The 144179-nt window shown below is 46.7% G+C and overlaps 1 protein-coding gene across 2 annotated transcripts; it reads right to left on the bottom strand.

The window, feature by feature from the left end:
* Nucleotides 1-44843: 44843 nt before the first annotated feature.
* CTDNEP1 (CTD nuclear envelope phosphatase 1) lies at nt 44844-123106 on the bottom strand. Of its 2 annotated transcripts, none has more exons than XM_085637439.1 (8): nt 122394-123106; nt 78646-78712; nt 64876-64994; nt 57799-57870; nt 56419-56535; nt 54340-54451; nt 53549-53633; nt 44844-45714 (listed from the first exon to the last, which is right to left on the bottom strand). In XM_085637439.1, the coding sequence occupies exons 1-8, from the start codon at nt 122493-122495 to the stop codon at nt 45654-45656; spliced, it is 735 nt and encodes a 244-aa protein (XP_085493565.1). In that variant the 5' UTR covers nt 122496-123106; the 3' UTR covers nt 44844-45653. The 2 variants fall into 2 exon arrangements, with proteins under 2 accessions (XP_085493565.1, XP_085493566.1); XM_085637440.1 differs by having other exon boundaries at nt 122403-123051.
* Between the last annotated feature and the right edge of the window lie 21073 nt (nt 123107-144179).

Genomic DNA, 144179 nt, shown 5'->3' with positions numbered 1-144179 from the left:
TGTGTGCCGCAAGGTAGGCTGAGTAATAGTCTGGCAGTGCTGTGTCGGATAGTTTGCCTCTTGTGTAGCAGGTGTACAGAGATGCTGTAGTAGAGGGCATTGGTGTACTACAATCTACATGTGATGAGAGCCTGGGTGATGGTCTTACAGGTGTCAGGAGGGAGCCCTATGAACGAATTTCTGACCATGCAAATTATGTGAAAGTAGGTGGAGGAGAGGGCGGGATTATGTAGTCTCACGGTGAGGTAGGTGCCCAGGATGATGGACAGGTTTCTGGGATGGTTGCAGGGTGAGTGGGATGCATAGCTGTCAAGGACTCAGATTGCTATGTGTGACATTTTCATAATTCAGTGTAATTAGAAGTGACATTTCAACGACTATCAGTGACACTTTCTTGCGAGCAAAATCAATCCATGAAGAGGCGGGAAACATAAATATCAGAAATTACACCTATTTGAGCCACGAAAAACTAAGATCTTAAAACTGCTGCAAAGCACCAGAAATGGAAGGGCACTCACCGGAGACAGACTGCGTGACTGCAGTTCTCAGTAACAGACGGCCGGCAGACACTGTAGCTGCTCAGAAGATGATCTCAGTGATTGGATCATTCATGACAGCGCGCTAGCCTAAAAAGCACAATTTATAGCATATCAAGTGCAACTAGGAGATCATACCGTCACTCAGTCTCAGGCACTTACTCATAAGCTGCTAAGTTTTCAGACTTATTATGTGCGACATTTTCATGATTTCAGTGTATTTATGAGTGACATTCAATTGCATAATGTGACAACATGAGTAAACTCAGAGTGACACTTTTCGCAAGTGAAACCAAGCAATGGAGTGCATTGAGAGAAATAAATATCAGAAACTACACACTTTTGGTGTCAAATGGAGCCAGGCAGTCTGTAGAGATCTCCAGCTTGGAGATGTCATGGGACTGTTACCTAGTTACTCGTAGAATGACATGGGGAAGATTCTATGTGGGGACAGTTGAAGAGAGCCATTGGATGTAAGGGAAGTTGCTCTCTGCTGGGATGCTGTTCTATTAATAAATCTACAAGAAAACTTTAGGATTAGCGGAGTACTGCTCGAAGTATGTAAATAGCTTTACCGAGATTGTTGAACCGTTAAGAGAAATTATGAAGAATGTAATTTTTGAATGGTCAAAAGGTTGTAAAGAAAGTTTCGATCTTGTAAAAAAAAATATATCTGAAGCACCTACATTAGGACGTTTTGATGTGAGTGCTAAAACCTTCTTAACTACGGATGCTAGTGGGGTTGGTGTTGGAGCAGTGTTATCGCAGGTTATTAGTGGGGAGGAGCGGATTATTGGTTTTGCTTCAAGAAGGTTACAAGGTGCTGAAAGATCTTATTCAGTAATTGAAAGGGAAGCCTTGGCGTGTTGTTGGGCAATGTCTCTCTTTAAATTTTACCTATGGGGTCTCCCCTTCAAAATACGAACTGATCATAAGCCACTGTTGTACATCTTTAAAGGTGGGAGAGGATTAGAAGGGAGTATAACCACGAGAATTTCCAGATGGCTATTGTCTGTCATGGAATTTAATTAAGAGATCGAATATGTTAAAGGAGAAAAGAATGTAGTTGCTGATTACTTATCAAGAATGCCTCTTGATGTAAAGTGCGACGAGATCTGTGTGAACACGAATACTGATTTTATTAGCAAAATTGATGTTGTTGCTTTATCGCCTGAAGAATGGAGCAAGGCCATGGATAATGATCCTGTATTAAAGAGGGTAGAAGGTAAAATTATTGGTGGCTGGAATTTTGAATATAGCAAAGATTTGGAACTTATGGAATTTTTCAAGATTAGAGAAGAACTAAGCCTAAGCAATGGGAATGTTTTGAGAAGGTGGCAAGTTGTACCCCCTAAAGATGTGAGGAAGCATATTCTTGATATAATTCATGAAGGCCATCCTGGGCAAGGAATGTCAAAACGAAGGGTGAGAGAATCTTTTGGGTGGCCTGGAGTAGATTCAGAAGTTGAAGCTTTGGTAAAGAATTGTCAATGTTGTTTAAACAGTGATAAATCTAAAGTGGTCCGTCAACCCCCATTGGAGTGTTCAAAATTTCCATCAAGACCATGGGAGAAGCTAGCCATGGACTTTATTGGACCGGTGAATAGGTTGGGGTGGAGAGATAGATTAATTCTAGTTTTAGTAGATTACTATTCTAAATGGTTCACAATAGGGACAATGGATGAAATCAATACTAGCAACGTAATAAAATTCCTTGAAAGGATCTTTCTTGAGGAAGGTATTCCAGGTAGTATACTAACCGATAATGGTGTACAATTTGTTTCGAGGGAGATGCAAGAGTATCTTGAAAGAATGAGTATTGTTCATGAAAAGGTAGCTCTCTTTAGACCTCAGGCTAATGGTTTGGTGGAAAGGGTTAATCATATAATAATGGAGAATATTCAGTTATCCCTTGCGAACGGGTTGTCCTGGAGGGAGGAGTTGCAGAAACTGATGTGGGTGCACAGGATTACTCCTCATTCTAGCACTGGGATAGCTCCTTTTGTCTCTCTTAAAGGGAGAGAACCAGGTAAAAAAGAATGTCCTGTTTGGTTATGTAAGAAGGATAAGATATGGGTTGATCGTGAGGAAATGTTGGGAAAAGTTGAAGCGGTTCAAGAGAAGATGAAAGATGCATACAATTCTAGAAAAGGTGTTAAACAGATAACATTGCATGTTGGTGATTGGGTTGTGGTGCGGAAGAATGAATGGGTCCGTAAAGGTGAAAGTAAATATATGGGACCTTTACAAGTCAAAAATGTGAAATCAAATATTGTGATATTGGAAGATAATACGATGTGGAGTCTAGGAAATGTGTGGAAAGTTCCAAAGCCATAAAATGTCTTCTGGAAACATAAATTAGGAAATTAGAATATTTATTTCTCAATGTGTATTTATTTAATGTATTATTAGATAAACAAAATGTTTATTTTGTTAATATGTTTGGGTTCTCATGCATTATTATAAAACAAAAAATGTTAAAAGTTATTGTTTTTTAAATTCTCACGATAGTGTTTTACATGTGTTTGTATAAAAGGGAGATATGTAGAGATCTCCAGCTTGGAGATGTCATGGGACTGTTGCCTAGTTACTTGTAGAATGACATGGGGAAGATTCTATGTGGAGACAGTTGAAGAGAGCCATTGGATGTAAGGGAAGTTGCTCTCTGCTGGGATGCTGTTCTATTAATAAATCTACAAGAAAACTTCAAGGAAACCTGTGAATGCTCTTCTTTTCACAGTCTCTTCCTAAAACACTGCCATTTTAAATTGAATAAAAAATCAAATGAAATAAATGTATTGCAGGTATGTATTTAGGACCCGTGCTTTCAGCATGTGACAGCGTGTCACCCTTCTTTGGAATAAGGAGTACACTGAGTAGAGTCTCTGACTCTGATGATGTAGTGGGACTTCTTTTGCTCTCTTTTTGAGTCTTGCCTTGGCCACTGCATGTGCTTTAGATTACAAGACATTTTGTGTACTCACAAAGGGCTTAAAGCCCACCCATTGCTTACCATTGGTTGGCTTCATTGTCACCCAGTCAGTCAGAATATCTTTATTCGACTCAATTAAAGTCATACAAAGAGATTAAAAACATTTCATACAAAAAGTTAGGAGCATTTCATGCGTGTTAAAATATGACAGTAAAATAATTTACATTAAAACAAATCTAGGCATACAAAAGTTAAAAAGGAATAACAATGGATCTAATGGGTATGTTTTTTCATCCTAACTGCAGCTACCAAGAAATTGGCTATACAAAAGGTGATATGTATGTTAGGCAATGATTGCAAGAAGAGCAGAGCCGGTCTCACTTGTGTGAAGCCCGCCTCCTTCAAAGCTGATACCAGATATTTTTTCCTTGGCTCTAAATAAAACCCACAAAACATAACAAAATGCATGGTGTCTTGTGGTGAGAAATGATCGCAACTGCAGGGTGAGGCTATTTCTGGTTTTTCCCATGTTTTAAAAGTGCCTAAATAAAAATGTAACAAATTAAACCTGAACTTGGTTAAAAGAAACCTATGGAATGGAATTGTAACGAAACCAAGATACGGTGCTAAAGAAAATGAATTAACAAGTAAGTAATGACCCCTTACTGATGGTTTCACTAATTCCCTTTCTTCACGAAGTGCTCTTGCCCTCCCCATAAAATGCTTTTTAACAAGATCGATGTCTTGGACCTTGATATCTTGGGGGGAAGTAAAGAGCTCTGGTCGTCCCAAATCTGAGAATTCCTTCAACAGATAGGCCAGCCAGGGGATCTTTTTACAATGGTCTAGGGACAAGACGTCGGACATGATCTTATGGTTCAGTGGGAGGTCTTTATTAAGCCACGTCTTTAACCAAAAGATCAGGGGGGCCATATTCAACCCATCAGTAAGGAAATCTAGGCCCACCTCCAAGTGTATTGAGTAAGTCGGTGTTGACTGCGGCACAGAGAGGAGTGTCCGTATGAATCTGTTCTCCGCTCTCTGGATTGGTTCCACGTTTACATAGCCCCATATTGGTGAACCATATAACGCAATGGCGACAGGTTTACTCTTGTAAATTTTTAACAACGCTTCCATGGGCCTGGCACCTAACCTGCCCGCAACGCCCATCAGGGCAGACGATGATCTAATAACCGCCACCCTCTTCGCCCTCACTTGAGGACCCCAAGTTCCTCTCTGGTCAAAAAGTACCCCCAAGTAGGGAAAAGTGTAAACTCTGGTAACCATATCCCCTCTACATGTAAAGGTTATTGTTCTCCTCTTGCTACTTTCTCGGCCCACCACCATGGTATGTGATTTACTAGCATTTATCTTTAAATCAAGCTGTTCCATGAGGTCTAATTTCAGTGAGAACGAGAACCAAATCCCACGCAGTTAGGAGATGTTCATTCTTAAGGCACCTATCTGTCACCCCAAAATTATTATTATAAAGAGGGATGCCATTTGGCAAACCATAGTGGACAAGATTAACAGCGCAGCCCAATCAACAAGCATTGGCATAGCCAATAGGTCTCGCCTTTGGGACCTTATAAGTGTTTAGCCATGCAACAGTTGCATAACTAAATACTTATAAGGTCCCAAAAGCAAGACCTATTGGCTATTCCAAGCGGCCGTGGGGCCGCGAAAGTGAAAGTGATCGCGATCAAACATCAAAGCGGCCGCGAAAGTGAAAGTAATCGCGGTAAAGCATGGCGTGCGCGCCCGAGCACATGCACTGTAGCTCTAGGCTGGCCTGGTAGCCCTAGAGCTTTTTGGAGCCCTCTCAATAAGTCTCGCCAGACCAGCGCATGCGCTGGGTCAGGCGAGACCTAAAAAGGACAGTACTGGAGTGCAAGAAGAAGTTGCAAACGCAGGACCAAAGACTAACTGGCCAGGAACCTTAAGGCAGCCATGAGAACTGGAGGAGGACCTGATGTCCAGGAGGAGTTGGACCCATTGGAGGAGAAGGTGGCATCACTCATCCCAACAGAGTTGGTAGCAGGAGTGGAAGGACAGGACAGTGCTGCGGTCGTGGAGCAGCAAGAACTACAGGGTAAGTGAAAACAAGGAACCATATGGTTTTTTTTTTTTTTTTTGAAAAAACCTTTATTGAGCATAAGAAAATAGTACACAGCTGTACGCCTACAACCTGAATAATCAGGCCGGCAGCAACCACATGCGGTGAGGCATCAATGAACATAGTTTGAAAAGCAATCACTAGGTTACACAGCATGTCGCCTACAACCCAAACGGGCCGGCCGCGAAGCATAGGAACTAGTACTGTGTAGGCATGTAGTAGGGAATAATCAGAGCTGCATGAGGTGATCCAGCATGAGGAACCTGAGGTTTCATTCAACTTCAATAACGGAACCAAAACAAGTGCTACATAAACAGCGCCCTTCCAGCGAGGATCCAGCGCACCTAGCATGAGGTAGCCGTGGCAATGTGGTGCCTGGTTGTGTGGGTCTCGTATCACTCTGTGGCATGTGGGACCCACCCAAGGTGCCGACGTCACGTGCCACAAGGCACCGTCAAATGATCTGGGCGGGCATAGCAAGGTCATAGTAGAGAACACGACATGACGCTGCCTCCGGCAGTGTCGCGCATGTCATGTCGTAGTGGGGGGGAGGGAGGGGGGGGGAGGAGGGGGAGACAATCAGCTCGCGGCGCCCACCACCCGTATATCCCGTGGTTGTTAGGTGATTCCTCGGGACGTGTGTAGCCCAGCCGAGGACAGCGGGAGCGCTGGCGTCGCATGTATGGAGAACTAAGGGGGCGCGGGAGAGGGGGCCAAAGCGGTGTCAGCTGGCAGTGAGTTGGGCGCTGGAGCCGGCGAGGTGACCCGGCCTTCCACTGTAACAGCCCCACTCGCACCTGCAGTGGACTCGTCTGGGAGCTGCATTTTCAGGAGATACGCAGTGAGGGGACCCCACAGGTCCTTGGGTCGCGATTTGTGAGGCAGAAGGTCCGAATAGTTGTGCAGTTGTTCCTGCCAAGTTGTCATAGTATCTAGCCAAGTCTTGAATTTAGGCGCTCGCCCTCGCCCCCACCTGCATGCGACATGGCGTTTTGCCAACAGTAGGCCTATCGCGAAGAATGTCCGGTGCGCCTTAATATCAGGGTTGGATTGGCCCAGCAGGGCAATCTTAGGACAAGGGGTAATGCTTACCCCAATCATTTCTGTAAGAGCTGCAAACACTTCCTCCCAATAGGCGGCAACGGCCCGACAGGACCACGCCAAGTGCATGAAGTCCGCGCCTGGCCTCTTGCAGCGGAGGCAGCAATCGTTGTCCCGGAGGCCGAAGCGGTGTAGTTTAGCGGGTGTAAAGTAAAGGCGATGCAGGAATTTAAAATGAACCAGGCGAAGGCGGGCATTTCCCGTCACCGCGCTGGTATGTGAGCAGCTCTCCTCCCACTGAGCATCCGACAGTGGTTCCCCCAGGTCGCAATCCCAGTCACTACGCGCTCGGAGAGGGGGGGGGGGAGGGGGCGGCCTGTGCGTGAGCATATAACATAGAGACCACATGTGTCGGTGTTCCCTTCTGCAGCAGTGCATGGAGGGGCGCCATGGTGTCAGGCTCGCTCGGAAAATCGGGGGTAATCGCCTTGATATTTTGCCGGAGCCGAATGTAGAGAAAGGTATCCATGACGGAAGGAGTGGCATCCTTGAAGAAATGTGTAGCTGTGCGGAAACTCCCCTGGTGGTACAGATCCCCCCAGGTGTGAACCGCAAGCCTTGCAAGCAGTCTACGGCCAATTTCCTCTCGTGCCACACTCACCCTTGGATCGTGGGCTAAGGCCATACGAGGGGAGTATAGGAATTGTACTTCCATGCGGTCCGCCAGGCGTTTCCAGGCACTGACAGTGCAGTCGACCGTGGTGGGGTCTCTATGGTCCACGCAGGCTGGTGTGTATAAATATCCGGAAGGTTGTTCCGGCCTCATATACCCATCTTCGACTGCCAAGTGCGCCATAAAGGGGGGGGGGTGCAGCCAATAAGCAGCGAAGTGACCTTGTGCGCAATCATAGTATCGTTGAAAATTGGGGACGTCAAACCCCCCTTGGTGATAGGGTAGCATAAGGGTTCGCAGCCCGAGTCGGGCTTGCTTGCCTCCCCAGATAAGACGAGAGATCTGGGAATTGAGGGCGCGGAAGAAATATGCGCCAGGACTATATGGAATGTTCGTAAAGAGATACAGCAGCTTGGGGAGGACCACCATTTTAATCAGTGAGATCCGACCCGCCATTGACAATGGGAGGCGGATCCACTGGGTAATTTTGTCTGTGAGTTGATCCACAACCGTCCCGTAGTTGGCTCTAATCAGGGCCTCCCGATTTCTTGTCACCTGGATGCCCAGGTATTTGATCTCCTCTTGCTCCCAAACCAGGGGATAATCCAGGGGGAACTGTGTAGTGCTGTCAGTCAAGGGGAACAAGGCAGATTTTGTCCAATTTATCTGAATCCCCGAGAGGGCGCCGAATTTAGTGACCTCCCGCAGCAAAGGGTTCAAGTTTTCGCGCGGCTTATGCACATACAGAGTCATGTCATCCGCATATAGTGCAATGAGCAGTTGGCGCTCAGGGTATATGAGAGATCGGTGATTATGATGCTGCCGAAGCTTGGCCGCAAGGGGCTCTATAGCCAGTGCGAACAGCACCGGGGAGAGGGGACATCCTTGTCGGGTCCCCCTGTGGATCTCGAAGGGGGGGGAGCGGGCACCATTAAGCAGCACCATTGCTCTCGGCCGGCAGTATAACAGTCGGATCCAGTCCAAGAAATTGAAGGGCATGCCCATCCGTTCCAGCAAGGCCAGTAGATAATCCCACTCGAGGGAATCGAACGCCTTAGTGGCGTCGAGAAAGACCGCGGCCGCCTCGCTCTTCGGGTCAATATCTTGAATCACCGCCTGGAGAGTGCGCAAGTTATGAGAAGTTGCCCGGTTGGGGACAAACCCGGCCTGGTCCGGGAGCACAAGGCGCTCCATCAGGAGATTAAGGCGCGTAGCCAGGACCTTCGCCAATATTTTAACGTCTGTATTTAACAGCGATAGGGGCCTGTAGGAATCACAATATTCCGGCGCCTTTCCGGGTTTTAACAAAGACGTTATAAGGGCCTCTCGCATCGTGGCCGGTAGGGATCCCTCCTCTAAGGAAGAGTAGTACACCTGCTGCAGAATGGGGGCCAACACATGCTTGAAGGCTTTATAGAAGTCGATCGGCAGCCCGTCCGACCCTGGCGCCTTCCCCGACTTCATGGACATAATGGCGTCCGTAATCTCATCTAGTTCTAGTGGATGGTGGAGGAACTTCTGCTGTGTGGGGCCCAGCCATGCTAGCGCGGTGTCATCAAGGTATTCATGTAACGCAATCGGTGCAGTCCGTTGGGTGGTGTATAGCCTAGTGTAGTGTTCCGTGAGGACCCTGAGTTGGTCCGAAAGCTCCCGCTGCGGGGTGCCATGTTCGTCCATCAGGGTAGCAACGTAGTTACTGTACCTAGGGGAGCGAGTCGCGGTGGCTAACGCCCTGCCAGGTCTGTCGCCCTCACCATACACTCGGGAGACAAAGGGTCTCCCCAGAAACTTACTCTCCGCGGCAGCAGCCTCCGAGTATTCATTTAGTTTCTCCCGCAGCCGCGCCGCTGTGCTAGGTTCTCGCCCAGTACGCTCCATGTCGCTCTCCAGCTTACGGAGTTCAGCCTCGAGCCTGCGTAAATCTCCGCGTAGAAACTTAAGGACCCCCCCTCCCTTAGCTATGCACCATCCCCTCACGGTAACTTTGAACGCCTCCCAGACTGTAGTAAGGCTGGAAACGGAATCTATGTTACGTTCAAAAAAATCCTTTATGTCTTGCTCAAGTTCCGCATGAAACACCGGGTCTGTGAGGTGTGCAGGATTCAGTCGCCAGCTCAGATAAGGGGAGATCGCGAGGGGAATACGCAGGGACAGAAGGACCGGAGAGTGGTCAGAGAAGGTGCGAGCCAGATGAAGCGCCCCACCCAGCCAAGGGGAGAGGCCAGATGAGAGGAACACGTAGTCAATACGCGCCCAGGTGGAATGTACCGCGGAATGGTGTGTGCCCTGTCGAAGCGTGGGGTGAAAGTGCCTCCATGCATCAATTAAGCGATGGTCTTCCACTATATTCAACAACGCACGCTGTGTGTGCGTGTAGTGTGATGCCTGCGGGTGTGACCTGTCCATCCCAGGCCGAAGTGCAGTGTTGAAATCACCCCCCAGTATAATGTGGGAAATACCTAGAGATTGGATCTTACCCCACATCGAGAGGAGGGCAGAAGGGTCATCCGTGTTGGGGCCATAGTAACAAGCAAACAAAATTGTAAGTGAGTGCAGTGTCCCCCAAGCCATGCAGTACCGCCCCCCCGAATCTACCTCAGTGCCCGCCAGAGTAAACCCCATCCCCCGTCTCACTAGAATGGTCACTCCCCTTGCGTAACTTGAGTATGACGAGAACACCCTGTTCGTAGCCCATCGCGACGCAAACGGGGGGGTCATCCCAGGCTGCAGGTGCGTTTCCTGGAGCATGGCGACTGACACCCCTTGCCGAGTCAGGTAGCCGAGGATTTGTCTCTTCTTCCTCGGGTCGTTTAGCCCGCGCACATTCCATGATAGTAACTGAAAGTTCTGCGCAGGGCGCTTATCAGTTAAGTCCCCCATTCCCACGTGTAAAGGCATAAGTGGCATGGCGTCGCAGCTGGCAATTGCGCGTAGCACTCAGTAACAAACTCCAGAACAAACCCCCATTGAACTCCCACCCCCTCCCACCCCCCCGCATCTTGTGCTGAGAAAACAGCGAGCCCAGATGCAGAGCGGAACATTCGACCACCCACTCCGGCTACCCCAACTGGCCGGGTACACATCACCCACCCGTCCCCCCCCCTCCCTATCCAACCCAACCCATCAAACAGAAAAAATACAGTAACTACCCCTGCCTGGATGAGGAAAGGGGTACTTTGGGGTGCGCCCATTGGGGGGTCGTACTCTAGGGGCGCCAGACCTGCCAACCACCTCCCTACTTGCACCCACGGGGACCCAGAGTCACACTAGGCCCTCAAAGTGGGACGGAGGTGGGCGACCGGGCACCAAATGTGACAGCGACCCATCCAAGTGATGGAGGCATAAAACAAAGAGAGGTACCTCACCAGGATGATGATCCGTTCGGGCAGGTGTTGTCCCAACAGCAGAGTGAGTCCAAGGAGGGGAAGCAGCCCCCCCGATATGTTCAGTCCTGTTGTTCCATCGGAGAGGGCGACCTGGAGGGCCGCGGCCCGGCAGCCCCCCCAGCCGAGTCCCCGCGCTGCCGCTTGAGGAAGTCTTCCACCTGCTGCGGTTGCTGAAAAAACAATTGTTTGCCCTGATGTGAGACCTTAAGTTTAGCAGGGTACAGCATCGCATATGGAATCTCCCGGGCCTGTAGTTTCTTTTTCACCACAGCAAATTTCCGACGGGCCTCCTGCACCGATGCAGTGAAATCGGGGAAGAAGGACAGCGTAGTGTTGCAGTAGGGCACTGTTCCCATCTCCCGTGCACGCCTGAGCACCACATCCCGGTCTCGATAGTTAAGGAAGCGTGCAATTATGGGCCGAGGCTGGCCGCCAGGGGGGGGGCGGGCAGCAAGGGACCTGTGTGCCCTCTCCACAATGAAGTGTGGAGAGAAGGAGTCCCGCCCGAACAGTTCGGCCAACAGATTCTCGATGAAGACCTCCATTTTCCCGGTGTTGGTGGTCTCCGCAAGGCCCAGGATGCGGACGTTGTTGCGACGGGACCTCGATTCTAGGTCCTCGTTCTTGTCCGCTATTATTTTAAGGAGGCGATCCATTTGGGTAACATGTCGGTCTGTAGAGGTGGCACCGTCTTCCAGCGCGGAGATCCTATCCTCAGTCTCTGTGATGCGGGTGTCGTGCCGCTCCAGTCTGGCCACTACACCGTCCAACCTGGTAGTGATGTTGTCAATTTTAGAGTCTATGGTAGTTAAGCTTTGTTTTAATCCCAGCAGGAGAGACTTCCAGTCTTCATCAGGAGGGACGGCAGCGGATGGGCCAGGCTCGGACGCCGGTGCGGGGGCCTTCTTAGCGTCAAACGACAGCTTGGACTGTCGCGCGTCGTTGCGCCCCATGACGCCCCGTCACCGAACCTGCACAGGCCGTCCCACCAGCAGTCCAGGCGAGGCAGGGGACCCGTCCAGCCCAGGCCGCGGCCCCGCGAGTAGAGAGAGGCGGCGCGGAGTCCCAAACCTGCCGCTAGGATCGTTGAAGCGAGGGAGGCGGCCAATTCAGGCGATCTAGTGCGCAGGGAGCGCGGGCCACCAGCCGGCAAGCACAGGGGGGGGGGGGCCTCAGTAGCCTCCGGCCCCCATCAGTCGCGACCCGCACCCGCAGGACAGCAGAGGGTGAGTCCCAATCCGCCCGGTTCCGGCCCAGGCAGCAAGCGAGGATTGGGCAGTAGACTGTCAGGTTAGGACGAGGCCAGGATAGAGCAGGCAAGGGACTCCAGGCAGCACCCGTCCACGGAGCCGCAACCTCCCCGCACAAGCAGCCACAGACGCCAAGGCGGGGGCAGCAGCCGTCGCGGCCCCCCAGGCCGCCCCGCCGGTTCCCGTGGGTCAGAGCCCGCCAATGAGGTCACGCTCCGAAGTCGGCGCGGTCCGGCAGCCAGGCCCCAGACGGATGGCACCCCAATCGTAGATGCGTGAGGGGGGGGGGGGGGGGGGAAAGGAACAGGATAGCCCCCAAGGCTGCGCCCGGAGATCTCCAGCGGGGTCAGCGGCAGTCACGGGCCCAGGCCGCAGCTAGCGGGGGGTGTGCGAGCAACGAGCTCCCCGGCTCCGCCAAGCCTCGAAGATGTCGCAGAGCCCGCGTCTCAGCACCCGTCTCTGGTTGGGATGGCCACCGGTCTTCCGGACTTCCAGCGTCGATCGCGGCGTCACCAGGCAGCGACGTCCCGCGGCGCGAAGGCCTCGGAGCCCCGGGCTCTCGCAGACCGCGTCCCCCGCAGCGCGCCGGCCGCAGACAAGCCCTCTCTCCCGGCCGGGGGGAACTCCAGCGTGTAACTCCGCACTTCGGCGGGCTCTAGGGTCGTGTCGGGTATCGGGGTGCAGCGCAGGTTCCTGCCTATGCAGCCGTGGAGGTGAGGCCGAGGATAGCCTGGTCAGGATGGCAGGAAGGATCTTGGAAGCGCCCGGTCTGGCGAGAGCCTCACTCGTGTGCGGCCATCTTGGTTCGGCGCCCTCTAGCGCCCCCCAAGGAACCATATGGTTCAAACTGTCATGCAGCGCAGTGCAGCAAAACGTAGTGCTGTGTTCCAAGGAGGAGGGCAGGAATGTCTCACACGTTAACTCATCCATCACATTACTGTAATTTAATTGGGCAGTCACAATTTGAGTCCAGTCCTGCCCTACCAAGTTTCTCAGGTCCATATTTGATGTGCTGCCCCAGTCCTGGTTGTCCTTTTGAATCCTAGGACTTTCAGTGTAATGCCCAACATTATTGACAGGACTACCTGGTCCTGGTCAATAATATTGGACATTACACTACAAGTCCCACAATACAAAGGAACAAAAACCTGGACTAGAACAGCACATCATGCATGGACCTTGGAAAAGTGGCACATATGCCAGTGCCAATGCAGGCCCCCTTATACAATGATGCAAGTGTGCTTGTCGTGGGGCTAGGCAGCCAAAAGTGGAATGTAATGTGGCTTGAGTCAACTTCTCACCCCGGGAGGGTATCCAGGTGAAGAGTATGTACATGCTCTCCAAGTAGGATTACTTGAAAAGTGAAGTGTACAGTTACTAGCACATATCTATATTGCACGCAGCTGTCCTGATGTGCTGGGTGAGGTTTTTACAGGTGTTGTCTGTCATGTGGATATTGGGGTGGGAGGGATTGCCAGTGATGTAGAGCGTTGGCCCGTGATTGTTTGGTGGAAGCATAGTGTGTGAGATGGGTGGGCCCATGGTAGTGTAGTGCCTTATAGGTGTGGCCGAGGCTCTTGAACAGGCAATGTGTCTGGATGGGGAGGCATGGTATTTTGTTGAAGTGAGGTGTGATGTGATGTGTGTGCCGCAAGGCAGGCTGAGTAATAGTCTGGCAGGGGTGTGTTGGATAGTTTGCCTCTTGTGTAGCAGATGTACAGAGATGCTGTAGTAGAGGGTATTGGTGTACTACAATCTACATGTGATGAGAGCCTGGGTGATGGTCTTACAGGTGTCAGGAGGGAGCCCTATGAACGAATTTCTGACCATGCAAATTATGTGAAAGTAGGTGGAGAAGAGGGCGGGATTATGTAGTCTCACGGTGAGGTAGGTGCCCAGGATGATGGACAGGTTTCTGGGATTGTTGCAGGGTGAGTGGGATGCATAGCTGTCAAGGATTGCTATGTGTGACATTTTCATAATTCAGTGTAATTAGAAGTGACATTTCAACGACTATCAGTGACACTTTCTTGCGAGCAAAATCAATCCATGAAGAGGCGGGAAACATAGATATCAGAAATTACACCCATTTGAGCCACGAAAAACTAAGATCTTAAAACTGCTGCAAAGCACCAGAAATGGAAGGGCACTCACCGGAGACAGACTGCGTGACTGCAGTTCTCAGTAACAGACGGCCGGCAGACACTGTAGCTGCTCAGAAGATGATCTCAGTGATTGGATCATTCATGACAGCGCGCTAGCCTAAAAAGCACAATTTATAGCATATCAAGTGCAACTAGGAGATCATACCGTCACTCAGTCTCAGGCACTTACTCATAAGCTGCTAAGTTTTCAGACTTATTATGTGCGACATTTTCATGATTTCAGTGTATTTATGAGTGACATTCAATTGCATAATGTGACAACATGAGTAAACTCAGAGTGACACTTTTCGCAAGTGAAACCAAGCAATGGAGTGCATTGAGAGAAATAAATATCAGAAACTACACACTTTTGGTGTCAAATGGAGCCAGGCAGTCTGTAGAGATCTCCAGCTTGGAGATGTCATGGGACTGTTACCTAGTTACTCGTAGAATGACATGGGGAAGATTCTATGTGGGGACAGTTGAAGAGAGCCATTGGATGTAAGGGAAGTTGCTCTCTGCTGGGATGCTGTTCTATTAATAAATCTACAAGAAAACTTTGGGATTAGCGGAGTACTGCTCGAAGTATGTAAATAGCTTTACCGAGATTGTTGAACCGTTAAGAGAAATTATGAAGAATGTAATTTTTGAATGGTCAAAAGGTTGTAAAGAAAGTTTCGATCTTGTAAAAAAAAATATATCTGAAGCACCTACATTAGGACGTTTTGATGTGAGTGCTAAAACCTTAACTACGGATGCTAGTGGGGTTGGTGTTGGAGCAGTGTTATCGCAGGTTATTAGTGGGGAGGAGCGGATCATTGGTTTTGCTTCAAGAAGGTTACAAGGTGCTGAAAGATCGTATTCCGTAATTGAAAGGGAAGCCTTGGCGTGTTGTTGGGCAATGTCTCTCTTTAAATTTTACCTATGGGGTCTCCCCTTCAAAATACGAACTGATCATAAGCCACTGTTGTACATCTTTAAAGGTGGGAGAGGATTAGAAGGGAGTATAACCACGAGAATTTCCAGATGGCTATTGTCTGTCATGGAATTTAATTACGAGATCGAATATGTTAAAAGGGAAAAGAATGTAGTTGCTGATTACTTATCAAGAATGCCTCTTGATGTAAAGTGCGACGAGATCTGTGTGAACACGAATACTGATTTTATTAGCAAAATTGATGTTGTTGCTTTATCGCCTGAAGAATGGAGCAAGGCCATGGATAATGATTCTGTATTAAAGAGGGTAGAAGGTAAAATTATTGGTGGCTGGAATTTTGAATATAGCAAAGATTTGGAACTTATGGAATTTTTCAAGATTAGAGAAGAACTAAGCCTAAGCAATGGGAATGTTTTGAGAAGGTGGCAAGTTGTACCCCCTAAAGATGTGAGGAAGCATATTCTTGATATAATTCATGAAGGCCATCCTGGGCAAGGAATGTCAAAACGAAGGGTGAGAGAATCTTTTGGGTGGCCTGGAGTAGATTCAGAAGTTGAAGCTTTGGTAAAGAATTGTCAATGTTGTTTAAACAGTGATAAATCTAAAGTGGTCCGTCAACCCCCATTGGAGTGTTCAAAATTTCCATCAAGACCATGGGAGAAGCTAGTCATGGACTTTATTGGACCGGTGAATAGGTTGGGGTGGAGAGAAGATAGATTCAATCTAGTTTTAGTAGATTACTATTCTAAATGGTTCACAATAGGGACAATGGGTGAGATCAATACTAGCAACGTAATAAAATTCCTTGAAAGGATCTTTCTTGAGGAAGGTATTCCAGGTAGTATAGTAACCGATAATGGTGTACAATTTGTTTCGAGGGAGATGCAAGAGTATCTTGAAAGAATGAGTATTGTTCATGAAAAGGTAGCTCCCTTTAGACCTCAGGCTAATGGTTTGGTGGAAAGGGTTAATCGTATAATAATGGAGAATATTCAGTTATCCCTTGCAAACGGGTTGTCCTGGAGGGAGGAGTTGCAGAAAATGATGTGGGTGCATAGGATTACTCCTCATTCTAGCACTGGGATAGCTCCTTTTGTCTCTCTTAAAGGGAGAGAACCAGGTGAAAAAGAATGTCCTGTTTGGTTATGTAAGAAGGATAAGATATGGGTTGATCGTGAGGAAATGTTGAGAAAAGTTGAAGCGGGTCAAGAGAAGATGAAAGATGCATACAATTCTAGAAAAGGGGTTAAAACAGACAACGTTGCATGTTGGTGATTGGGTTGTGGTGCGGAAGAATGAACGGGTCCGTAAAGGTGAAAGTAAATATATGGGACCTTTACAAGTCAAAAATGTGAAATCAAATATTGTGATATTGGAAGATGATACGATGTGGAGTCTAGGAAATGTGTGTAAAGTGCCAAAGCCATAAGATGTCTTCTGGAAACATAAATTAGGAAATTAGAATATTTATTTCTCAATGTGTATTTATTTAATGTATTATTAGATAAACAAAATGTTTATTTTGTTAATATGTTTGGGTTCTCATGCATTATTATAAAACAAAAAATGTTAAAAGTTATTGTTTTTTAAATTCTCACGATAGTGTTTTACATGTGTTTGTCGTTTGTATAAAAGGGAGATATGTAGAGATCTCCAGCTTGGAGATGTCATGGGACTGTTACCTAGTTACTTGTAGAATCACATGGGGAAGATTCTATGTGGGGACAGTTGAAGAGAGCCAGTGGATGTAAGGGAAGTTGCTCTCTGCTGGGATGCTTCTATTAATAAATCTACAAGAATACTTCAAGGAAACCTGTGAATGCTCTTCTTTTCACAGTCTCTTCCTAAAACACTGCCATTTTAAATTGAATAAAAAAAATCAAATGAAATAAATGTATTGCAGGTATGTATTTAGGACCCGTGCTTTCAGCATGCGACAGCGTGTCACCCTTCTTTGGAATAAGGAGTACACTGAGTAGAGTCTCTGACTCCGATGATGTAGTGGGACTTCTTTTGCTCTCTTTTTGAGTCTTGCCTTGGCCACTGCATGTGCTTTAGATTACAAAACATTTTGTGTACTCACAAAGGGCTTAAAGCCCACCCATTGCTTACCATTGGTTGGCTTCATTGTCACTCATTTCCTTGCTTGTCTTTGTTCAGCACATGCCAGCTTCACTTCCTTTTCATGTGGTTGTTCCTCCCTTAGAGCATGGCCTGATTATGGATTCCTTGTAGCACTCAGTGTCCTTTCACTGTTCGCATGCTTTCCAAGGGATTTCTATTTTTTTTTGTTCTAGCACTGCATAAGAGTGCATGTGTTTGCAGGCTGTCTCCTCCACCCCTTAACCCACCCCACATTGTTGGTTGCTCCCCTCGGTTCCTCTTCATATTGTACAAAAATGGGTGTGGGGGGGAAGTCACCTAGTTGACCTTACCAAGGCTAATCCTCTTTTACATTAAACAAGCGCATCATGTGAGGTGTGTGGCATCCAAGCTTGCACATAATGTAAGTTTGCCATTGTTAGTCAGATAAATGAGGAATATTTAGGATGACTGTGTGCCCCGAGGCACCAATGACAGCCCTAAAGCAGCCCACTGGCAAATCCCCTTCTAACGCATAGGTGCCATTTCACAACCCCCAAGACATTCACGTACCATGCCCGTAGCTGCTAAGTTGACGACAAAGTCTGGATACAGAACTGCCTTTTTAATAAGCAGCAGTTTGTCTCTGCAAATGTGGAGTTGATCATTGAAAAGGTACACACTAGACCACAAGTCCCACGATGCAACGTGCTGCTGATACACGTTACAAGCAGGCTAATGCATGCTGGTGGTTGGGCTGGCGAAGCAAATGTGGTGTGGTATAAACACTCCCTGGCGTCACAAGTTAATTCAGAGCAGGACATGCAAGACAGACAGACAGACAGGCAGACACACACACACCCAAAATACAACCAGCTTGCCAAGACCCTACGCTTCCCACCACCAATCTCCCCTAACTGCCTCAAACCTACCCGCCACCCTACCTGCGCCACCCTGCAACCACCACCCTACTCACCACTACCAACCTAAAAATCACTACTCGACTCCACCCTAATCATCACCTCTCTACCACCACCCTACCATAACCATCCTATTCACCACTACCACACTAACAACCAGCATCCTCTCCTACTACCACTACTCTACTACTATAACCTCCACCAAACCACCAACTTAACTCTATCCACTACCACCAATACTCTACTCTACCCTACCCTAACTCTCTCCACCAACTTACCCTATCACACCCCCAACTTACCCTATCACACCACCACCTTACCCCCAAACCACCACCACCCTAAACACCACATCCCTACCCCTACAACACCATAACCACCATCACCACCCTAATCTAGAAAGGCCAAGTCATAAGAATAGTATATGATCACTCCTACAGCAAGGTCATGCTTCACTGTTAACAATACCCATTTGCCTGATCTTACCGTCCTCCATTCCAGAAGGTAATCCCAGAACATTTCTCACAGGTAAGGAATAGGCAGAGTCAATGGGCTACCGCAGAAGTTCCCTGTAAATTGGAGCTTATGCAGTACCACATATTGCGCCCTGGAAACCTATTTCTGAAAGGACTCGTTTTGCACGGTTTGCTGCTGGTACCCCTGTTGGGATGACTGCATATCTTGCTAAGCCTGTCTATTGGCAGGAACTGCACAAAGTTTGTGGATGGCCTTGGAATAAATATGGTTGCTGAAATGTGCCCACAAGCATGGAGGTACTGATGTTCTTTTTAATCTTCATAAGAGCCTAATCACTATGTGGGCTAAAGAAATGGCAAACATGGAATGGTAAATCCAGCAGCCCTTGCTGTTCTTCAGGGCAGAACTCCAAAGTATATAGGCAAGTGTGGTGAATAAAAAGGGCGCTGGTGTTAATCAGGGGGAATGCTGTATCGGTCTAAGCTAGAAAGCAATATATGCAACGTTTTAAATAATTTTCCCTGCAGGGAAAATTTCTTTTTATCTCTACTGATTTCAGGTATATGTTGAATTTTCCATTTCTTTCCTCTAGATGTCCTATCAGCTGAGGAGTGCCTGGGAGTTTGCATCGAGCCACAAGGCTGTAGCACCAACTGCCACCTTCTTCCCCTTTGCATCATATGCCTCCCATCTAATCTACCATCTCCAAGCACACCCTCCTTTACGCCCACTGATAACCTATGTTCTCCAAACTCTGCTGATGTCCACTTACCAGCTCCTGTACAAATCCACATCTAAGTCCACTAACTCTGCTCTATGCCAGAATATTGACAACATAAATACGGTTTGAAAATATCACTAAATATTGCTTACAAAACCACCACCACCCCATTTGGTCTAGATTTGCTAACTCCAAGGGGGTGATATTTTTGTAAACAATATTTATGGCACAGGAGTTTGTCAGATGATATTCAGGGCACAATATTCTGCTACAATAGCGCTGGTGCTCAACGCAGCGCCCACTAACCATCCCGGTCAGGTCAACCTGTAGCGTACTCAGCTGATGGTTCTACCCACTCCCATAACATTCATGAACTATTTTCAAATAACACACTTTCAATAAAAACATCGACAACCCTGTACGCGGTGAAAGTGGCGTCACGAATGTCACACAATGCAGAGTATGTGAGCAAACAGACATCAAATGTAAAAAAGTTGGATTCTTAGAGTACCATGTTCATGGACATTATGTGACTATTCCATTTCAAATGTACACAGGCATGTGACCGAGACACCTCAGAAGTAGAAACAGTGTCTGAAAGCAGGCATAAGCAGCGTCACAAGAGTTAAAAGCTGAACCAAGACCTGTTTAACCTGTAAGCATGTTTGTAGCATGTAGTCCTGTAGGTTCACATGCTCCGCATATCCCTGCCATCTAATGTTGGCCTCAGACATTACATTATTTTTCTTCAAAAACATTTCATGTTACAGGATGTGCTGCAACTCCTCCCTTAACCCACAATGCACATGGGCTCCAACTCCACCCCAGATTTTTTTTTTTCTCTATTGGAAGGTGATAGTGGAGTGTAGAGTAAAGTGGTAGAAAAGTAACACATGAGGGAAAAGTAAACGTGCAATCATTGCCAGCTTCCAGGGAGGACAGATACATTTTCATCTACAGCACTACACGCTAAGAAAACACAGGAAGATGATGCAGATGTTCAGAACCGTTTGGTGAGCTATATCCTGTTAATGGGCTAGATTGTACAGGCAGTAGTGCTTTGTAAAGGTGTGTTGTGTTGACCAGTTAGGTACTTTGCAAATGTCTGCTAATGGGATGTTAACTAGAAAAGCCAAGGTATCTCCTTTTTGCATGCGGGATGCGCCCTGGGAGGTACATTGAGAACACTTTTGACTTTGGCATAGCAAGTTTGGATACAGTTAGACTTGGCATCTTTTGGCGTGTTTCCCCTGAGTTTTTGCTCTCTGACCGCCCGGTTTTTTCTGGCTCAGTGTCTCTGCGCACTTTTCTCACTGCTCATCAGTGGTAAAGTGCAAGTGCTCCTGTGGTAAAATGTGTTATGGATTGGTGTTTCCATGATTGCCCTATTTGATTTATGTGTCAGTCTCTAGTAAAGTGCAGTGAGTGTGCCAGGGCCTGTAAATCAAATGCTGTTAGTGGGCTGCAGCACCTGGATTGTGCCACCAACACAAACAGCCCGTACCCCTGCGGGCAGGGTGCAGTGTAGGTGAAAGGTAGGACATGCGCTGGTGTCTGTGTCATGGCCTGATAGTGAACTACTGCCAATTTCGTTTTTCACTATTTCAAAGCTACCTGTTCCCATAGGACAGAATGAGGAGTTTGTTTATAACATCTTATAAACATAAATGGCCGTGGGAACTAGGTAGAGAAATAAAGTTTAGTATGCCTGAACTGAGAATCTAAAGATGGATCTTTTAGTGAAGATGATTTTTACATTCTGGGTTTGAAAATACAATTTTTAGAAAATAGGTATTTTCTTGCTCAGCCATCCAATAGGCCTCTGCTGGGTTTGTGGATTGACTGGGTCTTGGATGACAGGGGCTAGGGATGAGCCGTGGCTCCAGATAGTCTAGGTTTGTCAGGAAAGGGCAGAATAGACCTCAGCTGCATTTAGAGGGAAGGGGATTTCCTTTCACCTGAATGGGCCTGGTCTGCCTCTGACAATGCAGTCTCCACCTCCTGCCAGCTACACCAGAGAGGGCAGATCGGGTTCTGGCTGGGCACAGACACCCTCTGCCCGAGAGGACAAAGGATTTTGGGCTATAAAAAGTGGAGCCCAAACCCCTGAACTTTACAACTCTTTTGGACCAAGAAGACTGCCAAGAAGAAGAGCCGGAGAAGCTGTGAGGAAGAACTACCACTTTGCTGTGTGCTTTGCTATGTTGGCTGGCAGTGGCTGCTTCTGTCTTGGGCAGTGAAAGGACTGGACTTAACTTCCTGCAATCTATTTTTGTGACTTTCTCCAAGGGTTTGAGGTAGAGCTTGCCCCCTGTTCAAGAAGTCTTGGGAACAGCAAAGACTTCAAGTTCTTCTGCCATAAGCATTGGGTGCTGTGTTTTCTGTGCTGCAACAGAAGAAAAAGCAACCCAACGCAGTCTACATCACCGCAGCCGACTCCGTGTCCTGAAGCCACCGCAGAGGGCACCGCCACAAAGCGACCTTGGTCTCACCAACGACGCCTGCCGACGCTGCCACTTCTTGCACCGCAACCTGTGGACAACGCCTCGCTTCAGGGCACTCCCTTGGTATCCCCAACGCCGCCGCTGCTTGCACTGTGGTTCGAGGGCACCGCCCATAAAGTTACATGACACACTGCCCTCATCCCGCACCGCAGTTTTGGCCTGCCGGTGCCATCGACTCCAGTTAGTCAGCCAACAACAGCACTTCAGCAACGACAACGACGCTGCTTGCACAGTGACCCGCCAGCACTGCATCACTTCGCACCACGACCCTGGTCCCACCAACGCCGCCATCTCACACTGCCACCGAGCCGCTGCTCACACCACAACCGGAGGGCACCGCACGCGGCACCTGACGCAAGTGCTCCGGACTTCAACCGCGAGGAGTTCGATCTGCAACGCGTGTGACTTCAAGGGTCCGATGACTCCAGCACCAACCTCCGGAACAGACGCCTGCGGACACCATGCTTTCAGAAGCCCAACGAGAGGTTGACGTCCTGCATTTCTAAAGGTACTGTTTTGAGGGTCTTCCCGACACCGTAGCTGGCCTGCGACTGCGCGGTCACCCAGAACTGTTTGGATATGTTTGTTCTCTACACCGTTATAGTCCCAGAGGGAGCTATTGACTTCAAGGAACCAATTTTGAAGGTTATTTTGATAACTGAAGATTTCGAAGTACTGTATTGTGGATTTTTATCGTTTTTGGCCTTGTCTTAAGTACATAAAAAATATTGGAAATTTTTCTAAACTGGTGTGGTGTCCTTTTGCAGTGCTTACACTCTATTACGGTTGGTTAAGTGCAAATGCTTTACACACTGCCTCTAAGATAAGCCTGCCTGCTCGTGCCAAGTTACCAAGGGGGTGAGCAGGGGTTATTTTAGGAGTGTAACTCCCTTATCCTGACTAGGAAGAAGGGTCCCCATTTGGACAAAGGTACCTACCTCTGCCAACTAGAGACCCCCATTTCTAACACTGGTTGTCAGCGGTGAGGATAGGACTTGTTTTTGCACTTGACTTGCAGTGATTGGTGTGCACTACTACCATATCGCAGACCATTACGTGCCACATACTGGTTCTTTTGCTTCTTGATCTTGCGAGTTTGAACTTGCTACTTCATCATGCCTGAATCAAGAGCATCATTTGTTGCATCCCTGGAAGTTGCCTTTGAGGAGGATAGGTTGGAAACCTACAATGTGAAAGAATTGAAAACTATTTGCAAAAACCTAAAAATCCAAGTCTGATGCCTCACCAGGAAGCAGGAGCTACAAAAGGTACTGAGGGCCTGGGTTGCAGCCAGACATGCCAGTGGGAAATCTGGAGATCTCAGTGGAGAGGCAGAGGAGCCTACTCCTAGGGTGGATGTGCTTTTGGGAAGGGGTAACCCTCTAGGCCAGGCAGCAGTGGCCTGTCCCCAGACGAGATGGAGGACAGGCGGGAAGCAAGGAAGTTCAAATTGGAGAAACTCAGGATAGAGAATGAGAAGGAAGAGAAAAGAATAGCCATGTAAGAAAGGAAGATGATCATAGATCATGAGAGAAGTCTTAAGGGGCTGGAACTAAGGAGTAGGCCCAGCTCAGATGGTAGCAGCAATTCTTCAGTGCAGGCAGACAGAATTGTGCACAGCCCCAAGAATGTAAGCAAGGAATTCAAGAAGGGAGATGCCATACAGAGATGGTTTCAAGGGTACGAGTCGTCCATTCACATGAATGGGGTGCCTGAAAGGAATTGGGGGGCAGGGTTATGGCCTCTCTTTCCAGAAGAAGCAAAGTATACCTTGATAGCTTTGGGTAAGAGACAGAACCTCACCTATGCTGACATGAAGGACACTTTCCTCACTAGGTATGGACTCACTCCTGAAAAGTACAGGGATCAGTTTAGGTCCAGTAAAAAGTCTGATGCCAACACTTGATTGGAATGTGTAGATTCATTCTGCAGGTCACTGGATGGCTGGGTGAAGGGCAGTAATGTGACAGATTATCAGGGGCTCTATGATTTGATTGCATGGGAGCACTTGTCTAGGCTATGTTTCGCAGATCTACGCCAGCACTTGGTTGATAGTAAGCTAACTGACCCCAGCAAGGTTGGTATGCTATGGAGACAGACCGCTGGGTGAGTACCCGGGTCCACAAGAAAGCGTTTGGGGGAGACTCAGCCAAAGGTGTGCAGGGTCCCCAGCAGAAAAGCATGGGGGGGGGCGACAAGGGTAAAGCACAGGAGTTCTCTAAAGGGCCCCAAACTAACACCCAGGGTAAAGGTTTCCATCCCCAGGAGAATAGATGCACAGACACTCTCTACCTGAGAGGACAACGGATTTGGGGCTATAAAAAGTGGAGCCCCAGCCCCTGAACTTTAGAACTATTTTGGACCAAGAAGACTGCCAAGAAGAAGAGCTGGAGAAGCTGTGAGTAGAAACTACCAGTTTGCTGAGTGCTTTCCTGTGTTGGCCGGCAGTGGCTGCGTCTGTCTTGGGCAGTCAAAGGACTGGACTGAACTTTCTGCAATCTATTTTTGTGACTTTCTCCAAGGGCGTGAGGTAGAGCTTGCCCCCTGTTCAAGAAGTCTCAGGAACAGCAAATACTTCAAGTTCTTCTGCCCTCAGCACTGGGGGCTGTGTTTTCTGTGCTGCAACAGACGAAAAAGCAACCCAACGCAGTCTACAACGCCGCTGCTGACTCAGTGTCTTGAAGCCACCGCAGAGGGCACCGCCACAACGCGACCTTGGTCTCACCAACAACACCTGCTGTCGCTGCCACTGCTCGCACCGCAACCTGTGGGCAACACCTTGCTTCAGGACACCCCCTTGGTATCCCAGACGACTCCGCCGCCGCCGCTGCTGCTTGCACCATGGTTCGAGGGCACCACCCATAAAGTTACATGACACACAGCACCTCATCCAGCACCGCAGTTTTGGCCTGCCCATGCCATCGACTCCAGTTAGTCAGCCAAAAACAGCACTTCAGCAACGACGACGACGCTGCTTGCACAGTGACCCGCCAGCACTGCATCCATTCGCGACCCTTGTCCCACCAACGCCGCCACCGAGCCACTACTCACACCACAACCGGAGGGCACCACACGCCGCACCACAGCACCTGACGCCAGTGCTCCTGACTTCAACCGCGAGGACTTCGATCTGCAACACGTGTGACTTCAAGGGTTCGACGACGAGATGGAGGACAGGCGGGAAGCAAGGAAGTTCAAATTGGAGAGACTCAGGATGGAGAATGAGAAGGAAGAGAAAAGAATAGCCATGTAAGAAAGGAAGATGATCATAGATCATGAGAGAAGTCTTAAGGAGCTGGAACTAAGGAGTAGGCCTAGCTCAGATGGTAGCAGCAATTCATCAGTGCAGGCAGACAGAATTGTGCACAGCCCCAAGAATGTAAGCAAGGAATTCAAGAAGGGAGATGACGTACAGAGATGGTTTCAAGGGTACGAGTCGTCCATTCACATGAATGGGGTGCCTGAAAGGAATTGGGGGGAAGGGTTATGGCCTCTCTTTCCAGAAGAAGCAAAGTATACCCTGATAGCTTTGGGTAAGAGGCAGAACCTCACCTATACTGACATGAAGGACGCTTTCCTCACTAGGTATGGACTCACTCCTGAAAAGTACAGGGATCAGTTTAGGTCCAGTAAAAAGTCTGATGCCAACACTTGATTGGAATGTGTAGATTCCTTCTGCAGGTCACTGGATGGCTGGGTGAAGGGCAGTAATGTGACAGATTATCAGGGGCTCTATGATTTGATTGCATGGGAGCACTTGTCTAGGCTATGTCTTGCAGATCTACGCCAGCATTTGGTTGATAGTAAGCTAACTGACCCCAGGAAGGTTGCTATGCTATGGAGACAGACCGCTGGGTAAGTACCCGGGTCCACAAGAAAGCGTTTGGGGGAGACTCAGCCAAAGATGTGCAGGGTCCCCAGCAGAAAAGCAGGGGGGGGGGGGACACACAAAGGTAAAGCACAGGAGTTCTCTAAAGGGCCCCAAACTAACACCCAGGGTAAAGGTTCCCATCCCCAGGAGATAAGAAGCAAGGGGTCTCTTAAGGAAAGCCTGCTAAGACCGGTGGGCACTCCAAGGTGCTGGCTAGTGTAGCGCTTGGGGAGGAGGGGTGCCCAAGGAGGGTGGGGATCCCACAGAAATTACCCTCGTCTCACTAGGGGACAGTGAGATGGTCCCATGAAACCAGGTGCCCCCTAACACAAAGAAATACAGCACCTGGGTGACCATAAATGGAAAAGGGTAGAGTCTCTCAGAGATACTGGAGCCAGTGTGACCTCAGTCCAGTGTCACCTGGTCTCTGAAGAGCAGGTAGTCACAGGGGGATTCCGCTAAGTAGTTGCTGTGGACAACTCAGATCACCATTGTATGGTGGCGCAGGTTCCCTCTGAGAGGGGGGGGGGGGTCTCAGGTCCCTTGAGGGTGGTTGTGAGCCCTACCATGCCTGTAGATTGTCTGCTAGGTAACAACCTGGAGCAGTCCTTATGGAAGGATGTTGCGCTCAGGTCTCACTTGGAGATGCTTTGTTTGCCAGAGTGGGCATGCATGTCCATTTGGTCAATGGCAGCCAGAAAGGGTGATAAGAAGGACCTGCAGCATGAAACAATGGCCCAGGTCCCTGCCAAGAGAAAGGGCAGGGGGCACGGGAAACCGGCCCTGAAGTTCCAACGGACCGGGAGGAGGCGGACCTTGAGGGGGACGCCCAGGTGCCTACAGGGGAGCAGGAAGCTGAACTGGGGGACAATTCTGAGCTGACCCATTGGCAGCAAGAAGGGTGTCCCACCAGGGAAGAATTCTGCAGAGAGCAGAAAGAGTGCCCTTCTCTGGAGTGTCTGCAGCTGCAGGCTGCAGACCAGGCAGCTGGTGATCAGTCCAGATCACATTGGATCTACTAAGAGAATGGTCTCCTGTATAGTGAGCCTAAGGTTGCTGAGCCTGGGCCAGCCTGTGTGCTGGTGGTACCCCAGCGCTTCAGGACCTTTCTACTGGGTCTGGCACATGACGTGCCTTTGGCAGGGCATTTGGGGCGGGACAAGACCTTTGACAGGCTTGTCACCCACTTCTTCTGGCCTCAAATGCGAAGGCAGTCAGATGGACTTTGTAGGTCTTGCCAAACTTGCCAGGCAAGTGGTAAGAGTGGGAGGAAGGTCAAAGCTCCTCTCCAACCTTTTCCAGTTGTTGGAACACCCTTTCAAAGGGAAGGGATGGACATTGTGGGGCCAAGGCAGCCATGGGCAACAGGTACATCCTGATCTTGGTGGACCATGCCACCTGGTACCCGGAGGCAATCCCTCTCACGACGACGGTGCCAGAGGTGGGCCAGGTGCTAATGGGGATTCTTTTCCCGCGTGGGGTTCCCCAGAGAGGTGGATTCAGACAGGGGGCCCAATTTTATATCCAAGTATATGACATCCCTGTGGAAGGAGTGTGGTGTAACCTACAAGCTCACCACTCCTTACCACCCACAAGGTAACAGGACTGGTGGAGAGATTCAACCAGACCTTGAAGAGCATGATTAGGGGTCGAACAGAACCCATGAGGCGTAAGTGGGACGTCCTCTTGCCATGCCTTCTCTTTGCATACAGGGAAGTACCACAGAAGCCTCTTGGGTTCAGTCCCTTTGAGCTTCTGTATGGTCACCCTGTGAGAGGACCTCTGAGTTTGGTGAAGGAAGGCTGGGAGGCAGCTCCCAGGAAAGCTCCCCAGGATGTGTTTAGTTACATGCTGGCCTTCAGAAACCAAACTGGCCACTTCAGGAAACGCGCTCAGGCGAACCTAGATGCAAGCCAGCAAGAAATGAGGAAGTGGTATGACCAGAATGCTACTCTGGTCGAATTTCAACCTGGGCAAAAAGTGTGTGTCATGGCTCCAGTGGAACATTGTGCCTTGCAGGGCAAGTGGACTGGGCAGTTTGAGGTGGTGGAGCACAAAAATGATGTCACCTACCTGGTGGATTTGCAGACTCCAAGAAACCCTTTGAAAGGTCCTGTACGTGAACCGCCTCAAGCCCCACTTTGAGAGGTCCGAATTGAACATGCTCTTGGTGACAGATGATGGGGTGGAAGAGGAGAGTGAACCTCTCCCTGACCTCCTGTCCACCAAAGAGCACAATGGGTCAGTGGAAGGTGTGATCCTCTCCCCTACACTGACCCCAGAGGAGCAGAGCGACTGTCACCAGTTGTTGGGACCGTTTGCCCCACTGTTCACTCTGACCCCAGGTGTTACTCACTGATGCATCCATGACGTGGACACCGGTGACAGCTCTCCTGTAAAACACAAGATTTACAGGTTGACTGTCAGGGCCAGCATCAAAGAGGAGGTCTCTAAGATGTTGGCATTAGGGGTGATTGAGCCCTCTAACAGTCCTTGGGCAAGCCCAGTGGTCTTGGTCCCAAAGGCTGCTGCACCCGGTGCCACTCTAGAACTGAGTTTTTGTGTGGACTACAGTGGGCTCAATGCAGTTACCATGACTGAAGCGCACCCCATACCCAGAGCTGATGAGTTCATTGATCGGTTGGAAGCTGCCAGGTTCCTTAGCAAGACCCAGACAGAGGTGAGAACCTTTTTAGGCCTCACCGGGTACTACAGGAGGTTTGTTAAGCGGTATGGCACCATTGTTGCCTCCTTAACAGAACTGACTTCCAGGAAGCAGCCCAAGAAGGTGATCTGGACTGAGTCCTGCCAGAAGGCTTTTGATGCCCTGGCGGCCACCATGTGCATGGCCACCATGTGCACGGCGTCCGTGCTCAAGGCACGCAACTTCTCCAAGGAATTTGTCATGCAGACTGACGCTTCAGAGCATGGTGTGGGAGCGGTGCTCTCACAACTGAACGAAGAGGGCCTAGACCAGCCTGTAGTCTTCCTTAGCAGGAGACTACTCCCCAGGGAACAGAGGTGGAATGCCATAGAAAGGAAAGCTTTCGCTGTGGTCAGGGCACTGAAGAAGCTGAGGCCCTACCAGTTTGGGACTCACTTCGGGTTCAGACAGACCACAGGCCTCTCAGATGGTTGATGCAAATGAGGGGGGAGAATCCAAAACTGCTGAGGTGGTCCATCTCCCTATTGGGAATGGACTTTACGGTGGAACACCGCCCTGGCACAGAACACGCCAACGCAGATGGTCTGTCCAGGTTCACCCGCCTTAGTGAAGAGAACTCCAAGGAGGTTGGGTAGTTCTCCCTACTTTTAGCTGGAGGGGACGTGTTAGACTTGTCATCTTTTGGCGTGTTTCCCCTGAATTTTGCGTTCTGACCTCCCGGTTTTGACTCTGTTTTTGCTGGCTTAGTGTCTGTGCACTTTTCTCACTGCTGTGCCGGTAAATTGCAAGGGCTCCTGTGGTAAAATTTGTTATGGATTTGGTGTTTCCCTGATTGGCCTATTTGATTTGTGTGTCAGTCCCTAGTAAAGTGCACTGAGTGTGCCAGAGCCTGTAAATCAAATGCTGCTAGTGGGCTGCAGCACTGGATTGTGACATTCACATGAACAGCCCGTAAATGTAACTCTGGTCAGCCATTGGAGAGCCTGTGTGCAGTCTGGTACTGCCATGGCGACTTGGCAAGTGCACCCACTTGCCAGGCCTTAACCTTCCCTTTTCTTACGTCAGTCACCCCTAAGGTAGGCCCAAGGTACCCCTGTGGGCAGGGTGCAGTGTAGGTGAAAGGTAGGACACGCCCTGGTGTGTGTGGCATGTCCCGATAGTGAATTACTGCCAATTTCGTTGTTCACTATTGCAAGGCTGCCTGTTCCCATAGGACTGAATGGGGAGTTTGTTTATAACATCTTCTAAACATAACTGGCCCTGAGAAGTAGGTAGAGAAAAAGTTTAGTATGCCTGAACTCAGAATCTAAAGATGCATCTTTTAGTGAAGGTGATTTTTACATTCTGGGTTTGAAAATACCACTTTTAGAAAATAGTTATTTTCTTACTCAGCCATCCGGTATGCCTCTGCTGGGTTCATGGATTGACTGTCTGGGTTTTGGATGACAGTGGCTGGGGAGGAGCCGTGGCTCCAGATAGTCTAGGTGGGTCAAGAAAGAGATGAATAGACCTGGGCTGCATTTAGAGTAGGGGGAGGAGATTTCCTTTCACCTGAATGGGCCTAGTCTGCCTCTGACAATGCCGTCGCCACCTCCTGCCAGGAAGCCACACCAGAGAGGGCAGAACTGGTTGTGGCCAGGCGCAGACACACTCTGCCTGAGAGGACAACGGATTTTGGGCTATAAAAAGTAGAGCCCAAACCCCTGAACTTTAGAACTCTTTTGGACCAAGAAGACTGCCAAGAAGAAGAGCTGGATAAGCTGTGAGTGAGAACTACCAGCTGCTTCTGTATTGGGCAGTGAAAGTACTGGACTGAACTTTCTGCAATCTATTTTTGTGAGTTTCTCCAAGGGCTTGAGGTAGAGCTTGCCCCCTGTTCAAGAAGTCTCAGGAAAAGGAAAGACTTCAAGTTCTTCTTCCCTCAGCAGGGGGGGCTGTGTGTTTTGTGCTGCAACAGAAGAAAATGCAATCTGACGCAATCTACAACGCCGCTGCAGACTCCGTGTCCTGAAGCCACCGCAGAGGGCACTGCAGCAACGAGACCCTGGTCTCACCGACGACACCTGCTGACGCTGCCACAGAGCTGCTGCTTGCACCGCGACCTGTGGGAACCGCACTCCGCACCACCTCGCTTCACGTCGCCGCCTTGGTATCCCCGACGACACAGCTGCTTGCACCGTGGCTCGAGGGCACCGCTCGTAAAGTTAAACGACGCACCGCCCTCATCCTGCACTGCGGCCTTAGCCTACCAACGCTGGAACCATCGACTCCAGTTCGTCAGCCGACGACAGCGCTTCAGCAACGATGCCGCCGCTGCTTGCACCGTGACTTGCCAGCACCGCGACTAGCATCGCATCACTTTGCCTGCGACCCTGGTCTTAGCGACGCCATTTGACGCCATCACCGAGCCGCTGCTCGCACTGCGAACTGAGGGCACCACACGCCACAACACAGCACCTGATGCTTGCAGATGCTAGAGCTCCTGACTTCAACCGCGAGGAGTTCAATCTGCAACGCGTGTGACTTCAAGGGCCCGACGACTCCTGCACTGACCTCCGGAACAAACGCCTGCGGGCGCCATTCTTTCGAAAGCTCATCGAGAGGTCGCCGATGCCCTGCATTTCTAAAGGTACTGTTTTGGGGGTCTTCCCGACACCGTAGATGGCCAGCGACGCCGCGGTCAGCCAGGATTTGTTTGTTCACGACGCCATTATAGCCCCAGAGGGAGCTATCAACTTCAAGGAACAGTTTTTTCAAGGTTACTGAAGATTTCTAAGTACCGTATTGTGGATTTTTATCGTTTTTGGTCTTGTCTCAAGTATATAAAAAAATATTAGATATTTTTCTAAACTGGTGTGGTGTCCTTTTGAAATGCTTACACTGTATTACTGTTGGTTATTTGCAAATGCTTTACACACTGCCTCTAAGATAAGCCTGACTGCTCGTGCCAAGCTACCAAAGGGGGGTAAGCAGGGGTTATTTTAGGAGTGTAACTCCGTTATCCTGACTAGGAAGAAGGGTCCCTATTTGGACTAGGGTACCCATCTCTGCCAACTAGAGACCCCCATTTCTAACATACACTTCACAATCCATCTGGCATTGCCAGTCTTGGAAATGGGGTGGCCGTTGTGGGGTTTAGCAAAAGCCAATATAATACAAGAGTTCATATTCAACATCTAATGTATATAACACCCTTTCTGCCTATGTAGGAAAGTGCCCTTTTTTGATGATTGTCACTTCCACCTTTTTGCCTCATCGATGATGTGGTTTTGACTGAAAGTGCACTGGATTCCTGTTAACCAGATCTCTTTCACAAAACTGTACAATGGTTCCCTCCAATTGGCAAAACCTATAGCATCCGCTGTGAGTCCCTAGTAAATGGTACTCTGGTACCTAGGGCCTGAGGTACTAAACAGGGTCCCTACAGGATGCAGCACAACGTGTGCCACCAGAAGGGAACCTCCTCATCACGCACATGCATGATTGTCATTGCAGGCTGCGTGTCTTGGTGCAGACAAAAGTGAAAACACCACATCACACATCCCTGCGTGCCATGTCCCCTACACCTGCATGTAATATTTGTAAGTCGCCCCTACAGCAGGCCTAACCGCTCTAGGGCAGAGTGCTGAATATTACATGCAAAGGCATACCTGCATGAGCAGATATGCCACCTGTGCTGGTCAATGCTATTACTGCCAGTACAAGAGACCAGGGAAGCCATTTTAAAACATGCGCTGGACACTGGTGAAAACAAGTTCCCCAACTACATGATCGCTTCACTGAAAATAGGGCTGCTTGGTATCAAACATCTCGTATTGGTAAACTCACACTGATGCCAGTGTTGGATTTACCAATATCTGCAACCAGAGGGCACCTTAGAGGTGCTCCACCTTTGAAAACTTAACCAGTCCCTGCTGACTGGTTTCTGCTAGCGACAAGCTGTACTGACCTCCTAGGGCGAGAGCCTTTTCTTTCAGGAGGCCCAGAACAGGCCTGTCCGGGAAGCAGGTGTACCACTCCCTCACACAGGATGACCTGCCGATTAGCCTCCTTGGGCCAGCAAGCTTCTAAGAAGTCGCCGCCTATTGAATGTGAATCTGGCTCCCGTCACAGGAGAGGAAGTCAACCTTCCGGTTAAAGCCCCCTTAGCACCTGAACGGGCAGAAAAATTAGCTAGCCAGGTAGGCGTGCCACCTCCAGGCTAGTACCACCCCTAAGGTGGGCTACTGTGAGGCAGACATGATTTTTTCAGAAGTAGTCATCTTTGTGATGGCATACTTAGGAATTCTGGGACAGGGTTATGCCCACAGGAAGTGGTCATATAGGGGCGTAGTGCCCCCCCAAGGGTCAGTAGCCCATTGGCTACTACCCACCCCCTAAATTCAGTATTTAGGGGAGCACCTGCCACCAGAGAAGCAGATCCTGACGACTTAAAGAGGACACTGAAGATCCACAAAAGCAGAGAGGAGAGAAGAAGCTGACCTGGTACCATCCTGCAACCCTCACCGAAAACTGCGTCAAAGTCGGCTCGTCTTTGGGAGGACTGTCTGCCTTCGAAAAAGACCTCCCCTGAACAGCAGACCTGTTATGAAGAAACTCCACAAGGGAAAACTGAGGCCTCCAGAACCACCAAAATCTGTCATCGGAAGCAACCACTGCACCCGTTGCCTCCGGGCTGAGATAAAGTGAACCAACAGTGCCAGCCAGGTTCCCGAGCCCTCCAGAGCTCGAGTCCATTGTGGCTTTACCTCTCCTGGACTCGCCGTCACCTGCAGGCTCTGTACACCGTGATCACAAAGGATGGTGTCAGTACCTTCAAAGAAAGGGAGTTACAGCAGGCAGATAAGCTGTAAGTTATAGAAAGTGTCTCCATAGGATAAGTGAGTATGCAGAGAGGAGAGTAAGTACTCCTATGTATGGTACGTGGTGCCCTCACACACCCTTACGAGTGTATAGCATCATCATTGGGCAAAATTGCTCCTCGTGGGGGTGGCGCTGCAGTCCCTCACGGGCCCTGTTCAGGGGCTCTCTGGCGGAGATCTTTTCAGGAGTTGCCGCATTTATGTCTGAGGGTATGTGGGTAGGGGAGTGATCGTGAGTGCAAGTTAAAATGAGCCAGGAAGCCCTAGTTAGTTTATTCGGAGGACCCCTGGTTCAAAGTAAAAAATCCACGGGGATGGAGATGCACCGTAGTGCCACTTAGAGAGGGGAAACAAGACCAAATAGAATCCCACTTCTCTCAACCCGTGTAGTGTGTAACTGGAGTGTTTTTAGAAAAGGGTCGACATGTTTCGCGCTATAAAGTGGTCCCTAGTGGATCCCAGAGCGCTTCATCAGGACCATATAGAAAAATGAGAAAACAGGAATCAGGAAGAGACAACCCGTATTCCCATGTATAACCTGAGTCAGGTATGCTTGACAATTATTGTCTAGGGACACGTTATTATACGCAAGTCCTGTCCTAAGCCTGGAAGGAGCCAAAATGGGGGGGGGGGGAGAAGAAAAGAAAAAAGGAACTTAGTAACATATCAATTGTATATGGTACTGGTTTACAGAATTGGAATCACAAGTGCACAATATGTGCCCAACTGCCAAGAGCATGAAACATTCAACTGACGTGTGCACGCCTCTATTAGCTAGCCAGGTAGGCGTGCCACCTCCAGGCTAGTACCACCCCTAAGGTGGGCTACTGTGAGGCAGACATGATTTTTTCAGAAGTAGTCATCTTTGTGATGGCATACTTAGGAATTCTGGGACAGGGTTATGCCCACAGGAAGTGGTCATATAGGGGCATAGTGCCCCCCAAGGGTCAGTAGTCCATTGGCTACTACCCACCCCCTAAATTCAGTATTTAGGGGAGCACCTGCCACCAGAGAAGCAGATCCTGACAACTTAAAGAGGACACTGAAGATCCATAAAAGCAGAGAGGAGAGAAGAAGCGGACCTGGTACCATCCTGCAACCCTCACCGAAAACTGGGTCAAAGTCGGCTCGTCTTTGGGAGGACTGTCTGCCTTCGAAAAAGACCTCCCCTGAACAGCAGACCTGTTATGAAGAAACTCCACAAGAGAAAACTGAGGCCTCCAGAACCACCAAAATCTGTCATCGGAAGCAACCACTGCACCCGTTGCGTCCGGGCTGAGATAAAGTGAACCAACAGTGCCAGCCAGGTTCCCGAGCCCTCCAGAGCTCGAGTCCATTGTGGCTTTACCTCTCCTGGACTCGCCGTCACCTGCAGCCTCTGTACACCGACCTCCTCAACCGCAACTGCTCCAGTAAGGAAAAACCCGACACCTAAGGATACGTCTGCACCTGTCGCCCCAGGGCCTTGGAGAAAAGGACCAAAGGTGTCCCTCCTCCCCTCCCCCCGTTTCTGAGCATCGCAAGGCCTGAGCCCACTTGCTGGTTCAGCCTGGCTGGCTTCCTAGCAAGGGCATGCAGCCTGTTAACAGTGAGCGATCCCCATTTAAACGCATTGGGCGCCGATTTGCACTCTGCCGCCCTCTTACCGTTGATGGTGTACCGCTATTGCTGCCTTGGACCTTGCCCAACACTCTCCTTAATTCCTGGAGATTGGTCCTGTAAGTAGATGTACTGTACTGGTTTGCAGAACTTGTTCTTCCTACATAAGAAGAGATTGCAGATCTCAGAAATTGCACTGTGTTCACTTTTGAAAAGAACGTATATTTAAAAACATACTTACCTGAACGAGGTTTCCTCTGATGCCTAAAGATATATAAAGGTAATTGCCATTCTTATAAATTGGTTTGCCTCTCCCTCATTGTGTGTATTTGCAAATGTCTTGCACTCCTCTGTGTTAAGCCTAAGGCTACTAGACCACACTACCCCCCCACCCTCTTAGAGCTTTGGGATTGCATAGTCTGTCTACTGGTAAGGGAACCCCTGGACTCTTCACACAGTAGATCAGATTTTTGATTTATCACATAGAGATATCTTATATTGGTGGTGCAGCAGTGAGATAGAAGACTCGATATTTGCTATACCACTTGGTTGATAAGTGATTCCACTAAGAAATCCAAAATTGTCTTAAGGTATAAACATTTTTTCCGATTTTTCTAAATAGCTTCAAAATAGCTGTTCGGGCCTTCGTTAAGTCCTCCAGTGAAACGGGTTAGAAGAAAAAAAAATCTTTTGAGTGAGTTAGGCCTTTTAGAGAGTACTTGCCATTTTTTGACACTTTTCTAAATAAATTAAAAAAAAAAAAAAGGTCCCAACTAAATTAAAACCATGGCTGATGTGACAGGTTCTTCCCAGGACCTCAATCTGGGGCCCTACAAGAACTTTAGGTTATAGACTTAGGACCTTTGCAAAGCCTTGAACCTCACCATGGTGCCTAGACCCACAAAAGCACATCTACAAAAGTTGCTTGCAAAAAATGCTAGGACCATGGTTGAGGGAGAAGACCCCCTTGGAGCAGTGGAGGTCGATGTTGAAGTGGATGAAGTAGATGATGATTCCAGTAACAATCAACCAGAAAGCATGGCCACTGAGAGCACTCCCAGTAGTGTCTCAGAAGAGATGGATACTGAGGTTGCAGATCTTCAGAAAGTAGCCAGAAGGATAGCAATAGAGGCTAAACTCCTGGCTATACGAAAGGATTGAGATAGGCCTAGCACCTATCTCTGGTGGCAGCAAAATTATAACTAGGGAGGCGGGTTTGGACTATAAAATTCCCTAAGGGATTTCTCCCGAAATACTCAGAGGGTGATGATATCACCAAATGGTTTACAACCTTTGAAAAGGCCTGCAAATTGAAACGGCTGAACAAGAAGTATTGGGGGTTCTCTTCTTTGGGAGCTGTTCTCAGGAAAGTTTATGGATAGGCTCCTGACACTGAATGAGGCACATGCTGAGTCTTATGACCTCATGAAGGACCCCCTGATTGAGGGCTTTGGCCTCACTACCGAGGAATACAGGATCAGGTTCAGGGAGACTCGAAAAACCCAGAGTCCGTCCAGGGTAGATTTTGTAGACTTTGCAGCAAAAACATTAGGTGTCTGGTGAAAGGTTACAATGTGCATGATTATGATGAGCTTGACAATTTGATGAAAGAGCATCTGTTAAGTAATTGTGTTCAAGAGAAGTTACATCAGTACCTGGTAGACCTAGGACCACTTTCTCCTCAAGAGTTGGGGGAAGAAGGCAGACCAGTGGGAAACCAAAACTACCACTGGTGGAGAGGACCAAACGAAAGTGGTTGCTAAGCCCCCACCTCTGGGAAAGATGGTGTTCAGAACAAAGGTAAAAATAAAGAGTTTTCAAACAGTACCCAAAAACCTGTTCAGGTGGGTGGGCACCGAAACTCTACACAGTCCAAGGGTGCTTCCCAGGGTAAAAACTGAGATCCTAAAAAAGGCTTGGTATCATGATTATAAGGCTCTTGGACACAGAACTGGAGACCTTAGCTGTCCCAACAAAAAGAATACCTGTAGTGCACCTGCAATAAATGCAGTGGTAAGTCTCCAGATGGGATCACAGGTGAGCCTGGAGCATGTCAGAGAGCTCACTGAGGCACCTCTAGTCTCAGAGGGTGGGTGGATGTAGCTGCCCTGGCTGCTTGGCCCAGTAATCTGGAGAGATACAGACAAAAGACACATATTAATGGGTTAGAGTGGAATCACTGAGAGACACTAGTGCTAGTGTCACCATGTGGCAGAGCAACTGGTGTCCTCAGAACAATACCTGACTGGTGAGACATACACAGTCCTCAATGCTGATTATCAGACTAAGGTATACACCATTGCAATGTCATCCATAGAATCGGGAGGGGTTACTGGCAACAAGCGCGGTGGTATTTTCTGCAATTCCTGTACACTGTCTGCTAGGCAAAGATCTGGAACCCTCAGCATGGGCGGAGGTCAAAAGAAAAAGCAATGCGGAGTATACCTGAATGGGTGTGTTAAAAAACCAGAGCACAGTGTAGAGCCCACGGTGCAAAAGAGTTGGAGCCTAGGATAATGGCCCAACCTTCCAAGAGAAAGGGGAAGAAGACAGGAATCCAGCTTCTAAACAGATACCAGAACTGGTCCCCTCCCCTCAAGGAGAAGATCTGTCAGCCCTAGAGAGAATTTAGCCCCAGGAGACTGTGCCTTACATGGCAGAGATCTTTGGCCCTGAGGGACCCTCTAGAGGAGATCTGTGCTAGGAGCAGAGGACCTGTTCTACTCTTGAAAGTCTGAGACAGCAGGCTGCTGATCAGGAAAAGTGAGATGTCAGTGGCTCCCACAGGGCCTATTGGGAGGAGGGACTCCTTTACACAGAGGCCAGAGACCCCAAACCTGGTGCCACTAGGACAGTGGTAGTGCCTCAGCAGTTTAGAGTTCCTCCTCACTTTGGCCCATGACATCCCCCTAGCTGGGCATCTTGGCCAGACCAAAGCTTGGAGTAACTTCATAAACCGCTTATACTGGCTAGGTATGCCCCAGAAGGTGAAGGCGTTTTGAAACTCCTGTGCCACCTTTCAAGCTAGTGGCAAAACAGGTGGCCACCCAAGGGCCTCCCCAATTCCACTTCCAGTGGGTGGGGTTACCTTTGAAAGGGTATGGATTGTATTGTCGGTCTCCTTGACCCTCAAACAGCCTCATGAAACATCGATTTATACTGGTAGTAGTGGAACATGCTACCAGGTATCCTGAAGCAATTCCAATAAGGACTACTACTGTTCCTGCAGCAGCTAGGGCACTCATTGGTATTTTCACCAGAGTGGGTTTTCCGAAGGAGGTGTGTCAGACAAAAGGTATAAACTTAATGTCTGGGTACCTAAAACACATGTGGGCAGAATGTGGAGTGACTCACACGTTCACTACCCCATATCACCTACAAACAATTGGCCTTGTGGGGGGACTAAACAAGACCATGAAAGGTATGATTGGTTGACTCCCTGAAAACCTCAGGAGATGGGATGTCTTACTGCAATGTCTGCTTTTTGCCTACAGCGAAGTGTCACAGAAAGGAGTAGGGTATTCCCTATTCCTCCTATGAGGAGACCATTGTGTCTTGTAAAGGAAGGATGGAAGAGGTCTCTCAAAGAGTCTAAACAGAACATTGTGGATTATGCCCATGGCCTTCGTTCCAGAACAGCTGAGTACATAAAAAAAGCAACTAAAACCCTTGCGGCTGGCCAAGAGCTCCAGAAGCTCTTGTATGACCAAAATGCTGCACTGGTGGAGTTTCAACCAGGGCAGAAGGTACAGGTTTTGGAGCCTGTGACTGCTTAGGCTCTACAGGAAAATGGAGTGGGACCTACCCTATCCTAGAAAGAAATGAGTAGGCCACCTATCTGGTGGACCTTGGCAGTTACAGGAACCCCAAGAGGGTCATCCATGTAAACCGCCTGAAACCCTAATATGACAGGGCTGATGTGACCATGCTGATGGTCACGGACGAGGATCAGGAAGAAGAAAGCAAGCCTCTACCCGACCTCCTTTCCAACAGTCCCAAAGATGGATAAATAGATATAGTGATTTTTTCAGACACCTCCTCTGCGCACCAGCAAGTTGACTGTAGGCATGTCCTGGAGCAGTATGCCGAGCTCTTTTCCCTTACCCCTGGTCAAACCAATTGGTGTGTCCAAAATGTGGACACTAGTGACAGTCTGCCTGTCAAAAGTAAACAGTATAGACAGTATGACCAAGTAAGGGAAAGCATCAGAGGTGAGGTCAGCGAGAAGCTGGAGTTGGGGGTAACCGAGCCCTCTAAAGTCCCTGGGCCAGCCCAGTGGTCTTATTCCACAAACCTCAGCCCCAGGATGGAAAGAGAGAATTTAGGTTTTGTGTGGACTATAGAGGTCATAGATGAGGATCAGGAAGCTGAAAGTGAGCCTCTCCCTGACCGCCTCTCAAACAACCCTAAAGATGCGTCAGTTGAAGTAGTGGTCTTTTCAGACATCCTCACTGCCCTAGAGTACACTGCTTGCAGTAAAGTCCTACATCATTATGCTGAGCTCTTCTCTTGGATCCCCTGGTCAGACCAACTGATGTACACATGATGTGAACAGCCTGTCACAAATAAAATTTACAGGCAGTTTGATCATGTCAAAGAGCATTAAAGCTGAAGTAAGCAATATGCTGGGATTGGGATGCATTGAACCCTCCCAGAGCCCCTGGGCCAGCCCAGTTGTCCTAGTCCTCAAACCTCACACCCAGGGTGGGAAGAAAGAGTTGGTTTTGTGTAGACTATAGGGGCCTCAATGCTGTAACCAAGACGTATGCACACCCAATTCCTAGGGCTGATGAGCTAATTGACAGGTTAGGGGCAGCAAAATATCTCAGTACTTTTGATCTGAAATCAGGGAACTGGCAGAGAGGTCTGAAACCTGGAGCAAAAGAGGAAACCGCATTCTCGACGCTAGACAGGCATCATCAGTTTACTGTTATGCCCTTTGGACTAAAGAATGCCACTGCCACCATCCAAAAGTTAGTGAATAAAGTCCTTGCTGGGTTGGAATCCTTTAGTGCAGCTTATCTTGACGATATTTTTGTCTTTAAATCCACCTGGCCACGATCACGTGATCCATATTGGCAAGGTCCTTGGGGCTCTGAAAAGTGCAGGCCTCACTATCAAGACAAGCAAGTGCCAGATAGGCCAGCTGGTTCACCGAAGACCGCCAGGCCTCCAAGCGAACCTGCCGAAAACTAGAAAAAAACTGGACCCGCGAAAGAACACCGGAAAGCTACACAGCCCACAGGAACGCCACCCGCCGAAACCACCAACTCATCAGATCCACCAAAAGGACCGCCTTCAGAGACCACCTAGACAACTACGCACACAACAGCAAAGAGCTCTTCAGCATCGTGAAGGAACTCTCCAACCCCAGCTCTAACACCAACGACATCCCACCGTCACAAGACCTGTGCGGCTCGCTGGCCACCTTCTTCCATCGCAAGATCGCAGACATCCACTACAGCTTCGACGCCGTCACAACCCCGGCAACAGCCAACACCCCCGCTCCCACGACCACCACCCGCACCCACCGCCTGGACCAACATCAACGACACCAAGATCATGAACACCGTCCACTCCCCCCGGAAGACCCCTGCCCACACCACATCTTCAACAAAGCCAGCAGCACCATCGCACCCCACCTCCGGAAAACCAACATCTCCTTCGAGACAGCGACCTTCCTGGAGAGCTGGAAGCACGCAGAGATCAACGCCTTACTAAAGAAACCCAAGGTGGACCCCAAGAACTTCCGACCCATCTCCCTGCTCCCATTCCCGGCGAAGGTCATCGAAAATGCAGTCAACAAACAACTGACCAGCTTCCTCGAAGAGAACATCATCTTGGACCCGTCCCAGTCTGGGTTCCGCAGCAACCACAGCACCGAAACTGCCCTAATCGCCACCACCGACATCAGGATCATGCTCGACAACGGAGAAACCGTGGCCCTCATCCTCCTGGACCTGTCGGCAGCTTTCAAGTCTGCCACCGCACTCTAGGAGCACGCCTCCATGACGCCGGAATCCAAGAGAAGGCCCTGGACTGGACCACCTCCTTCCTCTCCGGGAGAACCCAGAGTGTCCGCCTCCTCCCCTTCCGCTCCGAAGCCACCGAGATAATCTGCGGCGTACCCCAAGGCTCATCTCTCAGCCCAACATTGTTCAACGTCTACATGGCACCACTCGCCCACGTCGCCCGACAGCATGACCTAAACATCTCCTACGCCGACGACACCTAGCTGATCCTCTCGCTCACCAAGGACCCCCACACCGCCAAAACCAACCTCCACAAAGGAATTTAGGCCGTTACCGACTGGAGGAAGAACAGCAGACTGAAGCTGAACTCGGACAAGACAGAGGTCTTCATCCTCGGCTTCGCCCCCTCGGCCTGGGACGACTCCTGGTGGCCGACGGCACTAGGAGCACCCCCTACACCCACCAACCAAGCACGAAACCTAGGGATCATCCTCGACTCCACACTCTCCATGACAAAGCAGGTCAACGCCGTCTCCTCCTCCCGCTTCAACACCCTCCGCATGCTTCGCAGGATCTTCAATTGGATCTCCACCGAAACTAGAAGGACGGTCACCCAGGCCCTCGTCAGCAGTAGACTGGACTACGGCAACGCACTCTAAGCAAGAGCCCCGGCCAAACTCCTGAAACGACTCCAACGCATCCAGAACACCGGATTCTCGACATCCCCCGCTGCAGCCACATCACACCCCACCTGAAACACCTGCACTGGCTCCCCATCAACAAGAGGATAACCTTCAAGCTCCTCACCCACGCACACAAGGCACTCCACGACACCGGACCAGCGTACCTCAACAGATGACTCTGCCTCTACACCCCCACCCGCCAGCTCCGCTCCGCAGACCACACCCTCGCCACCGTCCCCCGCATCCGAAAAGAGTGACCGCCGGCGGCAGATCATTCTCCCACCTCGCCGCCAAGACATGGAACACCCTCCCCATCCGCCTACGGCAGACCGAAGACCTTCTAACCTTCAGGAGACTCCTCAAGACCTGGCTCTTCGAACAGTAGCAGCATTCCCTCCCCTTCCCCCCCCCCCCCCCAGCTCCTTGTGACCCTCACAGGTATGTAGTGCACTTTACAAATTCTATGATTGATTGATTGTTTGCACTTACTCTTCCTTCCATAGGATAACATTGCAGATCTCAGAAATTGCACCGTGTCCACTTTTTATAGTGAAAAGTATCTATATTTAAAAACTTACTTACCTGAATTATTTTTCTCTGATGCCTAAACATACATAAAGGTAATTGGTATTTTTATTAATTGGCGTGGGTCTCCTTCTTGAGTCGTGTGTGTCATTTATTAATCATTGTGTGTATTGCAAATGCCTTGCACTCGTCTGTGTTAAGCATAAGGCCGATCAACCGCACTACCCCCTAAAAGAGCACTTTGGGATTGCAAAGCAAGCTACTGTCCACTATTAAGGGAACCCCTGGACTCTTTACAAGCTATATCAGATTTATGAACTATCACATAAAGAGCCAGCTTCCTACAGCCATTGAATCTGGTTACAGAAAGTGAGACTACCTTGGGCACGAACTTTGGATTAGTTCTGAGGAACACCTTGACCATCTGCACCTGAACAAATGGTGGGCTTGTAAATCGCTAATACGCTTGAGCAAGATTTTGGATACCAAAAAAAAGCCACATTTCCACTATAGAAACTGTAGGTTGTAAGAGTGGAAGGGTTCAAAGGGTGGACCCATAAGCCATGTGAGAACTAAGTCCCTCTACAAACATCTTACTACTAGGGATTTTGATGAGAGATGTACATTTTCTGTTCAGAATGTATGCCATGACAGTGGCAAAAAGAGGATATATGAAGGTCCAAGCAAGACATGCCTTCTGTAGGTGTAAAGGGTAAAATACGAGGTCTTGAATCCAGATTCTGAGATACAATAATGGACAAATATCTTCCTCTTGGCTGTGTAGCATGCCTATGCGCCTAAATCAGTACGGCCATAAACTCATCAGTGAAGGTTAGGTAGCCAGATGGCTAAGCTGAGTTTCTTGGGATCTGGGTACTTAATTTGACCATGTAGTTGTGTGAAAAGATCCAACCTCATCAGTAGCTTCTCACGGGAACTGAGGGACATGTCCAAGAGCATGGAGTACCAGGAAGCTGTGCCCTAAGTCAGGGCCACTAAATTGAGGGTTACGGACACCTGCCTCCTCTTGCTCACCATGTATGGAATGAGTGGTGAGGAAGAAAAGCTTGGACAAATACCACTGACTAGTTTATCCATAGAGCAATGACACTCTAATGTGCATGTGGGCGAATGGAGGCTAAGCCTGGGCATTTTGCATTTTCTGAGGAGGCAAAGAGGTCAATGGCTGGGTTTTCCCACCAGGATATGCAGGACAAGGAGATATATCCTGGTTAGCAGGTCCACAACATCACTGTCCACCCAGGTAGGTGCTCTGCTAAGAGGTGGCTCTTGTGGATTACCCAGTGCAAAATCTCCTGTGCTAAAATGGACAGATGAGTTACATTGTCTCTATATAATATACGGCTGCCAGGTTGTCAGTCTTTATCAAGACCCCCTTAGCCTGGATAAGCCTGAAAAGGGCTTTTTGGGTTAAGCAGAGGGCCAGCTCTGCTAGGTATCCTGTTTGTTGACTAAGATGCAGAGGGGTCCAGGAACACTGCATATTCAATGTGGCGAGATGTTCACCCCAACTAGAGAGCGATGTGTGGGTGGTGATGGCGGCCTGTGGTAGTGGTTCCAATAAAAGCCTGCAGAGCAACAGACTGTTGCTGTTCCACCACTGCAGTGGGTTGAATGCTGGCCTTTATTAACACTAGATCTTACCAATGACCCTCAGCTTGTGACCAGTGCCTCACGAGGCACTGTTGGGAGTAAGCTCCTATGTTGTCTGGCATATGGCATAACTGCTATATAGAAAGCTGGCCTACCCAAGAGCCTCATCACAGCTCTTACAGTGAGTGGACTGATAAAGAAATAGTAGCTGCTGAAATGGCATTACCCTCTGTTGGTTGGGATACGCTCTCCCTCTGACAGCATTTAACACTGAAACCAAGAAGGGCTGGATCTGCTAGGATAGGAGACAGGATTTCTTTGCATTTACGGAGATTCCTAGTCTGTGGAGCAGGGTCACAATTGCTTGAGTATGTGCTTGGCGGTATTGTTGTGTCTCGACACCCTTCATGGGAGATTGCTCAGCTCTGAAGCTTACTTCCAGTGCTGGCTGGAGCTTGCTGGTAGTGGCGGCAGACCAATAGCTGGATACATCTTTCTGTCCGTGTCAGGGCTCAATATCAAACTCCCAAGGTAGCTGGGCTCTGCCTAGGTGTGTGGGCACTAAGAGCTGGGTTTTGTCCCCTGGCTTTGCTGTGTTGAAGTCATACTTATGCCCTTCAGAGTCTTCTTTGTTCGGGGCCCTGCTACTCTTGATGCTGAGGATACACCATCTTGATCTTCTCGCTCAGATGCACTGTAGGACAGCACCACAATTGCGGTGTCAGCTGGGCTCTGAGAAGTTGCTGCTCAATAGGGTGGATTGAGTGATCCAAAGCAGAGCGTGCACTACAGGAAATAGTTTCAGATTTTGCTTGGTGTGCCAATATCAGGTTGCCTAACCAAATAAATGGGCCATCAAAAGCTCTAACCTCACCAGCAGGCTTTTGAAGAAAAAAAAGTGGGCCAACAAAAGTCACAATTCCAACACTTGGCTAGGTACAGTGCTTCTAAGGAAAGCTGTGAAAGTACAATAAAGTTGCAAAATAGGTGCCATAGTCCATGCAAAGTTACAAATATGCTAGCAGGCATCCAGCACAATGGCGGGCCCACACTTAAATGTGAAAGACAGCAACAGATTGCTGGGGGCAGACAGACCTACTCAAATTTACAAAATCACCATCTGCCACACTGCAGGGTAGAACTTCAGCATAACAACGCAAACTAAATAACAGAGCGATTGAGAGTTGAATGGGATGGTTATGCATTACTTGGGCCACAAATAAAATGCACTGGAGGCACAGTTAGCCCATTCAATCAGGAAAGACTGCAAGATGCAGTACAAGCTGGAAGGGTGCCCCACCCTCCTTCCAAGGATACAGTTATCTGGACTACTGCAAACAGCTAGTTGACATATGGACACGCTCATGTCAATTGTTTTAATCAAACATTCAAAAAAATATGGGTGGGAGAAATGAAAGCTCACTGAACTCAAAAACGTGTTTCTTTCTCCAGTTATCAGACTAGAACTACCACATGGTTTTTGTAGTCAGAGAGAAAGGGATAAATAGAAAAGAATGACAATTAAAACACCTTTTTGACTGCACAACTGAAATATCGATTGCTTGAACTGGATCCGAGCCAGCAGGGGGCTCAGCCAAAGTGATTTTCCTGCTTGGAAAAGGGAGAGGTTTGAGAAAGAGAAACAAAATAGCCAGAAAAAAAAACAAAATCAAAGAAAAAAAATCTTTACACAAGATAAGGATCTTTAAAACATGAGAGCGTGTTCTCTCAGTCACCTGCAGCTCTTCATCCGTGATAATGTCCAAATTCAATATGGCCTGCGAGCCTCCTTTCTTGTACAGATGCCCCCCTCCCATCCCTGCAGGCCCCTCAATATGATGGCGCCTGCTCCATCCCCCTCCCCCCAACTCCAAAGTCCTTGGGTCTGGTGAGTTCCATGTCCAGACCATCCCAGCAGAATGTCCGGGGCAAGGCTCTGGCACCAACGCTGGCAAAGGAGGAAAAGAGTCAATCTCGTTGCACTGTGTCTTTGTTCACCCTCCAACTCCCCCTCCCCCAAAGTCTGCAAAGAGTTCAAGTAAGTACACATAATGGTGGAGGGGTGCCTGAGAAGAAGTCCGCCAGGGGCCACGAGGAGCTAAGGCAGAGGCTATGGGACAAGCCCTGAAGAAAGGAGGTGCAGCTGTCACCACAGTCGATGCTGGTGCAAGTTTCGGCTGAGCACAGATCGGACGTCCGCCGTGAACCTGGGAGAAAACCAGAATAATTAGTCAATCTGTGACAGCAGACTAAATGAGGTAAAATTCAGTCTGGACAAACTGTTTCATAAGAGCAATTGTTTACCAACTCACCCAGCTCACATACTTCCTGCTTTGCAATACCCAAGAAGTTACATTAACTTCTCTGCACCGACTTCCGCAGATGCCCCACCTCCCTTTCATTAATTTTGCTATGCCAAACCCAATTGCACACAGCACTATGTTTCTGGAAGGGAAACAGCCTTTACAATGAGGTTTTTACTTCGTTGTAGGTATATCTCAATGAGAACTATCTATTTGTATAGACGCTAGGTGTTCATGTCTGGGAGAAAAAACGAATTTGTTTTTTATGAAGACCCTCACCCACCAACCTAGTTGGTGGCATGCTTCATCATCCGGTCCCACCCAAGGCGCAGAGTGCACCTCTGGTGTGCTTCAACGCCAGATTACAGCGGAGCGGGTTTTGTGCAGTGAAGTGAAGAGTGTGGTTTAAAAACTGTCCAAAGAGTCCCAGGGATTGGAGAAATTTAATGAAGGGCCCTTGGCAGTATTAAAAACATAGCGGCGGATATATGTGGAGGTAAATTATGTCTCCAGTATCCTGTGTGGTCTACATGTTTCAGCCAGATATCAGAGTTGTGCTGGCTTTCGTCAGGACCTATGTGAATGGAGGATTAGGGATGATCACAAAATGGTGTATTTTGACCAATATGTGTCGCACGTGCTAAGGTGCGTTAATTTGAAGAGGAGGTATTCCTCTAGTTGCTCAGGCCGGACCTGTAGTCACACATTCATCAAGGTCTCCAGCCCGCTCTCCATACCTACTGTGGCCTGCTCCCCCCCACAAATACATTTTTAAATCTAAAAACAATGCTTGGTATTGGTATGGGTTATAAATTCATATATTCGCTGTAAAAACATGCGTGCTAAAAAAGGTGTGGCAAAGGCACACGATGTATTCATATGCGTTGTACCGGTGTACAACCTTTCTGGAGCACACTTCAGGCAGAAAAAGGAGCCACTATGGCTTTCTTAGGCAACATTTCTCTTGCGGAAATTTGTTACGTGGTCCATGATCCAAGCTCTACCCAAACATTACGCTGTAGACATTCATGACTGACAAAGACACAAACTGGGCAAACTGTACTTAAACATTTGTTCTAAATATTTTACGTGCCAGCTGGCTTGCAAACCACAACTTTAGGGACAAGGGTACTGCTTTTCAGTATATGCCGAGCATATGATCGACAACGGCAAAAAGTTAAAACATTACTTACATGTAACAATCAGCTTGCAGTGCCATAGATTAATGTGCGCTCTATCAACTACCCAAATGCGAAATCATGCTATGACATTCTGAACAACTATTTACTTTTTTTTTTTTACTTACTTCACAGTTAAATCAGTACACGTAGACTTTCCTGTTTCAAATCTCAAAAGTTACTCATTCTGACTTGTATGGGGAAAATGTAATCGAAGGTAAAGTGCTAGCCCTGGTGCGTTGTGGGCTTGGGGGAGTTATCATAAGTTACCTTGAAACCTCTACTCCGAAGAAAAACTTTATGCAACATCTGCACCTGCCACTAGAAGGAAGGAGTATGCAGATCAAGTAAATTTACAGCACTATAAGCTGCAAGCAGATTGTTAGAGGCAACATTTTCCTTACTTCCAGTGAAACCTCTCACTCCTAATCAAGGAGCCCACCTTCTTACCTCAAACAACTATCTCCTGTACTCAAGTCAACTTTTTTTTTTTTTCGGAGTTTTATATAGCGCGAACTTGACCCGAATGGGTATCAGAGCGCTTTACATAGCATCAGTTGCGTTACATGAGGACACATTCCTTTTTTTTGGTTTGGCACGGGGAGATTAAGTGATTTGCCTAGAATCACAGGAAGCTGAGCGTATTGCCGAGACTCAAACCCAGTTCCCCAGATTCAAGGTCGACTGCCCTAGCTGTTAGGCCAACTCCTTTCCTTGTTTCTGCATAAACCACCATAGACAGTTATAAATAACTGAGGAGAGGGAAAAGGCAGATCGATTTTGTAAGGGGCAGGCTGTACACATGCTTAAACTATTTCTGCTTTAAAAGATCCCTCATCAAGAAACCAATTTTGGAGATCACTCATCAGCATGGAACTTTGAAAAAAAGACCTGGACAGTATCTAAGAACAGGAGCTTGCTTCCTTCCAGAGTAGGAATCTCCTTGCCAGCATAATACTGCAGAACATGTTATATATCAGGCAATTGAGGCCTTAGATACCACCTTCCCTGGAGTAGAACCAACGTAGGTAACCAACAGCCTATGAGATGAGATTCTACACTTTAATGCACAGCAACCAGGACCATCTGAGTTATTGATATGCTTGCACTCCTCAGAACAGTTAGATAATAAAGCCTTTAAAAGTTATATTTCATCTGAACGGTCAATAACTTTCAGAAAGTAGGACGGCTCAGTTCAGAGGATCTTCTCGTCCCTACACAGAGTAGAGGTTTTGTATGATGGCGTCACGTCTTCAGTGAGCAAATCACGGTTCTTTAGACAACAGTGAGCGATCAATGGTAAAGAAAACCAGATGAAATCATATTATTCTGAGTCCTGTGACAGCATCTCAGCCACTTTCTCCTAAATTGGCTTCTCATCTGTTTGCTTGGCTGCTTGAAAAGGATTATGTTACTCACCCTGTAAGCATCTGTTCTTGGCATGTAGAGCTGCAGATTCACATGCTTTGCATACTCCTGCCATCTAGTGCTGGGTCTGGATGTTTGCAAGTTGTTTTTCTTAGAAGAAGCCTTTCCCAGTCACGAGGCAAGGGGACTCCTCCCGTCGGTGATGGTGCGCATGGGCATCAACTTCATTTTTAGATTGTTTTCCCGCAAGAGGGTGCGAACGGAGTAAGTGTAGTACAGAAATAACCATGCATATGTATGTGAACAATAACTGCAACTACTACAGGTGTCTGGGGAGGAGGGAGGGTGCATGGGAATATACAGCTCTGCATGTCAAGAACAGATTCTTACAGGTAACATAATCCGTTTAAGGCATGTGTGCTGTAGATACATTGCATAGATTGTATAGCAGTATCCTCTCAAAGCGGTGGCTAACCAGAGGGTGTTGCAGTTGTTTGAAAAGGTGTTTTTAGCACTGCTTGCCCTACATTAGCTTGTTGACGTGCTAATACATCCACACAATAATGTTTGGTAAATGTGTGTGGTGTAGACCATGTAGCTGCCTTACATATGTCCGCTATGGGAATGTTACCTATTTTGCGGGTAGAATGTGCTATAGGAGGTAAAGTTAAAGTTCTTTTAGCTTTAACATAGCAGGTTTGAATAAATTTAACAATTCATCTAGACATACCGGATTTAGAGATTGGATTTCCTTTACGAGGTGGAGCAAATGCAACAAAAAGTTGTTTCGATTTACGAAAATCTTTTGTTCTATCAATATAGTAGAATAGTGCTCTTTTGACATCAAGTGTGAGTAGAGCCCTTTCTGCTTAGGAATCAGGTTGGAGGGAAGAACACAGGTAATTGGTTAATATTAAAAGCAAAAACTACTTTTGGAAGGAATTTTGGGTTTGTACGAAGAACCACTATCTTTATGAACTTGAAAGAAAGGTTCTTCTAATGCTAATGCCTGTAGCTCATCAACACGTCTTAATGAAGTGCCAGCAATTAGAAAGGCAACCTTCCATGAAAGAAATTGTAATGAGCAATTGTATAATTGCTCAAAAGGGGGACCATAAGCCTTGGGAGAACAATGTTAAGGTTGCTGACAGGTGCAAGTGGTACCCTGGGTGTTATTACTCTTTTAAGGCCTTTCATAAAAGCTTTAATAACTGGAACTTTGAATAAGGATAAATGTTGTCTGATTTGCAGATATGCAGCTACTGCTGCAAGGTGTAATCAAATGGATGTGTAGGCTAAGCCAACTCGTTGTAGATGTAAAAGATAACAAATAATATTTTGTATAGATGCATCTAGCGGATAAATTGTGTTACTATTACAATGTATAACAAACCTTTTCCACTTTGCTGCATAGCATGCTCTAGTGGTAGGTTTTCTTGCTTCTTTAAGAATTGTCATACAATCTGGTGGCAGATTTAGGTATCCGAACTCTATGACTCCAGGAGCCAGATCGCGAGGTTGAGCTCCTTTAGGTTTGGATGTCTGATTTCTCCCCAGTTCTGTGTGAGAAGGTTCGAAGTGAGGTGCAGTTTTTGGTATGGAACTATTGACAGCTCTAGTATTATTGTGAACCATGGTTGACGAGCCCATGTAGGAGCTATTAGAATGAGTGCGAGTTATGTCTCCCTGAGCTTCCGAACCAGATATGGAAGGAAAGGGAGAGGTGGAAAAGTGTAGGCAAATATCCCCGACCAATTCATCCACACGTCATTGTCTGTGAATAGATGGTGTGGGAATATGGAGAAGTTTTGGCATTTTGAGTTCTCTGCTGTGGCAAAGAGGTAAATTTGTGGGAATCCCAATTTTTGGAAGTATGGAAGGAGAACCTGGGGATGAAGTTCCCATTTGTGCACTAGTTGCCACATCCTGCTGAGGTCAGCAAATTGGTTGAGCATGCTTGGCAGGGGGGGGGGGGGGGGGGGGACGGACTTCTAGGTTTTAAGTGCTGTGACCTCAGATATAAGGAAACTTATATTTGTTGTAAGCGGTGCTAGCACCAACTTACACAGGCTGCAATGGCAGGCCTGTAATCACAGTTTGATTGGTCTCTCATGGGTGGCATAATACATAATGCAGCCCATGGGAGACCCCTAGTGTACATGTGCCCTGGGTACCTTAGTACCATATACTAGGGCCTTACAGGGGTACACCAGTAGCATATTGGGAAGGTACCAAAGTCTTACCTTTGTCAAATTTAGGGAGGAATCACAGTGGATGGGGGCCTAATTAGCCGGATTCCAGTCCGACTAGTCATAAAACAGACCACCACCAGCAAAAAGTGGGGTGACCATGAAAGCAGATCCTACTTTCCTACAAAGTGACCCTCTGCTAAAAACTGATCGCAGCATGGAATTCCTGTTCCTTGAAGCACGCCACACTTTTTATCCAGGGAAAGCAAATTGTCTTGGGGGACAACTGTGGCATAATGGCAGGAAAAGGCAACAGGAGGTTTGGGCAACAAAATGTGAAGTATCAGGGCATTCCTTTCCAACTCATGTACTTGTTGCTGCACTCTGCTTAGCAGGTCTGCAAAGTCGCTGACCATCCCCAGCAGATGCTCCGCTATCAGCAAAATTTGATGGCAAAGGGCCCATTGCAATATCGACCGAGCTAACTTTGATAGCTCAGGCAAACAAGTGCCTCCTTGTTTTTGAATGTAATACATTGCAGTTAAGTGGTCTGCTTTTGTCAGGACTATTTAGCTGCAAATGAGAGAGTAAAACGCTTTAAATGCCAACTCGACTACTATCCGCTCCAATACATTTTTGTTCATTTTCTGTTGCGGCTGCCTCCAGAAACCTTGAACAATGAGTTTGTTCAGATGCGCTCCCTTCCTACGAGTGAGGTATCTGTCTTAACAGTCACCTGCGGCTGATGGCCTAGAAAAGTAACCAGGTTGTGTTCCACCACATGATGCTGTATGACTTCACCAGCAGATCACCACAGTGACCAGTCACTTGTGACCATTCCCTGGCCAAATATGTGCAGACAAGCATGCATAACTATTGCAATATACCAGGCCACCATCCCCAAAAATGTCATGACTCAAGATTCTGAACAAAATTAGTCACTTTCAGAATAATCATTCCCTAGGTGTAATTTTTCAGGATCCTATCCACAAAATGGTCTATTAAAATGAAAGTGAGAGGTACACTCTAAAACATATAAAAAAATAGATCTGCTTATATAAAGAGATAGCAGAGTAATGTGTTAGTGCACTAATAAGCTGCAAGGTTGTATACCCAGCCAGGTTAACAGCAGAATTCTTGAACATGCTTAATTTTTAATAGTGATATTTGAATTTTAGCAAAATGTAGCAGTAAAATAATCAACCAAAACACCAACAAGGGTAATTTCGTATAGTCCAGGAATGTTGACATTAAAAACAAAATAGATAACTATTTCACTCTCAAACTATGATAATTATTCTGTATGCTCTTTCCTATTATTAACATTGTGTACACTCTGCCACCTACTGTCTGAACCTTCCCTGCACACATATGGGCACTCACAAGTTCCCTTCTTGCAGAAAAAGAGTGTTTGTGTTTTCAGTTGATAGTTGACCAAAGTTGCGGTTAATGAGGATCAGACTTCAGAACTATTCTAAGGACGTAGGCAGATTATAGTCTTAAATCTTGATTTGCAAACCTCTTTTGTTCTCTACACTTGAAGTCAATGGGCACTCCAGGGGACGAGGGAAGGAAGGAATATGGTGTTACACGTTTGCTTTGTTGACGTTCTTCCCTTTTAAATGAATATGGCAATTTCCAGTGTTAGTTGGGCCGAGATTGCTGCATGCATTTTAGCCACAGTCTCTATGAGTTGTCTCCAGTACCACCAACCATGTAGAAATCATTCCTGTATGGTTTAGATATGATCCTAATTCAAAGTTTGCTGCTCCTTTTATTACCCGTCCAGCAACTAATTTGGCTTGTGCGCATCTTCTGAATGGTATTTATAACCTTTGTATAAAACGAATAAAAAAAGGAGTTAAAATAAGTTCATGAGGATTAGACTATGGACTCTCTGTAACAGTCATTACAATGCCAGTTTCACATCCTCACAACCTGGCTCTTTTGCCCCATTCTCAACTGTGGGGGTAGAATCCTCGCCAATTTAGAATGAGAAAGGGAAAAGCATTGCACATTTTAGGGTAAAGCAAAGCGTGCCACATACCTTCTGAGCCAAGCTCAGCACTGCTTCAGGCGGAAGCCCTGAGAGGGGAGTGTAGGCACAATGCATGTCAGGCAACACACTTAAACACTAGGCAAGGATCTCAAATGGATACATGCCTGAAGAATGCCGCTTTAAAACTCGGTGGAGTGTGCCTATGTGGTCATAGCAGCAGCAGACTTCATTGCCTGCAGAAGTGTCGAACATAAGCTGTTGATTCCAATGAGGTACAAACGTTGCGTTTCAGACATCATAATTGTAAAATGTCTCCCCACTAGTGGGCGCCATGGGGACAAAGTTATTGTTGGATAAATGTGTTCAAGTAGATGAGCAACAGTGCCATTAGAATAAAGGTTGAATATGTCCTGGTGGAACAATATAAACCTTTCTGCGGTGCACAGGACTTGCACATAGTTTATGCGACTAGACAAATTTATGGTCCTGGAACAGAAATAGTCTACGAAGAAAACCAGGTGACATGAGGCAAATAGCTTAAACAAATCATCAGCCTGCCCAATAACAAGCTTCAAGACGCAAGCACCAGTGTGAAAAATGACGAGGCCCATTGCACTTGTGACTGCATTCATGGCGATGGCAAGGCCTACGCAGGCCTGTTCCGGCACATGAATTTGTTAAAGATATCACACTGGATACATGTACTTTCTGAAATTGGCGTAGCCCGCTTTTTCCAAATTGACCGCTTTGTACTATTCACAAGGATATAAACAGCCTGTAGGAAAGGGGTGGGGGGGAGCATTGAACAAAAAATCCTTAAGAAATCAATCTCGGTCTGTCCCATGGAGGGAGCGGCTCAGTGCACAAAGGGTGTGAAATCTGAGGCTGGAGTTGAAGAGGTGGGATGTTCAGATAGAATATGTGCTGTAAGTTTCCATAGTTACTCTTTACTACTAGTCAGAGTTGGTAAAATCTTCCCTGGTGCCTTTCGAATCCATTTTTACCTCAGAGCGTCCAGCATAGGCAGCAGGTTGAGTAACGCTGTGTCACTGGGGTCACTAAACCATGACTTTATCGGTATTGCATTATCTAGAAAAGAAACAAAATAGAGACAAAAGCAGATGGTCAGCGATTTGAAAGTCAGGCTCATTCTTAAAGAGAAATTTCACCATCATAATTAGACATGGACACAACATGCATCTCTAAACAGAGCTAACCTCAGACTTCGACACAGTCAGCAAGCTGGAACAACCCCCCATTTCATACATTAGCAGATCAAACACAAACCAGCACAGGACGAAAAGGTTTCCCCTTAAGAGTTCATGACCAATACCTTTGTCCCAAACTCTAATTTTAAAAAGCAGAAAACTTAGGGGAGTGAATGGGTATAAACCCAAATAAACGATAGAAATGCAAGAGTATGTGGGTGTAAGATGACCAGCACAAGAATCCATGGACAGAGCACAACAAAGGTCCAGCTTCATCACGTGTAGTGGGCGACTCAGGGCACAGGAAGATGGTGACCAGAGCAAATGAGTGGACAACTGCCATGGTGTGGGGGGCACAAGACATGGCAACCAGGCGAAATCAGTTGTGAGGGAGCAGGAAGTAGGCAACAGAAGCCGCCAAGGGCACAAGAAGAGGGTAACTCCAGCCACCAAGACACAGGGGAAATGGTGGGGGGTTTGCGAACAGGGATTTCAAGTCCCTACTGCAGCCCCATCTGGAAGACTCTTGTACCACTGGGGGACCACTTAACCTGTTCTCACATTATGTATTGTGTTGCTCTTCCTACCTGGATGGCTTCTGTAGGCGCCTGGGGAATTGTCTAAAATGACAATGCTGGAGAGGTCGCTGTGAACAACCGATAGATCTTTAATATAACTGCCAAGCTCCAAAGTGCAGTGCTGCAGAGACAAAGATAAGAAGTCAAAGAAAGAGCTGGTTAGCATGATCACCTGTGATGGCATATGTTCTATAAGGACCTTTGGTAACATTTCTTCTGGTGGATACTCCATCGAACTACAGATTCCTCACCTTCTGAATCCCCCCAGATGCCAGATGGATCAGGACAATTTTCTTACCATACCCCTTGTGCGCCGACAGGTGGTGCGATCTGACTCCATAGAGGCTCCAGTTCCACTTCAGGAAGTGATGAAACTGAGCCACATGTATTCATGTCCCCTGCGTGCTAAGGTAAGTGTGTGACCTTTAACTCGGAACCCTGACTTACCAGAAATCCACTCCTTGAAGTTGAGGCAGTAAATTCTCGGGCACACTGGAGTTGGCACCCCGGGTTCCCCTCACACTGGGGAAGGTCAGCAGGCTGGCAGGATCACTAAGCTATCTTGGGGACAGCAGGGCCTAAGCTCAGTCAGCGTCAGTAGTGTAGCTTCCCCCTGGCTCAGCAGCCTTTACTCAGGCGGAGGGTCCTCAGGTCCAGTAGTGCACCAACTGACTGTCAGGTTTCCCTCCTTTATCTTTATTCCCCTAGGTCAGGTGACCCTACAAAAAGGCGGCAAGTTCTGGCGCCAGCCTGGGGGGTGGGAAGACTCTAGAAGGCTCTGTGGACTCTGTGGTGGCTTCTCTGGTGACCAGAGGCGGGTCGCTCAGGGTTACAGTAGAATTATGTCTCAGCCTGATCCAAACTACTAGCACGCAGAAGGACAGTGGCCACTCCACAGTAGCAGGGGCCTATGGCAACCATATTGTTAGGAGAGAGCACCTGCACCCCAGCAGTGTTCAGCAGCGGTAAGGCGCCCAGAGTCCTATGTCCAACAAAAAACATGGTGATAAAAACGGAGGCAGAAAGGAGAAAAAAAATGCGGGGTAAGACCACCCTAGGGCTGACAGGTCTAACACATGGCTTTCAACTTTAAGTAGTGCTTGTGTCAAGAGACGGCAACAGTAGGGGCATCATCCATAGTTACAGGTTGCACTTTAGTAGGCGCAGTGCGACGTAGGCAGAGATCTGGCCTAAGTCAGTTCCATATCAGATGTTGGATCAGAGCAGAGGTGAGAACCAGGGACTCTGGAGCACAGGATGGCACATATGACACTGCAGCAAAGGTGATGAGGCATGGCCTGGCACCAAGTAAGGGTCACATTGAGGCTGAATGGGGACAGTTGGTAAGGGAAGGATTAGCTGATGGAAATCCAACTGGAAGCCCAGACAGTACACCTGAGGGACCAAGAATAACGGCATTGCCTCCCTAAAGGCCTTCATCTGCTCCCAAGTCTGCTATGGCCTGGAAAGTTTAGGGTACATCGGCTCCAATCTAGAAATCGCTTTGAACTGACACCACTGGAGGTATCGGAATATTTGACAGCTGACTCTGACTTTTCCCTGCCAGGTGAGAAGGGGTCAAGCTCCACTTGGACCAGTCCTGCTTCTGGCAATGTAGAGCTGGCCTTCATGCTCACGGATGGCCTTCAAGAGCATCAGAGAGCATTTATTTCAAGCATTCGAGCCGTGTTTGGAGCCAAGGCAATAAAGGCAGCCATGAAGGTATGTGATGACATGTTTACTACAGGCATGGCAAGACAAATCATGTAGTTTAACGGGTGACATCTCTGCACACTATCAAGAAAATTGCTTTCCAAAGTCAGTAAAAAAAACTTGAAAAAAAAAAAGAAAAAGTTGAGGTGCGCTCCAGATCCTCATCGAAAGACAGGGGAAAAGAGGAACGGACGCCTGCGTGGCACTGTGTCGTCACTTCGGATGGTGGGACAGAGGCACCATGGACTTTCATGGCATGTGGGAACTAGGACTGGGAAATTTTCTGATGCCAGTCTGGCACCCAACAAGAAAATTCAAATGTGAGGAATCTGTGGCTAGATGCATCCATCAAAATATAGCATTTCATGCACTTACCTGTCTGTAATATCTCCTTTTGAGAACACCTCTAGTGTTGTCTAATTTGTCGGCCACTGCGGAACCATAGATTTCCATGCTGGCTGTGAAGACAACAAGCTCGTACCACTGACTGACCTTGAACAAAGAGGGGGAGGGTGGAGAGGAGAGAAAAAACGTCAGGGGACATAAAACCAGACCTTCACATCATGAAGAAAAAGCACACACCATGCACTATCCCATGCAGTCTCACAGTACCGGCCATCGTAACATACCACAGTGTGCCGTCATATTATCCGGTAGCACACGAGACAAGAGGTCAAGACAGAGCACCACCCTTGGAGTAAGTGAGACTACAGGGGGTCTGCTCTAACTCACCAGTTTAAGCTTGGCTTATTTGGAAACTCTATTTTCTGGAGTAAGTTACTAAGTGGGCCCCTCACTCTGTGAGCAATTGGTTCCGAAGACCCGGAACTGGGGGATTAAAATGACTGGGATCTATAAAGTCCTGATGAAGGCTGTGATGACCTGAAATTGCAAGCACTAACAAAGCAGCTGAAACATGTCGACAATACTTTCCTGTCACCGCCATCCTTTACGTTTTTAATCCTACTCAGTGGATCTAGGAATAAATGTATTTACAAAAGATACCACCAAACTAGTTTTAACTCTCACTGCACCTTTTCTTTCGGTGATCCCAGGATCCATTACGTATATTATAATTTATATGTGTTTGTATTGTCTTCCCCTCCCTTTTGCTCCACCTCAGGCGTTCGTCTGCACAGGGGTGTATTGAAGCAAAGCCCGATGATGAAGCATTTCACAATATTATGAGTGAGGGCAGTATTTGTTCACTGAGAATGTGCCACCTCTTATCTAGAGATTCATATACACTACTCCCCCTTGTGTGTATACATCCGGTTGCACAGCCATTACTCTACCTAACATTGACCATGCTCCAGCTACTATAACTGCAGCATACAGCATGTGCTATGTTTGAAATCGTGGCAAAAACCATGCCTCTTAAGTAACTTGCCCAAAATCACTTCTTCAATTCCACGCATGACATGTTCTGGCCAGCTCCCCACATGCATGTATAAGGTATAACAAAAGTGCATGCATTCGAAGTACTCCCACAACAGATTAGCACTTGTGCCTTCATGGAGTTCTTTGTGTCGGACATGAACCACCATTAAAGTACCTAAGCTATTACTATATCATGGAATCACACGTACCCAGTCTTCCATTCGAAGACAGCATCAAAACACTGGGATCATTGTTCAGGAAACACTTACTTTGTGACTTATAGGCATGTAACAATTCCCTATCCCGACAGTGAGCCCCCCTACCCCCTCCAGCCACACCATCTTCTCAAACATAGAAAGAACATGGAGTTCTTACCACTTCTATAAAGAAATCCACATGCGGCCTTTTATGTACAAAAAACCGGACAGGGTGTTTGTCTATGACAACCTGTAGAAAGAGAGATATGTATTATTAGGAAAGCAGTATCAGAATCGGTTTAAGATGCAAGAGGGCACATTCCGTCAGAGGTAGGGTGACCAGAGTTTGAAAATGAAAAATTGGGACATTTTGCAAATACAGAGGGAGGACAATAATTTTACATAAACTCAGAGGCACAGAATGATAACACTCATCAACATAGAAAGACAGACAATAAGGCCCTAAGAGAGTACATTACATGCAACGTTTAAACCCAGTTTCATGAATGTTAAATTGCTACTAACTAGTCTTGCATTGAGCGTACTAATTTAGTGAAAGTCTGTCTGGACTGCTGGTGAAAAACTAAGACTGTCCGAGAAAATCAGTAAGCGAGGTCGACCTACATCACCCTTCTCAATCCCACCACTTTCAAACGCTCCCACAACTGGTGATGGGTGTGCAGAGCAGACTACCTGACTTTCTGAGAAGAGATTAGTTACCTGTAATTTAGGATCTCTTGAGTTGGTATCCCTTACCATATGAACAGGTTTCAAATTATTTTGATGAGTTAAGCGAAGGAATTATGGTATTTTTTTTATTTATTAAAGAAGCGTCAGGTTTGTCAAGATAATGGTTTAATACAATAGCGGAGGAGGGCAACAGTGTGCACGCAGTCTACTTCTATGACCCGAGGCTCGCAGAAATAAGATAGTTATTAAATCTGAATCAAAAGCTGGCAGGCATCATTGAAGCCTCTCACTCTTACTTTAGCTTTGCTTCCATGGCCCCCATTAGGAAAACTGGCTTCCAACCGCTGACGATTCCACCACCATATATTGGAAGAGTGTCCTTTGCAAAACGTGCTAACGTCAGCCAACGGGGCCAGCCTAGGTCACCCTTTCCCCCCCAAATCTCAGTTTTGCAGTTAACTAAGTGTCGGCATGTAACTGACCTCTTTTCCTCATCTGTTCATTTAACATATTTTCCTCCTGCTTTGGGAAATCAGCTTTTGCCCTATACTCTCGCCACTCTATTTTAGCATCATAATTCAACAGTTTAAGATCTTCGGCTAGCGCCCATTATCTGCACCAATTACTCCATACCTATATTTGCCCACGGGTTGGCAGACTATACACTGATGTTATTTGATTCTGGTGCAGTCACATGCACCACTCACAGTATTTTTTCCCACAGGTGTTCTAAGAAATATACATTCCGAGTTGATTGGTGGTCAAGCATTCCCTAATTACCACCACCAAAATGCAAAATGACTAGCTCCCCACCATCCTGAAACGTCTGACTCCCACACCTCATCAGCAATAGAATATGGTACTTTTATCACTTACTGGACTAGAACTATTTATTAGATGCACTTGAACTATTGTTGAACTCCTGGGGGAAATTATTTTCTATGCACACCTCCTGATGCTCTGAAACGTTTCAGAATATCTTCCCCTGCCTATGCATTTTGCACAATTTATCCATCCGAGCTCCACAGCTTTGCTCCCCATTTGCCTCTATAAGAGGTAGCTGGCTGCCTATTCAAGCTACCTTTAATATGAGTTTCTTCCATTTAGATGTTTCGTACAGATGGGAAACTCTCAAACCCCCCAACCCGATCAATACAACAACAGTTACAAACCTTGAAACATGACACAGTGAAAGCATACCCTCAGAGGCCCAACGCTGGGTCATCATCAGGAATGGCTCCCTTGGGGCTGAGGCACTCTTCAACACCCCTGATAACCGTGCATGGCTGAACACCTGCTGCAGGAAGATCCCTTATGATTATCACCAGCTCACCATCACTGGCAACCCAGCTCATCTTTTGTCCTATCGATCTGAAAGATGACAATGTGTCTTTTTGAGCCACATTGTGCTCTTCTAAAATCAAAGTTCAGGATTCCTACTATCCCACTCTCTTCCCGCTTTTGAACCGTACACTCATTACCATTACGCATCAACAGGGATCACTTGACAAAGGGCCTCATTTAAAGCTTGGCAGACAGGGAATCTGTCAAAAACATGGTGGATGTCTCATCTGTGGCATTATAAGTGCCAGGGGCTAGAATGTACTTGCAATATGTGGGTGGGAGATCTGCCATGTCTGTGATGGAAGACGCTGCCTGGCAAATTCTACATGAGGTCTTTAGTCACCATCATAGTAAACTACTAACTAGCAAGTAAAATACCTCAAATACTTATCCCTCCCCCAGTTACTGAGCCACCCTTAGAGAAATGGATCATGAAGCAGTCCTTCTGTAGCGCTGTTACAACTAGTACTACTATGCCTCCCCTACCCCTGAAAATATTAATTTCTACCAAATGACTACACTTGCTGTGAACAAACTCTACCTAAACCACTTCACTTTTCATTTTTCTGGGCATGACACTCCTAAATAGAAACCAAATCAGTCAGCTCTGTGTGTTTAAACAATGCGCCATGAAATAAAAAGTACCAGCAGTAGTCTCGGCAGTAACCAGTGCGGACCCATCGCAGCGTGAAACTGCTGGACCCAGAGCGAAAACGTGCTATTTGGGTGCATGATCAATCCAAGAGGAGATCTGGGTACGGATTCCAGGAAATACATACCAGAGACAAGTCCTTGTTGTTCCACCATAGGAAAGTCCTCTAAATCCTTGGCTTTTCCAAAACTTGATCTCCCCAGTGAACCTCAGTTTGTAACCATTCCCTCCCTAGACTATCAGGCACAGGTTGCAGGCGCAATCTTGAATGCAATACTGTTGCAGTTCTTGAAGCCATTATCCCCAACAGTCTCATTACAGTCTTGCGGAGAGGAATGTGGCACCTGAAAGAGAGGCAGCAGCTTTGGGAATACCAACACCCTTTCTTGACTGGGGTAGGAGTTCCCCATTACTGTGTTTATTTAGGAACCGTAGAATAAGGCCTCGAAAAGTCTATTCATCCACTCGCAATTGCGAGTCAGATTTTATCAGGTCAAGCTATTTTTAGAACCTACCAATCAGATCTGGCGAGTGAACATAAGCTGGAAAGGAACAGGTGTTCTGTTCATTCAGAAAGTGAATGAGTATTAAAGATGCCATTAAATCTTGTATTTATCTCGACACATTTGCAGTCTGTTCAAGGAAAGAGGTCAGATGTCAGTTTGTATTTTTACTTATTGCTGCTTGGGAAAGGGAGTTTATTTCTCTTTCTCTTACTACAGTTGGAGGTTTTTGTCAAGCGAGCCGTCTGTAGATGTCAGTTTTTTTCTAACACAACATTTAAAATAAGTCTATAAGTGGATAGTACAAAGATTTCAAAATATATCCGGAATTATGAAAGCAAATTGTGGTGAGGGGGGGGGGGGGTGGATGGAATAAATCTGATCCAAACAAAGATTTAAATGGGATCGAAACAAACAACACAGAACACAACTTGGTGATGTGCATATGACACGTATTTGCAGGCATTTGATATCCAAACATTGTTTGTACACTATATAATTTGATCAGTAAAACCCTGTTTGTAGGAAATGTTGTGGTCACTTCAATGTAAAATCTGCTGATTGCAAGTGTGCCACCACTTCATATTTTAGATATGCATTTATTGAAAAGTTTTTTAAACATGATTTGAGGAACATAACTGCCCCTGCCCTGATGACAATGTAGTTAAATAACTAAGAGGCAAATCAGGGGTCATATGTATCCTATATGTGGCTAGATTTGTATTATATATAAAGCAAAAGCTTGGTATATTAAAATCAAATAAAAGTTTTTTGTGCAGCAGATAAGCTGAACACCCATATTTGAAGGTGCTCTCATATGGGATAGTGAAGGAAATGCTTGCCCAATGAATTAATATTTGTGCCCACGATCACATCACATGAAACCAGTTTATGGGTCTAGAGCATTCCAACTAAGTCGAGAAGATTATTTACGTCACTAGACCTGCAGGTCTAGTAACAATTTTATGATTTTTCGTGGCCTGGAAAAGATGAACCTGTTAGGGTTAAAGGTGTGATTTTTGGGCCCTGATGGTGAAAAAATCTGTGTAACAAGGAGACTGTGACCAGAGTGTGTGCTAGGCATTGGCTCTTGCCGATGCTCTTTATCAACCAGTCGTCTAGGTAAGGAAAGACGCATTTATACATAGGTGCGCAGTAATTATCACATAGCATTCGGTAAATATCCTCTGAGCAGTAGTGATGCCGAAAGTAAGAAGTTTGAACTGGTAGTGTTGCTCACTCATCCTAAGGTCCACATAACGTTGGTGAACCGAATGGATGGTGCTGTGGAAGGAGGAGACCTTGAGGTAGAGGGGCACCATGAAGTCCTCTTTTTGAATTAACCCGATGAGGTCGATGGTACTTATGTGGAAGTGCTTCCATAGGATGTGGCGGTTTATTAGCCTGAGGTCTAGGAGTAGGGGCACCAAGGCAATGGCCCTTTGGCTAGGAGCACCAGCACTTCATCCTTTAGCAGTCACAGATGGCGGCAATTGAGGACGTGGCAGAAAGGTTTATGTTTAGATGCATGGTGTGGAACTCTGGACAGCATCTCCACTTTACCACGTACAGCACCCATTTGTCAGATTAAGGGAGGAAGATCCTAAGTCTTACCTCACCACATGTTAACTGATCGGGGAAAGACTGCTTAGAAGGAAATGCACCCCTGTTGAAGCCACCTCTCTCTTTGACTCTACCACTAACATGGATAGCCACCCCTTCCGTTGGACTGGGGTGCCTGTGGGTCATGAAAGTGCTGCTGTTTGAAATACATAGAACTAGATGTTGAAATATGCAAGGCACTCATCACAATGGCGCCTTATCTAGCTCTGAATCCACCTGAGGGTCAAACAGATGCTCACTATCGAAAGGCGCATTGAGATGAGGCGGCTGCATCTCTGGCTTGAAGCTGAAAACCCTGGATGGCTCTGCAGAAGGCCACTGCTGTTCACTTCTTGCTAGGTAGTATTGGCAAAGTACAATGCACATCTGATATTGGTGCTCTGAATGATCTTGACTTTTGCCAACAGTTCCTTGCCCTTCTTACAATGGGTCTCGGGGGAGGTGTATGACTAGCTTCTCCATCTCCTCCAAGTGATGTCAGTCGTACCTGAACAGCATTCCCAGTGAACTGACAAATTTCCACTGTAAGATCGTCCCCACTGCCACACGCTTGCCAGCCACATCAATCCTCTTACTCGCTTGGGAATGAATGCCTTCAGCGTCCAGATCCAAGGACATTTGGGAGCCTTTTGTTTTGTGGGCACGAAACCACCAGGAGGCTGCTTTCGATACACTGACAGTCTCTAACTATGTGAGAGACAAGGCTGACCTAGGGAAGGATGGGAATAGGGGTTGACGTTTTGTTGGGGATGTGAGATGTAGCATTTTAGCCACTGAGTTTGCACTCACGGGTATGATATGTAGCAGTGATGGAGTGGATTTAATCTGCAAACACCTCAAGGGGCTTTGACAATGTTTCTTTGTGATTTACGACCGGGTGGTCCTATTTTCCTTCATATAATGTAACAATGATTAAGTAACCATGAACTGTCATTTGTGATCACAACAGCGAGCAGCTGTCAAGATAACTATGCAAGGATTAGCAACTGGTGTGTTGTCCGTACTGTTTGTAGCATTGTTATATAAAATGCCAATAAAGAAATTAAAAAAACCTCCCCTTACTCTCCTAAAAGCGAAGAGCATTCGCGAAGGACTGTACTGAGGCCCTTATCTAGCGGTATGGACCACTAGTGAGTCAGGCCAGTCCAGACCACTTATGTAAAAATCGGTTGTCTGGGCCGGCTATATACTTCTTTTTGACCACAGGTGTCATGACTCTAGTCTTGACCAGGACCTCGAAGTTCTCTACGGAGTACTTAAGAATGCTGTGGAGTATAGGGAGGCACTGAACCGACCTTTTAGTCTCGGAGAGAGTCTCCACTAATAAGTCATCCTCGTCCTGGACGAGGACTAATTTGCACTTCCTAATCCAAAAGCACTGATTTGGCTGTTGAGCGGCAAATCTTATTTTTACAATATCTAAGAAGAAGCAATATCATACAAAAAAAACAGACTGTGCAGTCCACTCAGTTTTTGGTGAGGTGGGCAAATTATTTATCAATTCAGGGTTTCAAAAGATAAGAGGGAGTTAGACACAGAGAATTATTTGGCCTCCAAAGTAACAATCTTACACTCTAAGCGGAATGAATCACTTGTGTTAACAATCCAGAGTCTCAAGGAAATTTTATTGGAGACCCTCAACCACACATTCACAGTACGCAGTATATATTTTTTCCGCTCGTGTGGTAAGGTGGATAGTATCATCATTGGGTCATCACCACTTGAGGGTTTGGTTCTCCAGGTGATTAACCATCCTCCACCAGGAGTGAGTGTGTGTTTAGTGGCAGTCGTGAAAAGTGATTAAAAATATCTCCTATCCTGTATAAATGGTTTATTGGTCAGGAGAGGGATATTGTTCAAAGAAACGGAGGTGCTTAGGTGGATAGGTTACTGGTCCACAGCACCTCATGGGAGGTCAACATGTTTCGGAGAGGTTGTGGTTGAGGCGGGAAGGGAAAAATCTGCTCTAGAAGAGACTGTACTGCATTCTGAAGGGCATGTGAAAATCCGATTGCAGCAATCTGGCATGCAGTAGGATTGTTTGAGTACCTGTGTGATCTGCTAACACAGGAGACCAAGTGTGCTTTCAGTGAGGGGTATGATGTAGGGTTGAGCACTGGTAGTTTTCCATTACTCTGTTTCTTGAAGAGGGAGGGCAAGAAGACCAGAGTCATGCTGGTGGTCTGGGACATTTTCAAAAGTTACAAGCTACTGCTAATCGGCTCAGCATCACACAGTAAGGGACCATAATTTCAGCAGGGATCACCCGGCCATCTAACTTCAGCAATGGAACATGAAACCTTCCATCCATACTGCAGCAGTACAACATTTCAGTAGTGGCATAAGACTACATACCAGGTGATGTTTTTAAAAAGAGGAACACTCATGGCCTGAGCAATGCCCCTCATAGGCACAGACCCCTTTCCTCACCGTCATTTCTAACCTTTAGAATAAAATCAGGCGGCGTCCCAGGCCGCACTGTCGGTCGCAAGACACCATCATGATGGGAGTGTATCAACGTCTCATCTAAATCGAGTACGAGGATCTTTCTCTTCACATGACCTGTAGCAGAGAAAAGGAAAAGCAGTTTAGAGGAAGCAAAAAAAGAAGCCTGCAAGAGATGAACCAACACAACACCGGGGACCCACATGAAGTACTAATGTTTGGGTACTCCGAACCTGGGATATTCTAAGGACAGTGGCCTATGGGTACCCACACTGAGGACCTGCACAGAGGAACATTCTTACATATACAGTCTATCAGGTTTCACAGCAACAAAGATTTACAGGCGCTAAGCAAGTTTCAAACATGTAGAGTCACACTGGAAACAAGGCAGGAGCTTTCTACATCCCTAAAAGAACTTTAAACGCAAGGGAGAGTCCTGCTGGAACCAGAGCTAGAGAAGCAGTTACTTACTGAAAACCAAGACCTCCATCTCCAAGTGGCTGGAACTGGAACACATGGAGAGAAACTCCTACTTTCAAATTCTAAATAACAATGCCTTTCTCGCTTTATGTTTTAGAATAGCAAATGCATAATCACTCATAACAGACCTGTACTGTTCTTTTTTTCATGCCCTGGTTTAGAGGGGTCTATCAAAAATACACCAGTAACGTTACTGAATCTAGAAATGAAAACTCAAAACTCTTACAATTCCTAAATAATTCGGCAGAGGATGTCTATTGTGTTTTAGTACATAAAATAAACAAACCGGAAAGAAAGGGGGATTAGGCAAACAAAAAATACATGTTGTTGCAGTCTGCTTTTTTATTAGCATGTTGAATTAGACGGGAACAAAGAAAAACTAAGATGGAAACAGAAGTGAGTTGTCAAATGAGAGAAAGGGCAATATTACAGGTAGGAGGCTTAAGAGATTAATAAATTATGTAGTGACAGGAGAGGAAAACAGGAGGAAGGTATTGCGGAACTATTATAAGAGGGAGGGTGTAAGCTTAGGGAGGGAGGAGTAATAAAGATGTGGAAAGAGATGGGTCAGAGGAGACCAGGAAGAACAGAACGAGTCCACCACCCCGAACCCTCAACCGCAAAAAAGGAATTAGGAACAAGGCACAAGAAAGTGTTTTAAATAACTGACATAATAAAAATACACTAAAAAAAGGAGACGAATACGTTAACAAAACATTTTTTCACGAGAATGACATTCACTATGTTTGTCTAGTTTATATAACAATGTCATTCTAACTGAAGAATATGAGGATTTAAGAGAACTTTAACCAGAACAGATTTCCTCCACTCTGTTTTTGTTCACAACACATGCAACAGAAGAACTAAACCTGCAAGTACTTTTTAAGGACTCCACAATAGGACCTTTCTCACTATTTACAAGTATGTTATGCAAGGGGGGTAACCAGACGCTAATGAAAATGGAAACACAGTAGCAAGGTTCCCACCTCCGCCTCTCTCTGCCTTTCCGGAGCCCAGAGTTGCCTGTACTGCTAACAGATGCAAAAAGAACTATTGATGGACAGAATGCAGAATAATATCATACATTCACCCCAGTACAGAGATCTGGGCCTAAATCCATTGTTTTTTTGCTCACCATGCCATTCCAGTTTGGACCCAGCCATATGCAAATCAGTCTTGACCCTGGGCCCAATGGGAACAGTTCAGCCCGAACTGCTACGCCAGGTCCTCCCTGGACTGGAAACAAGCATCCTAGGACTGGTTTCGGGGTTTTACCCCTCTTCAGCCAGGATAGCTTGATTGCAGTGTCATGAGAGCACGGGACTCACGTCTGAGCATACCCGTCCCACTCGGGGTGACAAATGCAAAAAGAACTATTGATGGACAGAATGCAGAACAATGTCATACATTCACCCCAGTACAGAGATCTGGGCCTAAATCCATCGTTTTTTTGCTCCTCATGCCATTCCAGTTTGGACCCACCCTGAAACCGGTCCCAGGATGCTTGTTTCCAGTCCAGGGAGGACCTGGCCTGGCAGTTCGGTCTGGACTGTTCCCATGGGGCACAGGGTCAAGACTGATTTGCATATGGCTGGGTCCAAACTGGGGTGGCGTAGTGGGCAAAAGAACAATGGATTTAAACCAGATCTTTTGACTGGGGGAGAATGTTTGCATTGTCAGCATTCCATCCATCATTTGTTTGCTGTAACACGTTTCGCCCTAAGTGGGATGGGTATGCCCAGACGTGGGTCCCTTGCTCACTGCGCCACTGGAATCAAGCTAGCCTGGCTGAAGAAGGGTGACATACCCTGAAACGGGTCCCACGATGCTTGTTTCCTGTCCAGGGATGACCTGGCCTGGCAGTTCGGTCTGGACTGTTCCCATGGGGCACAGGGTCAAGACTGATTTGCATACGGCATGGTCCAAACTGGAGTGGCGTAGTAGGGTGGGGGATTTGTTGAGCTCCATTTTCATAAAACAGTTCTAGTTGCCCTCGGGCAGCATTGGTATATCAAGGTTTGGCAAAAGGAGTTGGATCAGCGTGGCAAAATACTGCGCCTGACCCACATTAGAGGTGTAAAGGCTGCCAATCAAAATCCAAAGCCAATGGAGCACTTCTAGGGTGCCAAGCAGTGCTGTGAGGAAAGTGAGGATAGGACACTTTTTAAAGTGAGGATTGTGAAAGCAAGGTTGATAACTGCAATCTAGAACCCGACAGCCACCTCTGTCAGCGCTCGGAGGGGTGCTGCAAGGCACCGATGCAAGCTTCAGGGCTCAGTGAAATGGACAACATGCTGTTAGCATACTATTTGTTATTCACATACTCCTGTAATCTTGCATCACATCCCTAAGGGACAGGAGGAATAGTAGAACAAGGGAACCTTCAGTTTCCGTCTCAAAATTCAACGGGCAGTCCTACACCAAGAATAACGTCACTGCAGGATAATTTGTCAAAATGTCCGTGAAGATCCTTAGCTTCGCACATCGACTTGAAGCTTTAGAAAGGCAAAACCTTTGCAGCAGTTCTGAGCCCACTCTCTTCCATTCACCTCTACCAGGGGCCGGCAATCTTGAATAGCCACTGGAACAACTCAGGATGGGATGGCGAAGTTAAAGTTAATTGCCACTTGTACAGCACACAATCTAACACTGGTATGATGTGCAGCGCCGTTGGGTAGTTCGGTTTATTTCTTCACGAAGAGGGGGGGGGGGGGGGGGGGGGGGGAGGAGCAGGGAGGGGGGACTGAGAGCAGAGAGAGAGAGAGAGGGGGTGGAGGAGCATGGCTTAATGAGCCATTACAAAAGCCAGATGGCCTGTGCTCGTTCACGCGCGCGTGACCGCACGCTGGTGGCCGGCAAAAGGGCTTTGGTAGCACTTTTAAAAGCCAGTTACTTAATGTCTCGCAGACCAGCGCATGCGCTGGCTCTAGCGAGACCTAAAAAGGGATCAAGACGAATGCAGCTTTTGCATAGGCCATGCCATGGTGGCTGCCTTTCCGGTCTACACTATGCTGGTTCAATAACAACCTACCTCACTCCTTGCTGTGGAAAATGACAATGGGATGCAAAATGCTGCCATTCAATTCATGCTGCTGTTCCCTGCCCACCTTAAAGTCATGATGGGGGACAAAACATTGTTCTTTATTGACCCACCTGTGACGTGGTGCTGGTTGGAATCCTACAGTCATGGACTGGACAGAGAACACAGCACGGATCCGCCCAAAAAAAATGCTACCACCGTGGGCAACATGCAGAGGCCAGGCGTTCGCACCCAGGCCAGGCGTTCGCACCCAGGCCAGAGGTCCGCACCCAGATCCCAAACAGGCTGAGAGGAAGAGGGTACTGGCACTCGACGCAGCGTCTGTCCTGGGGACATCATGGGCAAGCAGTGCAGCGGCCTTTTCTGAGCACTTAGACTGACACTATACCAGAGGAACTCGCCTACTTCTGACCCCATGGAAAGCAGAACACATCTAATGTGAGAGCCTCTTCCTCACCGCACATCATCACTTCTAACTTTCTTCCCCCCCTCGCAACAGAGGTTGCCTGCAGGGAGGACTCCTGGAGGGTACCATGCATGGACATCACTTTAGCGCCTGCTCCGCAATTCAGTCCTTTTCTCATGGGGCAGATTAGTTCTGGATCCACATGATCCTGTCCCATATTTTTACTTGGGGGTCAGGGATGGAAGACGAAGAAGAATGTAAGAATGACAAGGCAGCCACCTATCTCTGGAAACTCCCACAGAACATGTTGGCATTGGCAGTATGGGTTTTTCAATGGTTTGATTTCTAGTTTTGGACAGAGCACTGTTGAGACTCTGACCTGAGGCAGAAAATTGGGGACTGTTTTATTGCTGTTGCTCAGTGTTCGCACATAGCTGTGCTGCCCTCTTTAGGAAAGGAAAGAGGGAGGGGTGATGAGGCGAACCGCTCTGAATTCATCATCACTAACAGGTCAATGTGCTATACTTTCCTGACATGGAATGTTCTGGGAATGGGGGCTGTCCGTAAGCAATATAAAATCCTATCCTATCTGAAGCGTAGAAATGTCGACTTAGCTCTCTTGAGGAGACCCACCTGACGGGACTCTAAATTCTTAAAGTGCAAAAAAGATGGAGGGGACAGATTTACACGACCATTTATTCTGCTTTCTCTAGGGAGGTGTTGGTATGGGTTAACTTAGGGACCCTGCTAGAAGCCCTACAGGCACATATAAAGCTAGTAGAGGGCAGGCTCCATTGGCTTCGGATTTTGATTGGCAGCCTTTACACCTCTAATGTGGGTCAGGCGCAGTATTATGCCACGCTGATCCAACTCCTTTTGCCAAATCTTGACATACCAATGCTGCCCGGGGGCAACTAGAACTGTGTTATGAATATGGAGCTCAACAGAATCCCCCCCCCCAAGCCGATTCCGCTGCAATTAGATTAGCATAGTGCCTTTGAGATTGGCAGGAACGCTGGACTAGGAGGGATGAGTGGCGCAGCCTCCATTCTAGTCTGCATGAGAATTCTTTCTATTCTCCAGTGCAAGACTTGTACGTCCAGCTGGAAGCCATGATCTGCGGGGCTCGCAGTATAGATTAATTCCGCTGAGCACCAGAGTCAAACACTGTCTGAAAGTAATCCCTTACAGGTAGGCATATACTGGGGATGCCACATAGCTCCTATACCTACATTGAGACTTCTACCTAAATCAACTGACGTTCGGGTACCCTTTAGCTGATGTGATCACAGAGTACTATGCCATGAATACGCATACGGCCTCCAAACCTAATGCTGAATGGGATGCCTTTAAAGTGTTGCTCAAGGACACTGACTTGCTTGGTCGGTGGGAGTGTAGAGCTGCTTTGTGAGGAGCTGTCCACACTGGAAGATAACTTCAAGCACCTGGAAACCAGAGGGCATGACTTGCCCAGAAGCCTGACATACCCTGAAAGAGTAAAAACCAAAAGAAATGATGGACGGAGTGTTGAACATTGCAAGCACTCACCCCCAGTCAACTGATCTGGGTTTAATCCATCACCATTCTTTAGCCCACTCTGCCACCCCAGTTCAGACATGGCCATATGCAAATCAGTCTGACCCTGTGCCTCATGGGAACAGTCCAGCCCGAACTGCCAAGCCATGTCTTCCCTGGACCGGAAACAAGCTTCCTAGGACCGGTTTCTGGCATTTCAGCCGTCTTCAGCCAGGCTTGCTTGAATCCAGTGGCAAAGTGAGCAAGGGACTCACGTCTGAGCATACCCTGCCAACTTATGGCGAACAAAGCAAAAACCCTGAAAGAGTAACAGGAGAGACATTCGAAGATGCAAGGTAAACTCAACTCTCTAAACTCGCAGGAATACCTTAATACCACACATGCACAGGGAGGGCAGGCTGGTCAGCTACTGGTCTGGTTTACCTGACCTGATGACAGGGGGTGCCCCATTATGCAAATAACTGACCTGATTGGAAATCAAGTCTTTTCCCAATTTGAAATGCATGCAGTGTTCACACATCACCATAGGGGCCTGTATAGCGCTGGCAATGTCCCAGAGGACACTGGATACGTTTCTATCCAGGGCAAAGCTGCCACATTTACCGGCTCTGGAGCGGAGGCACTGGGGTGCCCCATTGCAGAGCCCGAGATCAGAGCTGCTAAATAAGAACTGGCTTGTAGCAGGCTGAATTTTACCATACGTATGCCTCCCTGCTGGACCCAAAGCTTGCTCCGATGTATGCCAGCACGTTCGACTGTGGATGCCTCCCGGACATGGCCAGGGAGGCCCTCGTAGTTTTAATGCCCAAAACTTTAAGTACTGCCCTTAATATGACGGCGTATCGCCCCCCCCCCCTCCCCCCACTGCTTAATTTAGATTATTAGATCCTTAGTAAGATACTGGCAACCAGGCTCCAACCCCACCTCACAGCCCTGATACACAAAGACCAAACCCCTCGCTCAATATACGGCAACTGCACCATATTCCTAACAAAACGCCTGAGACCCAGAAGCATTGGTCTTCTCCGTAGAAAACATACTCCGTACAGAAAACATTTGACAAGCTGCAATGGGACTACTTGCAAGCAGTCATGCGCCAGATGACTCCAGGCGAGGGGTGGGGCAGGTGGGTTCAGCTGCTCTATGGGGACATGCTGGCACATGTACGCATGGGCAGGTGTAGATCGACGCTTTTGGAGTCTACGAGGCAGGAATGCCCTTTCTCCCCATGCTCGACGAACTGGCGATTTGACCAGTAGCCTGTTTGCTACAGAAAGGAGGGTCGTGAGAGGGAGTTCTCATTGCACGACCGGGGGAACACTGACTCGCTTTATGCAGATGACATGCAAATTCTTTTCTGAGAGATAAAGGTATGGGTATTCCATGGAGCGTGCCCCTCTAGGAGGATTTCGGTCAAGTTTCTGTCCTACAGATGAACTGGCAAAAATCATGCATTTTCTCAGTGTACCCCAGGCTGACAGAACTTCCAGCAGCGGTGCGAAAGATTAGGCTCAGGTGGGAACCTATAGTGCTCAAATACTTGGAGGTAAAGAACTACCACGCCGACAGTGACATGAGAGGGCACCCTTTGAGAGTGCTGCCCACCCTCCAAGGTAGTGTTACTTTTGGAGGACACATATTCCCTATTATGGCCCACATAGCATTAACCAAAATGGGGATCTTGCAAAGAGTCCTTTACTATTTTGCCAATGTGCCCATTCGGATACCCAAGTGATGGTTTCAGTCCATCAATGGCATGCTCCGGGAACTGATCTGGGATGTGTCACTTCGCACCCTCCAAAGGCCGACCCACAGTCGGAGGGTCTTCGACTGTGAGCTGTACTATTATGCGGCACAGCTGCAGTGGACTGCTCCCTGGGTGGCGGGGCTCGGTCTCGCCGAGCTGAGGGAGTTTGGGTTGGCACACAGAGGGGACGGTATTGAACTATCGCTTACAGTGTGCCCACTTCCCAGTCCTAAGGTACACTAACAAGTGTGAACCATAGGTTCACCAACTTGTGATGATGAGTTTAGGAATTATATGCCAAAGGATCAGCTGTTTGTTCTTTGTACGATAATTGCTTTCCATATTATGCTTTTCCATTAACATCGAGATGTTGTTTTATATATCCAAAAGATGACCATTTGCACTAATCTAATCCAAGTATACCATCCAATAGTTTTATAGACCCAATGCATTTCGGGCCAAACAACCCTTCATCAGGGTTAAAACAACAAAACAAAATAATATATGGCAGAATGAGAACCACATGTCTTCCAATAACAAAAGAAATACTAAAGTTAACCAGGTGTGACTTCAACCTGTGACGAGCACATTTCAGGTTTGTTGTCTGTCATATACAAATGATGCCAATTGTGCCAATGTAACAGTAGAACTGAAATAATCAAAGTAAATTAACACCTCAAACGCGATCTTATGAAATAAAAACAACCTCTAAAAAATATAAAATTACAAGTACAACAGGCAAACATAAATAATTCAGGGTATTACCACCTCGCTAAAAACAACTAGGATGCATGCAGTAATCTCTGCAACTTGATACAGATCAAAACTAATTGGAGCAAATCAAAGGACTATTATATGCAATGGTTAATTGCTGTCATTATCAGTGCTCTATTCGCATGGGCTCCACAAGTGTAGAGATGAGCTCATACGAATATAAAGCTTGGCAAACATGCTCCCGCCTTGCTTTGCACCGTAAAGACAGACTTGCGACTAAAAAAACGAAGTGAAAGCCACAATGTTCATAACTGGAAATGTTCCTATTAACAATTACTGTCTGCCAGTGAGTGTGCCCGAACAGAAGTAAAAGCCTCTATGTTCAAAACTGGAAACTTAATGATTAACAATTAGCGGGAAACAGGGAGTAGTGAGCCCTTGCATACAATGGTTAAAGTTCAGTACATGCCTTTAAGATTGCAAATGTAGTGATTAGCTACACAACGGTGTCAGTTAAAAATGTATCCTTAAATGCATAGGTTGAGGTGCAACTCAGAGAACCAGAGATTCAGGTGAGCTCGGACACTAAAAAACACAAAACGGTTTAAGTGTGCGCATACACTTGGAGGGAATTCTATCCTTATCACTGTCAACATTGCATGAAACGTGGTATTAGCCATATTGCTGGGGGTCATACTGGCTCCATCTGGCCGGACATGACTCCTATAATTGACCTCAGATAGTTGATTACTAGTCCACTCATTTCATGAGGAAAACACAGTTTTAATTCTCGTTCCAGAGGAGGTGGTTAATTTTGTCTGGCTCACTGAAAATCTGTTTGCATTACTCTATGCACAAGCAATTCTGCTGGTGAGGTTTAGTGTCAGAGGAGGTTATTTCACATCCTAGCGACTAACTGCCTGGACGGGGGTAGGCGTGGAGACTCTTGGGAACTGCTATTCGGAGTGCTCTTTCTGCATGGCGGAGCTGGAGAGAGTTTTTAAACATACAGGGCCCCAATGCTGGCTGTGCAACAGCTGTACGGGGAGCTGGAGCTGTAACCCCCCCCCATACCTGGCCTACTATAGACTTTGTTGGTGTTTGTTCGATGGGGGGGACATCTGATCTACTGGCTGTACAGAACGGCGCTTTACATGAAGGGAAATGACCTGCTGCATTTGTAGAACAGATGGGAAACTCTGCTCCGTAGGGCTTTTACTGGAAAGGATTGGGTTCAAACCCTAGAACGTTTATACAAGTATACCTGCAACATAGGATTTAAATTTGAGCACATTAATTAGATGCACTGTACATACCTTGTAGCATATGGACCGAATGTTATGTTACGTACCACAGACTTGGGCTGCCCTAGATGCTCCCTGGTTGATGCAGAATTCTTCCTTATGGTGTAGAGCAGCCCAATAATTGAGCGCTTTTGGATGCAGGTCACGAGAGACCTGGAATGTACTCTAGGCAGTCAACAGCTTCATACAGCCGGTGTATGCCTTCTGTGGCTTTAAAGAAGGTGGCTGGAGAAAAAAAGCAGGCAAAAGACTCCTCGGCCTGGCCCTATGAATAGCCCGCTGTGACACTGCACATCGTTAGAAATATCCTAATAGCCACCCACATAGCTGATGGAGAAAGGCGGTGGAGATCTGGGCTTTGGCTAAAGGGGTAGTGCTGCATGCTGCAGAATATAGAGGAATGTGCAGGCGACCACTTGCTGACTTGTGGACAGAGGTGCTGACCAGCTTTCTAGACCAGGACCCTTAGACTGAGAAGAACTGGGACTCCTGCTTGGCACTGACGGGCTCCCACCATATACTGATATTCCGGATTCTTCCCCCCTCTGCACCTGCCAATCTTTCCTAACTGATGCGATACAGAGGAAAGATCTGAGGATCTTGTACCCGCCTGCAGCGCACTTTCCTATGGGAAAATACACTTAGCAACCTTTTTGTTACTGGTAATGTTTTATGTTCATTTTTATTAATTGGATGCAGATTTGTAGTATGAAAGAATGCATGCTGAATAAGATTCATCCTGTATTGGCAGACTCAAGTATGTTCTGCACAAATACCTAGAACACTCTGATCTGCAGTTAAGAAGAAATGCTGAACAAATATGCCCGGAACCCTGGAAAATAAGCCTACGAAATGACATGCTTACTGTAATATTTGCATAAACCAATAAAACTATACTTTAAAAAAAATAACCTATGTAATGCAAAGAGATTTTCAGTGAGCCAGACCAAATTAACGACCTCCCCTGGAGCAAGAATTACAACAGTGTTTTTCCTCATGAAATTAACGGACTGGTAATCTACCCGGAAATGTGCCATTCACACATGGAATTAAATTCAAGACAATGGTCGCCTAGTTAGGGGCTACTTGAAAGTATGAAAACATGTACAGATCGTGCGATAGTTCAAAAAGTGCTGTTTTGTCATTTGGATGCTTTTTTGACTTAGTGACATTGTTGGCCTATATTCACATATAGTGTGGGCAAAGAGCCCCAAGCTGGAGAAGGACCCTGAAAAATCATGGAAGCCTAATAGTCATTTGTGGTCTTCTGAAAGCGATCTGCAAAACTCATCTACTTTCACATTTTCTACACCGGAAAATGGAACACTGTAAACTGAAGACCATTGCCAAAAGTAGGTGTAGAATTGTAAGAGGTTCATTGAGAGGGTTTGGATGTGTTATCCATGGGTAGTTGAGGTACAGTGATCAGTCACAGTGTACCTCTGCAAGATCAGTATGTTGTCCAGCTGCAGGGAAGGAATAATTCCAAACCAAGATGGACTGCCTTCAGTTTCAGCATTGGATGGGACATGTCCTTTCCTTCCCCAGATAGGCAGCTTTGATCATTAGGTGATCTATGCAGTTTTCCACATCCTGTCGTGGAAGCATCTGTCTATGACGACAGACTATGCCCCACTTGAACATGGTCTGGCACCACCAGGAAAGGGATTTGAGAGTAGCTTTGAGCATGTCAATATGTCCTCATTATCTCCAATCCTTCTTGGAGTGGGTCTCAAGTGCATAAATGCCTGTGGGATAGTAAAAATGCAGGACACCAATTAATTAATCTAGCTGCATTTTAAGACAACAATCAAATCAAAAAGGCACTTCTGATGCACAAAGAATAGCCCCTTTAATGACGAAAAAACTATTTTGAAGTATTTTATATTGTCCACCAGAAGACAGGTTGATGTGCTGTGGTTTACACCTGTAATCCTGGATTGTAAAGTACATCGGAATTTGTCTGAAAATGGTGTTATGCTTTGGTACAATTTTGCCTTTAGAAGCCAGTCATTCTGGTAGGAATAAACTCATCTAAATTTTCCAAAGATTGGGCTGCACGAATGCAATGCATTTAGAAAACGCAAAAGCTCCCATTTGTTCGCTAATTTCAAATCAAGTGGGGACCTGAATTCTTCTTTTAGATCCCCTTTTGCCAACAGGAGATTACAGGAGTAAATTCATTTGAACTTTGTGCACTATTTTAATTAAATATTCAGTATGAAGTCGTACCATCTCTTAAACAAATCTGTTAATAAGGGGTGTGCTTGGTTACTTTTCATCCAGAATGTTTGTGGTGAAATCATCTCTTAAATCTCTTGATGCTGAGAATATTGTGAATTTTAATGTTACCATTACTTGGATTTTCAGCCATGGAGCAGAGGTGTGCTATTCACTGCTTTTGGGTGGTTCCATGTTTTTCCTTTGCGGCTAACAACTGGGCTCTTCCTATTGCTTTGTCTCTGGAAGGATGATTTAATTTTTGTCCTTCATGCTGCTGCTGTCTTTAGCGATTTTGAATCCCTAATGAGATTGCTGGTTGGAGAACCCCCTTGATGCTTCCTAAATTCAGTATGCCAAGCTAGTGACCTCATTGCTGGTGTGGAAGAGAGTTCCAATATCTTGGGCCTGGCATCTTCATTTGGGGTGTGATTTTCAAGGACAAATACTTAAGCTTCTGGGATGCAAACAAAAAGACTTTAGTATGGAAATAGGGCAACTACTGCAATTCCTGAGAGAACCTATCTGATGTGAAAACGGACCTTCTTGGAATCTATCTGTTGCCGGCACTGTAAATGTAGCCGGTCATATACTGGTTGTATTTCTGTCCATGAATGTCATGGCACTAGCAGCTCCAACGTTAGTAAGAGGTGTGTCATACACTTAATTTCTCCTTTGGCATGCATGGAACGACTCCAAGAGTAGAGTAAATAATGTGTAGCAATGTTCCCTCTTTACAGTGAACAATCAAGGAGTCACAAGGTAGATTCATATCCAGAGAAAATAGGTTCAACTCGAAATCTTTGTATTTCCTTCCATATGCTTGAGATAATTAGAGGAACGAGTGGCAAGAATGTCTCCAAAAAATGTTACAGAACATCAGGAATCAAAGAAGCCATGTACAGAATATCGTTGAACTACAGATCTTAAAGACTGCAGGTTAATACATTGGAACATACATATTTCTAATAAACTGATGGCCAGATCATCAACAGAAGAGTCTTTGAATGAAAAAACTTGACAGGCGGTGCCTCAGCAATACTTGTATTGGGCAAGGAAAATCTCTACACGATCTAAGAAATGAGTACTCACCAGCTACGAGGTAACCTGCTCACGATCCCTCTATTTGGGATAGAGGAAAATCTTGCAGCTGACACTACAGACCAGAAATTTAAATTTTAGTCTAGCTGAAGCATTCAGAGGCCTTTTTACTCTAACGAGATGGATGCGAGCCGCCCTTTCAGAAATTTGGGATTTTAGATTCATTCAAACCCAGGATAATTAATATACTGCTTGAAGAAACCACAATTCAACGTCCTTTCCTGACATCGGAGCCTGAGGGCCCATCTTCTATCTACTTACCACCATACACCCCTGGTGGTTTTAGGATGTCCCCATAGTTGGTCCTGATGAAGACTAGACTAAGATTTCCAGCTATCTACATTCATCCCCCAGGGTCGAAACATCGACGGCTATACCTTATATTCACCATTGTGGACAAAAGTGATAGGCTTTTCATGTGTCTCTCATATTTTGGTTTTGTAAATAGCTTGGCTATGTACCTTAAGCCGGATTGGCACTCTGTAGGATTTAGATGAATATATTGTTCACTGCACTCCCCCTCACATGTACCTTCACTTTTACACCACGCTGCACTTACCTTTGCTCTCCTAACTGGGCACCGCTTTTGAATTTTGTGATAATATTTTGAATATGCACTTTTGTTGTATCCTCAGTGGACATGATAATTTGTGTTCCATTTGAATAAATGCACTGAATCCATCTTGAAATTGCTTTTGGATCAATTCTATGTGTGATGTTAATAGGTTTGTCTTAATGTACTATGTCCACTAGGGTCATTTGTTCTTTGTACCGTACCTTACCCAGGTTCTAGTCATTTGTCTGGGTTCATCTCCTTGCGTTATAAATATTTCAAACAAGAGGCACAAATAGAGGTCACACCAATTTCAGATGTTGGACTCTGGGTATTTTGAGGCTGGTCTGTGTTCCTCGGAGCATCAGTCAGTTTTTTAGGTGGTCCTGGATGTCGAAACTCCACAGGGCATGCTAATGTGGAATTAAAGAGGTGACTGGGACCCCAACACCTCCGTTACACAAGCAACATGGTTCCATTCTATTAAAGATACAGTTAAGCAACTGCATGCATAGGAAACACTGCACACACACAAACTGAAAAAGGTCAAAGACAGAAAATGCCTTCAGAGCAATAAAACAATGCTAACTAATTTCGCTCCAAACCCACCATCAGCAAAGCCCAAAACACAATTCCTTAAATTTCCACTCTCCTGCTTTGTACTTACTTAGTCTGCTTCGTGAGGTAGGGGAGAGAGGAAGAATATCGTAACGCACTGTCTGGTACTGGATGACCTGCAGGAGAGAAAAAAGTCTGAACTTCACTATGAAAAAAAAACATTTTTCAGCCGTCATCACTGCATGCAGAATTTATTACGGGTATATACTGACGCGTGCTAGCAATGTTTGAATTCTCTTACTACTACAAAAAACATTTGAAGTAACAATTTAATAACCTGTATGTCCACCCTTCAACTCATGCTCCAGAAACTTTGAAGCACCGGACGGCACAATTTATTTACCAGGCTTGTATAGGATTTGCTCCAAAGGGGTTTTACATAGATAAAAGCTTACATAATTAATTCTGAAATATCTACCATGACACCGCAGTTGAAACAGTTTCAGAGAACTTGGATCATCTCTCGTCCAAGGTGATGTAACCCTGTACTTTCTCTCCGCCTATTCATCTGACAAGTGCGCAAAATTAGCTCCACTTACACAGAACAGCACTGTACACAAAAACGCTGGAGCCACTCCTGGTATACAACTGCATTCTTAGTGTACAACATTAGCTCCAACGTTTTTTTAAACAAATGTCTTAATTGCAAAGCAAAAGAGTGAGCAAGTAATCAATTTTACAACTACCAAGAATGGTGCAAATGAGGCACATATCTAGAAGTAGGGTAAACAATCTTTAATACTAGAGGTCTTTGAAAAATTGAGATACAGCAAGTAAAAGAACTACAATAAACAAAAGGTGTCAAAATGTGCTAAAGGTAAGGGCAGAGTTGCTGCCAGTAGGCACAACAAACTAAGCAGACTGTTTCTTAGCACGAAAATTAATCAGTTTGTTAAATAACTACTGGAACAAGCACACAACACCCGCCATGTTGCTCTCAAATGTTTTTAATTTGAGTACCTTTGGCAAATTGGAGTTTTGAGCGTGAGGCGGTGTAAGTTATGGGGAGTTGTGTGTGTTGATAACACCTTTATTCAACCCCTCCAATTAACTCTGAGCACTGAAAAACTGTTTATTCATATACATTTGGGACTTACTGAATGAATACCTGTGGGCAGCTGACTACCAGGTGCTCCAAAATTATCTAGGGAGGTCTGGTTCTTAGTACAACCTTGTCCGGATTAACAGCCAGGAAAGGAGGTTTTTAAGAGCGAGCCTGGAGCTCACTCACCCTGCGAGCAGAGGTGATGGCAACCAGAAAGGCAGTCTTTAAAGTAAGAAGTCTGAGAGGACAGTTATGAAGCGGCTCAAAGGGAGCGCACATAAGGTTAAGTCAGAACCAACTTCAAGTCCCACTGAGGAATTACGAAGTGAACAGGAGGAAAAAGATGAGTAATGCCCTTGAGGAAGTGATTTACAACAGGAGATTTGAAAAGAGAAGGCTGATCAAGAAGCCTAAGAAAGACTGAAATAGCCGAGAGGTAGCCCTTTAGAGTGCCCAGAGCAGAGCCCTGCTGGGCCAAAGAAAGTAGGAACAAGAGAACCTCAGAAAGAGGGGCAGAAAGGGGATCCACAGCCTTTGCTGTGCACCATGCCACAAATGTGTTCGATCTACAGGCGTATACAGTCTTAGTGGAGGGACGCCAGGCTGCCAAGATGACATCACAGACTTTGGGAGGCAGATCAAACGACATCAACTGCCGATGCTCAATCTTCACGCAAGGAGGCGGAGGCTGGATAGGTTCGGTGGAGGACCGTCCCCTGCTGCTGCGACAGAAGATCCGCCCGAAGAGGCAGTCTAATCGGAGGATCGATGGCCATGTGTAGCAGCTCGGGATACCAGACTCTTCGTGCCCAATCCAGAGCTACAAGAATGACTTGTTATATAGCCCTCTGGGACACGGTCGACAATGCGAAGTTAGCGTGAGCTTTGCTGCCATGATGCTGCTTTTGCGCACGTTACTACATGACTGTATGCAAGACTCTGTTTATGCCTTTCACATGAGAACTGTCTGCTTTTCACGTTCTCTGCTGAGTTCTTGGAGTTTAGTCTGAACACGTTGTACAAGGTCGATAAACAATGCCACTTGTTATTCTGTTCTGGTCAGTCCCTAGCACCTAGACAGAACATGTTAAACACAGCTGCAATGCTGAAGACTCATGCTTTGATATTACGGGGATGCATGTTTTAACACACACTTGGAGGGAGCCTTTCCAAGAAGAAGAGCTATGCTGTTCCAATGATGTAAACCTTACATGCAGGCTTTAAGGTATGGGATCTGCTGTCAAAGCCCAGATATCTTCCTATATACAAATACAATTCTTCCAGTCAAGGGGAGGGTGGTTAGGCCTTATAGTCCCTTTTCCACTGTCTTAATATAATGACCCCCCCCCCCCCGTACTCTATGGCATTGTAACAATGGTAATTGTTCTGCTGAGTTTATGCATTTTGCTGCTGGTAGTGGCTCGTATACTGTATTGTAGAACACGATAGCTAAAATAAACATTTTAAACTATTACGGTGACTCTGCAAGTATACCTAACTCGAAGGCACTACATCCCCGTTGGATACAACGGGCTACGTCTTTGACATCTTCTGATGTCACGTGTATCTTTGACCCTGCACTTCAGAAAGGAGTTTTTACAGTATGAACATGTTCAGCCTCCTCCTTTTTCGTTGCTTCCTTCACATGAGTACGAATGTATCATTTATACCTATGGCTCGGCTCAACCGGCCACTGGCTCCAAACACGCTTATTCAACGGCTTGTGCAATTGTTGCTGGCTTAATTGTCAATGGAGAGTTTAAGTCTTCCAAAGTGCATACTCAGGCACTCGGAGACTGTACGGCACAAATGGCGGAGCTGCATGCTCTTGCTCTCGAGTTTGCCGATCCTGAAGTGAATATTCTTATTGTGTGCGAATCCTACTACTGTGTCCAGTTTTTTAATGACAACTTATTCTTTTGGTCTCAAAATGACTATTGAGACTCTAAGGGCAGCGCAATTAAGCATAAACGCTTTGGGTTTGAGTGGCAGACCTTAAACAACGTCTGCCCCTCATACATGTTATACATACTCTTGGCCATCAGCGTGTGGGAGCACATGCTCTTGGTAATTCTTTGTCTGACGAAGTGGCCAAATCTGCAGTAGCCAAGTGTTTCGTAGCAGCAGTTACAAGGTCCATGTCTAAAACAGATAATTATATTCTGGCAGCGGTAGCTGCTACAAGGGAGGGAACTGCTTATCTTCAGGGTTTCCCTTCAAACTACTCTTAAACCATTTGGCTATATATATATATATATCTTGATCACTGCGGTCCATTGTCTTCTGATACTGCGTATAAATATGTATTTGTTGCAGTTGATTTGTGCACTAAATTCCTTTGGGTTTGGCCACAACGCAGTGCTGACGCTCAAAATGTCATCAGGGATTTGAGTGTCTTTGTCGGAATGTTTGCCTGTGGCAGCTTCCATTCAGACCAAGGCCCAGCGTTTGCCTCTAAGGCATAAAAGGATGCGATGAAGTCAATGAGGGTGCTGGTGCAGTTTTTGTCTCCATACAGGCCAGAGGGCAATTCAATTGTGGAGCGAATGAACCGTGACATAAAGCAATCCTGGACAGCTAGAGTCTTAGGTGCTGGCAGGAACTGGCTGGTCCATGGTGTTCAACGTGCACTCAATCTCCCTAGAAGAACTCTGGGTGGGCGGACCCCATACGAAATGCTCTTTGGCATTAAAATGTTTGTGCCAGACCTCTATGGTCTAGACGTTGTGGCGGCTGCCGCAACTTTTGACGTAGATAATCATTCTAATGTGTTACAGGATCTACAAACTACCTGTGATAACTACGCAACTGAACATTTAACCTCTTCCAATGATGCAGCACTGATGATTCCGGTTGCCGGTTGGCTTCCCAAGATTGGAGATCTGGTACGAGAAAAGCTGGAGAACAAAAAAGAATTTGGTCCCTCATATCGTGCACCAGTTCCAGTACTTGGATTGAAGGGTACTCTTACTGTGATTTTACCACATTTACCGATACATCTCAGTGGACAATGTCAAGTTACACCATCTGGCCGATTCTGAATAGTGCAACACCTGCGGTTTCCTGCAACGATATTTCCTAGAATCCGGTAACCTCAACGTCTACGATTGCAGCATGTACCGGTGAGGATGAGATGAAAACTGCTATTGATCTTTCGCCTGTTCTACCTCCATCGCCTTCCAACGCGGATGTCGAGTATACATATCCCACAGACGAGTCCCAGAGGGAAGTGCCAAGCAATCCTTGACAACATCATGCTGATACATCACATTATTTTGGGGGACCATACCAGCTTCTCTTATGACTCATCCTCCTCGACTTCCGGTTTGGCTGTCCCACCGACTAAACAAAGTATTTTCTTCTCTTGGTTCAAAAAGACTTACCTGGTCCCTCCATGGACCTATATTTGGTTGGTACTTATCCTGATTTTCCTTTTCATGTTGATTGGATTTGTGACAGTATTCTTTTTACTCATCAATGGTCAATATTTGCCTGAACGCTCTGCTGTGAACTTGGTCGATGGAATTCTGGCCACTCACACCTTGTCCCATATCATGAAACGTGATCAGACACTGGTGAACATTTCAGAAATCCCGGTTGCAGATGGCATAGTTTGGGACAAAGTAGCTTTTGAAATTCACGGTCCGACTGAGGTGCTCGGGGTGCCATACGTGTTTCGCGTCTCATTAGGAGATGTGGTAACACAAGACATACATTCGGACGATTGGGATGTACAAGCAGTACATACACTGTTCTCGGATTTAAAATATTATACTGCTTTTGATGCTGAAGATTTGTATTTAAATTTGGCAATTCTGCTGATCTGTTTTGTTATCAACATTATGGGCATCATTTTTGTACATAAGACAAACACATTACGACCTATTTTTAATCACACTCAATGGGAACATTGTCCTACTCCCATACAAGAGAGTTCTAAAGCTCTTAGAGAGAAGTTAACATATTTTACAGATGACACGTCTAATCCAGAATCGTACTACTTTAAACTACAATTGTCATCTCAATCCAAATTTATCTTGACCCACACTAAATTGATTTTCTCCAACTCTTTTAGGACAAAATTGGCCACACAGGGTTATGATTACGGGAAAAAGACCATTGAGTTAAAATCGCTCTGGGGTACTAAGCAGTGGCAGGTTCAGGGAACTGAGGAATTACATCGTACCTGCCTGATCCCAACTCCAATTCTTTTTAAATGATACAGTGTACCAAACGACTTGTTTCGGCCTGGCAACTGTAAAACATGTAAATGGCATCCATTCCGTCCTTAGCGGAATACAATTTGCGTGCTCAGATGAATTATACTATCGATACAGGCATTGTTGCGAAATTACACTTTCAATGTCTCCGAAATTGATTCATCCGGGTGGTTGGTGTGGCAAACAAATTCGAATGCATGTCAATTGCGTTTTTTTAATGTAACACCGGGTTTCACACAGACTAAACCGGATCCTCGTTATCCACTTACACATTTGGTTACCACATACTCGGTGGGTAAATTACACCTTAGCATCTGTGAAACAACACCTCACACTTTTGTCGAATTTTATCAATTTGGCTGATTTAATCTTAGGACCAAGGACTGCTAGGTCTAAGAGATTTATTTATGCCGCTTGCAACAAAATTTGGAAACTTTCGCACATCGAGGCAGATCTTAGTCTGCGCCAAATTGATCAAGCAATTTTGGAAAAGGTCCTTGCCGTGGTCAACAATAGCATCGATACACTTTCATCACGCATTTATACATTGGATAATATTGTTTCTTCTGTTATTGCTATTGTTCAGAGTTATGTATCTGTGTTGTATCATGGTCAACATCAATTAAGATCTGTTATGCAGTTTGCATGGACGTTGCAAACTCTCAAAATGGGAAAAGTCCCTTGGGATTATTTGAATGCTTCTGCTTTGTTTCTACTGTTTAATCTTACTGGTAAACAGAGGTTTGTGTCCATGAAAGATGCTGCATAAACACTTTTGCATATTGAACAATAAGAGCCCTTGCGGTTCTCTGTAGCGGAAACGGACTCTGCTGTTTGGTTAATTCATGGGGTTCTCGCTCTCTTTTTCGCCGTTTCACTTTAAATCATGCATGCACCATTTTACGATTGGCCGTTTTGAACCACTGGGTCGTGCATTTCTCCACGAATTGTGGTCAACAGGAGGATAAGGAAGTTTTTCTAACAGGGAGGACCGCTATTCCACAGTAGGATATTCCCTGGTTTGTAAACACGTTAAATTGCACAGCGTGTGCAACTTATCAGCGCCTAATCTAGCTTGTTTTTTTTAAAGGAACCCCAGTGCCGATACTACTTCCCGCTTTTACTTTGCTTACTAACGGTAGTTATCTTATTTTGAACAACCAAGACTGCTGTGGTTTACGGGCAGGAATTCCGTATTTAGTAACAGTTTCACAGCGTGTAACTTGTTGTAGCAATGTGCTTTTTCCGCCCACGCGGGAGGGTGAATAGTTCCATTTGGCCTTCCATTCCCACATTGAAAACAGATTTTAACAAATTGAGCAGGCTCAAAGCGCTATTATTCCAACAAGAAGTGGCTCTCACTTCGGCTCGAGAGACCTTAGAGTTACAGGTGGCTAGGACATCTCGAGAGATTCAGTCCCTTCTAAACACTAACTTTCCACTTCACTTTTGTGGAGTTTATACATCAAATATTTAATGGGTCTGACACTAAAGGCCTCGCACATTTTTTTAAAACGTGTGGGATCCAGCCTTGTGATTTCCTTTTAGATGATATTTGGAGTAATACCGGCTTTTATTCAGTCTATTTTTTCCAGCGTCTTCAGAGGGTTCCCTTATTTACTGGTGTTAGCTGGTGGAATCCTGCTTCTTCTGTTCCTGCTGCGCAATGGCTGATCATCTTGTGGTAATTCACAGACCAGGCCAATTGCAACTGTACCGTGATCGAATGTAACAAGTTTTTGGATGCTTGCCATTAGCAACGATTGGTGTGAGTTATGGATTCACTTTTCGCTTTGCCTACTTTACTTGCGTGCAACCAGTGTTTTACTGTCAGCGATGCCCCTTCTATCGGGCTATGGCTTTATGCCTCTCCAATACGTCATGTCCAGTCCCGGATTTTATCCAGTTAATGGGTCTCTTATGACCAGGCTTGTTCTGGAAATGGCCTTATGGCGCGTGCTGCAGCACTTGGAGTATTGACTGAATGGGATATCTGTGCGGATTCACAGAACCTCCTGCATCAGTGTTTCATCAAATATCACGCGAGTTGTCCAATTATGCTTTTGGAAGCGTCAGATTACAAGGAGCACATTTGTTCCTTCGACCTACTTGATTGGATGGCATTCCTTTTCTCTACTAACGATAGGGATGATCTTTCGAAGGGTATTGCATTCTTAACTTCACGTACTTATATGGTTTTACCATCTCCTTCATAAAAACATTAATACGGAGACAACACTTTATTGGATTTTTTCTTAAATTTTCCCATATTTGTTTTTTTGATTTTTTCCCAAAGCTTTGAACTCGGTTTGTTTGGCTTTTGAACTCTGTTTTGGCCCTTTGTCTATGTCCTATGAAGTTACCAAGGGGAGTGTGTTATATGGCCCTTGGGGACATTGTCAAGTTAGCATGAGCTTTGCTGATGCATGATGCTGCTTTTGCGCATGTTACTACATTACTTTATTTTTGCAAACTCTCTTTATGCCTATCACGTGAGAACTCTCTGCTTTTCACGTTCTCTGCTGCGTTATTGGAGTTTAGTCTGAACACGTTGTACAAGGTCCATAAACAATGCCCCTTGTTATTCTGTTCTGGTCAGTCCCTAGCACCTAGACATAACATGCTAAACAGCTGCAATGCTGGAGCCTCGTGCTTTGATCTTCATCACTCTGGGCAGTAGTGGTATAGGCGGAAAGGCGTACAACTCCACTCGCGACGAAAAGCAAGTGCCGCCTGGGAAATTCCAACGCGCTGAATTGCTTATATTGCGCGTTCTCTTCGGTGGCGAATAGATCTAACCAAGGCTCTCGCCCCTGCTGAAAGAGACCTTGCGCCACCTCTGAGTGAAGACGCCATTCGTGATACATCATGCACCTGCGGCTGAGTTCGTCCACCCTGGCGTTCAGGGAACCTGCCAGGTGTTGAACCACCAGGGATATGCCCTGATGTCCAGAGACAGAGAGCCTCCTGACATAGGGTCCATGACCCCACCCCGCCCAGTTTGTTGCAGCACCACACGACAGTGGTGTTGTCCATAAACACCTAAACTACTCTTCCCCGGACAGAGGGAAGGAGTGCATCGGCCTCCACTGTGAACTCTGTTTGGGGAAGGGAGAGGCACCTGCCGTCGACCTAATAGTAGTTCGTTAGCCACCACACCACTGCAATTGGTGCGCAGTGCCCTCCGAGATCTGGACACAATCGGACAGGTTCCCCTGATGTTGCAGGGGGCCATCAGGCCCAGTAGCCTGTGGGTCATCCTGACCGTAACCTCGTGATAGAGGCTGAAAGATCGGAATCATAGCCAGAATATCCCAGACACGCTGTTCAGGGGGGATAGACTCGAAAGCGAGTCGTGTCCAGAACGGCTACGATGAAGAGGAGCTTCTGAGAGGGAGTCAGGTGCGACTCTGGCACGTTGAGGAATAACCCCGGTGAATGCAGGGGGGTCGGCAGTAGTGTGGAGGTGGGAGACGACAGCCTGGAGCGAGCCTGCCTTCAACAGCCAGTCGTCAAGATTTGGGAAGACTGGAACCCCTGATCTGCGCAGATGAGCTGTGACCACCGCCATCACTTTCGTGAACACCAGAGGGGCACTGGTAAGGCCAAAGGGGAGCAAAGTGAACTGAAAGTGCTCGTCGTCTACCGCGAACCGCAGGTAACCCCGGTGGGCGGGCGATGTGAAAATAAGCGTCCTGCAAGTCCAATGCTACCATGCAGTCTCCAGGGGTGAGGGCAGAGAGGACATGAGCTAACGTCAACATTTTGAACTTCTCCTTCCGGAGGAAGTAATTGACGTTCCTGAGATCCAAGATAGGACGCAGGCCTTTGTCCTTCTTGGGCACCAGAAAGTAGTGGGAATAGCAACCATGACCTATTTCTGGGACAGGAACTCGCTTGATGGCTCCCTTGGCCAAGAGTGCCGAAACTTCTTGTTGGAGACGGGTCAGATGATTCTCCGACATGCGATGGTCCTGAGGTGGCATGGATGGAGGGGTAGTCTCGAAGGAGGGGGGTGGGGTGTCTTGTGAGGTATCTAAACCACTGGCTTCCCCCAGTTCCTCTCTCCAGTCCAGTTTGTAACCCAACTGGTCAGTTAAATGGTCTCCAAATCTGGTATCGGTCGACGCTAGTCCGGATTTTGTCTACATCGAGGCGGAGGCCGGAGTCGATGCCGGCTGCGAACACAACCGGCATCTGCTCCAGATGTGGTGCCGGTGGATTCAGCGCCTGGGGAGGTGTAATCAGGTTGACCAGTGCCGATACGGATCCAGGCCTGGATCCAAGGGGACTCCGCGGTGCAGGGGCCGGAGCCGCCGAAGCCCCAGGCCCCCAGATGAGTCCAGGGTCCTGAAGGCACGCCGGCTTCGAAAAATTGGCGAAGCTGGGCAGGGGTCGCTTCTGGTCCCAGGAAGGGAGGGAAACTGAGTCGACCCGTCAGGCTGCGCACGCAGAGCTGTGGGAGTGGCACCACCCGCAACCCGCACGCGCCTCTTCCGCGCCCGGAGGCGCATTTGAACAGAGGAGAACCCCGGTGGAGCAGGGGCTCCGTTTGCTGTGCCAATAACTTCCAGGTTGCTATACCCTGCCATACCTTGCCGGTCTCATCTCCTGCCGCCTGTGTCCCCTGCCGCCGGTGCCGTCCTGGCATCTCGGCGCAGCCGCAGTGAGGGGAGGACTACATTTCCCAGCATCATTTGCGCAGGAAGCTGCACACGCCTCTTCCGCCCCCGGAGGCGCATTTAAACAGAGGAGAGCCCCGGTGGAGCGGGGGCTCCGTTTGCTGTGCCAATAACTTCCAGGTTGCTATACCCTGCCATACCTTGCCGGTCTCATCTCCTGCCACCTGTGTCCCCTGCCGCCGCTGCCGTCCTTGCATCTCGGCGCGGCCGCAGTGAGGGGAGGACTACATTTCCCAGCATCATTTGCGGCAGGAAGCCGCACACGCCTCTTCCGCGCCCGGAGGCGCATTTAAACAGAGGAGAATCCCCACGTCGCGGGATCGCGCGCGGGTGGCGCCGGGCTGAGCCCGGGCAAAGGGCGGGCCCTCTGTGGCCCTCAGAGGCCAGAAGAGGCTGGGCTGGGCCATCCCCCTTCGATTTCGACCCAGGTACTTTTGTATAACTGTGTTCTTATCACTAAGCCACAACTGTTCAGCCCAGGACTCTGGACATTGCATAATATTCGTGAACAGTGGACTCCGGACTCCTTTTGTAAGGAACTGAAAACTAACTAAATTGTTATTAAAAGTAGGGTTGTCTAGCACTATCCAATTATATCGCTGTGAGCTTATTGGGAGGCAGGGATCAGCGTAGATTATTGCACTATGGCTACCAAACCTAAAACGCGCTCCACTAAGGGGAAACCACGCACACCACTCATTCCCACAAAACTGGGGCTTGACCCCATTAGGACACACAGCGCCACCAACTGCAATAGATTTAATGCTAAGGAAGGTCATTGGGGCTGTTAACGCGGAGATTGAGCCTACACAGAGGCGCTTATCGAGGACACCCACTAATATTCCCCATACACCTATACAAAACTACATCTATACAAACCACTGATTTAAACCTTTGTGAAACTTTACACAATGGCAGTCTTGACGCCTCACCTGAAGCTGTCCCCTGTGGCCAATTGGTAACAGATGCTGGGTCATCCCCCGATCGGGTTGAAAATAGAACACTTAGAACCAGAAATAGAAGTAAAAGACGGGGCACCAAGAATATACATACCAGAAAACAAAAACCAACTAGTGGGGGTGGTAAGATACATACAATAGATGATGAGGCCGTGGAAATAGAAGTTCCATGTCCCTTAATTCCTCCGGGGTGGTTGAACCCTGTAATTGCTGACCTCCAAAAACATCTGGAGGCTTTCATTGCTACCCAAATAAAATCACTAGTTAGCAAGTTAGACAAAATTGCAAATGAATTGCAAAAACAGGCCATGATGAAGGAGACCACAAATTCCAATCTCACTGGTAATGCCACACCAGTAGTGACCACCTTAACATGGCAAATTCCAGCTAACAATAACTGTGCAAGTAACGAGCAATGCACTATAGTACAAGTCCATGCTTTGCCCAAAGCCTCAGCTCACCCTGAGGAAAGACGTATCCAAAAAGGTGGGAATTATGACACCCATAAACCCCAGTTGCAGCCCAACCCATCTCAGACTCAGACAGGGAACCTTGCTACTCATAGCCAGAAAGATAATTTCCAGGCAGGATGGGAGCGTACGGATAGAACCCACTCCCCCCTTCCATGGGTAAATTTACCTCCTGAAGCAAGTCCCTATGTTGTTGTGTTTGCTGGGGTACCTGAACTAAGGATGGGTCAGAAAGAGTCATACATGGAGCTTAAAAATAAGATTATTAACTGGTTGAACATACATAGGCCACTACAAGGGCAGGAACCTGGAGAAATCCTTCATGTTAGGGGAGCAACTTGGGTTGGCAGCAGAAGGAAAGATATTGAAGCGAACTGCATTATTGCAAACTTTAGGAATCCGAACCTAGTGGAGTACATACTGAGCAACCATAATAGGAATGCGACTAGTACTATAAGATCCATGTCACGAGGGTACTTCTATCCCAGAAATTGTGTTACCTATCCCTTAATTCATACACAGGCAAGAAGCGACAGAGAAGTAGATGGGTACCAGGCAAGGAAATATTAATTCAGTGGCCTGCCAATATTATCTTAGGGTGGCACACAGTGGACAAATAGATTCAGCCCCCTACAGTCCCTGGATGAGAACGATTGACTACCCCCACTAGAGACACACCAGGAGGGGGTGGAAAGAAGGATGCCTATCGATATCAGTGCACTAGTATCCCGGGGAAGTCACCAGCTGAAGGGGCTGGTAGTAACCCCGTTAAAGCAAGACGGGGAGAAACAGGAGCTCACACCAGCGAGGAAGGATGTAGTTAGATCAAACGCCCAGGGTTCAAATGTTGTGAGGGTGTTAGGGGGAAGGGTGAACATAATATCCTGGAATATAGCAGGCTTAGCCGGAAAATTTGAAAATATAGATTGGAGAAACCAGCAACGTGGTTTTCATATTTTAGCTCTACAGGAGACCTGGGCGGTTAAGTTCGATCTCTATCACTTAGAGGGCTATAAGTGTTTCTTTGTCCCAGCCCAGGAGAGTAGTGCAGGAAGGGCGGTGGGAGGGCTAGCATTGTATGTGGATATTAATCTCAAGGGAAGATGGACATTACCATCTTGGACTTCACATACCCTTCAAGCAGCAACATTCCAAGGGCAAGGGTTGAGGGTACAGCTATTTAATATTTACAATTCAGGCCCTTCAAATGGTAGGAATGCTGTCCTACAGGAATTAGATGCTAGACTTACCCAAGAAGCTGATCAAAGGAAGGGGGGGGAGAACCAATTGTGTTACTAATGGGAGATTTAAATTGTCACCTCTGCCCAAACCTGCTACCGGTAACTGTAGACTGGGCTGTTTGCCCGGTCACGAAGGGGCCACACTTTGAGCATAGCACTGAGGGAACAACATTAACTAAATTAATTGGTACCCATACGCTAGCACACACTATTGATTTGATAGTCCCGGGTCCAGAGGGCACCCTTGTGCCAACTTTTAAAGGAAGAGGATGCTCCTCTATTATAGATTTCATGCTAATATCCCCCTTTGCAAAACATCGGATTATAGAGGCCAGGATTAAATGGAGTACTTTTAGTGACCACAATCCCTTGGTTTTAGAATTACTTTACAATGGCCACTTGGAAATGAACAAACAAGTGGATATCAGTCTAAGGTCGACAGACCAGGGGAGGCGTTTAAGGTGGGCGAAAATCAACGCCCAGGAATTCTACACAACACTGCTTGTAAAAGGCAAAAAATTTGTCGAAGACTGCCTTGACCCTAAGATAGGGGGTGTCTATCTAGTTGCGTCCTTCGGGGAATTGACAACACTGGCCGATAAACTATTAGAAGCAAAAGGCCCCAGAAAGATAGGCACACAGCCAAGATGGTTTGATACTAACTGTTCGAGCATTAGGAAACCTAAAACCAAGCCTCAAAGCTAACCCTAGGGATAAGGCTGAAGTGGCCAAGTGTAGACAAATTTATAAAGTTAAGATAAAAGAAAGGAAGGCTACCCTACAAGCAGAAGTCTGGGCTGATTTAAGAGAGGCAGGAGAAAACAGGGACTTCACAGAATTCTGGAGGATTATTAACAGGCCCTGTTTTCAGGATAGTAGTGCTCCGGTCCTTAGTACAAATATCCTTCCCCAACAATGGGTGACTCATTTTGAGGGTCTTTACAACCACACTAAAGACACAAAACAAGAAGGGGGCTGGGATGGCACACGGTCTCTGGAAATAGATCTCACACTAACAGAGGTTATTAAGGCAATTCAAGGGTTGACACCGAACAAAGCTCCAGGGCCCGATGGTACACCCCCAGATCTATACCAAAGTAACATCGACCTGTGGGCGCCAATTTTGACAAGGGTGTTAAATGCAGCTATTAAATCAGGACTCCCGCGATCTTGGTCTACTGCACTAATCGTCCCTATCTTCAAGAAAGGGAATAGGGACAACCCCCAATGCTATAGACCGATATCGCTGATTGACGTCTCAGCCAAAATACTTGGGCAGGTGGTTTTGAACCGTCTTATGACCTGGACAGAAGAGCAAACAACAATAGCCGAGACACAGTATGGGTTTAGAGCGGGAAAAATCGACTGGTGATCAATGTTTAAATCTATACTTACTGGTTGCTAAGTACACCAAAGCAAGCAATGGCTCCATTTATATGGGATTTATGGATCTGGCTGCAGCCTTTGATAATGTGAATAGGAACAAATTGTGGGCAATGATGAATAATATGGGAATAGACCCGGGCCTTATAAATATTTTGAGAGAGCTGCATTGGAATACCACTGCCAGGGTTCGTTTTAGTGCGGAGGGGGGGCGAACTGACCCATTTCCATGCACAAGCGGAGTAAGGCAAGGGTGTATTCTCGCTCCCTTTTTGTTCTCATTGTACATCAATGATCTAGAGACAAGCCTTATTGCCCAGACTGTAGACTGTCCCAAAGTAGGGAAGTGTCAAATTCCGGTACTTCTGTACGCGGATGATGCGGTCCTGCTTGAACGAACTCCACGAAGTCTACAATCGCTCATCGATGGATTTGTAACGTTCATGGACAACTTAGACCTGTCAGTGAATCTGAGCAAATCATTTGCGATGGTTGCAGGCAAAATGCCCATTAAGAAATGTGTGTTTAAAATAGGGACCCACATAATGGGCACTGTAAGTACTTTTCCCTATTTAGGCCTTTTATTTGATGGTGAGATTCAGTTTAATTCGCTGATTGAGGAACGTTGTACTAAACTGGTCTCCTCAAATGGTGCAATATTAAATTTTGCGCGCAGGTTGGGACGTTGGTCCCCAGAACAAGTAAAGTGCCTATATAGCTCAATAAGTACCGCAAAGGCATTGTGTGGAGCCGAGGTATGGGGCTTTAAGGATGCTAAACACTTACAGCAAGAGGAAGATACATTTCTCCATAGAATCCTAAAGATCCCACAGTCTACACCAGCGGAAATTGCACACTCAGAACTTGGGATCCCGTATATCACAGACCAGGTGAAGATTAGGCCGGTTATGGCATGGCTCAGAATTTGGGCCAATCCAGAGGCGGAACTGAGCAGGGAAATTGTCACAGACTGTTTGCAAAGGGATAAGGGGATGCATATCCCCTGGCTGAAATATGTTAAAACAACATTAGAGACTATAGACCAGCATACACTCTTTAGCTATCCATGTACAATTTCTATGACCCGGAAACCACAAATTAAAAAACTCCTGCTGGGAAAATTGGAAACTGTCAGAGCAGCCCCTGCATTATTAAAGCGCTCAGTAGCGGCTTGCCTGGTCAAAAATGGGGAGGGCATGGAACCCTATTTATTTCTGATGTATAATCAGCAGGACAGGTTTTTAATGTGCCGTTTTAGGCTCAATTTGTTACCTAATATTTTATCTTATCCATCTGGTTTTACTGTAACTATTGAGCAGAAGGGTGCCTGCGGCTGCGACAATAGGTCTCCGCAGGACACCCTTCATTTTGTATTATTGTGTCCATTTTATCGTATCCCTCGGCGCACGTTCTTGGTTGATATTTTAAGAGAGGGAAAATTTCGTCATGCTAAATCCGCATTACTGTTTCTTCAAAGAGCAATTGACACGCGCTCTTTATGCTCAGTAATAAGCTTTTTGAGAGTAGCAGTAAGGTTAAGGAACACAAGAGATTAAGCAATGATGCACATAATATTTTACCTCTTTTGTATGAATTGTATCAGCTTTGTTTGGTGTTTGCATTTTATCCTAATGAAGTTCAGAAATGTAAATTACATGATTTTTTTTATAAAATGTATTTTTATGATGATTTTTAACCATCGAAATAAAGATTTACTGAACTGAACTGTTTCTTTCAGATTAGTCAATACATCAATGTGATTAGCAAAGATGCAGACAACAAAGTTCAATTTTTCCTAAAGGCACTGCCTTACTTTAGATGTATTTACTTAGATAAATAAATATAAAACATTGCATTTAGTAAAACTGAATCTTTCGAAGGCTGTGCAGTGGTTTAGATGTATTTTCTAGAACAAAAATAAACCAGGTAAGATACCAAGGCAATACAGAGTGGAGTGTTGAGGTATTTATCAAGAAAGTGAGATCTGAGGGAATGTTTAAATAAGTTCACGAAGTTAGTCGAGCAGTCTGACAGATAATGATAGGGAGTTCCACATCTTAGGCACATATCCAGAGAAGGAACAGGCAGGGGATGAACTCAAGTGTTTGGTCTGGAGGCTAATTTTAGATTTACTTCTGACCATATGGCAGCAGCTAGAGATGGCTAGGCAGTGCATTTTTCATTAAATCCCACACTGGCATCAGTGTGGGTGTGATGTGCTAAAAAGTGGATACCAAACTTCCCAGATTCCAGTAAAGCCATTATGGTGCTGTGGAGCTCAGAATGACAAACTCCCAGCCCATATACTCTTGATGGCTTTACTGCACTCACAATGTCTAAGAATAGACTTGGGCACTGGGGTACAGGGCTCATGCACCTATACCCTCACCAGTGGCATAGTGCACCCAGTTAGAGGGGTGGCTGACCTATGATATAGGTAGTGGGTTGTAGGCAAGGCACATCGCTACTGCAGAGACTCGATGGGACAGATGCCGCATTAACACGGCAAGTATTCCCTCAGTTTCACTCAAATCAAATCAACCAGAGGACAGCAAAATAACATTGGCAAAATTATGAAATTGGTCTGTGAAATAAAAAGCAAACTGAAGCCTCAATTCTGGGAGTCCATTTCCAAGGTGTCTTATTAATACAAGAAATAACTATTCTTCTGATACAAGCAAGACTAAAATGAAGTCCTGAAATATCACATACCATTGTGCTCCCCCCTGCAGGTGCGGTTTGACTAGGGCTCAGACATCCATAAAACTAGGTGTACAGATTCTTGTAGGAAAGTCTGATGACTCGGACCAGGAACCCCTCAAGAAGACTGCTGGGAGCTGCTGCAAAAGTAGGCCACCAACATGCTCAATCATGCTGTGTCAATTCTAGATTTACCCAGCCCGGCCCCAAAGCTACTTGTGTCTGGAAAATCATTCTCCAAGAAGATCACTTAAAAATGTCCCTGGGGGGGAGGAGCCAAGATGGCGATCGGGACGGCAGCGTAGGCTCCCGGCTCCGTGAACCTCCACATCCCGCACAGATATCCTGCATGAGATCCTTAGCCTGCACTATATGTCCGTGTTGGTGGCTGAGAGCGGCAACCGATCGTGTGATTCTGAAGTTTCTGGCGGCGGTACCGCCGGAGAAATGTCCATTTGAAGTTTGCGGCCTGTGCAACCCTGGAACCGGGACCTCGGGTGGACAACATGGCCGGGCGGCAGTTCAACAACAGCGGCCATTGGTGACTGGGTGGAGCCGGAGTACCGGAGCGGTGCGAATATTGGCCTGAATTTCGCTGTGGTCATTCCTACCACTGAGCGTAGCGGAACGAGTGCATGCCCGGGGTGGCAATTCCAGGATTCTCCGGTAATTGCCTGAGCCTTCGCCGGTGAGCTGCCCGGACGCTGCCCGTAACGCGTCCCGATTTCCGTGGGCTGCTCCCGGATTTTCGTGGGCGCTGGTCCGTGGTGGGGATGACTGTTACCTGTGGCCACACACTGGATATATATTTTTGTCTGCCCCCGGAACCCTGTTTCCAGTGACATGGAACTTGATGCGCCTGTGCCCGAGTCCCGGTCCCAATCTGGGATGAACCTACCCGGCGGCCATCTTGCTAGGATGGAGTCTGTCATCCTGTACACTGGGTCTCAGCAAGATTGTGAGTGTGTGCCTAAGAGGAGCGTAGCGGAGCGGGCGCCGGGAGCTGGGCTGGGGTACGGTGACCTTCTCGAAGCTCTCGGTGCCCTTCATTCCACCCTGGTTCACGGCGCCTCGGTATTGGGGAGAAAGCTTGATAGTGTTGCTTCAGCGTCGGAACAGTTGCGATCCGCCTGTCCCCAGGCACACAGGGACTTGTCACACTTCACACAGGAGGACAGTGTCGTGGCCGCCCCTGTGAATAGGGGAAAGCTGGACACTTCGGACAATGTGCCAACGTGTGATCGGCTGGCTGTGGGTCCGGTCTGTTCCGGAGGTTTTGGATTTGAGCGGGGGGTGGTGGCTTTGTCCCACGCGCAACCTCCGGCGACCCAGGCAATATTCCAGCAACAGTCGCCTGCTCTGGCTGATTCCGCCTTCCTGGACCTTGTGTGCAGTACGGATCCTGGGGCAGTATTGGGAAAGATGGTCCTCCATAATGTTGACTGTGTTGGTGTTCAGAGACGTCCATCCTACATGTGTGTGTCGCTTCCTGGTATTTTTTGGACGCTCCTCTTCCTTGTAACATTGGACATGGCACTGGGTCGATGGGTATGCATGGGTGGATTCGTAAAGAGTGGCCAAGGATAAGGCTGATCCTTCAGAGGTTGTCATCTAACAGGCGGGCGGGCACAGGGGTTGCGTGCTCTCACGACATAACTAATAGTGTAATAGGTGCATAATGCTCCCCATTTTTTTCTTTGACATGGTCGATTTTGTGTTTGTTTACTGTTTGCTTTGGGGAGGAAATATTGTGCGGGAGGGAGAAGCCGGGGGCATGTTTTGAAGGCCCTCCTCCAGTTTATTAATACTCTCTTTGCTCCCCCGTCTGGTGGGGTTTCCTTTCTTACTCCATTTTCTCTGTTTCTTCTATATTTCGGGTCTGGTTCCGGGGCGACAGGCACACTGCTGGGGGGGGGGGGCCCGTACTCATCTGCAGAGGTGCAGGGTGGGGGGTTGGGGGAGGGGATTCTTTAGTTTTTTACTTTGTTTCTATGGCCTCCTTTTTCTTCTCTTATTCTGCTTTGTCTTCTTTTCTGGGGTCAGCACGGTAGGTCTCCTTTGCTGCCAATCACTGCTTTTTTATGTGTGCCTCAATTTCCGTGGTGATTTCTGGGTCCTAGGGCAGGGGACTGCAGGCGCAAATGGCCGTGATATTCCTCCACATCCTGAACCTCCTGTTTTAGCGCCATTGCCTGGATAGATTGCTATTTATTGTTGGCGTTTACTATTCTGCCTGCCATTTTTTGCTGCTGGGAAATTGTTTGGCACCTGATTCTTATATCCCTTATTATAAAATGAAAACCTTTTGTATCCTGGTCCCTATTTGGGCTGTTCAGTGGCCAAGAGTATGCTAGCATGGAGAATCTGCTCCCCGGGGTGCTGCCTGTGATTAAAATTTGCTTCTGTTACTCTGACTGCTTAGCGGCCGGCCCCGGGGGTTGTAGGCCCATACTTGTCTTTTGTTGAAATGTCAATAAAGGTTTTTACAAAAAAAAAAAAAAAAAAAAAAAAATGTCCCTGGGGATTGGTCCACAGGATGCTGGAGGGGGTGCGCATCCAGACCCAGACCTCGGATGCTGCTGGGTCACACAAAAGGTAGTACTAGGTAGGCAAAAAAAAAGTGGGAGGAGCTTTACTGGTCATTCTTCATACTTTGTTGCAAACCTCTTCCCCGCATTTCCTCTGGAGCACCATAAAACTACTTAATAATACTATCTAACAATTATTATGGAAAGCCTTAACTACAGCAAAAAAGGGGAAAAAACAACGCTGTACAACTTCATGAGATTTACTCTAAGAAATGTAAATTAGTTCCAATGGACTTTGGGTTCCGGTGGTCTCTGATGTCTTTCTCTTGATCTATCATTGACTCCATCTAAAATCACCCCATAGAACAAACTTTGGATGCATAGATGTATCCAGATCCAAACACTACACAGAACAGTGAAGATCATGTGAATCTAGAACAGAAGTGTGTATTGTGAAAAAAGTCTACATCTATGTTCTGCATTGGGATTTTTCTAAATTGCAAGAAAGAGGGCTGAAACAAGTAATTGGCGGGGGGGGGGGGGGGGGGGGGGGGGAACGACGACGTTCCTTGTTGCCTTTTATTTCCACACATTACCATATGCAATACGTTTCAAACATTGCAAAATAAAAGAAAAAAAATGCCAACACACTTTAGGAGTGGCTTAGAAAGCTTAAGTGCTCTTTCCAACAGCCTTGTGTTTATGCTGCGTACACAAGTCAGAAGTGACTGCATGATGATCCAAGACCCATAACCTTAAGTCCACTATGTTAAGGGCTGACCAAACAAGACACCTTCACCTTCATGAAAGTCTAGGGTTTGGGGCGTAAAAGGCCATTTTATGCTCCACAGCAGAAGATTGAAACTAACTGTAGAGGGGAAGATCCAAGAAGCTAACACTGCTGTGGCTCATGCCGCACAGACAGAATTCAAAGTTCCTAACGGGCCAGTGCCTACAGTTTGAAGACCACGGCCTTAGAGGGTCCATGTCAGATAGAGAGTCTGTCTGATATCCCATGGGTGTTAGTAAATCATACTTAGTTGGGGTGTCACACCAACCTTCTCCCAGGTGCTGGGACAAGCCCGTCACATGCAGCTTCTTCAGAATACCAAGAACATTTGAAAAGGTGCAGATTAAATTCATGAAGCTCAGCAGAGGCTGTGCGGTGGAGAACTAGCCCCACAGGTTCTCAATTCTGTCAACAGTCAACAAAACGCCAACATACTCTTTCACCTCTTGCTGTGCAGAACTGCACTAGAAAATGGAAGGACGTAATTAGAGCGGGATCAAGCTGCCTACAGGCAGTCCAGCATGTGCATTACACTGCTCAGTGGGTTGGTACAGTTTCAGACCCACTGCTTCAAGTAGTAGACTGATGGACGGCAGTCAGAAGTGGCTGCATGCTGCCAAGTTTGCCATATCCGGAAAGTCTCAGTGCTGCACACCATGAAGCAGAAATGTCACCTTTGTAAAGTCTGGGGTGTGAATGGCCCATTTATGCTCCACAGCAGCAAGATCAAACAGCTGTATGAGGGAAAAACAGAGAAGCTAATGCTGCTGTAGTTTGTGCTATACCAGACTCCTAAGCTCCCAAAATACCCGTCCCACAGTCGGAAAATTTACATACTTTGTACACTGTGAGTAATCTGGTGGGGTGTAAGAAACTTTACACATATTCGGAAAGTCCATAAAGACCGACAAGTAACAGACGCACATCCCTCGCAGGCACTATTTTAACCAAGCACCTGCTGCTTCCCATCAGAACAGGGCAGAAGAGGTCGAAGGGAAAGTGAACTCCTTCCTTGTCGGACAAAGTCACGGAGCAAGCCAAGCAGCAGCTGCCGCACTGCCATCAGCAGCCTAACAGACACTGGCTGGCCATGGACCCTGGGTGAACCACCATGTGCACAAGTGGAACCGCCACAGCTCTCGCATTTACAGAAAGTGAAATGGTTTCTTTCAGAAAGGGACTTCAGAACAGATACTTACATCTAAATGGCGGTAACACACTGCTTCATTGCCTCCCAGACTGCCCCTCCCCTAAAGAGCAACCTACATGCTGCAGCACACATCATCCATGACATGAAGAAATATGACGACATCACCCCCATCCTGATGGAACTCGATTGGCTCCCCATTGCCGGCACAGGCCATCTTCAGAATCTGCAGCATATTTTGCACAGCAATCATAAGAAGCACTCCTGTTTATCTTGCACACAAACTCACCATATCTGATGGCGCTTGACATACCTGTAGCCCAGACATCAGGCTACAGACTAAGAAGTGTAAAAAGAAAACACAAGGAAGCAAGTCTATTTCATTATGCACCTAAGATCTAGAACAACGTTGTGTATCTGTCAAGACCCCCCAATGCTACTCCAATTTAGGAAAGAGTTGAAACAGATCTCTTTAATGACACTAAATTACAATTCAGAAACTACACATCTGCTTCCAAAATCCAGGTGACTCCCTCTCCTTGACTATACACCCTGCTTTGGACTCAACAGCAGTCTGCTGTCTTTTGGCTAGATTTACGCAGTATAAGTACCACATACATAATCCTTGCAGCAAGCTCATCAGAACTGCAAGCGACCATATCATGTCAAAAATGAACATGTCTGCCATATTAAATAATGTGCTTGCTACTCAACTAGAAGTATTCACTATAATCCACCGGTGACCAACAGATTAGAGGCAGATCTCTGCTGTGGGTAAAGCACTTACTTAGTCTGTGTTTACCTGTATTGCATCAACATAATATTTTGCTGTTGAAGTCCTCGGACTTCAGGGTAATGCTATTTCATTACCTATTCATGTGATGAGACCCAGCATGCCAATCTCATGCCGCTGACATAGTTGCCAAAGTAACAAAGCCTTTCTAAAGGAGATGCGAGAGCTGCACTCGGAGAAGGCACATAGGGATGAGCTTTAACCACCAATCGTCTACAAGGCATCCAGAGCTGAAAGGCAAACCTTGGGCAAGGGGCCGCCCATGAATTTACACTTGCTACTGACTAACCATTTCAGCATAGCCTTTTAATATTATAAACATTTTTGGTTAAAAAAGAAACTCATATCTACTTCCTTGCACATAAAAAAACGGAGCAGAATAGTGAAACTGCCCGTATTACTGTATGAGAGAGGTAGCCTCGGCGTGAAGATACTTACAGTCATTGCTACTCTCAGTTTTAAACTCCAGCCTTTGTAATGTTAAGTTAAGATTAATTCTAAAGTGCCAAAATAGAGAAACCACAGCAGAGGCGCAGCAACTGTATGCATTACTCCTCCATCAGAAGCCAAAAGGTAGGACTTTGTGACTTAGACATCTGTTTAAGGTCCAGGTTCAACAGCAACATCCAAAACAAGCAATTTGCTAAGAGTAAGTGGACACTCACCTGCTCACAGCCGAGTTGGGAAACTACTGCTGTTTTACGGACATCAAAGCCACTGCCTTCCGCCATATGCCATGTTCTGGAACAACTTGCAGGGTCCGGCTCAGTTCCCAAGAGCCAATGTGCACTGCATGTGCAATTAAGGAACCCAGTAATTATCAAACAAATGGCAGCAGGCAAGACGCTGCACGCCAAACTAGAAGCCCCTTATAGACCGTTTCAAAGCAGCCCCAGCGAGTCCCTCAATGCTCCTAGTGTGTGCACCTGTTCCATGACTGACCCAAGAACGGAGTTCCAAGCCCCCGTACTCCATCTTATCAATGTACTGTACTCTTTTATGATCTCTGCTTTGATATCGCATTATGTCACCAGCAAGATTAACTTTGTCCTCCAATCAGCTCTGCCAGGTAGTCCTAAAGGCAGACCATTCTCAAATTGTTTTCTTATTGAAAGGTAAATCAAAAGGCTTAAGTGCAATAGATACAGAAGCCGGATTCTACTAAAAATTCAACAGTAAAGTGTCAATCCGATGGAGAATAAGGAAATCTCTAGTTTGTTCACAGCAAGAGAAAATTCAAATGTATTTCTATCGACCTTCCTTATGGCGCTTCTGCAACTGCCCATCTTGTGCTCTTTACAGAAAACCCAATTTGCAAACTTTAAGGGGAACTAAAAAGAGGGATGTTTGACATGCTGCAATTTTCTACCCTCCTCTACCAGCTCACCAACTCTTCTTCATTGCAAAAACCAAATAGCAGTGCGAGTGTTCTGCGTGTTCATGTAATAAGCATATACTGAGTTTTTGATAACGCTCTCTCTGCTTCAAGGTGAGGGGTACTCAAGGCAACAAGGCCACGCAGAATTGGCTGGTCGTGGTTTATTGTGATGGACAATGGGACTGTAGGTCCTGTTATAAGGAGAGCCTTTATATCAATCAATCAATCAATCATTTATAAAGCGCAGCAAATCGCTCACGAGTGTCTTGAGCACTGGAATTGCCAACTGCTGCCTGGTGATCAGTTCATTCGAACAGCCAGGTCTTGAGTACTTTCCTGAATTGCCAGAATGATGGGTTGTTCCTGAGGTGCAGGGGAAGGTCATTCCAAGCATTGGCTGCCAGGTGTGAGAAGAAGCGTCCTCTGATGTTGCCTCGGTGAATCTGGGGGTGTCTGCGAGGAAGAAGGAGGTGGATCGTAGGTGTCTGGTCGGTTGGTGGAATGTCATGCGTTTGTTGATGTACGCTGGTCCTTCGTTGTGCAGGGCTTTGTATGCGTGGGTCAACGTCTTGAACTGCCATCTCTTCTGCATCAGGAGCTTCATCATGACGATGGTAAATTTTTGTTCAGTGAGAGAGAGAAGAAAGACACCCCAAGTTTGCATTTGATATGCATATGTGCAAGTACTTAAGAGACGTCTTGGGTGTGTGATCGTAGGTTGCAAAGAGTCATTGTAGCAGGTTGTTGAGTTAAAGGCTGAAAATTCTACATGGCAGTCCCAAAAAAGTGCAGAAGAGGGTCTTGATACCTCTTTAGAATTGAAAGCTATTTTCTTTAAGACTCTGATGGGAGGATAGGATGGTACTAAGTGGATACAGGAAATAAAGGCTGCTTCTTACAGAAGACATCAGAAACTTTAAACCATTTAAAAAGCAAAGACGATGAATGATTACTTAAACCTCTTCACTACTACTGCATTCATTTCCGGATCAACGTTATCATTTGGCATTGAATTTTCATGTGCGTGGTTTTTAAATTCCTATTTTAATTAATCTCTTTTAGCAGTGGCCCTGAAGAACAAGTTACTTACCTTCGGTAACGCTTTTTCTGGTGGATACAGTATCTGCCTGTGGATTCCTCACCTTGTGAATATCCCCTGCGCCAGCATTCCACAGAACATTTTTTCCCCAGCTCTCTACGCCGACGACGTCACAATGCATCGGCTCCGCTCGCGACTCCGTATGACGTCACCGGAGCCATAAGAGAGCCACGTCGGCGTGATGACGTCAGTTCCACCCATTTTTTCCATGCCCCCGAGGCGCACAGGTGGACCAACGACAAATTCAAAGTATACACATTATACAATATACAATCAAATATACATAGTGCATAAACAAAAGGAAAGCTAAATCAAACAAGCATTTCCTACCAATGTACCAGAAAGCATAACAACATCTCAAACAAGACAACTTTTAAGGTCTACAAAGGTCGACAACGGGGAGGCGGGTGGGCCAGTGAGGAATCCACAGGCAGATACTGTATCCACCAGAAAAAGCGTCACCAAAAGGTAAGTAACATGTTCTTCTGATGGATACATCTGCCAGTGGATTCCTCACCTTGTGAATAGATTCCCACAGCAGTCCCCACTCTCGGAGGAGGGTGTCCACCTTCCTATACCAGAAAGTCTTGCAAGACAGAGCGCGCAAAGTGGCCCTCCCTCCTCATCTCAGAGTCCAAGCAATAATGCTTTGCAAACGTATGGAGGGAGGCCCAAGTCGCGGCTTTACAAAAATCTGCCACAGGAACACCCCTGGCCAAAGCAGATGTAGAAGATTTAGCTCTAGTTGAATGAGCCCTAATACCCTCAGGTGGAACCTTACCAGCCAGGGCATAGCAGATCTTGATGGCAAGGATTATCCATCTCGACAACGTGCGCTTGTGCACCGCTCTTCCTATGGAATGACGAACATAACCCACGAAGAGCTGATCGTCCAGACGAAAGTCCTTCGTTCTGTCCAAGTAAAAGCTTACAGCTCTCTTTGGGTCCAGGCGATGAAGTCTTTCCTCCTCTTTGGAGGGATGAGGAGGAGGATAAAAAACAGGGAGAGTAATAGACTGCCCCAAATGAAACGGAGTAACTACTTTAGGCAGGAAAGCAGCCCTGGTCCTAAGTACCATCCTTCCAGCATGTAATGTGAGAAAAGGGGGTTTAGAACTAAGAGCTTGAAGCTCACTCACCCTCCTTGCTGAGGTTATGGCTACAAGAAAGACCGTCTTAAAGGACAAAAGCCTCAGAGGACAGCTATGAAGAGGCTCAAACGGGGACCCCATCAGAAAAGTTAAGACACGATTAAGGTCCCACTGTGGCATTACAAAAGGAGTAGGAGAAAACATGTTTGTAAGGTCCTTGATAAACCTTAGTACAATCGGAGATTTAAATAATAGCGGTTGATCAGGAAGACATAGAAGAGCCGATAAGGCCGATAGATAGCCCTTGACCGTGGCCACAGCACAGCCCTGCTGAGCCAGAGAAAGAGCAAACTGAAGCACATCAGAAAGATGGGCTTTTAAAGGGACAATGGATCTCTCTCCACACCATTTAACAAACTTAGACCACCTATATGAGTAAATGGACTTGGTGGAGTGTCGCCTGGCCGATAAAATAACATCCACCACATCAGGCGGGAGAGAGAAGGAATTCAGGTTGCCCCGTTCAATCTCCAGGCATGAAGGTGCAAGCTCTGGAGGTGGGGGTGTAGAACCTGCCCCTCCGACTGCGAGAGGAGGTCTGCCCTCAGAGGGAGACGGAGCGGAGGGCACGAGGAGAGGTGGAGAAGATCTGTATACCACACCCTTCTTGGCCAATCCGGGGCGACCAAAATAACTTGGGCCCGGTCTTGGCGAATCTTCCTCAGAACCCGAGGAATCAAGGGTATGGGAGGAAACGCGTAAAGGAGTTGTGAGCCCCAACTCAACTGAAACGCGTCCCCCAACACCCACTGCATTGGAAACTGGAGACTGCAAAATGACGGGCAGTGCGCGTTCTCGCGGGTGGCGAACAGGTCCACCCAAGGGGTTCTCGACGTAACGAACCACCACTCATGGTCGGCGGAGAACTGCCGACTGAGACTGTCCGCACTTACGTTCAGCACCCCGGCCAGATGATTTGCCATCAGACAAATCCGATGGTCCTGAGCCCAAGACCATAGACGCAGAGCCTCTCTGCAGAGACAACGCGACCCCACTCCTTCGTGCTTGTTGACATACCACATCGCGGTAGTGTTGTCCGTCAGGACTTGAACCGACTGACCGCGAAGGGAAGGGAGGAAGGCCTTGAGTGCCAAACGGATCGCCCGCAATTCCAGAAGGTTGATGTGAAGCAACCTTTCCTCTGGAGTCCAAAGACCCTTGATCTCCAGATCTCCCAGGTGGTGCACACACCCCACCCTAAAGTGGCTGCATCAGTTATCACTGTGGCCACCGATGGAGGTAGATGGAAGGGCTTTCCTTGGGACAGATTGCCCTCTACGCTCCACCAAGATAGATCCGCTGCAGCTTCTCTGGAGATCCTGATCGACTCCCTGAGATCTCCGTTGTGCTGATACCACTGCCTGCGGAGACACCACTGGAGCGCCCTCATGTGCCAGCGTGCGTGGTTGACCAACAGAATGCAGGAGGCGAACAGATCGAGCAGGCGAAGGACCTTCAGAACTGGAACAATCGCTCGACAGTGGAATAAAGGGACCATCTCCTGAATGTCGAGAATTCTTTGAGGAGGAGGAAATGCTCGACACACAGTAGTGTCCAGTACCGCCCCTATGAACAGGTTGCGTTGAGAGGGCACCAGGTGAGATTTGGGCACATTGATCGAAAAACCCAAGTCGAATAACAGTCGAGATGTTACCTGCAGATGATGTTGCACCATCTCTGGGGACTCTGCCTTCAGAAGACAGTCGTCCAGGTAGGGGAAAACCAGAATTCCCGACCTCCTGAGATGGGCTGCCACCACTGCCATCACCTTCGTGAAGACTCGAGGTGCGGTAGTAAGACCAAACGGGAGGACAGCTAACTGGTAATGTTGCGACCCAACCGTAAAACAGAGATACTTCCTGTGCGACTTCAGGATTGGGACATGGAAGTACGCGTCCTGCAAGTCGAGCGACACCATCCAGTCACCTTGCTGCAACGCTTGAAGAACCTGCGCAAGCGTCAGCATCTTGAACTTCTCCTGTTTCAGGTAAAAGTTCAAGACTCTGAGGTTCAGTATCGGACGCAATCTGCCGTCTTTCTTGGGAATCAGGAAATACCAGGAGTAGCATCCCTGACCCCTTTCCTGCTCTGGAACCACCTCTATCGCACCCTTTTGAAGCAAAGCTAACACCTCCTTCTGTAGAAGAAGTAGATGGTCCTCTGAGCAGTAACCCTGGCAAGGAGGGTAAGGGGGAGGAAACTCCTGAAAGGGAAGGGCGTACCCAGTCTCCACGAGGTTTAAAACCCAAAGGTCGGTTGTAACAGATCTCCAACCTCGCAGAAAGTGGGACACCCGACCCCCCACAGGTCTTACATGTTCCAGGATGGGGGATCTAGGGCTGCTTCCCTGAAGCTTCATTGGGAGCTGAGGAGGTAGAAGATGAAGAGGGGTTGCGGCCAGAACCTCTCCGACCTCTTTGTCTCCCTCTATAGGACCTATAGAGGGGATTCTGCTGCTGCTATTGCTGATGAGGCTGCCGGAAGGAGTGAAATGAAGACCTCCCGAAACCTCTGAACTTCTTAAGCCCAAATCCTTTAGCAGGAGCCTGCAGAGCTAAAGATTTCGCCGTCACCCAGCTCTCTTTAAACCTCTGCAAGGCGTAATCGGCATTATCACCAAAAAGCCTCTGTCCGTCAAATGGCAAAACCACCAATGTGGCCTGAACGTCCGTAGAGAAGCCAGACGAACGAAGCCACGCTTGCCTCCTAGTGGCTATAGATGACCCCATTATCCTTGCCACCGAATCAGCCGTATCAAGCCCCGACTGAATCACCTGCCTTGCAGCAGCCTGAGTGTCCGTGACCACTTCCATAAAGGACGCCTTATCACCTTCTGGCAACTTAGGGGCCAACGATTTCATTGAGTCCATAAGAGCATGAACATAGCGCCCTAGCAAGCAGGTGGCATTAGTAGACTTAAGCGCCATGCTCCCAGACGAAAAGGTCTTTTTAGCCGCCTGATCCGCCTTCTTAAGACTCCCTATCCACAGGAGTCGGAGGAAAAGCCCCTGAAGCATGCTTCGAGCATGACGCCTGTAGCACCAGACTTTCTGGAGAAGGGTGTGAAGATAGAAAACCTGGATCCCCAGGTGCCACCCTATATCTTCTCGCCACCTGTCTGGAGACTGCTGGCGAAGAGAGTGGCTTACGCTAGACGTCTATAACTGGCTCCAAAATAGCCTCATTAAAGGGCAGCAAAGGCTCACTGGTCGAGGTAGGCGAGTGTAACACCTCCGTCAGAAGGTTAGACTTGTACTCCGCAGAGGGCAACTGCAAGTCCAGCAACTCTGCGGCCTTCTTTATCACAAGATGGTAAGGAGCCAGCTCCTGCGGTGGAGAGGACCTAGAGGAAGAATGCTCCCACTCCGGAGTCGTATCCAGGCCACTAGCCTCCTGAATCCCTTCAAATTCGTTGGAAGATGTATCCACCTCACCTTCCTCCACCTCCACTCTCTAACGCTCCTCCTCTAAGACCCTCTGGGCCTCCCTCCTTGAACGGATCCGAGGAGCCGGGGTCGGCGTCGTCGTACGCGGAGTCGGGGGAACCGAACGTGGAGCTGGAGGGGTCGGCGGCGCCAGAGTCGGAGGTGCCGAGGAAGGCTCTGAAGAAGGTCGATCCAATCAAAGCCGAGATGGATCCCCAGATGGCGCCGGAAACTGCCACAAAGGCGCCATCGGCAGAAAGGGCATAAACGGGGCCTGAGCATAATGCTGCGGCACTCCCAGAGTATAAGCCTGGGACCAGTAGGTGCGCCAGATGGGACGGCAGCCCGTTGGAAAATCCCATACATCGCATTTAAAAAATGCGTCAAATCCGCACCTGGAGTTGGGAACTGCGGATAAGGGAATAATCCCGGATCCGGTTGAGGAGTACCTGGTACCGGAGCCGCAGTGTCCTCAACAGGCGCCGCAGGATCATCCGGCTCTGGAGAAGGCTCTTTCGCTTGCTCTTGCTTGGGCTCCGAAGCCGAAGACTCCACTGGAACCGGTGACTGCGCCGGAGACCGCGCCGGAGTCCGCTTCGGCGAAGGAGATCCCTCTGGAGACTTAGACGGAGAAGGAGACACATCCTTACTTCGACGTCAAGGCGAAGTTGATCTCGACGCTTTGCTCGTTGAAGACCGGCGCCAAGAGGAATGCTTCCTCTTCTTATGATGCTTCGACTTCCAAGAATGCGAAGTCGACGACTCTGGTCTCGATCTTTCCTTCTTCCTACCTCTCTTCTCCTTCTTAGCCTTGGCCATGAAGAGCTTCGCCTCCCTTTCTTTCAAGGCCTTGGGATTCATCCTTCTGCAGCTGGAACAATCTTCCACGTCGTGGTCGGATGAAAGGCACCACAAGCAATCTTCATGGGGGTCTGTCATTGACATGTGGCCCCCACATTCCCTACAGGGTTTAAAAACCGACTTCCTAGTCGAAGACATGACAATTTTCTCCAACAGTAACCACTAAACGACTACAAAGTAGCAGGAGAGTGCTGAAAAAACTGTTGCGCGTCGACGGCGCGGAAAAAAGGGAACTGACGTCATCACGCCGACGTGGCTCTCTTATGGCTCCGGTGACGTCATACGGAGTCGCGAGCGGAGCCGATGCATTGTGACGTCGTCCACGTCGGCGTAGAGAGCTGGGGAAAAAAGTTCCGTGGAATGCTGGCGCAGGGGATATTCACAAGGTGAGGAATCCACTGGCAGATGTATCCATCAGAATGACACATCCTGCAAAGGACAGAGACTAAGTGAAAGTCAAGGAAATTAATACTTACTATAAATCCCAATAGATGCCCAGTCAGTCAGTCATGACCTCCAAAGTGGGAGCTTGGCACAGTTTGAGACCGACATCTGGCCATTCCAATATTTGTTATCTTCTTGTTTTTTTTAAAGTGCCAACATATTGCCTTTCACTGAATGCATAGTGCTGTGAAAAAGCAGAGCGAAGGAAAAGAGAAGCGTGGGAGGGAAATAGGCAGCACAAGAAAAAGGATGTTTCAATGTGCAGACGTGACAGCGGGAGAAGCAGAAAGGGCCCGTTCATAGCAATCCGACTGCTTACAGCGAGAGAGTGGAAAGGAACTGAGTTATGATTAGAAGTAAAGATGTAGAGAGTGGCAATACAGGACAGGGGTGAAAATAAAAGTTGGGGAACATAGGAGGAAATGACGGGAGTTTTTCAAAGTACTTATGAGGGCAGCAAAGAAAGGACAGGGGTTGGGAGAAAAGCTGATAAGAAAAGTCATGTTATCCATACAATTTACAACTGGCAAGCAGTGTATGTTGCCTATGGTCTTACATTTTGTTATGTTAAAATAAGTGGACTGATCTCTAAACAACGTCATCTCTGTGCTCAATCCAAGCCATTTGCAATGCAGGGAAAATATTCATGGGGGTCTCCTTAGATTGAGCCAGGTAAAGAACACTTTGCAGATTTCCTGAATGTAAGCTGATGCACGGCATGTCAATTTACTGAGGTGAGATAGAGTTCCAGGGCAGTGGGCCAGATAAGTCAAGGAGCAGCCATCTTTATGGGCCTTCTAGCAGTCAACCATAAAAAGACCAACCATCAGAGACGGTACGAAGATCTTAAACAGTAGAATCTCCACCACTAGGCAATGAAGGATGGATCACAGAGAGTACCTTCTACTGAATCTGCTGAGTGCCCAGAAGTCACTAAACAGGACCAAGAGCTCGGCAATACTGGGTTAGCGTCCGAGTAATTGCGCCTTGAACACGCTGTAGTTGCAAGGGTGTGGACTGTAGAAGGCTGAAAAAGATTGAGCCAGTTTAATTCAATAGAGAGACGACTAGAGCTAAAGTAAGGCTCAACCTCGGAGGGAAGTCCTTTAACATGAAAATTTGCCTCAAAATTCTGAGGTGAACTCAGCAACTCTGGAGTACTGTGTGATGCAAAATATGCATAGATTATCCTGTATAAAATCCAGGTTCTTTACCGCACTTATCCAATGATGTGGGCCAGAAAGAATCAGACCACGGATAGTTGTGTAAACTCAAAAAACTTATAATTGAGGTTACTGTCAGACACCCTGTGATCATTATCAGTCAGCTAGGATATATATGGGGAAGCCGTCACCAAGCTTGCAATCTCGTCATCAGCTGGGTGACACCAACACAGTTGTAGAAACAGAACTTAAAACCCTCGATTTTCAGCAGATTAAAAACAGTTTTTACAGTGCAGAACACGAGAGGAGGTCAGAGACGGAAACTGTGAGCAAGCAGTTGGAGATGCCACTCTAACCTGGTGCTTTCAATCCGCGTCTTAGCCGTCTTCTAGAGGGTCTACAATGAGTTTGCTTCCACAAAAGGATGTGGTAGACTGGGTTTTTCCAGACATTTAAAAAACGGAGAATTTCCGATATGGGCCACAAATATGCAAACGGGGCAAAATCAAATTTGACCATTTTAAATGAGCGGTTGCCACAGAATGTTTCAGTGATGGAGGGTCTGGGCCCCTGGGTAAGGCATTATTAAAGACCGCCGAAGAGCAGAATGCCATTAAAAGCTTTCCCAGGATCCATTTTAAACCTGCAACAGGCCAGAATCTAATGAGAAGCAGTCACTTAAGGATCCCACTTCCAAAAACATAGGCAGAGCCAATGGTTTGTCATGTAATAGCATACCACTGTGGAGAGATTCACTATATACAGTAAACAAAAGGTTCATTTTGGAAGCTTAAAGACCCTTCAAAAAGGGTGTGAGGGCGTGGAATGGACTGGGGTGGAGGGGGCGGGGTGGGATTCACGGTGGAATCTAAAGCAGCCAGAAATGCAACTATCCGGTGCAGCAGTGCGTGCTTAACCCAACAGTTGATTAAGTGTAAGTATTCCAACCTGGAAAGTTAATCCAAGGCTCTATCAAACTCAGTAACTGAGATAAATAAGCTATAAATAAGCATCCTCTGCAGGATGTGTTAGTTAAGTATGTCTTTCATGAGCATTAACCAAGTCAAGAGTGTCCAGTGTATTTATATGGCTGCCAAGAGAGTCACATATAGAAGCAGGGGTTGTCCCCGGAAATTTCGAAAGGCGTGGGGTAATGAGCTATTATGGATTAGATCAGCTGGATGACTCCCAGGTGCCATTGATATCGGGTTAAACAACCTTTTAGATATTCTGAAAATATGGGGGGGGGGGGGGAATCTGCCATATTGGACCAAAGTTGGACACCTCAGATATGGGGATTGCTTGTATGCATTTTGCAACTGCGTCGTTTTTCATAAATTCAGACGCTTTCACATGAACAACATTTGCTTAATAATGACCAGCATTAAACCTGTTTTATCTATTTTCAAGAATACCCATGAAAAAAACAAGAGGGCAGTTCTTGCAGCACCAGCTTTTGGTTGCAGAATAAAAGGTAGGGACTGCAGAACTGGAGAAGCTACCGCAGCAGCAAGAAATACAGGAAGTACTCAAAGTTGTTTTCTTTTGCGGAAGCCCTACAGCAGTCTCTCTTAAGACCTTGTTTACTTCTGAGTAATTGTGGCTTAGAGCAGATTGCCAAATGGAGTTATTTCACGGTTTCTTGATAAAGTGATTGCAAGTGACAATACTCCTGGAGTAGTTTGGTATAATATATATGCAAAGAGCAACCTGTGATGGCCTTGGAAAACCTGATTAAGAACTGTTAAGTGTACTGCATTCTGACCCATTTGCTCGCATCAGGTTTAGGACCAATGGCAAGCTTACTTATTAAAAAAATCCTTATAACTAAAACTGTATATCAAGTAAGCATTTTTCCTTTAACTCTTAAATTTTTTTAAGCACATGAGAAGCTATTGAGCCCTCCAAACAACAGTGCACACACCTATAGAAAAAGTGCAAGTTCAGTATATACTATTAAAACGTATCAATTTGAAATCTTTGTTATACCCTACCACCAGATAACTGCAACTTCAAACCTGTTCTTATGTGCAAGAACCAAAAGGATAGACTAAAAACTTGGATCCATCGAAAACCAATCAAACTTTACTGATGCATTCACAAGAACACACACAGAGCTCTAACCCTGGTACCTCCACCATTAAGTTTCTTTAAAGTACAAAGGAACAAAGTCAACTCCATATACGAGATCCTATATGCCAGAGACAGATAAACAGACCATGCAACAAAGGTGAATTTATATAAAGAGGTTTTAGAGGGAATCAGATACAATAAACAAATATGACACCATCCAACTCCACACAATCACTGATAAACACAGAAGAATATTTCCTGGGACCAGCTTAGCAGCTGATGGACCAACTACAAGAAAAGGTAAGCCTGATTACAGACACAATCTTGAGGATGTGGAGTAGGACCACACTGCTGCATTCCGCTGGCAGAGAGGAGGTCCAAGTCCACTGCCTCCTACAATGGACTGCACAGATGCAGTTAGTGTGCAGGTGGGCATGTGAACCTGCACGGGCACAGTTCTGTAGTGGGGTGGGCTAGGCTGTGCTCAATGCAGAGAAGGAAGTCTTCATTCCTGACTCTTCACCAGCTTAAACTTCAAGCTCATCTCCCAAAGAAGCGAAGGGCTCGTTCCCGGTTACCGCACTGATCCTGGTCAAGAGTCTGAGATGAACAATAGCCAACTAAGGTTGGGAGTTTCTTACAGTTCCAAACCATCAAACGCAATTCTATTTCCTTATTGAACCTGCTGAATCCAATTGGGATGGTCCTTAGTACCAAGCAATCAAACGAGCTTCTGTTTCCTTTAATAAAACTGCCAGGCGTGGATGCACTCTTCCCTAGTGGAAAGCAGTCTCTGGTGCACTTGCTTATTTTAGAACACGTGGCTTTATTCAAGGCATTTTGCAGAGAATCCAGAGTGACAAGACCAAAAACATGGCCTGGCAGAACAGATCCAGTCCCCGGGCTACAATGAGTCAACGTTCCGCTATTCCTGCCTATCTAGTTGAATCCCTCCTCTACTTAGCAGCCTTCCCTTTTCTGGAGGGGGGCTCTGGAAGCATCCTTGCACAGTCAGTGAGCTCCTTCTATCAAGGTGCTTGCTAGGTAGCCAATCCTGGTGGGGAAGCAGAACATTCCAGGTTCTTTTTTTCCAAACCTGGCAAGGGGAGTTGGCAGTCAGCGACCCAGACCCTGAACTCAAGAGACTTTCTTGGTCAAAACGGGTGTAGGACTTCTGGAACGGGCGGATGAGAAATCCTGGATTGATGCTTTCTGCCTCATACGTATAACAAGTTTGTGGGGTGTATGCATTCTACAGGTTTAGCTCTGTTCTGGGTACAGTTTTCAGGCAATTCCAAACTTTTACACATATTCCTACCAGACTAATTCAGCTACAGTCTTGTCTTTTAGTGTCAGCTCGAAGGTAGGGTGGGGCTGAGAGCTACTTGTCAGAGGAACTCAAAATAAAAAGCACAACATAAGGAGATGTTTCTTCAATCAACTACCTCTCAACTGTGTAGGCGCAACATGTCTGGGAAAGGATGGACTAGGAAGGTGGCAAACGCGGTCTGTACACTTCAGAGAAAATCAAAGTCTCCTATGTTACACACCATAATCTGGCATGAGAAAAAAGAGCTCAAGAATATTTTGAGGACGCCCTGCAATTCAAACTGTGGTATGGGGGGCTCTTTCCAACCCCCATCTTAGGTACAATAATTTAGGGGGAAAAAATCACTATGGATTTCTGGGCTGCCACACAGATACGACAACATATTCACTAGAAGCACATCCCATTAGTAACCGTGGCACACCATGCATTATCTACATCAGGCTGCTCCAACCAGTGGCTGGTGAGCTACTGGTGGCTCTCCAGTTCGTTTAAGTAGCTTGCCTGTATGCAGCCCAGCCCACTAAATTGGAAGGTTGTATTGGTTAAATTAATATCTGTATATCAAAATTGAAAAGCATGTATTCGAGGCAACAATGTATGCATTTTAAGAACTCATTAGCAGGCGTATGGAGACAAATAGTTGAATATCAAAAATATTTTTAAATGAGACATGTGACTGATCAATCATGTGGCGCTGGGGAATCTTATTACTAATAATATTCCCTTGGTACAAAAGGGCATTGTTGCAATGGCTTTTATGAACTACTAATGGAGGGGCATTCCACATCAAGCCTTTATGTTACTGCTGGTAATCATCTCTGATGAACTGACATGATCACTGCTTGCAATCTTCCATATGTTGGCCGTGAATATAATCTTTCCCTGAATCCACCACTCTTAAAACACATAATATTATTAACTAGGGATGATTTTCATTGAAGTTAAGTTGCTCTTATAACTGAAAAGAGTCGATGCCCCTACTCCTCATAAGAGGAAGAAAAAGACCCAGATGCAGGGACTGACAGACCACTTTAAAAAAAAGTGTACGTCCTCAAACCCTTTCAAGCTGTGAATTAAACTCAGCTTCCCTTGTACCGGTTAACTACTCTCCAACTCTAAGTCCTTCAGAACCTACCAATTGACACTTGCCCCATTTCAACAGAGAATGTGTCATAGGCCAGCAGGTCAGTAGCGTGCTGTAGCAAATGCCAACCCTCCATAGGGTGTCACACCTAATGTGACAGTTAGCTAGCATGATCAGTTCAAAGAGTTTTAGACACGAAGGATGCCACAAGTCGAGACTGTAATTGTAAAGCTACCTATAAGCACATTCAAGGCTCAAACCCCAGATGTTCTCTTAAATCACCTTCAACAATGCCTTTCAGAGTGATTATAAAACCTAACCGTAGGTTTATTTACTGGCTCTAGAGTAGATTTCCCTCACTTTGCGCTCCCCCCCCCCCTCCACTCCCTGTGAGCACAGAAGAGAGATGCTGATCTGATACCAGATAGAAAGCATTATTCAAAACATGCGTTGCCCTTCTGCTTGCAAACGAAACATACTTTCAAGTGCTGTGTCAAGAGCTCTTGGGGCTACTAGGATTAGCACCAAAAATAGCCTTGCAATAAAACCCGACACCGTCAGCACACCCAGGCTCTAGCACAACAGTGTATTAAAGAACATAAAGGGTAGCAAGAGAGTGGGAACACATCATGCCTTCAACTTCTTTCTAAGGAGAGGAAATTCAGAAGAGCTCACTGAAACAACATTTAAAATCTCATGTTATGGAATATAGAGATGAGGCATTTCAAGGATTTTGTTAAGGTGGCATAGGAATTCAATGGAAGCAGGTAACTGCCCTCAGAGTCCCATGGTTTTACCCTGAACACTGGTCTGTTGGCAGCATTTAGGGATGGAAGGTAAATGGAGGTACACAGTCACACTGGGAGTGCATGGTTATATTACCTATTTCTAATAAGCATCACAATGCAGTGCTGACATCGCAGGTAGTACAGCTGAACACCTGCATGCACTGCTGAGAACAGTGATACATCTAAGAGGATCCTGCTGCCGTTTAGTGGATGGACAGTACTGCAATCAAAGAGCATCTCTAATGTTACGGGGGTACACAATACTCAAGAAGGTTACAATACTACACGCCTCATTTGGATTTTAACCCTAAGCATGGAACGTTTTATCGGCCTCCAACTTCACTTTAAGCATGAGACCATATTACAATAACAAGCAGAAGACTAACTAAACAATAGCACTGAGAATGTAGTGTGTAAACGTTTCTAGATATAGCTATACAAGCAATAGTGGGTGTAATGCTACCAGGATGTGAGCATTTCACCCTGAGCACACCAGCATGTGAATGATTCTTCATTCTTACCCAGTTACAGCTAGAATAAACTAAGCATATGAAAACGCTTTGAAATGAAGGTGGCAACCACTGGTTCCTACTGGCCAAAGCTCACAACAAAGTAAGCCTCCAATGCACAGTCCGTTCCAGTAGCTTAGTGAATGAGGTCAGAACTTTAGAGGCTTTCAGTGGACTGTGTGTGTGAAGCTTGGGTCAACAAGACAGATACCATGGACCGGCAACAAGCAGAGTTCGTGACAAACCGACCTGTGGCACGCAGAGCTCGTGACAAACCAACCGGCGGCACGCAGAGCTCGTGACAAACCAACCGACAGCACGCAGTGCCTGTGACAAACCAACCGACAGCACGCAGTGCCTGTGACAAATCGACTGGGGGCACGCAGAGCTCTCGACAAACCGAGCGGTGGCACCCAGAGTTCGTGACAAACCGACCAGCAGCATGTAGTTTGTGTGACAAACCGGCAAGCTTGTGGCACAGCCAGGTAGTGCAAAGAGCTGGGCAAGGTGGCAGAAGATTTTAAAACCTGGACAATCTGAGCAACCATCATAACCATGGCTTTACTCCAAGCCCCCTCAATCGACCACTTCTCACAGGAGCCAAGGCCAAACCACTAAAGAAGAAATTAGCTCTCATTAGGAGTTATAGAACTAAAACTTGAAATGTTGTATAGGGATGATGGAGTAAACATTTTAAAAATGGTAATGAGGCAAATTGAGACACTTGCTTTATGGCCACATAGGCAGGATAAGCATCAGCAACAACATACTTTGGTATTTGTAAAGAGTCATGTTGGATAACAGTTCTTTTTTGCTACCCAACTCAATTATATTTATTTTATTGACCTTTATGGGGTGATAGAAAAAGTCCACCAGCCGGGATTCGAACCTGTGGCCAAGAGGTTAAACACAGGTTTCTGAAATGAACGCAACGGAGCCACCAAAAGACAACGATATATCTTCACTCTGTTAAAAATTCAGCTCCAAAAAAACCAACACAGCATTAAGAACAGCCAATTTTCTTCATTTTTGGTTGAACGACTGGTCCTTTAGGGTCTCTGCTCAACAAATACCACTGTAAAACCAATAGGAACTCCATGTCCAGTCTCCATAAAGTTATATATCCTAACAAACTATCACTGCCACATGAAATAATAGCTTGTGATCAAAAATACACAGGCAAAGCCGTTTTATCAGTTTGGACCAACTTTTGACTTTACAACACATTTAATTTAAATCTCTGGCTCAAACTCAAACCAGGTCACTAACAAACAAAAGCAATGACCTATAAGGCAGTGCTTTGAATCCAGCCCCCAGAGGGCAGATGCAAAAACAGAATTAAGCAATACCTCCCTAAATAGGCCAAAACTGGCCTAGGGTTTGCTTGTGATCCCATCCTGCGAGGATCTGGTCTGGAAGTTCGATCTACACTGTTCCTGTTGAAGTAGAACAAAGGCCAATTTGCATATGGCAGTGTTTTGACTAGCAGATTATAGGAGGCAAAAAAATTAAAATAAACACCCATCCTTAAGTAATTGCCAGTGGCTGAGACGGATTTTCGTATTTGATCCATCCCCTTTGCGTTTTGCTCAAAAGCACCACTTCAATAAGGATTCTTCTAGTCAGTCTTGGAAAAGGACACATGAACAGACCAAGCAAGGAGTTTGAAATAACCCTCTAGTCCTAAGTAGCCAGTTGGTGGTCCTCTGGTGATAGCCATGCAACCCGCTTGATCTGGCACTTATAACAAGTACAGAAATCCCCAGTTACTAGAGGCATGTATTTGACTGCGATTATATATCTCACACACACTGATAAAACAAAGGTTAAAGTAACATTATAGTTAGGTGAATTGTACAGTAACAACGTAAAGTTTTAAACTAAAAAAAAATACAGAAATTCACCAGTAATATTTATCTCAAGTAGCTATAACTCGGTCTAAAATGTACGCCCGCCATGCACAGCTTTCATTGCATTTCAATTGCAAATGTTACAGTGATATTATCAATGCTATCATACAAGAAGTCATGAGTGGTGTAATATGTGGGGTAATTTGTAGTGCGGGCGAGGGCGCGAGTTATAGTTACCTTAGGGCGCGAGTTATAGTTTCTTAATAGTAATTATAATTTGAAAAACAAAGCTTGCAACAAGTAACTTATAAATCAGCTTGTTGCATACAGTGTGCCAATATATGCCTTGGTCAGAAAAAGCATACATGCTGCTCATTCATCATCCTAAAAGGAAAAGAAAGATGTCAAGTCAACACCAGGGAAAGGATCTCCGAGACAAGACTCACCAAACAAACAATAAAAGAATACATTTGAATCAGAAATCACACAGATCCTTGGTGTGCTACTGAAGGAATACGGTCGAGGCCTACTACGGGACAGAGCTCGTTATTGATTGTGGAGCCTTATCTAAGCCCAGGACTAGCAAGTCCACTGCTGCAACGACCTGCATCGCAGTGATAACAAGAGTATGTGCAGATACAAAACTCTCTTAATAGAAGAGGGGGAGGGGTAGCGAGTAGGCGAGAAAGCAGAACTAAACAGATAAGAGGCAGGGACAGGAGAAAACACAACACACAAAGCCTCTGGTTTGAGGTCACCAGTATGTGCCTCTACATACATCCTGCAAACCAGATCTTCAAGCGAGCAATGGCAATTTTATTTTCACAATCAGATAGTACGTTTTACTGATTGTGAATGGATTAGGGGAAAATATAGAGGTAGTCACTCTTGGAGAACACTTATGTTCCAGAAAAACTACATCTGATCAGCAGAGTTGAACACAAATAGCGTCCTCGAGTTAGGATAGTCATAGTGCTTCTTGCACCTGGCGGTTTTCCACTGCCTTTGCACACTGATCTCAAGTCATTTACTCCATATATTCCTGTGCTCCATAATGTAAAATTGCCACTGGAACATACATATTATATACATTCATATATGCAAACTATACAAGTTGTCTTAATATAGCTTTAACGTAGTATAAAGACAACGGTGCACCGCACATGGTCAAAAACCAACATACACACGCACTTTAAACAAATCTAATGTGTCCTGCATTTGCTGTAGTCAAAGAACCACACAGGCACCATGATGCAGAACTACGATTCTAAACTTACGAGTCTCAATACCAAAATTTACATCTCCAGACAACAGAGATGCAATGCTAGTTGACACCCTGACTACAACTTTTTCTGTAGTGTGGTGCACCACATCCTCCGCCCTTTACGTTCTTCCTGACATTCAAGCCGCACTGTAGCTGATACATCTTCAAGACACCTCTCGGAAACAGAGCTGGTTTTAATAAGTTCCATATCATCACAAGTGACACCTCTGAATTTAGGGTGGTCTATACCCTGGTCCTAGTGACAGGGCCTAACAAGGTCCACATTTACATCCCAGATCAAGCTGAGGGATTGCCCAACTGCTTGGTAAGAATTACACCGCACCCATGTTCCGCGTAGCAGGGCATAGATTATTTTTCCTCAGCAAGGGTTTTGGGCCCCCGATTAACACACTAATGGTCCTTGTGTGCCACAATGAAAAAGTAGGAAGATTGCCAAGTTCTAGCTCTGCTGCAAAGAACTAGAAAATCCCGAACAGTCCTCGAGAGTTCAACTGAGGTCACCAACTGGTACTTAGAGCTTCCTGCGCAAGTGGTAGGGCTTGGAGTTTGCCCAGATATAACCACTATATTTAGCTACTGTGTGTATATAGCATATGAAGCAGTGAAAGAAAACCAGGATGTCAAAGCGCAGCGCCAGTCGCATTCTATTATCTCTTTACACGCTCACGAAGATTTGCGTACAGTGATTGTGCATCCCAGCTTATTAAATTAGTAAGATTTTGCTTGGCTGAATTATATATCAATCAACTCAGCCAACACCTGATAAGCCCTTCTGCCGGACCAATATTGACTGTCTTAAAAGTGAACTTGCTGCCAGCCATTAGCTTTGGCCACCTGGCCTTCCCCGGGTCACAGGACTCCCTCCTCACCTCAGCCCAAGCATATAAATCAGTGCTCCTCATTCCGAGGTCAGCGAGGAAATCAACGCTAAGATTGGAGCTAGGTCTGGCAAGGCCAGACTTGATGCGCCAGGGGGAGATCATAAAGCTATATCTAAGGATTCTAAGCTCCAGCCAATTCACTAAGACAACAATTGAGATCTATCTTCGAAGGGCCACGCTCGGCCTGGCACACCAGCCTTGGCAAAACGTTCAACACACTGAAGATTGAGGAAGAGAGTATACCGCTGCAGGAAATTCCACTGAACGCTTGGAAAAAAATCTATAAATAGACAAGTACACAAAATATCTTTTGATCTGGACTTCAAATCTCTCCGCTCAAGCTCCCACTTAGTCCCGCTGAACAATTCCTTCATCGTTGGTAAAGCACAACCCTACCTAAACGAGGCCCTCACACCAAAAGCAAAATTCTTTTCATGAGATTAAGCACACTAGGAATTGCCGATTTTAACCCTGCATGGGCCTGCAAGGGGGAAAACCACAAATTATAGACTGTGCTCCTACATGCGGGAATCTTGGTTGCATCTCCTATGCTGCGGCCCCAACCTCAACAACGAACGCCGGCGACTACTGCGCCCGATTTGTATCACCAACGGAATAAAGTTGTGTAGTGTAGCGTCAGCTTTGTACTTTACCACAACAATCCTGACGACACTAGCAAGACTGGGGAAATTCACGCATCAGATAAGGATCGCCCTAAAGGCTGCCAATGAATACAATCAAACTTCGGTGATGAGCACTGCAAATCCAGGGTAAGAAAGCAGCCCGGGCCCCAACGAGCACTGAGGCTCTTGCCCCTCTTCACCCGCCCCATTAAGACTGGGCTATTTTATGGACTTTAACTCAAGTGCCAAGGTGAATGGTTTATAGACTTTTGTAGACTATTTTTATGGATCGCTGGGGGGTCCACAACTTGCGCAAGGACACACGATTATGACTACTAACCCAGGTACCGGGTGATCGAGCGGGCGCCGGGGGGGGGGGGGGGGGGGGGACATTTACCAAACAATCTGAAGTTTTACTATTTTTAGTCTTTCTATTTTTCCATTTATCAATTGCGTTTACTATAATTATTTTAATTGTAGTCAAATAAATTCTCCCTCTCTCTCTGAATATATATAAATTATACAGCACTAATGATATTAGTAACTGCCAATGAGTTTCATTGAACATAAGTAGCTCAAAGTACAGAAAAGGTTGAAGAGCCCTATTCAAGATAGTTTCGAGATTCAAATTCCCTTCATACTACCAAGTCACAACTGAATCCTGCTGTCAATAACTTGGTAAAGATAGCATTACATGACTTCCTTCCTCTTATGGCAGTAACAACATGACTTAGCACCTCAGGGAAATCCACGATATGGTCGCGCCCTCCTTTCTATAAAAAGGACAACACCTTAGGTTCCCTAACAAGCCATATAAAACGCATCATTCCCACTCTGCCGGATGACCGTGTGGTCAGAAGGTTGAGACTACAAGTGATATGTGAATTATACTAATGTTCAGAGTACAGTAAATGTCAGTTGATGGTGTCATCAGCTCAGAGTGGGCTAAAGAACGGTGATGGATTAAACCCAGATCAGTTGACTGGGGGTGAGTGCTTGCAATGTTCAACACTCCGTCCATCATTTCCTTTGGTTTTGCTTTGTTCGCCATAAGTTGGCAGGGTATGCTCAGACGTGAGTCCCTTGCTCACTTTGCCACTGGATTCAAGCAAGCCTGGCTGAAGACGGCTGAAATGCCAGAAACCGGTCCTAGGAAGCTTGTTTCCGGTCCAGGGAAGACATGGCTTGGCAGTTCGGGCTGGACTGTTCCCATGAGGCACAGGGTCAGACTGATTTGCATATGGCCATGTCTGAACTGGGGTGGCAGAGTGGGCTAAAGAACGGTGATGGATTAAACCCAGATCAGTTGACTGGGGGTGAGTGCTTGCAATGTTCAACACTCCGTCCATCATTTCCTTTGGTTTTGCGGGGTCATCACTTCCCCTTGGAATTCCCTGCAGCTTCATGTTCACCTATGTGCAATACAATTTGCCTCGACCTGCCACCGCTTACCATTGATCGCTGCAGCCATGATTATAACCAAAAAGCTACTGAAATGCTCCATACCTCAACAAACTGCTTGCAAGATGTAACTGAATAATAACGAGCAACCAGAGTTCCCTTCTGCACAGTCCGGCTGGTAAGAAACGAGTATAATTTTAAAAGAGCTAAAGTTCTCGCTGTTTTTTAACGTAGCACTTTTCAGAACCACCAAATCCGCAACTGAACTTGCTCAGCATTTCTCCCGTCGCGAAGTTTTATATTTGGCAAGACCTCTGTGTCTTACACATTGCCCTGACAGCATCCCTCCACTTAGTGGCGTCTTTACCATAAGTTACTCATTCATGTGAACCGTATCTTGGCATGCACTTTAAGCCCTGACCTACCCTTCCCTCATTCACCATTCCCAACTTCCTAGACCCTTTCCCTCTTTCTTCAGACTGGCTGGTACTCACGGTCCGGACCTGCCTCCGTAGCACGTAGAGCAGGAAGCTCCAGAGCTTGGCCGCGATGGCCAGGAAGCTGCGCACCCCCAGCAGGCACTGCGTCTTCATCATGGCCAGCAACCCAAGCTCCGCCAGGGTGGAGAGGAGCGGGGGGCCGGGTGGGCTCCGGGGGTGGAGGCGAGGACAGGCCGTGGCGGGGCCGGGGATGTGCCTGGAGGATAGACGGGGAGCGAGGGGGTCCTGGGTGTAGGGGGCTGGAAGGCACGGGGGTACAGCCTGGATATATTGAGGTAGGGCAGAAGCAGCGGTGCCCGAGGTCGGGGAAAGGTTATGGGAGGGTTGTCATGGGCCCAGGTAAGTGTCTCTAGAAGCCCAGGGGCCCTGGAGGTTGAGGGCCCTGGGGGAGGATCTCCCCTGACAGCCAAGGGGAGGACCTCAGGGTTATTGGGGGCGGAGCCCTGGAGGGGAGGGCTCCTCGAAGCGAGGAAAGGGGAGGCTTGGATCTTCGTTTTCCTCACTGCCTCGGCTCGTCGCCGGTCCGCCTCCGACTTCCGCGGGCGCTACTGGTGCCCCTTCTGACAGCCGCCATTACTGACCCCCAAGATCACTTCCGGGTCGACCACTTCCGGCGGGGGTGCGCGGCAGGAAACTGAAAGGGGCACGGCACAGGGACGTGGGAAAAGAAACGCGCATGCGCGGACAAGTCTTGCGAGGGCTCCTGCAGGCGTACTGCGCAAGCGCAGCGGAGGAGGAGTGAGTAGACATAAAAAACAGCCTAAATAATGACAGCTGCCGTTGACACGAAAGACAGATTAGGACTGGGATTTATATATGGTAAGAAAGTGTCCACGTTTTAAATAGTAAAAAGTAGAATTAGGATTTCGAGGAAAATCCCATGGGATAGCTATTCAACAGGCTTCTAAACTGTGCTATTCCAAATTAAAGACTTTTTATCAATTTTTTGTGTGTAAAATATTGCCGAATCTTAAACATAACTAACTCGTACAAACCTTGCATGTTTCTATTTTTGGTAAATTAGCATACTCTAGTACGTGTATTAATTACAATGCATGAATGCATTTTTCGATGATATTTTCTCCAGTCTAAGGGAGTCCCTCACGGCTAAGATGGCTGCACCCTTTGCTCACAGATTGAAGCAGTCACACTGCTGTCATTCTTGCAGCTGCTATTGGACAGGTAATTTCATTGTACATTAATGCCCAGTTACTTACTGGTAAAGCAAGTTATCTCTAGCCCCTGCTGTCCTCTTCTCAGTCACTACTTTTGAAGTTGACCCTCCTCTCATACAGGAGAGAAAAACAGGTATTGGAAAGGTAAGCCCACCCAGCACCTGCCTGCTATAAGCACCCTCCTACCCAAAACACTTCCTGAAATACCAAACCTCTGAAGAAAAGCAATCGTGGGGGGCATTAATGTATGTGGAGAGGACAATAGGGAATAAGGCATGCATGTCAATAGACCCGATTCAGGCGGCTGTGTCCCGCCTGAAATTGTCTCTCCTTCAATAGCAGTCAATTGGGAAAATACATTCCTCAGTTTTTTTCTTCTTCTTCAATTTCCCATTTTCCTCTTCCAAAATGTTGGCATTTATGCTAAAGATATTACAAAATGTTCTAGCTGTCGAGAAGTAAAGTTTCATTTCTCTCAAGGATACAAAAGGGAGGTTACGTTTTTTTCTAGCTCAACTAACCCAATCATAATGTCCTTTATCCTATAGCATTGTTTTCCTCATTATTATTATGACTGGTCACTTTGGTTTCATTAGACAGAAAGGTTTTCGTGCATGTTATTTGTAAAGATGCAAGAGACGTAGGTACCCTTAATGTCTTCTTTTATTCTTATGCATCTTAGAAGTCAACTGGCCGGGCAGAAAGCTCACAGCAACTCCCTCTCCCTATTCAAGGATATGCATTCTACTATACACACAAAAAGGAATCCAGCGCGGCATTTCACATTCCACCCACCAAGTGGAAAGCAGATCTCAACATATCTTCCCCCACAACAAAAACGTAATAAAACATAGCAAAAACAATAACTAAAAACATATTTAAATAACATTAACGTAAATAAATTAAGCCCTGAGACTGTACTCTATAACCTGGTACAAAATACTGCAACTTAGGAGGTACTTTGGAGCTCCTACACTACACCCTGGGTCATCTACTGCTTTGGTTTGTCTCTGCATTGATCACTTGACTCAGACTCACACCCTCTGCGAACCACAGATAACTCGTTTTTATTTCATTTACCATCTTCCAAGGTTACAGAGCACTCACTAACCTTGACCACCTTCTTAGGTGATGAAAACCGGGTAACTCTCTTCCCCCCTCTAAAGGGAAATTTCACCCGCATATAATCCTCTACAACCACATCAAGTGCTTTATGTGCCGACATAGCATACTTGTTCTGGGCCTTCTCCTTTACACCCTGCATGGTTTTTGCAGACAACATCTTCTTCATCATCCATAACCTGTTCATTTTTGACCCAGCTAATCTCCCCTTAAGTAGCACAAACAGAGACACTTTGGTTTCAGCATTTGGTGTAGTGCGAAGAGCCCAAACTAAATTCTTTTCCTCCTGCATCCAAGCCAATCCACTCACAACAGATAACTGGATATTCTCTTTAATTGTTCTGTTGAAGCGCTCAACCAAACCCTTACTCCTAGGAATCATGAGAAACAAATTGTGGACCATTATCCGTAACAATTTAATCAAGAACTCCTTCGCGGAAAAACTATTTCTTCAAGATGTCTTCCACCACCGCAGAAGTAATGCTATTAACATAAGCCACTTCCACCCACCTAGTTTGTAATCCGCAATCACTATACCATATTTTACATGGCCATGGCTCACACCTACTGGGCCAATAATGTCCTTTGCCAGTTTCGACCACGCAATCTCCGGAACAGGAACTGCATCAATGGGGCTCGGGACAGTTACGTGCGTCCTGTCGCTGGCAAAAGAAACTTTGCAAACTCTCACGTACTGTTCAACTTGTCTGTCCATGCCCGGCCACCAATATGCATCCCTCACTCTTCTGTTCATAGCTCTCATGCCTATTTGACCCTCGTGAGCTATCTCTGGCACTCTACTCCTGAGAATACTCGGTACTACCAGGAGATCAGATCTTCTTAACAAACCTCCCACAACAGACAACTCTGATTCCACTTTTCTGAACGCATCCACAAACTCATCTTGTACCTTACCATTAGGCCATCCTTTAAAAAATATATTTCATGAGCATAGTCATGGTAATGTCATTCTTCAATGCATCTAACCATTCAGGCTCTAGGATGGCACATTGGGTAATACTCAATATTTCACTCATCACAATGTTGCCCTCTTCCAAAATCCTGTGAGCTTCCTCACTAACATTCACAGGGGGTCTTGACAAACAATCTGCCATCAAGTTTTTGATACCAGGAATATATTCCATTTTGTAACAGTATTCCTGCATTCTATTTTGCCACTTGGCAATCTTAGGCGATCCCTTACCAGCCTCTTTCGTAGTGAACATGTCTATTAAGGGTTTGTGATCCACTCTGATCACAAATTCAGTGCCCCACACGTACTGTCGGAAATGGTTAACACCCCACCAACAAGCCAAAGCCTCACGCTGCACAACGGAGTATGATGCCTCTGCTCCCTTGAGTCCACGACTGGCAGATGCCACCACTTCTTCTCTACCATTTCTCTTTTGCAGCAAAACCGCTCCTAACCCATACTGGCTAGCATCTGTAATGATTACACTGGAATCCCAGGTATCAAAAGGCTTCACGGGAATGGCATTGGCAATTTCCTTTTTGATATCAGCAAATTCTTGCTCACATGAATCATTACATACAAATTTCTCATTTTTCCTCAACAGTTGACACCTGGAATGTTTTCTTTGTGCACAACTGGAAATGTATCGAGAATAGAATTCCATTAAATCCATAAATGACCTCAACTGGTCTTTTCCCTGAGGAACAGGTGCTCCCACAATGGCCTTAACTAAACTGTCTTTAGGTTCAACATCCACTGCCAATAATTTGTGACCCAAATAAGTGACTTCAGCTACACCAAACTTACACTTATCAGCTCTTGTTGTGGGGATTCTGCTCATGTACAGAACGATGCACAGGAAACCAGGACCTCAGTGAATTGTGGTGTACCAAAAAACTCACCTCAGTACCCAGAACCCCTATCCCACTAGCATCAGTATCTCATTAGTTCTCCGTATCATCTCAAAGCTACCAATGATTAGACAACCCAGAACAAGCGATTTAGAGTACTCTCAGGAATGGTGGGAATCAGAAACACCTTTTCGTTATTATTCTCATATCAGTCCACAACAAGAGTAATCAGAGACACGGAAATGTTTAAAATGTTTATTTTTAACTACGTGCTCTAAGGTGCACTACTTTGGCTAATATAAGCAGGCAAATTATAAAAAACAAAACCATCAGCATTCTTACAATACCCTAAAAAGTGAAGGGAGAAATCATATTAAAATGATAGTGGAAAACAAGTCCTATAATACTTTGTGAACCACCCTCCCTTGGCTAGTAAACTAGTTTTATAAACAAATAGAAGGTCCCTAGGTTTGAATGGCGAACCCCATACCTCAAAGATCAGCTTAGGTGAATCACATCACAGGATCAGCTCTGCTCTCTGTGTCTGGAAAGGTTTTCTCCAAGTGTCTGAATCATGCATGCAAATGCAATATTAAAGGCACCCGAGTTTCAGATATTTGCAGCTGTGTGCGTGTTGTGTCTAGAGCGTGGGCAGATCAACCTGAATTCAACAGCATACATTGTTATTTGACCTTGACGGCTTCTGCACACAGTGTTCAGACTAAAGTCGCGGTGCACGTCTAGGGATGTGAATAACAGACCGTTCTCATGTGAAGAAAAAGCAAGCAAGCAGTTTTACTTGTAATAACAGCTACCTGTAGTGTCGTGTGTAAAAGCAGCAAAGTGGCAAGATGGCGTTTAGTTTCTAAAACACTTATGCTAACATAGCAGTGTGTGTACACAAAACCCCGTCTCCACTACACTCTAAGTGTGACACATTTCCAAACTAGGACATCCAATACATGTGCTAAACACCTGTCATGTTTTTTTGATGTTACCAAAAATAAACTGATCACTCTGGAAACATAAAATGTCTTCTGTGCCTTTAAATAAAACTTCCATGATTTGTTGAAATACAGGAGACGCTGAAGCAAGACCAAAAGGCATTCTTTTGAAAGAAAAGCTCCTTCTGGCGCAGTGGTGAATAGTCTTTTACCAGAAAAAATATGAGGGAGGTAGCACCTTAAATAGACCCTTCTGTTCTTATAGAGTTACACTGCACACTGGTGCCTTTATTAAATATGAGCCAACAGCTCAGCAAGGTCCTTGCCGCAATAAGTAGTGTTCTGTTAACAGACAAAGGCTTTAGAGATGGGTGGGTCTAGTGGCACAGGCTGCTATGGAGATGTGTAACCTCTCAAACCCGCTCAGCTTGGACATGTGTGTTGTGAGGCAGAGAGGCCTGTACACATCGGCGCAGCACCCTCTAGTCACAGCATCCTTGTGGGTGAAGCCTGCCGTGCTTGGATACCCCTGCGGGGAAGGCCTACCCTCCACTGAAATAGAACTGTGTAGGGCCACAAGAGAGACTCTCGGCAATATCACACAATAGTAATTACACCACAACCCTAGAACCAAAAAAGCCAAAGGGGTGACTTAACTTTGGAATGAGCAGAAAGAAGACGTTAGGATGTGGACAGGGGACTTTATGATAGAAGGACTATGGTTATGGTGCATCACATGGTTACTTTGTTTCTTTACTATTTCCCTGTTTTCTTTAGGATATGTAGTAGTTTGGTCATCAAAGAAATGTTCTTGGTAACGACTGTTGTTAAAGAAAAGTGAAGGAAGTCATGCATAATCCTCGCCAACAATTGCTGTGAAATAAAAGTGAAGGAAGTCATGCATAATCCTTGCCTTATAGAATTATATGCCATGGCCAAAGCGGAGGATCATGCATGTCTTTCTTCACTTTTTTCTATATAGCAGTCTATATAAAGGACATTCAATGTTATGATAAAACAATTACATTACCCCCCAAACACAGGTAAAATAAAATAAATAACAACAAAGTAACAATATGTTCTACTAATTACAATAATCAGTCCATTATAAAGGCCTCTACCCTTTTCATATCATCCTCTTTCTTCACTGCTCGGAGAAAAATTAAGTCTCCCTTCAGTGTTTCTCATATGTGTTTGTTTTTTTCCCGAAAAAATGGCTTAGCTATGCACTTGCTGAATTTACCATTTGATCCTGCTGGCTTGCTTTTCTCCACATATGTGGTAGGTTTCCCACATCGGTATACCCAAACGTGAAGGGCTCGGCACCTTTGATCTGGGTGTGCCACTAGAGGGCACTATGACAACTCGTCACGGCCTTCTGCTTGACAGCAGGCGATTGAATTTTCTCCTCTTTTGCCTCTCACGAGCGGAGAGACATGTATTTACCTCCTCAATAGCACAATATATGCCGCTCATCTCTGATTGCAAAGCACTGGTAAGGAGACCCCACTGGGCTGTAAATCATCTAGATCCAGTAGCGGGTGGTGACATTTGAAAGTGGTGCGGCTTAAGAGTTGTGTATGACTCTTATATAGCGAGCGATACAAACAAGCTTAATGGGCAAACGTGGGGTCATGGGTGGGTTCGCCCCCCAAGAAAAAAGTGAAAAAAGATTGGCAAATGGTGTATTAACAAAAATTCAATTAGTGATAACACAAGGCTTATAAAAAGCAGCAGGAATGTGTTGTATTGCAATATTAAACACATTACAAACTGCCCCATATCTACCTGCATTAATATGTTCAACGATTACACTAAGGTGCAAATTGTACAGCACGGCAACTTCAGCCTGTTAAAGTGTGTGCTTGCCCTGTGTCTTGCACTACATGCAGCATCAACTAACTTTGGAAGAAAATGGTCTAACCAGGCTTTGGGAAGTACCCACAGCTCCTGGCTGCAATCGGTCATATAGAAATATATGCAGACAGGTCTTTAAGTGAGATACAAAAAGTGGGGGCTCTCTAAAAGGGAACATGCAAAATACATTTCTGTAATTACCATAGTGTGCCACCCAACAGATATTTTGCTTTCTCTTTGAGATGTAACTGCATACAGAATTATAACAAGAGAACTGACATAAATCTAAAACCTGTCAGTACAATTTGCTGTTTCAATGGCTGTTAGCTGTTTAAGTTCTATGAGTAACAACAATGATTTGTAATCAGTAGTTAAGATTGGAAATGTTTTAATTCTGAGTCAGTGAATTAAATAGTATTGAGGCCTGTAGGAGAGTAGGATCTGCCTCTTATGTTGCCCCCACTTTTTTTCTGATGTTAACACTGGTTTCTGGCTATAGTCTGGCTGGGACCCTGCTAATCAGGGCCCCAGCCTCTCTGTTCTCTCTAAACAACATGGAGTGCATAGTAGATGCACTAGTGATTGGATACTGTGGTACCTTATGAGCCCCTAGTATATGGTACCTTAGGTACCAAGGGCATAGGTACTTCACAGGCCTACCAAGGGTTGAAGCATGTATTATGCCACCCCTGGGAAGCAGACTAAATCTGACACCACAGGCCTGCTACTGCAGCCTGGGTGGGGCAGTGTTAGCACTCCTCACTGAGATATAGGTTCACTATAGCTCTCCCTACACACACATATAAACCTATCAGTCACCCCTAAGGCAGGCCCTATCAATCCTGAGGGCAGGGTGCTTGGTTTCCATGTGAGGGGGTGCATCTGCCTGAGCAGGGCCCCTCTGCAGCTCTCAGAGTCCATTCTCTGGTGCTGTTTGTGAATGCGGTCAAACCATATACTCTTAAGTGCATTATAACCTCGCGGTAAATGCTAACTCTGGGATGGCTGCATCAAAACATGTCGTATTTGGTGTCAAACGCTTTGGAATCATACCCCCACACCAGTAACTGGTGTGGGAGTATGATCCCACCCTTCTAGAGGGATAGACATGTACCCACGGTAGAATCCTGAAGAGCCCTGGCATCACAAAATGGATGCCACCAGTCACAGACACTGGGCTGCCCTCCTGCTGCTGACCGAAACTCGCAGTGGAGTAGTCCAAACAATTGGCATCCTGTCACAGGGAGGTGTAACCACCTCCCAGACAGGGTTTAGTGTATTGGGGCTGGGTGGGTGCACTCCTAGAGTGCTTGAAGTCCTGCACTGGGGGAGCAGTAGGCGCCTCTGTGCAAACTCCAGTTCAAACCGGCTCAGGGGCTACCTGCCCCTGCTCTGTCGCAAAACTGGACAAAGGGAAGTGGGTGTAGCCACGCACTCCCCTGACCCTCCCATAGGTGGGGTCATAGAGCTAGTCCCTCCCCTCCTTGTAGTATAAGTTAGGGAACCCTTGCCATTGCAAACTAGATATTCCTGGACGACGCTCTGAAGAAGAATCCTGGACCTTCGACGTTCCACTACCTCTGGAAGACAGAAGAATCTCCCTTGGAGTCAAGGAGTGACTCCCCTGCTTGGCAGGCATCAAATCTTGCAATCAACGGTCGCAAACTTTCCCGCTCCCGCCGGAGTCCGAAGTCCCTGCAGCTCCGGAAGTGGATTTCCTGACTTCTCCAAGGCCATCGTGAGTCCCCAGCGACGCTGAGGCAAGTGGACCCCACGAGTGACGAGGAACCGCAATACCTGGGTACCGTGCACTATTTTCGAGTGCAACCCCTTCATGACGTTCTACGAACTTGTGCATTGGACCACGTGTGGTGCAAGCCTCCAGCAGGATTCCCTCTGAAGATCAGAGGCCTACCTCACCCCGAGTGACCGTGGGCTCCTGGTGAGTGAATCCTCCTGAGGAGTCTTCGCGACCCCTTGCCGCTTGGCTTGGGGGTCCCCTGAAGACTTTTCTACAGTTCCAAAGGGCTCCCCTGGTTGCTCCAGGCCTGCCCTGACTTACCCTCGCTGGGTGAGTCCCTTAGACCTTGCTGGTCTGCACCGCTGACTTTTTATCCTTTCCACGAGACTTGCTGTTACCAAGGCTTGATGGCTCCAATCTGGTCACCGACACCGCAGTAAGCTGCAGACTTTGTGGGGCACGCCGAATCCAGTGCCTGGTCTTCGTCGACACCTCCTGGACCTCGTGGCTGAAGAGTCAAGACACCCGTGATCACCTGAAATCACCCGACGACTGTGGGCATCCATCTTCCTTGCCCCGGGTCACTGCCAAGTGACTTTGAACACTGTCCCTTCTGATTTCAGGTCTTCCTTCTTCTGAATCCAAAAAGAAAGCAAAGAGCAGCGGTCAGTACACAGGTCCTACTCAACCCTTACAACTTCCACCACACCACATGAAGGACTGGCCAAAAGGGTGAGGGTAAGAAGGGGAAAAAGCATAGGGGAAGATGACCAAAAAGGAAGGAGGGTCAGGCGACCTACGGGTCTCAGTGGGGTGACTAGTATCGCCCCGTTCTTCCACTCACTGTATTCAGGTGGGGATGGTCGGGTGTAGGGCCTGCAATTTGTGAAGGCAAAGGGATATCAAAAACACCCGCGAGAATGAGCCTCCCTCTATCCTGCTCCCTACTGTTTTTCCCTCTGCCCAGGTTATGTACCACTCTCTGCCGCAACTCTCCTGAGTTGCGGCGGCTCAAGCGCCTCCTCCGGGATCCACCAGTCCTTGGTCCAGTCGTCAGGAACCTCCGGGTCTCCGTCTCCGGTGTCCTGGAATCGGGTGTCAGCAACAGCCTCCTGGCTCGTCTCTGGTTCTCCAGCGTCTGCTCCGTTCTCCTGCTCCGGTTAGTTCCCTGCGGCTGACACACCGGACGTGTCTTCCTCCGGCCTTTTCTGCCACGCTTGACCTTTCTCTTGTGTCTCTGATTGGCTGCTTTGGTGATCCGTCCTGCCTCTCCATGGACAGACTGTTTCCGGGTCACTTTCTCCAGGCTGCGGGATGAGGAAAAAGTTCTTCGTTTACGGGTGCCGTTATCTCCCGGATTTCAGTGTTGTCGTCATCCTCGCTAGAACGGTAAGGCAGCCACGAGGGTTTTACCGAGGGGGTGTCGGGTTTAGGGGTGGCGCTCCCAGGGATTTCCTCACATCCCCCTTCCCTAACTTTCTTGTTTACAAGCAAAGGGCTCCTGGGATATCGAAAAAGGAAATCTGCGTTAGCCTGGTCTTTCCCTTTTCTGTGGTGGACTGTATACAGGAAGGGTTGAAGGGCAAGGAACCACCGCAGGAATCTCCAAATGTGTCCTGTGTTCCGGGATAAGCATTCAAGAGGGGCGTGATCGGTGTAGAGGAGGAATTCCCTGCCATCAAGGTAATAATGAAGAGCCTCGACAGCCCATTTGATGGCTAGAGCTTCTTTTACGATTACCACGTATCGGGTTTCTCTTGGGAACAGTTTGCCGCTAATAAAAAGGATGGGACGTTCTTGTTGGTTGTCGTCTTTTTGGGACAGTACTGCTCCGATGCCACTGTTGGAGGCGTCCGTCTGTAGTATGAAGGGTTTCTCATAATCCGGATTTAAGAGAAGTGGTTTGGAGGTGATGAGCTGTTTCAGTTGTTGGAAGGAATGCAATGCAGAGGGAGTGGGGTTTCTCAGACACCTTTCCATTTGTATGGGTTTCTTCAACAGATCAGTCAAGGGGGTGGCGATCTGGGGAAAACAGAGGATGAACCACCTATAATAACCAAGTAGGCCTAAAAAGGCCCTGAGGTCTTTCCGGGTTTTGGGAAAGGGGACTTGGGCGATTGCTGCCACTTTCTCTTCTTGGGGTCTGATGCAGCCGTCTCCCAACATGTATCCTAAATATTTCACGGATCTGGTGGCCATCAACGGAGAACCCAGAAATGCCCTGGTAGACACAGGATGCCGCCAGACCCTTATGAGACCTCAGCTTGTCCCCGGGGGACCACCTGTCACCACAGGCATCGTCAGTATTCAGTGCATCCACAGGGATAGTAAGACCTATCCCATGACTAATGTGGCTATACAACACCAACCGACCCAAACCCCGGTGAACATGAAAGTAGGTCTCCTCTCTCACCTACCTGAGCCTGTGGTCTTAGGTACTGACTACCCCCACATACATACCCTGCTTCAGGACCCCTGGAAGGAAGGGGCCGAGTGGAGAGAAGAGGCTCCGTTTTCCCTTGACCCAGATTGGAATCAAGGCCCCCTGACAGCCTCCTGCTGCACTCTGGGCCTTGTGATCTTTCTGAGGCCTCTTCACACACACCAGACAAGTCTATTCCGTGTCTCCAGGTGTTGTCAATCGTGCAAGCCCACTTATGTTCTCAGGGTCACAGTCTTTCAGCTTGCTAGACGACTCATTATTCAAAGCACCAACTCTCCAGCAAATCCTTCTGTTTTTCAGGTGGGGAGCAACACTATAAACTGGGTTTTTCCCGAATGAAGGAAGTTCCAATGTGTTCTCTTTTTAGACCATCACTTTGAGGGTCATGGTAATCCCAATTTGGGATAACAATAGCACTGACCATGCAGTTTTTTCCCTGTCCCTGCCAAGTACCACACATCACGGGTTAGACTAACGCATTTTACGGCTGGTGTCGACATCACCACAATAAAATTAATAGCATTAATCGCATCTAAAATGCCCTGGGGTTGTTACCAGTGACCCCCTGAACATGCTCTACTAAGACGCTGAGAGCCCTGGGACTGACTCACTGCACTGTCCTGTCTGCTGGAAAACACACAGCTGCAAGATTGCTGGCATTTAGTGTCTCAGTGATGGTTGAGACACATGCGCTGGAATCAGGCGCGCAACGCCCATTGGGCTAAAAGGGCTTCAGCTCCCCCCGTCGTGTGTCAGCCCGGGTAGACAGCTTCCCGGGTGCACACACAGCCGCACCGGAGTACTTCACTGGTCTTTAAAAGACCATTTACTTGCTAACGAGGCTTTATTGTTTTTTCGCCCATTCTTGGAGCCCCTGCTTCTCCACTCTGACTGTCCCTGGAAGAATTAGCCACCCCCTCCCGAAATTTTTGGTAGCCCCCCCGAAATGTGGCTCAAATTGCGCCTCTGGCTGGAATCTCATAATATATTAAAACTATTATTTTAGTCAGAAGCAGCACTGCAGCTGCTAGTCACTGCCACAGTGTGAATCGGAAGAGCTGCTTCCTGGGCTCTGCGGACCATGTGGTGTTTGTTTCCTACAACAATGGTGATCCCAGCAGTGCATGTTCGCTTCACGGTTCAGCGGGCGGTACCTTGCCTGTGTGGCTAATTCTATATCAGGACCAGAGGCGAGGATTATGCATATCTTTCTTCACTTTATTAACCAGCGGACCTCAAAGAAAATAAGTAATAAAAAAACAAAACAGCATTATCTACATTTCTCATGAACCGCTGGGAAATAGGTATCCATAGGAACAATTTTCCAAACACATAGCAGTCCGTTGTGCATATAGTTGAATGACGTCCCTTCCTGTTCTTATTTTTTCACTGCTTGTAAGTTAAGTTATTGCTTTTTCTCTTAACTGCAGTACCTAGCTCACTTATTGCTATCTATAGTGCTGATTGTGCCTTGATTCAATTGCGGCTACTTGTAGTGCTTATTGTGCTGTTTTGTCACTGTAAATTCTCGCAGCGACACGCGCGCAGTAGGCTTTTCAGCCCAAGCGCGTTTATTTTATACCGAGCGTGTCCCCTAGGTGGCGATGTTTCGTGCGGTCAACCAAGCCTGTCAGGCGCGTTGCGACCTGACACAGAAGCTCCCCTAGGTTTGCGGAGCACTTTGGGAAATGCCTGCTGGTGTTTCCCCCGTTGGATTCTCTCGGGCCTTTTCCCCACCAACCCTCGCCGTAACTGACACCACTCTGGCAGGCAGTTTCCTGCATTCACTTCGTCGGCGGATAATGCCACCTAGTAGCAGATTTGGTTTAGTGCACCAGCTTTTTTTCTGACTGTGAGCAACAGTGAGGGGACTGCCCTTGATAATTGCATCACAGCGTTTTATATTTTGTGTGCTCTCACCCTCAAATATTATGGGGCCTTGCAGGGACCACGAATATTCCTCATATTATGAGGGGGAAGAAGAATCGCCTCGAGGGATGCCATACTGCAGGGGTAGACAAGGCACTCTCACAGGTTATCCCCAAAGCTCCTGCAACCCTGCAGAATGAGATGGACAGGTTAGCGGCACAGATTCCAGGGGGTTCTAAGGAATCTAGAGATGGAGGCGCAGGTCCTAGTGGGTTTTCTTCCTCTGGGGCAAAAAAGTCCAATAAACGTTACGCGGGGCACCTGGAAGGCTTCAACATTTACTGCAAAGTCTTCCGTAAGAGTGTGCATACGTTGAAAAATGCATCCTACCAGGGACATTCCTGGAGAAGATCGTGACATAGCCAAAATGAATTGTGCACCCAATTTTGGGTTCCCCGAAAAAGGAGAGGGTGTGGTGCCGCGGCCAGGGTGACTGACTCCGGAATCTGGGGATCACGGTTCGATCCCCGGCGCCGGAGGCAGCTTAGCCCAGCACCATGTGACTCTGGGCAATAGCTTGCTTAATCTTCCCACAGCCCCCAGCGCCTAGAGACCCTTACGGGTGATTGTTCGCGCTTTACAAATGTGGATTATTATTATTATTACACTTTGATGAAGAGGTTTCCTCAGATGAGGAGTGGGAGTCCTGCAGACTGTGGCATCCTTGATCTATTGGCGAACAAAGCAAACACAAGGAGATGATGGACAGAGCGCTGAAACCTTACAGACACTAATCCCCAGTCACAGATCTGGGTTGAATCCATCATCGTTCTTTAGCTCACTTCGCCACCTCAGTTCAGACAACTCCTTATTGCTCTGAAAAAGCCTTTCAAGGCAGGATCCTTTCCATCCATTACTATGTGGGTAAAGTGTATCAAGGCGGGAGCCGGATTTGATGTACAATGGTTTGGGGTCCATTCCACTAGGGGTGCCATGGCATCTTCAGCCGTCCAGGTAAGTGGTAGACTGGAGGACATTATGAATGCTGCAAACTGGTCATCAGAACCCACTTTTAAGAATTTTTATTTCAAACCTATTTCTGATGCCGCAGCTGTGGTGGTAAATAACCTTTGAACATGCATAATCCTCGGCTCCTGTCCTGACATAGAATGAAAAATTTCCAAGCCCATGAGAAGGAAAATTTCAATTCTATTCATGACATGGAGGCAAGGATTATTCCTTCCATCAGGGAGAGATCTTCTTGCCCCCCCCCCCCCCCCCCCCCAGGATACTTCGATTTACAGTAAGTAAGATATAATGGATGGATTCATTTATCCTGGGAAAGTGTTTCAGTTTGGTCTAATATACTCATTGATTGTTGTTTGGGAGAAACGATAACTGAATACAGTCATACAATGTTTTTCGCAATTTGGTATGAACATTCAGGGAAAAGATTTAGATAACATCCTTTAAGAAAGATATGCATAATCCTCGCCTCCATATCCTTAGTAGAATTGAAACTTTCCTTCTCGTTAACTAGGAAATATTTCATTTTCCTGCAAGGCGCCTGTCCCCATTGTAACCCGGCACTGCGTGTGTCCACGTGGATCCGGTATGCAGGCTGCACGTTGCCTTTGTTATTGTCTGACAACAGCTAGGCAGGTGGTGAGTGTCCTGGGGCAGAGAACATGGACGGCGGCGGCAGCTGTTTTTCCCTGTCATGTCCTGGCCCTCCTTCACCACAGTACGAAAAGACTATGATTGGCGCCTTATGATCTCGGGTGAGGTCTTCTCGGAACGACAATGGAGGAGGTTGTGTGCTCTTTTCCAGGCATGATCTAAGGATGTTTTTAAGTCTCCTGACACACCAGAGCATGGTGCCTCAAGGAACCTGCAGTCTATTGCATGTGGCACTGCCGCCTGATGACAAGTCTGACCCGACCTCTCTCGCTCCACGTGTGTGTTGAGGGAGAATTGGGAGGTCATCATTCACACTTTGGGGTGTCTGGTCACGAGGCCACAAGGCCTATGTCTTTTAAAGGCAGCTGCACTGACCTTTAGATGGGCACTAGCACTGTGGCACACGACATAGAGACAGACTCAAGGTCGCAGCATTGAATTTGAGCCCAGCGAGAGATCCTCTGACAGACTGTCAATGACCGTCGCCACAGCCAGCACACCACAGCGCAAGCATCAAAGGGCACAGCTTATAGCACCAAGGAAGTGCATGCAGGCAGCAAAGAGTGGGCTATCATTTGGACTGCCAGCATTCTTGTAGACTCCACCAGGATGCTATGATCCAATCGTTGACCACTCCTGTCACTGTGCAGCAGTGAGGCCCTCAGAGAGGCTGCCTACTTTCAGCACCACAACGCCAATAGAAGGCAAAATTGATCAGACCTGGCAGTGGCTTAACACAACAGTGGTTAGTATCCCGCAGTGAGAAACACAGGGGGTGTGCAGTTCCTAAGGGTAGAAGGGGAAAGAAGGTCTTTCCCCTTCTACCCTTAGGAACTGCACACCCAGTGTTTCTCACTATTGCCTTGGAGCATGTGTGCAGGACCTGCTTCAATATAGCTCCTGGTACCTCTTGTTTAAGGTAGTATCCAGCAGTGACAGACCAGTCCATAATGAGGTTGTTCAGTGAGTGGCACAGCAAGACCATACAGCTAAAAGTGGCCAGTCCAACGCTGTTGTCATTGGGTTTGTATTGTGGGGGGCTGGAATGTGCTATGTGCATACTGATCACCATTGCTGCAGTATTTGGTTAGGCCTGGTCATCTAAATTGTGGTGGAGAGGAGCAGGTGTTATGCAGAGCAGCACTTCCGGCTGCCCAGTGAGTGTAGTGTGTTACAGCAAACAAATGATAGACGGAATGCTGACAATGCAAACATTCTCCCCCAGTCAAAAGATCTGAGTTAAATCCATCGTTCTTTTGCCCAGCTACGCCACCACAGTTTGGACCCAGCAATATGCAAATCAGTCTTGACCCTGTGCCCCATGGGAACAGTCCAGACCGAACTGCCAGGCCAGGTTCTCCCTGGACCAGAAACAAGCATCCTGGGACCAGTTTCAGGGTATGTCACCCTTCTTCAGCCAGGCTAGCTTGAATCTAGTGGCACAGTGAGCAAGGGACCCACCCACGTCTGGGCATACCCATCCCACTTAGGGCAAAAAGTGTTACAGCAAACAAATGATAGACGGAATGCTGACAATGCAAACATTCTCCCCCAGTCAAAAGATCTGAGTTAAATCCATCGTTCTTTTGCCCAGCTACGCCACCACAGTTTGGACCCAGCAATATGCAAATCAGTCTTGACCCTGTGCCCCATGGGAACAGTCCAGACCGAACTGCCAGGCCAGGTCCTCCCTGGACCAGAAACAAGCATCCTGGGACCAGTTTCAGGGTATGTCACCCTTCTTCAGCCAGGCTAGCTTGAATCCAGTGGCACAGTGAGCAAGGGACCCACCCACGTCTGGGCATACCCATCCCACTTAGGGCAAAAAGTGTTACAGCAAACAAATGATGGACGGAATGCTGACAATGCAAACATTCTCCCCCAGTCAAAAGATCTGAGATAAATCCATCGTTCTTTTGCCCACTATGCCACCCCAGTTTGGACTCAGCCATATGCAAATCAGTCTTGACCCTGTGCCCCACGGGAACAGTCCAGACCGAACTGCCAGGCCAGGTCCTCCCTGGACCGGAAACAAGCATCCTGGGACCGGTTTCAGGGTAAGTCACCCTTCTTCTGCCAGGCATAGTGAGCAAAAAAACGATGGATTTAGGCTCAGATCTCTGTACTGGGGTGAATGTATGACATTGTTCTGCATTCTGTCCATCAATTGTTATTTTTGCTTTTGCTACCCCGAGTGGACGGGTATGCCCAGACGTGGGTCCCGTGCTCTCCATGCCACTGGAGTTAAGCTACTCTGGCTGATGAGGGCTGAAAGGCCGAAACCGGTCCTTGGATGCTTGTTTCCTGTCCAGGGAGGGCCTGGTAGTTCGGCCTGGACTGTTCCCATTGGGCGCAGGGTCAAGACTGATTTGCATATGGCTGGGTACAAACTGGAATGGCATGGTGAGCAAAAAATGATGGGTTTAGGCCCAGATCTCCGTACTGGGGTGAATGTATGACATTGTTCTGCATTCTGTCCATCAATTGTTCTTTTTGCATTTGTGGACCCGAGTGGGATGGGTATGCCTAGACGTGGGTCCCGTGCTCTCCATGCCACTGGAGTCAAGCTATCTTGGCTGATGACGGCTGAAAGCCCGAAACCGGTTCTTGGATGCTTGTTTCCAGTCCAGGGAGGACCTGGCCTGGCAGTTCGGGCTGGATTGTTTCCATTGGGCGCAGGGTCAAGACTGATTTGCATATGGCTGGGTACAAACTGGAATGGCATGTGAGCAAAAAAACGATAGATTTAGGCTCAGATCTCTGTACTGGGGTGAATGTATGACATGTTCTGCATTCTGTCCATCAATTGTTCTTTTTGCAGTGAGTGTAGTGTGGCAACTCCAGCCACCCTGGACCTTGTCATTGTAGTGGAAGCATGGACTTCATTGCTTGGTTTTACTCTTTAGAATGTGTCACTTTGAGTGTCGCACATTTCGCTGTAGAATGTCACTCCTAAAAACACTAAAACTATAAAAATGTCACACATAAGCCATCTGAAAACTTGGCAGCTAGGTTTCCCCACACAAATTTGTGAAGGAAATAAGCAGTTGGAACAAGGGAAGCCATGCAGTATTACACCATTATTCCCCATTCCGACTCTTGGAGCTCATAGTGATTAGGTGCTACTGCACTTAAGCATCATTTACGATGGCCCTCAAATTAGGGCCATTGTGGGTTAGGTTAATGAATGCAAATCTGAACTCGACCATAGCAAAGTTCCTTCCTCCACCAGAGAGAATTCTAGCCCTCAAAAAGATTGTGACTTATTTTGCCTGAAAAGAGCTGTCACTCACCTCTGTGGTGGTTCCAGAAACAGCAAGGGTTGATGCTTCGTGGTCCCAGGCAGTAACCTCTGCCAGGACGACGACCAGAAGACTGATAAATTGCTAAGTCTGTGGTCATGTGATTTTAAGCTGCTCTACACGCGTTTGGTTTTATTCGAGAATTTATGTGCATAAATGAGCTGCTTAATACTCCCTATTTTTAGGTCTTGTTTTCTCTTTGTATTTTTTTCTTCCTTTCAGGTCTCTTTCCTCCTGTGCCCCTAATCTTTTTACTCAACTTTCTTAATAACCATGAATCACAAGTAGTGTTTAACTCTTTTTAGGTCTCCCCTTCAGAGAGTGTTTAGCTGTCTCTTTTCAAACATCTATTGTGGATAATCCCAATAATTAAAGTGAGCTGCTAGGTCAGACCATTGGTTGGGTTACTTGTGAGGTTGTATTGATTCCAACCTTGAGTAAATTAATTGTGTTATTTACTTTTTTCGCACTTTCTCTTTGGGGGGTGTGATTCACATTTTGCAGTAGCAAGATTTCGACGTATATAGGTCCTGAAGAAAGCCGTGGGTAGTATACCCGTATGGTTGAAACATGTCGACCTTATTGATAGCAGTTATTTGTTAATACTGCTGATTTTTTTGCACTGTTCTTAATAAGGGTGTGAGGAGTTTGTTTCTATCCAATAAGTGTTTTGCTCCACACAACCCCTTTTTTAACATTTCACTTATCACATTATTATTGTTTGCACTGCACTACGTACATAGGATCACTATCAATAAGTACTTTTTGTATCATTGAGTCTGGCTCCACTTCTTCATCTGAGCAAGAGAGCTCCCCATTGAGGCAATCTCTATGATTAAGAGACAGACCTCTCCAACGGGTGGATGACCAAATGATAATACTGATCATATATTGATTGATGGGAATCCAGTCTCTCCATTCAGATTCTTTGTAGTCATTAATACACTCTTGTATTTTCGTGTTCTTTTCCATACTGTAAGGACCCCCAGTTCTCCTTTTGTGTTGTTGAGTGCTGTAACAGTAACAACATATTTACAAAGTATGTTTATTATGGGTCCAAGGAATAGTGAAAAGCGCCAGACAACCCATCCTATGCCAACACTGTCCATAAATCTCCAAAGACTTCACCATCCTCCTCTTTCTTTGTGCAGAGCCGGGTCGAAACATCAACATTTTACCAAGCCTGGGTTGGATAGTTGGTTCACCTAAGGGCAATTATGACTGAAACAGTTACCCTCTCTCAATGATCTCACATTCATGTTGAACAATAATTGTGACGGACAGGCTTCTCTGCATTCATTAGAACACGTTTATGATTTCTTCTTTTCGTTCTCTATTAAATTTCACCAACGGGCACACTTTTTGAGCACTTCCTTTCCTTAAGCTTTCTGTCTGGGGCAACCATATGTAAAAAATAATGTATTTATACTGCTAAATTTGCATATATACAACAAAGTCATGCATTTACTTCCTTGTGTGTGAAGTATTGATATTGACATTTATTTTTCACTGTGTTGATATAAATGTATCTTACCTCCTACCCCAAAGTTGAGGAGGTGGGTTTTGTTAATTAAGAGTTTGATAAGCTGATTGATTTAGCCTTATACTTTCTACTGGTCTCTCCGAGCGGATCGCTTCAGGGAGCCACACAGCCCCTAAATTTACTGTCTTCAGCACACCTTGTTTTCATGCAGATTACATGGACACTAAGAACCCCTGAGATCAGCCCTCACCTCATACCTGGCCCAGCAGCACATTTTCATGAGATCACTTAAAATGTTCCTTCTTTAATCTTGTGTTGCAGTTCCGTTCGGATCCATTTCCTCTGCAGCTTTCCACATTCCTGTAAAGATCTGAACTATCTGTCCAGTAAAAGAAGTATCGGCCAGGCTGCGTCACAGCTATCATTTTGCACAGCTCTTCGTCTTCCCACCCAGACCGTTCTACGAGGACTTCACATCAATCTCATTTTTGCCATCGATCTGATCATAAATCTCTCATGGCCAATGCAGTTGCTATATTATTCAGCTGTAAAGCTGTTTCCTGATCTTTAGTGGATGACTGTGTAGTTTCAAATGTCATTGCCACACAAGGCATAGCATCGATATTTCAAGAGCGCAAGGGCCAAGTTGCTCTCATTGCAACCTGTAGACATGGGTTCTGACCCCCGATTTGTTAATCACCATCATCCCAAATTGCAAGGATATGTGACGCAGTATGGCTTGTTGGTAGCAACTAGTCTGGACCCCCACTGTACAAACAGGTATTTCTCAGTTTTACATTTCAGGATAGGTCTAGAAAACATCAGATTAATTTTAAGCTCTAAGTGTGCATCTACAGGAGCAGGGTCCCTTCCTACTCATGCTATGGTTACAACTGGTTTTACTGCAAGATTAACACGGCATGTTACATTTCTGCCCAGAGTAGTGTCAAGAACTTACCAGTGTATTCCTGAATGCTGCACTCGGTGCATTGCTGAGCATCTGTGTCGCCCAAGCCACTCTGCCATCTCCATGCTCGCAAACACCCACAAGGCCTCTGGAATCCAGTGTAGAACGACAAATGACACTCTTAGAATGCTTATCAATGTACCAAAGAATGACACAGCTTTCTGAAGATTGTCATGGAAAAGTCTTAAAGCTAGCCGTTCCCATGAAGTAGCCTGTCAACAGAATGTTAATGTTCAAAATCTAAGATGAAGTACAGCATGTTCCTGTGACATCAGTTCCTGGTTGAATCAAATATAAAATAGGCAATCCCGAGAGGAAGATTCGTCACAAGGCATTTGTTTCCTTATTTTTCTTTGCATTCTTGAATTGTTGCAGGGCCCTTTTGCTCTTCCTCGTGTCAGAAGGAGGGTGGTGACTTGGTGATTTATTTGGTATTAATCAGCATTTTCAATCAAAACCTACATGCTTGGTGTGGAATTTTTCCCATTTGTCAGGATTTTCTCCCAATTGTTACTCTCTTAAAAGAGACACTTATCACCTCTCATGTATACTATTCTATGCACTGTGGCTACTGGGGGAGTTGCTTTTCCCTCCATTACTCAACGGATCTTATCAACGTCCCAGTCCTTGACACTCCAAGTGAGAGAGCAACAGTCCATTCACCATCATACAGACAGTGAAGCATGGACATACACAACACCTGGAAAGCAAGATGCAAATCATCTCTCTCTATTGGAAAGAAAAAAAAATGGAATAAGGCTCCAGACTAAGGTGTAAGTGCACAAGACTTTGGAACCACAATGGACTATCTAAAGCATGCAACATTATCAAACACTAACAGGGACGCAAAGAATCATATCAACATAAGACTCGGATCTGCCACCCACACACCTCCAAAACTGTACCATGCTTCATCATGTGCAAGGTTCTTTCCTGCTCTGCCTCTACTCCAAACTGGTGCAATTGCCAAACCAACCCTCTAAGCAACACAGCAATAGTACTTTTGACAACACACTCATGGCGGAGCAGAGAAATACATAACAGACAGAAAGCAAGGAGCAAAAATGCTATTGCGTTGTAATGTAAAAATATGTAGTGTAAGACTAAGGGTAGGTGTAACTCACGTAATTTTGGGTACCACAATTCCACAAAATTAACGAAAAATTATACGAAATTATGCATAATTACGTGAACTGCATCTTGTACCGTAAAAATTACTCCAAACGGTCCATTTGGGTAAAAATTTGACGCAAATTGATTTCCAGTTGCATGCATTCAAGCTTGTGTTCGGTTTCAGTTTTGCAATTAAAATAGTCTGCTCGGGTAAAAAAATCTACATGAAATGTTTGTTAACCACTCACATTTGAGAATTG

The sequence above is a fragment of the Triturus cristatus genome, chromosome 12 (assembly GCF_964204655.1).
Source record: "Triturus cristatus chromosome 12, aTriCri1.1, whole genome shotgun sequence".
In the NCBI taxonomy this organism is placed as follows: Eukaryota; Metazoa; Chordata; class Amphibia; order Caudata; family Salamandridae; genus Triturus; species Triturus cristatus.
Note: the sequence above shows the minus strand (reverse complement) of the source record. Positions and strands in the feature narration are given on the sequence as shown.

Bases quoted from the DNA above. Each gene is read 5' to 3' on its own strand.
- CTDNEP1 (XM_085637439.1), bottom strand. From the start codon at position 122,495: ATGATGAAGACGCAGTGCCTGCTGGGGGTGCGCAGCTTCCTGGCCATC. The intron at 57,871-64,875 runs GTTAGAAATGAC...CTCTTTCTACAG, and splicing joins CGCCTGATTTTATTCTAAAG to GTTGTCATAGACAAACACCC. The intron at 45,715-53,548 runs GTAAAAATGGAT...GTTTTCTCCCAG, and splicing joins CCTATGCTGGACGCTCTGAG to GTTCACGGCGGACGTCCGAT.